At 39.5% G+C, this 121,896-nt stretch overlaps 4 protein-coding genes across 5 annotated transcripts; 2 read left to right on the plus strand and 2 right to left on the minus strand.

The window, feature by feature from the left end:
- Positions 1-1,096: 1,096 nt before the first annotated feature.
- Positions 1,097-84,034, plus strand: SNX25 (sorting nexin 25). Its single transcript, XM_054632769.2, has 19 exons — positions 1,097-1,853; positions 13,391-13,475; positions 21,440-21,656; positions 33,847-34,019; positions 34,868-35,054; positions 40,786-40,856; positions 51,091-51,281; positions 58,405-58,536; positions 60,378-60,653; positions 64,844-65,002; positions 68,215-68,346; positions 73,217-73,357; positions 73,919-74,032; positions 74,565-74,729; positions 77,838-77,955; positions 79,173-79,239; positions 80,394-80,575; positions 82,143-82,243; positions 83,021-84,034. The coding sequence occupies exons 1-19, from the start codon at positions 1,407-1,409 to the stop codon at positions 83,093-83,095; spliced, it is 3,033 nt and encodes a 1,010-aa protein (XP_054488744.2). The 5' UTR covers positions 1,097-1,406; the 3' UTR covers positions 83,096-84,034.
- Positions 84,035-85,120: 1,086 nt separating this feature from the next.
- On the minus strand, positions 85,121-95,482 carry LRP2BP (LRP2 binding protein). Its single transcript, XM_054633546.2, has 7 exons — positions 95,344-95,482; positions 93,322-93,435; positions 91,631-91,773; positions 91,448-91,553; positions 90,772-90,995; positions 87,000-87,165; positions 85,121-85,231 (listed from the first exon to the last, which is right to left on the minus strand). Exons 2-7 carry the CDS (start codon positions 93,373-93,375, stop codon positions 85,166-85,168), a joined length of 759 nt encoding a protein of 252 aa, XP_054489521.2. The 5' UTR covers positions 93,376-93,435; positions 95,344-95,482; the 3' UTR covers positions 85,121-85,165.
- A 3,233-nt stretch (positions 95,483-98,715) lies between these two features.
- ANKRD37 (ankyrin repeat domain 37) lies at positions 98,716-101,721 on the plus strand. Its single transcript, XM_054633625.2, has 5 exons — positions 98,716-98,867; positions 99,196-99,348; positions 100,057-100,148; positions 100,619-100,848; positions 101,131-101,721. Exons 1-5 carry the CDS (start codon positions 98,841-98,843, stop codon positions 101,142-101,144), a joined length of 516 nt encoding a protein of 171 aa, XP_054489600.1. The 5' UTR covers positions 98,716-98,840; the 3' UTR covers positions 101,145-101,721.
- On the minus strand, positions 100,847-116,537 carry UFSP2 (UFM1 specific peptidase 2). 2 transcript variants are annotated; one of them, XM_054633624.2, is made up of 12 exons: positions 116,386-116,537; positions 114,164-114,242; positions 112,211-112,391; positions 112,062-112,128; positions 111,596-111,750; positions 110,592-110,784; positions 108,991-109,137; positions 108,196-108,360; positions 106,788-106,912; positions 105,156-105,232; positions 103,340-103,464; positions 100,847-101,999 (listed from the first exon to the last, which is right to left on the minus strand). In XM_054633624.2, the coding sequence occupies exons 2-12, from the start codon at positions 114,225-114,227 to the stop codon at positions 101,913-101,915; spliced, it is 1,386 nt and encodes a 461-aa protein (XP_054489599.2). In that variant the 5' UTR covers positions 114,228-114,242; positions 116,386-116,537; the 3' UTR covers positions 100,847-101,912. The 2 variants fall into 2 exon arrangements, with proteins under 2 accessions (XP_054489599.2, XP_054489597.2); XM_054633622.2 differs by having other exon boundaries at positions 111,596-111,753.
- Between the last annotated feature and the right edge of the window lie 5,359 nt (positions 116,538-121,896).

A 121,896-nucleotide genomic window follows, 5' to 3' on the forward strand; every position in this document is an offset into this window, starting at 1 on the left:
TGATAAAAGGTAATTCCTGCAAAGGGAGAACACAACCACCAACTCAAGGACCACCGACCCAAGAAATCCACCAAATCAAAAGAAGGCTGAACATACAGACTGATTAGCATGGGAAACAAGAGAATCATTAGCCAATAGAGGATAAAATACTAATTAATGAGAGAACTATTGAACTTGTACACAATGGACACTAATTCCTTTCTTTGCTAAGATATATAAATACTAATAAGTTTTGATATTTGGTGTGCTTGATTTGTTGAATACCACTGAGCACCCAGACTTGCACAACTCTGAAATAAGTAGTCAGTGTCTCTCTTGAGTATGTAATTATTGCCTTGTTGCACACTGGGTAATGAAGCTGATTTTTGCAGACAACACTCTGAAGAGATCAAGGCCTCCCAATTCAGCTGTGCTCAGTAGCTGCTATGAGCTGACAAATTTGGTGGAGCTGTAGCTGTGCTGCACCTATAGCAAGATGAACATGTGTCCCAAGCACAGCTGAAATAGGGCAAGCCTTGTGCCCTTCCAGGAATTTGTTCTCAGATCTACCACAAACAGATATAAAATATACAACAGAGGGAGGGTACTGAATGGAGGGCTAGCATGCTTCTGTTGGGGTGGCGAGGCTGTGTTTCTTTAGCATCACTGTTCAATCAACTTTTTATTTCTCAAGTCCAGTTATTTGTGACTTCCTTTGGCTGATCAGAGGGGAGCAGGCAGAGGGGTGCATACCGCCCACACTCCGGATCTCCGAGATGCCGCTCGCCAAGGCTTTTGTCCCAAGCTCTGGTTAGGGCCTCGATGACCCGGTCTGATCACGCCGGGTCCCTCTGGTCCTAGCCCCCCTCGCGGGGAGGCGTTCCGTGGCTTTCGGCGGAGCCAAGCGCCGCACTGCAGCCCGCGAGGGATCCCCCTCGCTTCGTCCGAGCGTACCCGTTTCCTGGCCAGTGCCCGGGGACGCCTCCAACCCCGCCACGGCGGAGTTCCCTGACTCGCAACACAGTACTAGACAGTCCGGCCGGGCCCCACCGTGGGGCGGTGCGGCAGGCGCACATGTCCCGGGCCCGCCCGCTCGGCAGGCACCGCCCCCGCCTCCGCCCCCTGCCCGGCCGGACACCGAGCGGCGCGGCGGGGCCTCCCCGGCTGCTGCCACGGCGCTCGGCTCCCGCCGCCCAGCGCGGGGCAGCGCTGCCGCCAGAAAGCGGCCCGGCCGCCGCGCACCCTCCTGCCGCTGGGCATGAGCTCCGGCTCCCCCGGCGGCCGCAGCGGTGCCAGTGGCGGCGGCGGGCGGCGAAGGAGGCGGCGGCGGCGGCGGAGGAGGAGAGGGGGGGCCCTGGGAGCGGCGACCTTCGCAGGGGGCTGCCGCGGCGGGAGATGCGCTTGCTCCCAGCGGCGCCAGGAGCAGCATGTTCCCCGGTGCCGACAGCGCTAGCAGCACGGCCGGGCAGCCCGAGGCGGTGGGGGCCGCCGCCCCCGGCCCGCTGGGCTCGCACGGCCCCGGTGGCGAGGCGCGCCGCCGCAGCGCCCCGGCGGCCGCCGCTGTGGTCGGCGGCGGCGAGGAGGAGGCGGCGGAAGACGAGGAGGACGAGGATCCCGGATCATCCCGCTTCGTGCTGGCGGCGGGACTGGGGCTTCTGGCTGTGTCCGTCGTCCACCTGGGGCAGGAGCGGGCCGAGGCGGGGGGCGGCGGGCCGCCGTGCCTGGCGCTGCTGCTGCTCCGCCTCGCCCTCTACGTGGGCTGCGCCGCCGCTGCCGCCGCGCTGGGCACCCTGATCGTCCTGATGTGCCGCGGCCGCCGCCGCCTGCCGCCGCCGGACTTCGCCGCCGTGGCTCCGGTCCGGCCGGTCGCGGGGGTGAGTAGCGGGAGGGGAGCGGGCGGAGCGGGCGGTGGCCGCGGCTCGCCCTCCCTGCCCGGCGGCGGGCGGGGGTGGCGCGGCCCTCGCTCCGCCGTGGAACGGCGCGCCACCCGAACCCCGTGTCCTGCTGTCCTACCGCGGGCGCAGGAGCCTGCCCGCGCTCTGCCGCCCGACGGGGCTCTAAATGGCAAAAGTTGTGTTGGACGGTAGCAGGCGCACCGGAAAAATCAACACTTTGCTCCGGGAGAGAGCTCCGGATTGCGGGAATGCTCGCAAGGTGGTTCACTGTGTTCGCTCCACAGTGGCTGTGTCTCAAATCCTTTTCTGCTCCTCCCATTGAAATGTCACTGGTAAAAGAGAGACTTGGTCGAAGAGGCAGCTTAGTGTTCCTTTAATGCGTTCTCTGAAGTCGGACAGCTTCAGATAGTGTTATCATAGTGCTATTTTGTACTCAAGCCGTTGCAGAGCTCTATGCAAAAGGGAAACAATTTCATTTTCTGCACATATTCCAAAATGTACTAGTGCACAAGCTCTTTGTAGCTCACAGCTTAGTCTTTTTCGGGTTCTTCTGAATGGGACTGATAGCACGAGGTATTTGGAAACTTTCCTCCCATCCACAACCCTGTTCCCCATCATCCAGTGCTTGGGAGCTAATCCTAGATGAGCCTGCAAAAATACTGCTGAAAATTTAGAATCTGCCCACACTCCTGCTTTGCAGTGGGTCACAGGGATGTGGTGTTGAATGTTACAGCTGGCAGCTCCAGCCTGGAGCCCTTGGCCCCTCACGGTGTCTTGTAGGTGTGTTAGCACTTGAGCTGCCGCAGCAATAAATAGACTGTACTGTGTAAATGCTATTTCCCTTCAGTAATGTTAGGATACCTGAGAGCGCTCTGAAAAGGAAAAGGGAGGGAATTTGTGTCACCTGGGTGTGCATCCTGGCTGTTCTGGTAACCCAGTTTGTTACATTTGGTACGCGTACCCTTCTCGGCAGTAAGTAAGTAGCGCTGTCACGTGTGTCCGGGGCTGCAGCCCATGCAGCTGAGCTTGCAGAACACAGCGGGTGCTGGCAGGGCAAGAACCTGATACAAATCACTGGCTGAAACAGTTGTCTTTCTGTCTTTTCAGTCAAATTGCTAACAACCTGTAGTAGTGGTTTATTCCTTCATTCTTTGACCTAGGGAGAGAAGGAGCCTGTGTTTGGGAGCAATGTGCTTTTCCCGTCTGCATTTAATGGAAGCCGGCAGAGTATTGTTGCCCGTAGGGATCATTTGGCTGGGGGTTGTTGAATTCCGTGAATAGTACAACTTGCAAAGGTGCATTTAGGATATATGTGTGTCTCTGTCTGATAGTCATTTTGTCTTATTGGTAGATTTTTTTTAAACATCCTCTTTGCTTTGAACACCCAACATCATACTCCACTTTCTGAAGGAAGTGAAGAACAAATAATGCGTATGAGCGTTAAGTTGGGAAGTAAGAAGGTGTAACACACAAGTGGTAAGCAAAAGGTGGGTACAGCTAGGGATTGTTCAGCTGGATTTTGTCAGAGGAGTGCTAGGTAACAAATGTGTGTTAGGTGCATAAGCACCTTCGAGTAAAGGACTATATGCTTCTGTTTTTAGCCATATAGCTGTGTTACACCAAACAGAAAAAATATGTAAGTGGATCAATTGATTCTCAAAACAACAATTCCTGTTGCTTTGAGATTTACAAGAATTTTTCAGTTTCAGTGTCAATGCCATAGCTCCAGTGGCATTTATGTACTTCTATACTTATCTGAGCATCAGGTGAGTTAGCTTACTTTTACATAGTACCAAACATATCTATACATAAACTTAGCAATCGAAATCTCCCTGCTGACACAATGAGGAGCAACTTTCAGGTTTGTGAAACAGCCAATTTAATTTGGGAAGCCAACATTTGAAGAAAAAAAAAATTAATTTCTTTTCAAAGGTCTCCTCCTTTGTGAAAAATGTAAGCCTACTGAAAAACATAAGCCTACAGAACAGCAGTGAAAGTAGAACTGTCCAGAGACAAATAGCCACTTCTGCTACTGTACCATCTGCACTTTCTCTTTGTGATGTGTTACTGTGCATTTCTCTTGAAGATGTTTTGTTCATCTGTTGGATTTGTATATATAAATAGTGCACACCTGCTGTTGTGTTATCTAATTTATAGTGTTTGCATTTATTTTAGCTCTATGGGATGTGTTTGTTGTTTCAGAAGGGAATTGAAATTTGGTATTTAAAATTCACTGGTAAGGCAGCAGTACCTGCTAGAACCCTTTTCCCAGGATTGTTTTGTTACCCTCTCCCTGACTCCATTCAATTTTTTCTTTCCTCCCTCTTTGCACTGTTCCCAAAAGTTTACTTACATGAAAGGGATGTTGAAAAAAGGAGTGAGTCATTTTACCCTTTCTATTTAGAAGATGTAATGCCAGGCATCTTAATTGGGTTTCTCATACCTTCAATTTATAGTTTTATTGATTTCTTTCTGGTACCAAGTGGCTTCAGGACTGAAAAGCTACTTGAAGAGTTTTTCTGAACATGATTTTGTGTATGTGTAGCAGACTTTCTAATTGGAGCTTCAGCAAAATGTAGGTGAAGAAAATAAAATTGTCTGGATAGGCAGCCTATAGAAATGTAGGCCATTCACTAAAACTTCCTAATTTAGTTTGTCTTTTAATTTTACATCCTTTTGCATTTACACTGCTTTTTTGTCATTCAGTTGTTACTCTCATGCTTTTCATACAGCCTTATGATCCTTTTGTCTTTTCTGGGAGCCAGTAGTAGTATGACAGTAAAGCTGTAATTTTTTTCAGCCTTGTTTTTTTCTTTTCCTCAAGAAGAAAGAAGAACTACCTGTTGGCCTAATAATGGAAAAAATGTAAGGTAAAAACCTTATTATGACTGGCATCTCACTCTTCATGTGTTTTATGTACAAAATTTAGACAATTCACTTTTCATTCTTTGTGTGATTTTTCACATTGGGGTTAACAAATGAGGAAACAGTAAGTATTCAGGAATAAGTGTTTACTCTAGTTGTAGTCAGACTCAGCTCTTGGAAAGCTAGTGGGAGTACTCTTGACCAACTTCAAAGGGGAGTTCAATGGAGTCCCTCATGCTGAGCTGAATAAAGGGAGTTTTTTGTACATTCTCAATTCAGCAACCACTTAGCATGTGAGAGTTCAGTGCTGTTGATTTTCATGGACCTGTTCGTGCAAGTGAGGAATATGAGTGAGGAAGTGCAGTGTTGCAGGTTTGGATTTCAGAAGAGCAAGGTACATATATTTTTCTTTCCTTTTGCCTGAAGTTCCAACTAGAGAAGCAATCTTCTTGAACGTAAAGCTGTGCTTTGTCCATTTTTTGTGTAACTCCTTTGGGACTTGAAAGGTCAAGACTTCCTTCTGAAGTCAGGTATCTCAGAAAGAACACTTGAAATCTGCTGAGAATTGCAAAGCAAGCTGTGTGATTTATATCCCTATGATAAATTGTGCTTTCAATGTATTTTTTCTGTGGCTCTGTTCATAAAAACTATCTGGGCAGTTTCTTGGCTTCCACATAAAAATCTCTCTTTTGTTGGAAGAGAGGTGTACAGGCAACTCATAATAATGTCTTACTTAATACTTTTAAGTACTTGCAGGTACTGATAATATTGGTAAATAGTTTCTATTGATATTGAAATAATTGGAATTGAGTGAGTCCTTGAAATTGTACATTATATTATTGTCAGGTATTTTTCAGCACTTTGCAGGAGCTGTTTTAGGACAAGATGATTTGTGGTGGTGGAGAACAGCAAAATGCAAGACTGCAAAAAGACATGATGACTCAATTGTACTTTAGTGAGAGTGTCTGTTTTGTCTGTTTTAAAGGGGATTTTCACTTCTCAAGTACCAGTGGACTTGTTCATAGCAAAGATAGCCCTGGGTTAGAACATATGTAACCCTTTAAAATTGGAGTTTGCTTCCAAAACTCCTTTTACCTTGTGTGGTTGTAGAGGGAGATGGCTTTGACTCATGTGAAGAACCATGTTAACCAAGTTAGTGGGAAGGGGAAGGAAAACTTTTCCCACGTTCATGTGAGTTGTTTCTCTGCCAAAAAAACTGGCAGAGATGGGGTTTTCTTTTCAGCATAATGTTTTGACTCTGATTCAAAGCAAAAGCTCCAAGTAACAGAGAGCTTGGTTATCAACTTCTTTTAAATAATGCAAAAAACAATTATTAGTTTATTAGATTTAAGTACTGCATTTTAAATTCAGATTAAGTGAATGATACTCTGTATAAAAAAGGATCTACCTAGTCTTTCTGCAACACTAACAGAAGGATAGTGAATGTGCTTTTTTTCCCAGTGAAAAGGGTACATGGATTTTAATGTCCTGTCTTTAGTTTCCTACAATTAACAGTTGTCAATTACTTTAGTGTTTCTTTAAAACTCATCTCCTGACATATTTGGTCACTATTGTTTACTACAGTTTAATAGCTCTCAATTTTGAGTGAGTAAAGTAACACTCTCCCTTTCTGGCCCTAAAGCCAAATCACACTACATGTGATCATATTTTATGTTCCTAAAGCCTTGTTCCATCCTTGAACGTGTATTTTTGTGAATTTGCCATTAGTGCAGGGGGCATGGGTAAAGCTTTTTTTCATTGGATCAGGTTGTCTTTGAAGTATCTGGATCCTGGAACACAGCACTGCTTTTTATCCAAGCTGTAGGAGGATGTATAGTGAAATGGAAATGGTCCCAATCTTTCAAATGTGATGGCAGCTTAACTGAGGTTGAGTATTTGTCATAGTAGCCAAGCTGAGTGCTCTGCCCTTTGTGAAGAACATAAGGGAAGCAGAGAGAAAGGACACAGTTTTATTTTCCTTCTCTGTTGGACTTTTGCCATGAGATGAAGCATGTGAAGGTAAGCTTGGAGGAGCCCCAGCAGCTGTGGAAAGTGGAAGGGTTGCCATCTGTGGGCATAAATTTCAAGTGGGATGCAAAAGAATTCTTGAGGTAATAAATAGTTCGGAGGAACTGTGAGGGAGAGGAGAAGCTTCCTAACTCCTTCAAATTTTGATCTGTATGCCTTAGTAAGACTTTAAAAGCATTTATGGGTTTTTCTAAATCTAAAGGCAAGCATCTTCTATGGTCTGTCTCATTCTCTGACTGCATAGGGGATATTTAGAGCTCTGCTATTGCAGGATTTTTGTAAAAACAACAGCCTCTGGTTGTGGCACTTCTGTCACACTTTAGACTGTTTTGGGCTTGCAAGCAGATATTCTGATCTAGTGCCAGTCTTTTAATTGATGGGCTGTTTCTGGACTGAAAGGAGAAGATATGTTTAGTGCGTTTTTAACAGAACTCAGAGTCTCATGCATTTATTCTTAGTTCTGTCTCATTTATAGGCAGGTCAATAATGAGCCTTTGTTGATATGGTTGAGTTTACCACTAGGAAAGTAATGAAATCAAAATAATAAAAATATATTTTAGCAATTTCTACCAATTCCATGAATATTTTAAAATGTTAAGGGAACGTTGCATGAATTGCAAGTGTTCTGCTATAGTTCAGCAGGGGCCTGTGGTTTGGGCATTTCTGGTACAGTTTATTTTTAGGGATCTGTGGAACATCTGTTATAATTTGGGATTTATAAGCCTTTTCAGAATTGGAACTTTGTTAGGACTGCATATGTTGTTTACCTGCAGGTGTAACTTTGGAGTGATAACTTTATTACCGGAGACTGACCTCAGGAAATTAAATGTTTTTCAGACTCTGATACTCACTTCTTTGTCCCATAACTCCTTAGCAGTGAGCAGACTTAGTTTTCCACACATTTTTCATCATCATGTATGTTTAGAGATTTCTTTTATTCATCATGTATATTTAGAGATTTCTTGTCTTGTCATGCAAGAATTTTCTGATTCCTTTCATTGGATCTTTTTTGTCAGCTCTGCATTTTATTGTTCTTGACATTTAATTTTCTCAACTTTGAGTTGGATTGACATCTCATATTTTGCTGTGAATGGGCTGTTTTTACCTTTGTAGGGACTGCTTCTCACATGAACAGTGTTCTATGATTCAAAACATAACTAGGGAGCTAGCTCATTTCTCCTGATAACCAAGCTCTGCTGAGTCAATAAGGATGGATGGTGGGCTCCTAGAGATCTTACTGTCCAAGTCTCTTGCTGGGAGATCCTAAGGGTGGCTATAAAACCTGTGTAATAAGGTCAAGAGTGAAGACGTCCTGCATTCAAGGTATGCTTTGACATTGAAAATAGCGTAGGCATGTATCAGAAACATTCTGAAAATCACATAAAGTTCTCTTGTATTGCCAAGTCTTGGTTTCTTGCTCTCTGCAAAGCACAGCAGCAGAAGTTACCTAAGGAAAGAGCCAGTTACATAGAACACTGTGTCCTCTCCCAAGCTGTTACTTCAAGTGGCTAAAAAGATAAAGAAATCATGTAGTCATGAGGGGAACAGATTTGTGTTGTGTCTATGGGAGGTTTTTGTGATCAGTCATTCTATACCGTTTTCCCCTATTAAATATGCACAGTGAAACAGAACAAGTTAATGGTAATAAAATGAATGATGATGGTTCATGTGGCATGTTTTGTGGTGCTCTTGAAAACAGAACACCCTATAAAATGTGTGTATGGTAAAAAGTCATGTGCAGGGAGGGTATATCAATAGGCCTCTCAGGAGTTTCTCTCTGGTTGCTAAGCTGAGACTCTGCAACTCAAGCATGATTTTGTGCTGGCTTTTCTGGCTTGCCAGCAATTTAGTTTTCATACCATATGGCTCTTTTGGCCTTGAAGTATAGACCATAGGTTCTTGTCATTTCTTTTTACAGAGGAGGAGAGTGTGGAAATGTTCAGTAAATTGGGGCTATGCCTGTACCTTGAGAATTCATTTAAGGCTTTATTTTGACGGCAATATTAAAAATTCCAGCACAGGATAATGCTGTATTTCTTGCTGAGCAGTGATTTGAATGCTAGCTTACCTATTATTTCTTAGCTGTACTTATGGAATGAAAGTAGTACCCGAGAAATGTTTCATTTTCATATTCTTTTTCTTATCTGTCTGATATTCTATGAAATCTCAAGTGAAGAAAGTTCTATCCTGATTATAAAGTTTTTACACTGCTGCAGTTTTACCAGTTTTAAACAGCTAAGATTGAAGATCCCTATATGATAAACAGAGTTTACATATTCTAAGAGCTACTACATTAGTAGAAATAATGAGATGATATCATAAAATAATTACCAAGATAATGATGCTTAAGATAATAGGATTAACATGCTTTAAGTATGTTGACTTTTAAATTGGTAGTTATGGTATCTGTTAATGCTGACTGTGACACATATATATATGCCTTGTAATGTTAAATAGACCATAAGTAAAGATTAAAAAATATCAACTCTTGTGAACATAAATTTGTTTTTGCATCATTAGTTGAAATAATGTTGGGATAAGAACATCTATATGAAGTAACATATTACTTCATATAGATGTTCTTATCCCAACATTATAAGAACACATCTATCCATGTCTGTTAAATATGAATTTATGAAGAGTTCAGTGAAGTATTGTTTGGGCTGTGACTCTTTGTTATCAAGGTCCAGTCTGATGTTAATGTATGCTTTACAAAGATAAGAGGAAAGTTAATAGGGCAACAGTGGGAGGAAAAAGTAACTATGAGTAACTGGTTGGTTTCTGTATGCTGAATTAGATGCAGCCTTTCCCTTTTAGATCAGTGATTAAACTGTCTCATCCACAATGCCCATTTATATTGTGGCATCTGTTGTGATCTCTGCTCTAGTTTTGCTGCAATTGAGTTAATGTAATAGGAATAATTGTAAATTTTTCTCTGCTTCTGGCCTCAATTCCATGGCAGAGTAAGGCTGCATGTGGTGTGCCTATAGCAGGTGCCTGGCTTTCTGCTGCTGTGTTTTAAAAATTGCATTTGATACAAAGTGTTGCAAATGAATTTCTTGATAGTGGAAGGTACTCCTGTGTTCTCTGTGCTTTGCCATTTATTGAGTATTGTGCTGAAATAATTTCTTAATTCTTTTTCATTTAACATTTATTGTTGTCTTCAGAGCTAATTTAAAATTACTCATATAGTTTAAACCAATAACTGACATTTACTTAATTTTTGAATCTGTAGGAGACTGAACCTAGGACAGAATTTCAGGTTCAATGTCAGCCTTTTTGTTTCTTGACCGATTCAGACTGTTGTTTTCTTCATCATAAATAGTTTTCAAAAGTATCAAACAATGAGTGTTGTTCAGAAGTCTGCAGGAAATGCACACATCCTTTTTTTCAGCCTCTAAGCAAAGTCAAAACTGAAGAAAACTTGAAGAGTTCCAGGAAACAGGCCTCCCTGTTTGTTAGCAACTTCATTCTTAGTATGTACGTTCAAAATGTTCTCCACCCCTATCCCTTCAAGTCCTTTTGTTAAGTTTTATTTATGTTTTAGTCTGGTTTCTGTCATTACTTACCAATGAAATCTACAGACAGGAACCCAATTGTCTTGACACCAATTAAAAAAAGATAAATCATTGAGGGCTATGATAGCGCAAGTCAGGACTTAGAGGAACATGCCAGGTTTTAATCTGCATAAAAGAGCATCTAAACAAAAGCTTTGACTATGTTAAATCCACTTACAAATGTTTTTGGCTCAGTCAGGGTTATGCCAACTATTTCATGAAGCCTGGCACCATTTTTCTGTAGATGAATGACATGAAGAAAAATGTGAAAACATTCAAATCTAAGCTTTCTAGCTGAAACTGTTTTCTACATATGCCCTGCATCTGACTTGAGTCAGGGGTGGGAAGAAAGTCTTTCAGTGAAATATGTTGTATTTTTCATTCTCTCAGCTGTTAGAGCTGAGCTTGGACTGTGAATTTTCTGAAATCCTTCTGTTATCACAGATGTTGGTTATCAGCATTACCAGGTTGTTACGGTTGTTTTTAAGGTGTTTACTGCCATATGTCATCTAACTTGGGAGTGCCTGCTTATTTAATTAATTCATCACTTTTATTGTCACAGAAACAGTACTTTTTGAAAGCAAACCTAAACTAACAAGGCTTAAGTCTTGGTTCTGCTAAATGCAAGTTCATAAAATGGGAAGAAAAAATTAGTTCGATCACTTGTTTTAGACAAGGCACCTTTAGATCTGATATATTATTAATAATGAAATTAAACTAACAGCTCTCTGAAGGGTCATCAAGGATCATGAATAGTTCAGGTTGGAAGGAATATCTGGGGGACATCTAGTTCACTCTCTTGCTCAGAGTGAGGAAGATTGAGAGATGGAGACCCCACAGCCTGTCAGCACTCCTATTCTGATACTCGAGCAGCCTCGTGATTAAAATAGTTTTGTCTTGTGATGGAAATTTCCTGTGTTGCAATGTTTCCTAATGTCCCATGCATCTGCAAGAAGAGTCTGGCTCCCTTTACTCTGTATCCTGTCATTCAGTACTTGGAGACAGCAGTAAGGTCTCCCTGAAGTTGAGTTCTTAAACCTGAAGGAACCCAACTAGAATCATAAGTTAATAGTGGAACAAGCTACTTCTTGCAACTATAGATCCCCTGATCCCCTCTGAAGGTTGCTTTCCTTTTTTTTTTTTTTTTTAACTTGTGTTTAAACTAGTTTTGAAAGGAATAATTTGGTGAGCACTACATTTGAGCACTTACTGATGCTTTAGGCCATAAAAAATGCCTCCTGAAATGTATGTGATGCAACTGTTGATGCCTAAGTTAGCTTGAGGTCACTGATCTCCATGCAGGTAGGACTCAGTTCAGCAGAAGGATTGTAGGATACCTAAGCTGGCATGAGTGTTAAGGAAAATGGAGTGTGTTGAGCATGGATCTTGAGTCAGGATTGTTGGCTCGTGTTTAGGAGTTCCTTCTTCACAGAAAGACCTGAGTGAGTTTGTTTAATTGGGTTTTCCCTTCCCCTAAGGTACTTGGGGTATTTCACGTCTCTGTGAGTCTTCTCTTTTTAATTTTTTAAATAATGCAGCTTCCTGCTGCAGATAAAGCAGAAAAATCCTAAAATAATTGTGTGACTGGCATTAACACAGCTTTGAACAGTGTTGAGGAAGTGTGATTACATTAATAGCCAGAGATGATGTATTGGAGCCTTACAAATAGTGTTAGACCTTACAAAGAGAAAAAATACTTTTCCTTACTGTTTAGCTGGGTATGGCTGAAGCTTTTAGCAGTGGTCAGATCAAAAAGGGGCTTGGAAATCTATAGTGGTTCACTAAATACTCTGTTCTCACTCCTCATTTACTATAGTCTTAATAGTGAGGGGGGACTGCAGATGGAGGCAAATGTGCTGAAGTCTTGCTGCTCCTGCCATTGGTAGTGTTGTGGAGGAGGGAAGAAATCAGCACAAAGACCACAATCATGGTCTCAGAATTGTGACTGGAAGAACTCTAGGGAGTGTTGCTGCATTCATCCAAAAGGTGGAACAAATCAGCTGTGGGCAGGGGGGCACTCAAGGCATGGAAAGTACCTTTCCAAGTCACTTTGCTGTGTGATAGGTGTGAGTGAGCCTGAAAAGCTTCATTTTACTGTTAAAAGTAGTGCAGAGACTCCTTTATCTAGGTTCTATTAGATGAACTTTGTTAGACTCTCCATGCACGCATCTGAAGTAGACAAAAAACATTAAACCAAAATACAGATTATTAGCCTGCAAATTGGCTGAAATAACAGTATATTACCTTTAAGAACATTAAACTGTTTTTTCTTCACGTTTATGCTGCTTTCCTATTCTCTGTGTGGTGAATGTTGGAGGGATGGGGATGTTTCTGAAGTGCTTTCCCCTTAGGAAGTAGAGTGAGCTCCAAGCAAATTGACAGTGGGAACAGTTTCTATTTCTGTTTTGAATTATACTCCTTTCTATATAAATACATCATGAGTCACTGTTCTTTATCTATACCCTGAAAAATGTTTCTCCATCCGCCCACCTGTTTGGACACTGTGGGAGTGAATACTCCAATAAAGACAAATATTTGTGTAGGACAGCAGCTTAAAATGCAGAGGGCCAGAAGTATCTTTGAAGAAAGAAGCCCAAAAAAATGTGAACCAAATAGGAGATATAAAGGAGATATAAAGGTTTCTCTTTTGTTTTAAAAGTAGTTTACAAGGATAAATGAAGTCCATTGTCACAGCAGGCTATAAAAATGTTCTATTTGCTCTGAAAATACAGAATAAAAGAGTTCTAGTTGTTTTGTTACGTGCATGTCCTAGCCTCAGTGCACTGTCTTGCAAATGAATACAGCCCCTTTCGACCCAAAAAACTTCACTTAAGATAATTTTGCAAGTTGGACAATGTGTGATACACAAGTATTAATATGTGCTTAATAAACAATGTATAATAACCTCATAGACAATTGACACTCCTCTCTTTTACCATATGAGGTGACAATATTTGCATAAAGACCAAATGATACGTTACTATTGCCTAGAATTCCAGTTTTATTCCTTCTGTAACTTTTAGTTTATTTATTCCTCTTACAATGTATGTTCTATTTTAATTTCAGAGTAATTGGTCTGGAAGCTTTCATGATTCAATCCAATCAAGGAGAGTGGTTATTTCTCACAATATGGATAAAGCACTGAAAGAAGGTGAGTCTTAGGAGCATTAGAGTCTGAATGTCTCTTGTCCTTTTAGCAAACCATAACTGCGCAATATTCCAAGACTTTAGAATATGACCCTGGTTTCTTCCATGATATAGAATGTAATGGCAAGGTCTTAGTCTTCTGAAGAAATCCACTGTAGTAGGTAATGTGATGTTGTCATTGTAGTGGCTGGTTTTTACAGAAATACATTGAAATACAGTCCTTAATACTTATGCACAAAGCAAAGGGGTAACACTTAAAATATTCTTCACTGGGTTTTCCTGAACTGAGAAATCCTGTAGGTTCTTGCATACAGTCTTCCCATTTAGTGCAATTCTTGCCATTAAAACTGAATCTAAAATCAGTATTTGTATTTCTGACTGATAGAGTATATCAACCTTTTGTAAATATTTTATCTAATTTTGAAGACTTTTTCCTTTAGGATTTCTTTGCAGCACTTTTTCCTGTATTTTTCATAAATTAAGACTATCTTTGAAAATTATCATTGCTTTAAATGGGTTGGTTGTCTTATGACACCTTGTTATGTTTTTGAAGTTATTTTTGTGAATAGCTGTTAGCAGGGTATGTAGCAAAATTATAAAATTAGAGCACTACCTACCTATGTCATTGAGATGGATGCATGAGGCCATCCCTACTCAGTAAGGCTGAAAGCAAGTTACTAATACTTAAATGATTCATTTTTCAGAGTTAAGTACCTTATGCTGTGACAGCTCATGCCTTTCTGCTATTTTTTTTTTCAGAGTAGCTTTTACCCTCCATTCTCACTCTGAATTTTGGAAAGCAAACTTGTCAGATTTTGTTTTATTTCTTCCAGGCCTAAGTGATGAAGCCAACTTCTCTGTTTTGCAGTTTGACAAAGATGAGGCTGTACTTTTTGCTCTACCATACAAAGTGTTTTTGGTTTGAAAGGTGACTGAGTCATCTTCAGTTTAAGATACTGAATGCAATCATTTTGAAATACTGAATGCAATCCCAAAAGCAATAGTTTTTTATTAGCACAAAATGATCAGTCTCTATGAAAATAGACAGGACTTCTTGCCTGTGACAGTTCTGAAATTTGTAGTTGTCTTGATGTGAATGTTTTTTTTTCTTTTTTTGTTTTTTTTCCCCCACAAGTTTGTGGTTAAATAAAACTTTATTACTAGTAATATAAAAAATACCATCTGTATTTCTGTTTCCAATCTTGCAGTGATTAGGATTAAAGCATTTATAAATGTTGTCCCAGGAATTTTTGACAACTTTTTGCTGTCAAGGTGTAATGTGCTACTCAACAAAATGCTTTAGAAAGCCTTATTCATTTAGCTAGGAGACATTCAGTTGTAATGGTGTTTCAGTCTTGGGGACCAGTTTGGACTCTTAGTGCTTCTTGAGATTTTAGGATGTGGGGTTTTTTGTGTGGGCTTTTTCTTTTTCCCCTTAACAGATTTTACTTCTTTTTACATTACCTTTGAGACGCATGGATGATGTCATCTGATGTCAGAAATGCTGTTGCTGGATGTGAAGAGACAGCCCTTTGGTTAATTCTGATTTCTTCAGCTCTGTTTCATCATTGTGTAATTAAGTTGGCCTTGCCCCCCTCCAGAACTGCCTGTTGTCTGTTAGTCATGCCATGCTTTTGCTGGTGTTATAGCCAGGCTGTGTGGTCTTTTCTCTCTGAGTTTGGTGTGCTTCACCTGAGGGTCTGTGTCACTTCAAGCTGCCCCTTGCTTTACTGCGTTTTTCCTGATGTTCCCATCATAGTCTTAATGTAAAGATCTTTGGTTTAACTGAAGGAGTCATCCATGCTTCTGTTCCAACCATCAGTCTTATTTCAATAACTAGTAGATGTTTAGATAGTTTTCCTGTGATAGTCACTGGCTGATAATAGTTGTCTGTGTCTTATACAGCTTCTTGTCTTGCTGTACTAAAATTGTTGGGAATCATCCTTTTACAGTGTGCCTCACACTAAACACCACCAAGAAGGAGCTCTGTATATGTTGGTTCACAGCTCCGCCCTAAATGCCTTTGTTATTTTCCATTAAGAGCAGAGCAGTGTATTAGAGTGCTGCTTCATTATGAATAATAGGATACTTGCCTTAGCTGTAGATTCAAGGTGGGGGGGGGAAAGCTGTGAATTAGCCCTGCCACAGTGTGTTGTGGCTTATGAAATCTAAGAGTTCAAAATCAGAACAAGTGAAAGGTTACAAAGATTTTCCTTCTTGAGTATGGCAGAAAGAAAAGGCCTTTAGTTGTCAAGTCTCCTTTTTAGCTGGTAGTACTTGAATAGCTTACATAGAAATATGTTTTTTTCAGTACTTTTCATGCTTTCTGTTGAGAGATTGATTTGATTTTTGTTTGACCTTCGTTTACCTTACAAAAAGAGAAGATAAGCCGCTTCTACAAATACCCTTTGGTGCTACCTGCTGCTTGTCTGGATTCCATGCACGCAGTGGTGTGGTAAGAGGTCTCCTGAGAGAGGCTGTGCTCAGTCCCTCTGATGCTGCTGTGCACAGTGTGTACTGCTTGGGTTGAGGCTGCAGTTGCCAGGAGAATGATCTGCTGGGGGGTAGCTGGCCTCCCAGGAACTGAATTTCATTTTCTGCTTTTATTGCTCCAAGTCCTGCGGTCTTTTTGTTGTTTTTCACAGTCAGTCTTTGTCTCTGCAGTTTTAGCAGTGCCAAGAAGAATGGTCTTCATATCACTTAGCTGCTTCACTGGGTCATTTTTGAGTAAGTAGAAAAGTACAGGCCATAGCTCAAATCCTGGCAGAGCTCTACTGCTGAAATTGTTCTACTGTAAAAATTCACCTGCTTCTTAGATCTTAACATATTTCCTGCTGGAGAGCCATCTCTTCTTTTGGAGTGGGTTGTCTTCCTTCAACCCTGCCTTGAGGTGAACTTTTTGGAAATATTTTGGGTATTTAATTAGATTCTTTCTGTGGATTAGATCTTGCCTATCTGTGTTGATCCCTTAGGATCTGAATCTGTTGGGGATGTAAGGTTTTACTTCCCTTTATAGAAAGATTGGGAGAAACTATGTCTCATTTCCCAACTTAATATATGCATATTGACATTTAGAAAAAGAACTCCTGCTGCTCTCTATTTGAAAAGCTGGTAGGTTTTTAAAATTTATTTATTTTAATTTTTTCATTTTTTTTTTTCAATACAGCTTTCAAAACAATTTTTTTTTTGGTCCACAATATCAGCAAACCAACTTGAATTTATAGCAAACCAACTTGAATTTATGTTCTCTGTGCTATTGGGATTCAAACACTTGAAGCTAACGACTCTTGGCAAAGGGTGCGGAAATTATTTGGACATAAATTTGTCTCATTTTATTTTACTAAGTTTCTTAGATATTTTTAACACATTTTTTATCCATTGTTTATATATTTTCATAATTTTTTTCTGCAGATAAAACCAGTAAAGACACAAATGCCAGGAAAATTTTAATAAAAATGAACCAAAGATTGGGGTATTGGGACACCGTCAGGGATTCCTTTTGCACATGACCAATCCATCCATGCACAATGATAGCATCTAGCCTACTAAACCTGTCAGTTTCATAGAATTTGAGTATGGAAGTAAGCCAAGAAATGCTAGTGGTCTTCCAAACACAAACTTTAGAAGAGCATTGAAATCTTTAAACCACTATTACTAGTTCACAGTCACTGCAATGTTGGCATTTAACATCATTTTGTCAGCCTTTTACACCATGGTCTAAGTAAAGAATTAGCAGTTGTGAGAACCTTCAGTAAAGCTAATAAGTATAAAACCTCATCCTCTTGTATAGCTAAAACTTAATGAAATTTAAAATACGATAATTGAAAAATGGCTTTCATCTCTTTCAATTTTAATGCTTATGTCTTGGAAATTATAAAACTGAATATTCAGAGTATTTATTAGTAATTTTATTAGTAATTGTAAACCCACCTTTAATGTAGGGGTTTTAAATTTTCTTTCAGGTTTTTGTCATTGTTTTTTGTTGTTTGTTTTTGGTTTTATTTTTTTTTTTGTCTGAATTGGCTTTTGGCCAAAGGGGAAAAGGTAGTGGCGGTAAGAAGTAAATAAGCATTTAGCATTTACTTCTCTAGAACAGTACTTTGACAGGTTTGGCTGTGGTATAGTCTGTCATTTTTTCCTATTATTTTTTTATTGAAAGAATTTTTCTAAAAGTATAGCTTATTATAACCCCATCATGCATGTTAGATCTAGTGTTGTAGTAGCACAGAATTCTGGTAATGATTCTTGGCTTTTTGAAGGTGCTTTCTTCCTACAGGATCCTAGCACAATTCACTTTACCCTTGTATTTCTCTTTTATGGGTTGTAATACTTATTGCTCTAGAATAACTCAAGGCAGTGTTGTAGCTGTACCTTTGTTTCATTTGTTCATACAGTCACAGGAGAGTTTTGGATTTAACTATAAATTAATGTAGTGGTTGTGGCTTCTCCAGGGTTTTCAGGAAAGGACTATTACTTCTTGTTGAAACTTGGAAGTCTGTCTGCATTTGCATAGAATATTTATGCTCTGTTTTTTAATATTGCTTTGAGAAAAAAGAGTAGGCATTTAATCCTTGTTATTCAGATTTTTGTTATTTTTAATAAAGTTGTATAATGAATCTTAGCAATATAAAAACTGTCTAGTGTGAAGCTCTGCAAATTACAGATTTGAAACCAGTCTGACCTGCAGACCCTGGTGGTGCCACTGAACCTCTCAATGCATGAATGTGGAAAAAGGGATAGCAGTTACTGTAGAACATGTGGAGGAATGAGGGAAGGGTCTAGAGGGGTGTCCTCACTGAACCTCCACATAAGCTTCTGGCTCTCTGCTCCCAACACTGTTCCACTTTACAGTGTTTAAAAAGAGTAGTTGAGCAGACTTAACTTCAATTTCAATGGGAATGGCATTTAATCACATTGTAATAACTTGGGAATTGGCTCTTCTGAACTAATTTAGGAAACCCAGTAGAAATTTCTACAGTTTTGCACCAGACTCATTGTGGTCACTGCATTTGATTTGATCAGAAGAGATTTGTTTTATGATTGTAGTGGATGACTTAGCGGTAGCAAGGTTCTGTCCTGAATATGTTCTGCTTCTTTTTTTATTCCTTCCTTGTCTTCTGACTGTTGTTTTCAATGCTTTAGAGAACATCTAGTATAAAAATAATGAGAATAGATGCATGAGCAGATTTCTTCTCTGAAGGGAGCAAGCTGCTCTCTAAATTTGTTATACTTGTTTTCTGTATTTCCTTCTAGTGCTGAAAAGGCACCAGCTGCATCAATGGGCATGAAATGAAAGCAGCAGCTGCACCCCAAGGCCAGGATGACACAAGGCAGTGTCTTACCCAGTCTTAAACTGGCTGCTGTGTCTGTGGCTGGTGTCCTGTTAAAATTTTATTTGTTTAAAAGCTGTCTCACTGTTCACTTGGACATACATGCTGGGCTCTAAAGAACCCTGAATTTATAGAGAACAGCACTGTTGTGATGCAGGAAGGGTGACAAGGAAACTACAGAAGTCATGTAAAGCACGAGAGTTGTAAAGCACGGGTGCAGAAAAATAGGGTTTAAAGCAGTGTAATCCTTTTAAGGTATTGAAGGTATGTAACTGGCAGAGTTAAACACAAATGAAATATTTCATAGTTGCATGGTTGGTTTTTGATGATGATTCATGATCTTTTGTCTCTAGCTTGATATTGCCAATAGGTTTTGTGGCTCTTTTGTATTGAATATGACAGAATTCATGAGTGGATAAAAGGAACAAAAAGAATGTATTATGTAGTGTGCTGGAAACAGAGCTCATTTTGGAGTGGAGTTGCTTAAAAAGTAATAAATTATTTTATTAATTTTACTGAATTATAACAATTATATAATATAATATAAATTATATAATATAAATTATATGTTATAGCTTATTTAAAAATTAATAAATTAATGATCATTAGGAATAGATTTTCTCTGAAAGACAATATGTCTGTAAGGGATCAGGATGCACATTCTGCCCATGTGCTCTTGCTTTGTAGAGCTCTGTTGAATAGACTTCTGTAGGAGCCACCACTCCATACCATGGCTTGTCCTCTTGGGCAAAAGATGCTGAAGAAAGAGCTGCTTTGCACCCTTGCAAAGGATAGAGAGGGTGTCTGTAAGAAAATCTGGATAGTCACTACCTGCCAGTGATGCTGATGAAAAAATGCCACAGTGCAGTGTGCTGCAAGCATGCTTGAGAAATTATTGGTCTCTTATGGATTAAATGAAAAGGAAGAATCTGTGCTGTGGTCAGCTTTCCACAGCATTTCGGACCTTGCAATAGAAGAGGGTAACTAAGCTATAACAAAAAAGGTGGCTGCAGAAGGACATGGGGACAGCTGTGGAAAAATAGATTCTTAAAGTGTATGTTGTCAGAAGACTTGAGATAAGTAATAGAACTTCAGATTTTAAAATGCTATTTCCTCTGTTCTGTGATGTCTTAACAGATTATTCCTCCGCTTGCTTATCAGAAGACAACTATTTTTATAACTGTTTTTATCACTCTGAAGTATTTGAGGGTAAGAGTTTTCAGTGAAATATTTAATCTATTTTAGAAAGGGATTTTGGAAGTTCCTATCCTGCTATTTGGCTCTGCATACTTTTTTCTCTCCTGGATTAGGAAAAAAAATCATCAAACCTGTTATATATTTGTTTACAGAACTGTGGAATTTTTTCTGAATTATTAATTAAAAGGTCTTGAAGTGACTTAGCATAAAGCTTTTAATATTTCAGCATACTCATTGAAGTGATTCAGTTTCTTTATAAACTTGAAGAAGCTAGTTTGTGAAGCACTTGACTAGAAACCTTAATCAGTTTTAGCCATTTCTCTGGAAATGTTTTCATCAAGGTTATGTTAGTTGAGGTTTGCTAGTTTGGCCTGAAAAGGCAGGTGAAAATATTTAAGCTGTTGCCTATTATTATGCTATTAGTTCACTGTTGCCAGTTCCAGGGACATTTTCATAATTTATATAATTTACCAAACAAACAGCTTCTATCAAAGTGGAAGGTAAGAAATTATGGAGTCTTATGATTACTTTGCACTGTGGGTTTACACTGACAAAAGAGATGGGATTTTGATATGAAAGTTTGAATCCAGATTGTTTAGTGAATAAGTTGATCAAATTACCAGGCACATGACTTTATTCCCTCCTTTTTATTATCTGGTAGATGCAAATTGACTCTTACAACCCCAACTTTTCCCCCATCTTGTTGCAACTGCTAAATAGTTCATGTGTTCTCCCTGAACAGTTCCTGCTCTCTTAGACTTCTAGGGACATTTGCTGGAGTGAAACATCAGTAAAACTGGTGACACACAAATGCCAAAAAGCAAAGTCAGAATGGTAGAAGACAGTGTTGCCATGGGATTTGCAATTACAGTAATATTGTTATTGCCTGTCGGTATGGTTTGGAATGCTTCGTCATTTTTAAGTTCATGTGGTCTCACTAATCCACTTGTTCTCCCTTAGCTCTCTGATCCTATAATGTACTTTCTGTGGTGGTGTTCTGTGTTGTATATATCTTTGGAAATCCAAAAACATTACCATCTCCCCCTTCTAGCCATGACTTTGGAATGGAGACTATTCAGTTCCTATGTAAAGAAAGTTGGCTTCAGTCTGCACCATTTTAGACACAGCCAAATTATATGATAGTTCATCTAACCAAAGGCACTGCTGAGAGACAGGTATTAGTCTGAGGTTTGTGTGTAGCTGGTAACCTGATTGTCTGAGTAAATCCACTTTAAGGCTTTGCTTTGCAAAGTGACCTGCAGTAACCTGTTAGGTGCAGATTGCTGTAACCTTGCCAGCCTGACTTTCTGCAGTAAGAGGTAGATGTGAAGCCTATTGCCCATCCAGTGTTTGAGATGGGTCGAGGGTTACATTTTTCCTATCTTGGTGTGCTTTGTCCTTTTGCAGTTTTTCCAATTTATTGTTTTGTTTCTCTTTTCAGTGTTTGACTACAGCTATAGAGATTACATCCTGTCCTGGTATGGGCAACTGAGCAGAGATGAGGGGCAGCTGTACCAGCTGCTCTCTGAAGACTTTTGGGAGATTGCCAAGCAGCTGCGACAGAGGCTGAGTCACATTGATGTAGTTAAAGTTGTCTGCAACGATGTAGTGAAAGCTTTACTCTCACACTTCTGTGACCTTAAAGGAGCCAATGCCAGGTAAAAACAAAACTGCAGTTCTTTGGAATTTTCTGCTTCTCTCTTCACTTACAGATGTGCTAAATCAAAGTAATGAAGACTGTGTATAAAACTGATAAAATAGTTCAAGCTTATTACCAGTTTTAGAGATCAATCAGGCTTCAGGATGTCTGTAAGGAAACACTTGGACTCATTTTTCTAAGAGTTTGGATTCACTACCCTTTTCAGTTTAATTCATGAATCCTTTGTTCACAGTAGGAGGTGGGCTGTGTGAGCAGTTCCTGCAAAGTACTGTGAACATGCAGTGGGAAGAAGGGCCACTGTTAGTGCAGTCAACAGATGAGAAGATAGTTATTTGCACCTTTTCCCAGAATGGCACCAGGAATAATTCCATTCAGTTTTCCATTTCTTCTAGCCCTGGGAGCCAAAGCCTCATGATTTCTGTAGGTGGCCTGTCCTGCAGTAACAAGATTTTGCTAGTGGAAAAATTGTTGGCTGTATTTTCTTTCTCTGCTTAAGTAATCTTGCTAATTTCATAAATTTCCTCTTTGGCAAGGATCTCTTTGTCCACTTGAAAAAGCCCTGAACACTAGAGTTCCACCCAAATTGTAATTGCAAATAGGAAATCTTAGCCTATGCAGCTCCCACATCTGAATGCACAATTTGTCTAATTGTGCATGGAACCTGGTTTTGTATCTGCACTTACCTGCATTTTGGTTATCCTAACTGGAATATGCTTTGGCCATTCAGATTTAGACTGTACATTTTATTCTGTGAAGTTGTTTTACAGTTAGATCCATGTATTTTTGACACCCTCTCAGACAAAAAGAACAATTGTGTTCTGTCAGTGATCAATCTATTACCATTGGCACTTCTTTCTCTTCTGTATTAGAAGACAGTTAATGTATTTGTGGTAGATCCTAGCTAATTTTATGTAAGCTAATGCACAGAAAAAGAAAAGACACCAAAGGTTGGTTACATTCAAGAAAACAAGAAATCAAGGTGTATGTACATTGCAGTAGATCTTGTAGTGGCTTCTAGGTACTACTTTCTTTCAGCTCTGCAATGAGGTAGAAATCTCTTAGATAAAACTCCTAAGTGTGCTCCTTGATTTTTAAGTGTCATGCTTGCACTTGTCCTTGATCAGAATAAAGTGCTTGCTTTTGGGAAGAATTTGATTTGAACAGTTAAAGAATGAGGAAGTTGAATTTTTTTTGTTGTTTGCTTTTTGCTTTTTTAAAATCTAAATGTTTTTCTATTTGAAGCTGGGGATGTAGGACTTAGAATTGCAGAATTATTAAGTATTATTAATGCTGATTGTTGGTGAGGCTTCTTATCTGCTGAGAATTATGACCACTTCATCTGGTCTTTGTTGGATTGTTATTTCCACTATGTAGAACTAAAATTCTTTTGGTTATTTTCTGGTTAACTTTTCACTTGAAGTAGTAAATGCACTTTAACTCTGGATAAAACTGCATTAGTATGGGATTGAAAAAAAAGTCCTATCAAGATTTAATGTATTAGCGGGTTAGAAAAAAGCCAAACAAACCAACCCAACAGCTCTAACTGAACAATTTATAGAGGCTGGAACTGGGCTTAGTGACTGTTTTTTGTAGACTGCAAGGCTGTGAATTCACAAGGAGAAAGTCTGGTTTTAATGTGCTTGACAGATCAGCAACATGATGCTGCATGATGCCAGTTGTAAAGCACTAGAATTTCCTCATGCTCATCCAAACTTGTTCAGAAAGTCCAGGGAGCTGCATGGATATTGCACAGGGCTCACCATTTCTTAGCAGATGGAGAGACAGCTTAAACACTGTGTACAGGCCAAGTCAGCAGAAAGGTGACATTGTGCTCAAATGCTACAGGTGGAATTTGTGCTGCTGAGTGATGTGAGCATGCATATAATAAACCTGAAAGCACAGCAAATATTCGGATAGTGTTTTCTATTGGAGAATTTGTAGTTTTAACAAGAATTTGAGTTTTGTACAAATTGCCTACTGCTATGGAGTTTACTGTGCTAGAACCTGCTGACATTTTAAGCTATAGACTCAGAACTAAAAGGTATGCTACTTCAGGCTTGGAAGCCTTTAATTATTTTCTGTATTGTCCTGATTTTCAACTGGGATAGAGTAAATTTTTGTCCTAGTAGCTGATATGGTGCTGTATTATCGATTTAGGTTGAGAATAATGTTGATAACACTGGTATTCTAGTTGTTCCTAAGCAGTGTTGTGCTATGTCAAGGACTTTAGCTTCTCATACTGCCCTGCCAGTGAGGAAGCTGAGGGGGTGGGTAACAGAAGAAGCTGGGCAGTGACATAGTCAGGACAGCAGACCCCAGCTGGCAGAAGGGATGGATATTCCATACCATATAGTGTCATGTTGAGTATATAAATTAGGTGAAAAGCTGGCTGGGAGATACTGCTTAGGAACTGGCTGGGCATCAGCCAGCAGGTGTTGAGCATTTGCATTGTACATCACTTGGTTGATATATTCTAATTCTATTATTATCATCATCATCATCATTATTATTAATTTCCCTGCCTTTTCTGTTCTATTAAACTCTCTTAGTCTCAAGTCAGAGAATGGTTTGGATTGGAAGAGACCTTAAAGGTCATCTAGTTCCAAACCCCTGCTGTGGGAAGGGGCACCTTTCATTAGACCAGATTGCCCCATCCAACCTGGCCTTAAGCAGTTCCAGGGATGGGACATTGTCTCTGAAACCTGTTCCAGTGCCTCAGCACCCTCACTGGGAAGGATTTCTTCCTAATATCTAATCTAAGCCTCCTCTCAGTTTGGAGCCATTGCCCCTTGTCCTGTCACTACAGGCTCTTGTAAGAGATCTCTCTTCACCTTTCTTTTTGGCTACCTTCAGGGACCTGAAGGCTGCAATTAGGTCACCCCAAAGTCAGGAATTTTACCTTTTTTTCTTATTCTCTCCCTCATCTCACTGTGGGAGGGTGAGGGAGTGAGTGAAAATCTGTGTGGTGTTCAACTGTCTACTGGGTTGAATCACAGTTGAAGTGCCACAGTTCAAACACAAAAATTTGTCTTCCTAAGGGAGGGAACGCAGATCTTCTTGATCTGCTTTGCTTTCTGTTAATGTTTTGAAGACAGTAATAAATGTAAATTGGCATTCACATTTCCTTCTGTATCTCATAACAAATCCAGTTTTGGATGATAAATATAGTGGAACAGAGGCTGTAATTAGAGAGAGGTATCTTTCCTGTTGTGATACCTCTTGGAGTGCTCCATCATTTCTTGCCACTGAGTTTATACTGCAGCATGATGGCAAAATGCATTTTGTCCGTTGTGTGGCAGCTTATGAAGTTTTAAATACCTCTAATACTGTCTATGGAGGGGGTGCCAGCTGAGCCACTTTGTCTTGGTTTTCCTATATAAGAGATAATCCACTAGCACGGCAGAAAGGAGTCATCCATGCCCAGGAGGACAGATGTCTTGTTTTTTCAGAGTGAAGTTCATGTGTTTTGTGACTAGGTGCATGTTGGACACAAAAATTCTTTACTTTTCTTCTTTCACTGATGAACTTCAATCTGTGATTAATCAGGATGTCTGAGGGGATGAAAATAGGTTGAGGCCCTTCAGAATGATGAAGGGCGCTACAGTCTTTTTTTTTTTTTTGCTCCTGCTTTTCATCTGGCTTATCTTAACCATCTCAAAAATTCACTTAGTTATAAACAGCTCAAGGTAAATAGCCAGCAGAGGCCAGAAATGAAGAAAAGTGCTGGCAGACCTTGTCTCCCTTCAAAGCATGGGTCAAGGCCAGTTTGGATGGGACTTGGGAGCAACCTGGTCTTGTGGAAGGTGTCTCTGTCCATAGCATAGGGTTGGGACTAGATGAACTTTAAGCCTCTTCCAACCCAAACCATTTTATGACTCTTTGATAAGAGGAGAGGCCACTTCCATGGTGACTGGTTGGAGGCAGGGCACTGGGAGAAAGGAACCTTGTAGTGTTAGGTCTGTTTCCATTTCTTTATTCTATTCCCTGGCTTTCCATAACATCAGCTGTCTTTCCTGTGAATGCCACATGCATCTTCATAGTGAAATAAGGGCAGAGACACTTCTAGCCATGGGCAGAACTGTCTGGAGTGACACAGAGCAATGCAAGCTGTAGGCAAGACAGTTCCCAAATTTTTTATCCTGTATGTGTCACTGGGGTGTACTTTGAGGTTCAGTTGGGATTTCAAAGGAAACTGTCACTTTTCAGTGAGAAAATTTGTGGCATTTTGAATAATTTAGATAGGAAACCATTTAATTTCTAGTATTGGCTTGGTGTATAGAAATGGAATATGATAGTTTCCTGTGTCCAGCATCAGCTAGCTTATGAATTTGAGATATGGAGAAAAAGTCAGACCTGGATTTATTTTTAGAAGCCACTGCTCTTTTCCCATATGTGCAGGATCAGGAGTACATTTATAACAGGATTAGCCAAGTGCATCCTGCAAGGGTAAAGAGGTTAGTGTTCAGCCATTCATGTTTCATAGCACCTTTTATTCCTTCATTCCTTCATATCTTGTTAAGAAGTCTTTCTTGGTTACTTTAATTAGAATATAAGTAAGCTGAATACTGGCAATACCATTTTATGCAATCAAGGATGGACTGTGAGCTCAGTAAGGTGGTGGATAATGATGGAAATGGTCATGTTGGTATGTGGGTGCAGTGTTGTCTGTGGTGGCAGCGTGTTTTTCAGGGGCTGAAATTATCTGCCCCCAGGAATTTAGTCTCCCTCTGGTAGCATGATATAGTTGTTGAAAGCTAGAAGCAGCTATTCTTCTGGATGAAATGCTCAGTCAGTACCAGAAGGACTTAAGCAGGATGCAGAGAAGTAGTGTCTTTCTGTGAAGCTGTCCACATGAAAGGGAGTTCCCTTGTTCTTTCTTTGGGCTGAGAATAACTGCTCTAAATAGTTACAGAACTATTAACATTTGATAAGTAAACCCTTATTTTTTGCTGGGTGCACCATAGGTAAAATAAGATTTGCCTGCGTTATATAAGTAGGTATCCTGGTTTAACCTCAGCCAGCAATAGTCCCACACAAACCACTCACTCACTGCCTCACCAGCATGCTCAGAGAGATCTGGAAAAGTGCAGGAACTTATGGGTTAAAATTGAGAAAACTTGTTGGTTGAAATAAAGACAGTTTAATGGGTAAAGCAAAAGCTGCACACAGAGCCAAATAAGTAATTAATTCACCACTTTCCATGGGCAGGCAGGTGTTCAGCCATCTCCAGGAGAGTGGGGCCCCATCACATGTAATAGTGACTTGGGGAGGCCAACACCATCACTCCAAACATCCCCCCTTTCCTACTTCTTTCCCCAGCTTTACACACTGAGCATGATGCCACAGGGCCTGGAATATCCCTTTGGTCAGCTGGAGTCACCTGTCCTGGCTGTCTCTTTCCAACTCCTTGTGCACCCCCAGCAGTGGGGTGATTCAAGAAGCAGAAAAGGCCTTGATGCTGTCCAAGTGCTGCTCAGCAATATGCTCAGCAATAGCAAAGCCATCTTTGTATTATTAACCTATGTTCAGCACCAATCAAAAAATATTTGGTCCAATGGTCCAATACTATCCATTAGGAAGAAAATAACCTAAGAAAAAACAGCAGAGTAGGCAAGTGGGATTGGAAGGTAGTTAATTCTTGTGTCTTGCTTGAACCCCTGACAAGCAGTGATTTTTGAACAAACAACAGCAAGAAGAGGTCAGATGACGCTGGTTTTATTTTTATTATTTTTTTTCCCCCTGTATCTTTTGGTTTTGAGTGTTCTCTGTCTTTAACATACAGCTGGGGCACTTTTGACCCCAGAGATAGAGGAAAAATTGGTTTCTGCAAACATGAATATGGGGTATCACAGGCTGCTTCTGACCAGTTGTCTACTACACAGCATCTGTTGGTATATGCTGAAGTGGTTTTGTTTTTGTGCCCAGACTTGCAGCATAAGTTATGACTTAGCAAAATGAATGCTTGGGGTCTGCAGGCTGCTACCAGTGCTGATTCAGAACATATAGTTAAGAGCTCAGTGCTCTTGGAAAGTGTGGGGAAATCGCTGCTTAAGTGATCAGTATGGTAAGCTGTTTTGGGATTAAAGTTTGTATCATACACGTTTTGATAATATTCCTTTTGTTTTCTGTTATTACAGACAGGGTAAGGGGAGAAAATAACTCTTAATTTTCTGTGCCCAGGTGAATACCTTGGCATGTATAGGGTATATAACTTCAATTTTTTCGTGATTGCAATGTGTATTGTGATAAGATAGTGGAAAAAAAAAAGGCGATGTCACCACAAACTGATTAAGAGCAGACTGATACAAAGGGAGTTATAACACTTGAGATTTAACTTGGTTAATTCTATAGATCCAAGTTATCTGGCAACTAAATGCCTCCCACAAGTCTTGTTTTTCTTTTATAATTCCATTTGCCAGAAACTAGAAATGCTAGTTTGGAAAGGTGTATCAAGGGGATTAGTATGAAGCTGTAGAGATTTGTTGCAATGGGAACAGCTGTGTATGAAGGTGCTGAGAGCAAATTAGTCACGAAAAACCAAGGCCTGAACATGTTATTAAATTCAGCCCATAGCTAGCACCAGGTCTAAAGCTCACCATTTGTTTTCATGCTTCAGTGTGGGAAGTTAGGTTTCCTGTTAATGCTTGAGTATAACCTTGATACTGTAATAAGCATTAAGACATCCTAGTGCTGATGTGGTCATACCACAATTTGTAAGCCATTCATAAGTTCTTTGCCTCTGTTACTAATATGGCTTTTTCCTGAAAGAGGTAACTGTGGCATGTATAAATGAGAGGTTTTATGTGCCATGAACATTAGTTGAAATGATTTATAAGAATTGCTGATTTATCTTGATAAAATAGCAGCTGTGGAAATTTTGGGTTTGGTTTTGTCTGCTGTTTCTATTTTTTTGTGCTTTCTGAGGTTTATGTGATATTTTTTTCATTGCTTTTTTTTAAGTAGATACTTTTTTCTAGTATGTTTGTTGTACTGGCTTGTAAAGGTCTAAAGTTTTGTTTGTTTTATGTCTTAGAAAACTTGTATAGGTCAAGCAGTTTTTACTTTGCTGCATTGTCAAGAAGCTTACAGCTCTGAGGGTGATACAGGTGAAGAGATGCAGCCTGCTTGTGGGTCTGGTGGTTCTCAGAGTCTGTTTAATGAAAATGCATGGTGAATGTTGAAAATACTGATGACACTTATTTAGAGTTGCACATGCATTCTGCTCACAATTGTACTGATTGAGACTTAAATAGAGCTCTGCAAGGCTATCTCTTGAAAAACTAAATAAAGAAATATCAAGGCTGAAGGAAAGACTCTGTTATCCATCTATCCCTTAAGTAATTTCCTGTAGAAGAAATGTTAGTTTTTTACATGGTTTTGTTGTTTGAGGGTTATTTTTTTGTTTGGTGTTTTTCTTTGGGTTTTTTTTTGGGTTGGTTGGCTGTTTTTTTGGGTGCATGGGTTTTTTTTAGGGGGGAGGGTATGTGTGTGTGTAAATTTGCTTCCTGCCTTAATTTCAAAGCAAACTGACTTACATTTGTCAAAGATGCTTTGTGTCAGGTTCATGCATCCAACTACAAATACCAGGTTTTAATACTCCTGAGTCAGATGGTTACCAGATGGTCCTTGTCAAAAATATGGAGTAGATTCTTGGGGAAAAAAGATTTCCATGAGGTTGCTGTATTGGGAAACCTGGAATTCCAGCTGATAGTCTGGTTTTATGAAGTGGCCGTAGGTCCTGCATTCCTGAGAAATGAGGTATTGTTGTTAAAAAGGTGTTGATATTGGTCAGAGTTGCTTACTTATAGGATGGGCAGGAAATGATGATACTTCTATAACCCTGGTAATGTTTTAAGTGCTTCTCTTCAGGAATACTGCAGCAAATCTGGTCTTCTGCTTTCCTTTATAAAGTGCTGGATGAACTGTAGGCTCACAGCAGTAAGGGGCAAAGTCTTAACCCTGCTGACACTCAGTGGGATGCACAGGCAGTAAATGTACAAAGCCACCTCCCAGCAGAGGATGGTTACAGTAGGTGCCACTTTGTTCCCAAAGAAAAGTACAGCTTGGAACAGACCTGGTACAAAGGAACTCACTTTGGCAGGTCCTATCTATTCATCTGTATTTGTACTCTGCTGCTGATCTTCCAGTGCTTTGAGGTGCAACTGAAGGAAATCCCTTTGCTTTCTGGCACTATATAAAAGTATTGGATAGTGTTGAAAATTCAGGGAAGGCTTTTCATAAAATTATAGAAAAGGAATTTGGGCAAGGTTAAGGCTGGCTTTGTAGCTCATGGGGGAGAGAAGATGGGTATGATCTGTAAGAATGCTGTATAGAGCATATGTTCTGTCTACTGTTTTAAAAAAGTCACCTGCATCTTGACAGATGACTATTGTCACTATTGCTTCAGTCTTAATTGTTCAAGAAGACACAAATGAATTAAGTTGCCACTTGCCATTATTCGAATATTGTCTAAAGAAGATTAATGGAGCCTGGTTTACAGAGCTTGTATCATGCCTGTTTTGGAACTATTTTCTAGAGTGTCACATTTATATTAGTTCACTGCACACAGTTGTGCTCAGAATTTATGGCTAATTGACTGGGCTTTTAAAGCTCGGTCTAAAAATATCTGCACACAGTTTTTGTTCAGTTTTCTGTGATTACTAAGGGACTGTTTGTTTGGAAAATCCAACCACACAGTGCTAGTAATACATGTTCAGAATTAGGAAAAGAAATAATGTCTCTGTTACTATTTGGTTTATTTAATAGTGCTTAATAGCTTTATTGACACTGGAGAGATGTAGCAGCACTCTGCTTTGTGTACATGTATATGGATTGCACTTACATTTGTGCTTTTCCTTTTGGTCTCTGCAAAATGAACAGTGACACATTCTCACAGAATTGAAGATCTAGGTTTTATATCAAGCCTTAAGAATATGCCTGATCAGGATAGCTCTTGCTCCAAGGTAGTAAACAGACATGGTTTGGTAGCTGAGCAGTGGTGTGTTAACACTTCTCTGATTGCTCACTGCTCTCTTTTTAAATGTGTCTCAGTGACGGGGAAGCCTGGGTTAAGAGGGCAGCTGTTTACTGGCCAGACCTTTAGTTGACACACAGTATTTCCCTGAAGCTCATCAATGGTAATATTGAGACAAATAGAACTGTAATGCTTCCTGTATACATACAAAGGAGGATATAAACCAGTATGTTTTGTCTTGTCTGATTTATCACTGTCATATTGATTTATTCTGTAGCTGTTCAGCTTCCCCCCAAGCTTCCTCTCCTGCTTTCAGTCTTCCTTTTATTTCTCTTGCCCAACAGTGATGAATGCTGCAGGATTTGTTGACCGAACTGTTTGGCACTGACAGGCAAGGCTTGTTTAGAGTTGAATTTCCTGAAGACTTTGTTTCTCTATTTTCATAAATATCTTCCCTTTTGCTTTTTAGATCACATGTATGTACAGTTTGGCTAGGAAAACCTGTTCTAGAGAGTCATATCTTCTTAGGTAATGGAGACAATTCCAGGAAAAAATGAAGATACTCTTAAGCAGCCTGTAAACTGGAGAGTAGGCAACTCTACTCCCCCCTTGCATTCCTGTATGCAGGAACACATTAGACAAATTAGAAGGGTAAGAACCAAATATTTGCCTAAGCGCTTGTTTATTCTGTTCCATTTTCCATTTGTGTTCTCCTGACTGTGTGGCAGAAAAATCCTGGCATAGGTCCAGCTCACCAAAGCTGTATGTGTTGGCTCTTGACTGGGAATAAATTTTTGCAGTAGGGAGACAGTTCTCTTGCATGGGTGATACTACAGGTACAGTTAATGCTCCAGTGTGTTTGCAGTCCTAAACAGACTGGCATTCCTCAAGGGACTTGTAGATAGATATTGAAGACAAAGAAGACTAATCTCAGTTCAATGAAACTTTCTGTGCATTATGGCTCTGTTTTATGCTTTTCACGTGCTATGAAAGTATATCTTGATCTAATCACTATGCAAGATGTCTCAGAAATAAGGTGTCCAAAATAGATGGGGTTTGTTCACAGGCCAAAAAGCAGTCACCATTTGCATTTAATTCTACCTCTGTATTGTGGCTGTTAATACACAGGAATCATTTCCAGGGATAGCTCTTGTACTTGGCGCTGGTGAGGCTGTGTCTTGAATCCTGGGTTTAGTTTTGGGTCCTTCACTGCAAGAAAGGCATGGAAGCGCTGGAGCATGTCCAGAGGAGGGCAACAAGCTGGAGAAAGGGTCTAGAGGACCAGCCTTATGAGGAGTGGCCAAGGGAGCTGGGGGTGTTTAGTGAGAGTCCTCTGGAGAAGAGGAGGCTCTTAGTGCTCTCTATTGAGAGAACTGCCTTAAAGCAGGTTGTAGCCACGTGGGGGTCTGTGTCCTTTCCCAGGTAACAAGCAACAGGATAAGAGGTAATGGTCTCAAGCTGTGCCAGGGGAGGTTTACATTATTAGGAAAAATTTATTCACTGAAAAGATGGTCAAGCATTGAAACAGGCTGTCCAGGGAAGTGATAAAATTACTGTCCTGGGAAGTGTTAAAAATCTATGTAGGTGTTATACTTAAGGACGTGGTTTAATGGTGGACTTGATGATCTAGAAGGGCTTTTTTAACCTTAACTATTCTATGTTCCCTGTGAGTCACCTGTTTGCCAGCATTTTGCATATGCTCCTGGCTGTGTTTCTAAATGGCTGACTTTAGGTGCACTGGCCTGTCTGGAAGACTTTACTTCCACAGTAAGAGGTGGCTGTAGGTAAATGACCCAGACTTTCTGTCAGTAATCTGCCTGGGACTTGTCTGGGTTTAGATAAATAATGAGTGCCTTTAAGGGAGAACTTGACAGGGGATGTTTGATGTGGTGTAGAGGAGACTTCAGGATATGTCTGGAGTAGGAAAGAAAAGTAGAAATGCACTGAGGAAAATAGCTATGCATTCAGCTGCCACTGAGAAAAGATCCTACCAGAGCAAGATAAACAGCTTTGAGCTCAGTCAGCTGCACCACCTGGACTGGTTGATAATGAAGATTATACATCATCTTCATAAACCACTACTCCTCAGAAAAGAGTATTTATATCCAAGATGTTCCAAGGGACTTGTTTTGAAATTTGTCTTACCTATAACAATTGAAACACCTTTCATGATCCGTGTTTGCAAACAAAGCATTTGATTTGTGATTCAGTTAAAGGCATTAGTCAAATCAAACCCAAATGTCATCTTTACATTTGTTTTTCTGAAAATTATTTGTAAAACTATTTTTAGTCTCCTTAAGACAAATTATTGTATTACTAGAAGAAAATCAGAGTTATTGTTACTATTCCAACGTATTTTCATCCTCCTGAACTGACGAGCAAAAATTAGTTATTTTATAATCCTGCCTGTCACTATTGGCCTTATAGTGGTGTCTGACTGAAAACATTTGGTTTGACTGTATACAGTTCTTGTTCACTTTTTCCACAAACACTGGCAATAGAGTAGCTCTGTGATTAGCAGTCAGTTGACTAGGACAGCAACCTAACCTAGCCAGGTTGGCAGCCTCCAGCTCTGGGAAGAAAGCAGATGTTATGGAAAATAGGAGCAGGTACTGATATGAGACATGATAGATAGAAGCCTTTGTAGCACCTTAGAGCCTTCTACTGATAACCAGTCTAGGGTGCCTTTGTAGGTTACTGTGGTGCCTCTCCAGTGACACTGTGTCTGTCTGTCTGGAACCACTGGCTTGGTCACATTGTTGTTAAAATGGATTGGAGCACATGAGGCATGTGGCCATAAATAAACTGCTAGGATACCTTGTCTCTGCTTCTGCAGCTGTTTTTGTATAAAGAAAAGGTACAGCTGTGACCTGCACTAAGGAGTTCAGTCGAACGTATTCTGAAAAGTCCAGAAAACCATTGGTACCTGCAAGGAGATAAACTAGATAGTATTTGGGCAAAGAATCCAGGTGAGGGAGATTTGCTCCCTGTTTCTTTCAGAGCTGTCATCCAAAAACTTGTTTGTGAGAAGTCTGCAAACAGCACAGTGTGCATCATGGGCTTACTCACCCAGCAGCATGTTGCTGTGCATGTTCAGCACAGCTCCCACCTAGTGTTCATGCTGCAGCATTTTAACAATTAGCAACTGATGATCATAGGTGACTTCTGATCCAAGTGTATGTAAGCTCTCTCCTCTTTATTATTCTCTCTCTAGGCAGGAAGATCCACCAAGACCTTTTTTGCTGCACTCATGCTTGAGGAGCTCTGATGAAGAAGTAAGATATCTGCAAAAATGTTCTCAAGTTCTGGTGTATTGTCTCCTACCCTCAAAGGATGTCCAGTCTGTCAGCTTGCGCATTGTCCTTGCAGAAATACTTGCAACAAAAGGTAGATCAAAGATAAGAGATGATTAACCATTTGTACATGTACCATAGTAGCAATTACAAAGTTTATCATGTATAAGTATTGATGCTGTGCTTTTACATTCTGGAGTTTAATTTCTGTGATAGGCAGTAAGACACTATATTCACGAAATCAAGCATATACTTACTTAACTCTCATGATCTGATGCCAGGCTGTTTATCACATTTTGGGATGAAATGCAATTTGTCCTTTCTCATTTTGTTTTTTTCATAGAGGAATACCTTTGAAGCTTTTCTTGGCATTATTTATAGGGATTATATTAATATTTCTGACTTTTTATATTACATTCAGATGAATAAACACATCCTTAAATCTGTGGATCCTATAACTGAATCATTATATTATATTTATATACTTTGATTTATGCAGTGTGTTTTTTTAAATTGAGGGATTTCTACTTTGTTTTTATCAGCTACATTTTGCGAATACAGTTATGAATTTTTTATGTCACCGTCAAACTCAGAAATTATGAAGTCCCAAGTATTTTACACAATTCAGTTTACTTTCATTTATACTGGCTATAATGTCATAGCCTTCAGAACACACAGCATAAAGAATGAAAACACTTGGAATTTTCCAAATAGGGTTCAGCTTTGTCAACGAACATCAATTTCTCTAATAAAATAACCAGTTTTATCAAGAAAGTATATGCAATCTCAAATGTACTGTGTTGTCCAGAAGACTGTTTTTGGATTTTTTGATGTCTATAAACTTGGATATTTATTTCTGCCTTTTATCTGCAGTTTTCATTTGCAAGACAGCAGTTATTTTTCAACATAAGGATTTTGTTTTAAAATATTTTTTCTCTCCAGTACTGAAACCAGTGGTGGAACTGCTGAGTGATCCAGATTACATTAACCGGATGCTACTCAGCCAGCTGGAGTACAGAGAACAGATGAATGAGCATCAGAAGAAAGACTACACATATGCTCCTTCTTATGAGGAGTTCATCAAGCTCATTAACAGCAGCTCTGATGTTGAGTTCCTGAAACAACTGAGGTATTTAATGTTTCACTGTAGCTCATTCAAAACTAAACATGCTTCTTTTCCAGCCCATTACTAAGATTTGAATGAATTGTGATTTTTCTTTTTAAATTGAATTTTAGATTTCTTTTTGTTTGGTGAAGCAGAGATAGTAAGGATGATAAGCTACAACATTTGTTAGATCTCTAATGTAATCAGCATTTTAGCTCAGTGGCAGAAAATGCATAAAAATTCTGCTTAGTAGTATACTGGAGATGATTTTACTGTTGAAAGGGATAAATGCTTGAAATGTATGAAAGGCATACTAAACTCTTCTTTGCAACTTGCCTCTGTGGAGTTAGATGAAATATGTTGAATTTCCATTATGGTGTGTGGATGGTTTTCTCCTCATTATCTTAATTAATTATGATTGGCTGTGGTGGTCTGGTGACTGTGAACTATAGTGATCTTAGGGACACTGAGCATTCAGCTGGGGTGTGGAAAGAAGGGGTTTGAGTTCCAGTACATTGTACCACTGGATGAGAGGTTTTCCTGGACTATTGCAGAGAGATGTTCCCCAATTGCATTCTTCTTAACTGTGTTAATGAACTCTACAGAGTTCGTTAAAAACATCACTGAGCTCCTACATATCACGAGTTTGTTTGGTGTTTGTTTACCTGTTTTCTAATGCAAATGGCACCTGCTCACTTTCATACTAATTCCACTCCCTGTCTCATCTTTCTCCTTATATCTTTCCTCTTAGTATGAGATATTGCCTGTACCTCAAGCCTGCTTGCCCAAGAACTGGTTGTTTATGCTTGTCTTTTCTTTGCAGCTGTTTCTCCTCTGATTTCTGATTTATGTGAAAGGATAAGGAACAGCTGACTGGGAAGTGGGGAAGTGAGAAGGTTATGCTGTTATAAAACCTCCCTAGATGTGCTTGAGTTGGTTTTGTTGAGCAGAGCAAAGCTTTGGAGGACTCCTGAAACCATGTCTGGAGTGTTTGTCCTAAGCTCTCACCACCAGCCAGAACTGGCAGGTTTTCCTCTTCCCAGCTCCCCTCTGTTGCTGCTGCAGGCCAGCTTTTTCTCTTCTCAAATGGCTGCAGAAACATCTGAAATACAAAACATGCATATTGATTGCATTTGGTGCATTCTGTGCCATCTCTTGTGACCCTGAACTTCTGTTAGGCTTGGCCTGATCAGGCCAAGAGCTGGCTTATTGGGATGGAGTGTGCGGGCTGCACAAATAACGTCATCCTTTCTCTGTTCTTCTCTTTGATTCTGAAACCACTTGCATTTCTGGGATAGGAAAATACATTTAGGTGATGGTGAAATGATTCTGTTGCTTGGCTACTTATTGTTCATCTGCTGTAAAATTTGCTCTTTTCTCTAGGACAGCATGCCTTTCCTGAGAGCAGAAATTAGTCTATATTAGACTCTGCCTAAAACCTAATTGATGTATTTATTAGCATAATCACACTAATGGATCTGTTTGTTTCAAAAGCAGCCCAACTCTTATGTTGTTGTTGTTGTTCAAGCACATTAATGCTCAGTGTGTTCTCTTTTTAGCTGATAGGTCACTTTAAATTGCGTTCTCTAATACCAGAGAGCAGATCTGCTTTATGAAATAATGTGGTTTTGGCTGCACCTAGGTTTTTCCTTTCAAGTCCATGACTTCCAACTGCCATCATCTTGAAATGTGTTCCTCTACACCCTATGAAATGTTGGTCAGTCTAACCTGATCAGTATTTTAATAGAAAATGTCTGAGAAAATGGATCTTCTTTTTAAAGAGAAATAGTATTTGATTTTGGAGGCAGTGTTCTTCCTTCCTCTGGTATAGTGGTTAAAGAGCATTTCCTGTGAGAGGAGGCATTCCCATTCTCTTTGTCCTCCAGCACTTTGGGAGCACCCAGAGAGAGATGGGCCAACCTGCAGTCATCTCAAATTTGTGTGGTCTATTTGGCAAAGCTTTCATGATTAACCAGTGAAAGCTTGCAGATTTGGATTAACACACCAAACAGTGTCCCTATATGGATTGAAAAGCAAACAAAACCAGGTGGTACTTAGCTGTAATTCACAACAGTGAACCACAGGGCAAATCTACAGAGAAGGAGTTAAATGGGAAGAAACAAATAAGCTCTTGTGCACTTATCCCTGAGAAGCACAGTGAGCGTCTGCTGGAGTGAGGGAGTGGGGCAAATGCTTCCTGTTCTCTTACAACAAATAAATTACTGGCATGTTTTACTTAAACAGAGTTTTCCAGTTCGATGCTATTCTGGGAATTATGCTCATCAAGAATTCCTGCTCTTGGTTTTATTTGGAAATAATTTTTCAGTGTCTGTTCTAAGCCAGTGCATGGCATTCATGAAGTCTAAGCCCCCTCCTGTTACTTATAATGTTGCCGCATAACATCTTGGTAAAGAACATGTACAGGCAGTAGCAATTTTCATGGTAGGCTTAGCTTTGAGGGAAATTTATCTTAAGGTACTGCAGTTGCTGGGAGCTCATTATTTTGTATTAAACATTCCTGTCATGCTTATCTTTGCAGATTGATTATTATCTGTTTAATAAAATAAAGATAAAATACCTTGCCAAGTTCAAGAGGCTGTGGGACACTGATAAACATTTCCTCAGACTCCTGCCTGAGCACAGCCTAGCAGGCAGGGGCTCCTGGGTGCTCCTTGATGTGTGCACGTGACAGCACAGGAGGGAGGGCTGCTGAGGCATCCTTCCAGACTAGTTTCAATTACAGAGTTTTGCTGGGCTTCCTTGTGGCTATAGCCAGAGATTCATGGTGGGTATAGCCAGAGAAAACCCCTGGCTGGTTCAGTGGAAACCTGTGGGTGACAGGTGTGTGTTGCTCTCACCCAGGAAGTCAGAAAATAGAGGGGGAGGCTATGTGGGTCTCCTTGTAAGCAAGTGTAAAGCTCTCTGCTGTACAAATAGCTCTCCCTGAAAGGATAATAATGGTGTTAGGATTTTCTAAGTCTTGTTTCTCTCCTAGCTTAGAAGCACTACCTTAAGAAGAAATATTGTATTGATTTTCTGCATTGCTTTTATGGATTTTACTTTTTGAATGCCTTTGAATGGTGCAGTAACTACTTAATATTAATTTTGGAGAACTTTAGGATTCATAGTTTGTTTGTATCTATAGTGAATCTCTAACATTTAGTCACTTAATCTCTTGGGACATAACGATTGTTTTTGTGGAAATATTCCTTTAATTTTTGTAGGGAAATCAGGGGAGCTGATATTTTCATAAAAAGGAATTTGCTGATTTCTGGGGAGCTATTTTGGGTTTGTTTGTTTTCCTATCGTACCTTTACCATCTGAAACGTTGAATTTGCTGGGGGGAATGGGGTGAGAAAAACAAACCAGCAAAGCTTTCACAGAAGGGACCATTGTGTGGTTATACACTGATGTCCTTCAAACTCACTTTTCTAATGTTTCATTTCTTTGATGTTTGTCATGAAGGGAGCAGACTTTTATACCTGTATTACCAAGTTGTCACAAAGAGTGTTGTCCCTGCCTTTCAAAAAGAAATAGTGAAATTTTACCTTCATTTCCCCTCAAACTGAGGTTAACATGGATTAATTAGAATTCTGCTACAAATAAGGAAGAAAAGATGAGTTCTTACAGATCAGATGTGAAACATGTACCTTCTCTGTCAGGAGAAGACTAAAGATAAAAGACCTGCTGGGTTAAAAACATAGTTGAGAACAAATAGTAAGGAAATAAGCTGGTGGATAGGTTTAATTCTGCTCTCAGGTTCAGCATTGTATTTATTCTGATATTTATCGTTACAGCAGCAAAAAGTCACAACACAGTTCACTGTAAGAAAGACCATTACTACTGGCTCTGTATCATCTTTTACCTAAGAAATGAGAGAAGTGCATAAATAGGACAGAGAATAGGGAAGAAGGAAGTAAAAAAGATGTAAAGCCATGAAGGGTCCAGTTTATCAAGTACAGTCACTTCTTCAAAATTAAATTAATACATCACATTTAAAATGTCCTTAGATGTTTAATCACCAGCACCACAGAATATCTATTAGCTGGAATATTTGGAACAGGGAGAAAAGGGTCATGGCCTGGCAGTGTAGCAAGGGGGTGTGTCTGGTGCAGTGTTGTACAGCACTCCCTCTGAGTAGTTGCAGCAGGAGCCCAGTGCTTGGGAGGAACAGACTAAATAGCATCTTTGGGCATGTAACTCCAAGCATCTCCCATATTAAAGTAACACAAAGAACATGAAACAAGAGATGCCAAGTATTGGTAATAAAAACACATGAAACTGTGAAAGTGAACAAATGGGAGGGAATCTAGAAGGAAAAAAATGGCAAGATAAGTAGGAACTACCTTTCATGTGCAGTTGGTTGTCTGTACTTTGTTTGATAAATTCATTATTTCACAGTTAGCCTGCAACACCCGAGTGAGGTGAATGAGTGTCATTGCAGTGCATTTACAGATCACATAATCAATGCATCAAAAGTCTAACTTAGTTGCTCTGAATAATTTGGGAAGTCTTTGTCTGAGTGGGGAATTAACTGTGGGACTTCCTATGCCCCACAGCACCACCCTTACTATGGGGCTGTTCTTCCTCTGATGGACTGGGCAAGAACTCTGCTGGTGGGTGGAAACAATCAAAATACAGTAATGGCAGAAGGAAGTAGTGTTACAAAAATTACAGGTTTTCAAACAGATTTTCAGGTTTCAATTTGATAACTGAAGAATCTGCTGCAGAAAAAAATCTGGAAATGTAGTTGTGAGTGTATGCTGTGTGTATAAAACTGTGTATACAAAGAGCCAGAGACAAGCAAAATCCTAAAAGAATTTTAGGAGGCAAGAGAAATGGAAGGAATTGAGTGATGTAGGTGAAAAAAGTTGACATGAAGAAAGGGAAATAGGTTTTAAGGATCACATGTTCTTTCTTAAATGGAGAATAAGTCATCACAGAAATAGCAGCCTTTCCAGGAGGCTTCAGCTTTCATCTAAGAGATAACCTGATAGATAGCAAATTCACTGGAATACTTGCTTTCTTACCAGTATCAATTGCTACCAAAGTAAGTGCATTGAAAGGAATTGGAGTGTTATGACCTGGACTTTGACATTTATGAGACTTAAATGACAGTCATTTTCTTTGCTGAGTGCAGGGTATTTGTTAGTTGCAAAATCAGTTTCACTTAAAATTCAGTTTGCTAGCTGCATTAACTGTCTGCTATTGTTTAGTGTAGCTTTAGGTGATAAACATGTTTTAATTATTCCTGGAGTGTAATACTTTGAGGTTTTACATATTTTAGCGTAATTTGTTTCTTCTATAGATTTATATATGCTCCATTTTGAGTGGATTGGCTGGAAGAACCTTACAGATGGCTCTTTTCTTTTAAACTGAGCTACCATCCTGGTTTCCTATGAAAACTTATATTTAATGTTTAGAGTGTGACTTTATATTGTGACTTAATATAGTGTTGTGAATATTACCTGTCTGTGCAATGCCATCAGTTGAGAGAAGAGTGCAGTGTTATTGCTAGTTGAATGTCTCATTTTCAAGATAATGTGTTTTCCCTGCTCCATGTACACACTGCTCCTTAGGTTTCAGGTGTACTGTGAGATTATTCTGTTTCTATGTGAGGAGGAAGTAGAAGTATTTTGATTTTTATTAATTCTTAAGCGTGCTGTATGAAGAACACATTGTAAAAATTTAATACCGTGTTTTTTTTCTTCTCCTCCCTCTCTTCACCCCTACTCCCTACTGTTTTTAAAATTAGGTATCAAATTGTAGTGGAAATAGTTCAGGCAACCACAATCAGCAATATTCCCCAAGTGAAGAGACAGAAAGGTAAGATTCCAACATCTGTTGTTTTCATTTTGAAAAGCTGTTTGAACTCCTGCCATACATATGCAATCAGTGTGTGTGGGTTTTTTAGACAGATTTTAGGAATGCTATGCCTTTAGTATTTTGGTTCTGTTTCATTTGTCTGAATCTTCCAGAAGCTCACATGGTATGATTATCCCCCCTACCCTGTCTTCATCTAAGCTGATGGATCATGAGAAAGGTCATATTATGATACATTTATTTTCAGAACTTGCTGCAACTGGGAATTCTGACATTACAAATTCATATGCTGAGAATCATATTCCACGTTCTTGTTCATACAATCTGTTCCTCAAAATCTGTCTGTCTTCTTTTCAAAACACTGAAGAAGGAATGATACAGCATAATTTGTCAGTTATTTTGATTTTTTAATATATTATGTTTTTGAGTTGCAATAAAGAGTCCTCTTCATTTTCTGCAATGATTTGGCAATGGCTGCCTTTTTAAAAGCAGTGCATATTATAGTTGTACTTGTATTTATTACATATACTACTTTTTATGGCTCTCAAAATATGTAAAAACTGAGGTATATCATCAGGAGATGATCTTAATGGCAAAATTACTGACTAAATCTCATTGCTTAGGGAGGTATACTTGTATCAATGCATAATAAAAAGACAACACATAGTAAAATTAATTTCTTTGTAAATAAATACAAAAGATTTTAGGTTCTCATGTGATCTGAATCTCTCTCTAGGTTAAAAAAAATCCTTTTCTAGTTCCTTATATCAGAAAGGAAAACTTTAAAAAGTATATTCAAGTGTAGTGAAAAATGCAGAAACAGAAAATGAACATGCTGTGGGGTGGGGAAGTTTTTGGCAATCTGAAGAGTTTGAGGTCCATGCTCAAGTTTTGGAAAGTATAACGTTGTCAATACCAATTATACTTTTTGTTTACTCTCTAAAATAGAGCTAAATGTGCATTCCAGTAGGCTATCCTGCTTGTATTAAACCAAGATAAAAGGAAAAGTAGGCATTGGTTTTTATTCAAGTGTACATTATAGAAAGTTATTAATATTTTTCAGATAAAAGATAATTGAATGGAAAGTCTGTTTCATAAAGTAATAAAATGAGAATTGGGAATTTAACTTTGAGAGCATTATGAAAAATCAAATCTTGCTAAGCCTGTATTTCCATTTGTGCTACCATTGGTCTTTTTGAGACAATAATTGATTTGGGAAATATTTTGATACAGTTCATGTTCCTACAATGAATTATTTATTAATTAATTCTCCTCTATCTCACTTGACTTTATCTGTTTAAATATCTACTGTTCTAAATCATGAATAGAAGATTTTTTTTTTTGAAGCTACAATTGTCTGTTGCTGCAGAACAGATACAAAAATATAGAGTTGGTGGTATGTGGTAAAGTTGATTCTGCATTTTTATGGGCTCTTGATTTCTACCTGTACTAAAAAAAACCAACAACCTAACAAATTTCACTAGGTGATGCATTGACTTTTTTTATTATGATATGGACTTTTATTTTTGGTTTATTCCTATGGTAATGTTATACATAATTTAAGGGTTGATGACCACTGCTGGCTCTGTTAGCTATTGGGGCTAACCCTTTTGTTTATTAAATAGCCAATGGTCATGCACATTGTCTGGAAAAGGTTATTTTTTTTTTTTTCCTTTGCTTGACACATATGAAACAGTGTTCCCAACAAAGGCATGCCAATACAGTCTTTTTATAGTTCACACAAATTTAGGGTAGATTTTTAATTTCAGGTATTCTGCTCAGGTTTTCATCTACCAAAATTTTCCAGGCTCTGTGTATGCACAATAAATTCTTAAGAGGAATATCAAAATTGTAGAGGGGTAAAATCTAGTTCTGAAGACTGTTTTGTGCCATGTTTTTCCTAAAGGAGGTAGAGGCATTTTACCTCATGTGGTAATTAATATAATATGTTCCTGAATTTTAAAAACAAAAGGAAAAAATGTGATACCCTTCTTAAAATAAATGAAACCCAACAAGAAAACCCAGCACAGCTCACTGCTAACATAAAGATTGTTGAAATCTTGTACAACAGACTGCCATGTTACTTAGCATCACGTTTTGATGTTTCCTTTTCTGGATGCTACAGCGTAATGCTACCCCTGGATTTAATGGTGAATAACTAAATGTAAGCTTTATGCAAAATCAAAGTGTGTCTGCACAATCTCATTCTTTCTCTTTTTAACCTTCTCCCCCAGCATGTGGTGCACACCTGCAGTGATGTGTGAGCATGGCAGCTGGATGAATAAGACAGTTCCTTCTTTGCTGCTAAATGAGCTCTTGCCTTTTGTGTCAAGGGCATCTCTTAGCTTTGACCCCAACCTGGCAAGAGAGAGTCTTACTGACAGCCACTTCCTTTTTCCTGTGGCAAAGTTGGGTCCTGAAAATGTAACTGCTTCTTTCTGAGTGTTGAACTAGAGCAGCTGAGCTCTGGCTGGCCAGCATTCTGCTCTCAAAGTGTAAGAGTAGAGCAAGTGTAGATAGTACTTATGTGGATGTAGAATCATAGAGTGGTTTGGGTTGGAAAGGGCCTTTCAAAATCCTCTACTCCAGCCCCTGTGCAATGAGCAGGTTCATCTTCAACTGGACTGCTCAGAGTCCCATCCACCTCACCTTGAATGTTTCCAGGGATGGGACCACTTCTCTAGGGAGCCTGTTCCAGTGTTTTGACATCCTCATTGTAAAAGACACTCCTTTTATGTAATCCAAATTGTCCCACTTGTGGTGTAAAACCATTGCCCCTTTGTCCTGTTGCAACAGGCCCTGCTAAAAAGTCTGTCCCCATCTTTCTTACAGGCCTCTTTTAAGTACTGAAGGGCTGCAGTTGGGTGTCCCCAAAGCCTTCTCATCTCTGGGCTGAACAATCCCAGCTCTCTCAACCTTTCTTCTTGGGAGAGGTGTTCCATCCCTCTGATGGTCTTCATGGCCCTCCTCTGTCTTTCATGTGCTGAGGTCCCCAAAACTGGATGCAGTACTCAGCTGGGGTTCCACACAAGAGTGGTCTCAGCCTCCATCATTTGGAAATATGGGAGCTCCCTGAGGCAGTGTTTTCAATGGAAGAAGGAATAAGCAAAAACCTGAGGAGCAGTTAGTGTAGCAGAGTGTCCAAAACTCTGCAGTAGTGAGTGCTTAACCACAATTTATACTTTTAGCAAAAGAAGTGTTGTACAGCCACATGACTAGCAATCAGTATTCCTGAGCAGGACTGTGGGCTTTTTACTATTGGGTAAGGAGACATAATTAAGTCTCTAAAACTGACCAAAAATACTTATTTTTTTCCAAAAAGATTAGGTGTCTATTATTAAAGGATGAATAGCCTGAGGACCAGATTTCAGACTGACTTCTCATAGGGGCTACAGTTACCTGACCTTTTTACTGTTTTATTTGGTGATGCCAAAGTATGCATTTAATGTTGGTGCCCAGTAAGGTGGGAGAGGAAGGCTTGTTGCTCAGTAAGGACAGGGTTCTTTACACTTTTTAACTAGTGCTGGTGCCACCTATTGGCAAAATATTTAGCTGTTAGGACACTAATAAAATCAGAGAGTATTTTAAAGTACTTCTACACATGATTTTATTAAGCCCTCTGTAGTTAAACAATGGCGTGTTGTAGGATTTATTCCTTATCAGATTTCTATCACTTGAATCTGCTGGTATGTGAGCATAAGAGAGCAAACAAAAATGTACAGAAGCATCTGATTCATGTTAAGCAGTAAGTTTTGCATTTGGCTCCCTGAGAGAGTCAAAGGTCTAAAATGTTGGGACACAAAGTAATGTGAGAAGTTTGCAGTCTGATGCCAGCTGTAGTGGATGATAGAATTTCTGTGGCCAGGAGAATTGCTTTTGGCTGTTGCACAAGTTGAATAAGAAACATAACACAGCATTATCGTTTCTAGAGGGGTAGATAGTTTATTTTGGAGCAGTGCAGGCCACTGTAAATAGAAGCTGTTTCCATGCATTCTGACACTGCACTTCCCTCATTTACACTGGCACAAAAGGGCAGAATCTGGTGTGTACATCTTCACTTTTCCAACAGTGTCTTCCTGTGTATCTTCTTCCAAAATGGTCATCATCACTCAAGCAGTGACTGTAGGAGGCAGCTTGGTTTTGGGGCAGTTTTGTTGTTGTTTTTCTTTGTTTGTTTAATTTGTTTGGTTTTTCTTCCTGTTGGTATTTTCAGATGGTACCTCTCTCTACAGTCACATGTGCTATGGTTCAAAGAGTCACATGCTTCTACACCTTTAATTATAAACAGCTCTCCTCATCTTACCTTTTGATTCAGATTAATTCTAAATACTGAACTAATTAAAACTGAAACTAAATTTTAAGTATTTCAGTTGTTTGTTGGTTTGCTTTTATTTATTTTACAAAACCTATCTTATCTGCTGAAGATTTTGAAGGACTCTAAATGCTTATCTGAAAATGTTTACTGCATTTTGATCTATTAAAGCAGTTTGTAAGAGGACAAATGCCTGGATTAGGCATTATAGCATGAATGACAGATGATATGCAAGTTTCTAGAATAGCAAGAATCTTAAATTTTTGTAAAGAAAAGGTATCGAAAACACCAAATGGGAAATAGCGACAAAAGTAAATTGTTATAATAACTTGATATTTGCTGTAACATGAATAGGAAGCTGCTTAAATACACTGGTGCTAATTTTAACAGACACATTTTTGTTTCTTCTCATACTGATATTGTATTACAGGATCCTACCAGAATTTTAGCAAGGTTCTTTTACTAACTGCTTTTTAAAACAAACCCCCAAAATTCACGTACCTTGTCTTAGGGCAACACAGCCGGTCTCTCAACAGATTTCTTTGTAAAGGATTTTTTTGTAAAGGGATTTGTTTGATTTGCCTTTTAATTTTCTATGCCCTCCACCTTACACATGACTTTACAGTATGAATGGAAACCACCCTTGGATGTGACTGGATGGGGCTGTTTTTCAGACACTGCAGTGTAATCAACCCCAGGGCATCCCTGTTGAGAAAACTGCTCGTTTTCAAGGAGGGATTGTGAGACAGATCAAATAAGCAGCCATTTCTGTGTGGAGAAATCTGCTGCCTTGCAGCAGAAGATTTCTCCTGCTGAGCCTTCCCACTGTGTGTCTAGATATTTGCTTTTATAAGCAAAGCTGACAAGTGGCACAGGAACAGGCCTGGCTCTGGGCAGGCCTCTCAGGTGCTGTGGTTCTCAAAGAGGCTTGAATGTTCAGCTGTAAAAAGGGACTTAAAAAAAAAAAAAAGACTGTAGGCTAGCTTAGTTATGTGGGTTGTGGTGTGTGGGTTTTGTCAAGATGATAATATAAAGTGAAGTAAAATGGGTACTGGTTCCAGAAGATTACAGATGCCATGTAACTTAATTATGTCAAAACTCTATTATGATTCCTCCCCCTGACCTGCATCCTCCACACAGGAATAAACATTCACACACAATTATTTTTGTACAGTTTTCTGGCAAGGCTTAAAGAGCTGACATTGTGCCTGCACGTCATGCTCAAGCAGTAAGTGTGCAGGGAATCCATGTGCATGAGGGTAAAGGCTACAGAGTCTGTGGTACGTTTATTTGCTTTTATTTGTGATTTGCAAGTCAGCTTTGTAGGGGAAGTTTTTCTATCTGTTCCTGAGATCCTTTGTGTCTGCTAGTGATGGTAATGCATCTCTCAGTTGGGGATGCTGTGCAGTGGAAGAGGGAGGGAAGAGGCTGACTGGTCAGATAGATGTGACCAAAGGGGTTGCAAGGACCTGCAGACAGAGGCTCTCTGTGGTGGATTTTATTTTACTGTATGGTACATCCTGACTCCCAGGCTCAGCTTTGCCTTACTGCTGCTGGAGTTTGTATTTTTCTCAGCTGTGGCTGTGAGTGGGAGGCTGTGTTGTATGACACACTGCTAATGATCAGAGCCTGACTTGTCCATGGTCTCCTGTAAGCCCCTTTTCCCAGACCTGTCAGTGGAAGTGGTTGGGATTTAACACTTCTTTTTCTCAGTCTTTTGTCAGACCAGAGGAGAGCTGCCTAAGGTCCTTTCCTTGACCTTGGGCAGTAGAAGAACAGTGTCTGCTATTCTTAAAGGTCATCCTGCTCTCACAGAATTGAACAAATGCTTTTCCAGGCCTATGTAGGCTTTTAAACTTGTAATTCAAGGTTTCTAAGATTGGAGGAGGTCTATAAAGACTTGTAAGTTATATATAAGGTTCCAGTTACTGCTCACACAAAAATATTAAATTGATCTTCACAACTTAAATACTAAGCATGGCATTTAGGAGGCCCTGTATGTGCTTAACCTGGCTCTTGGAAAAAATCTTGCAAAAAACCTTGTGATGGGAAGTATGTGTGTTGCTCCTGCAGTGACAGGTAGGGCTGATCAGTGCTGTTGCATGTGCTGCCAGGTGTCATGGAGCTGTAGTTACTGAAACTATAAAGGAACAAGAACTTGTGTTTTCAGTTTTATTCATGCTTTTGCCATATATAACTTTGTAGGTAAAATGAGAAATCTCTGCCTTCTGCTGGTACTACTAAGAGGTCATGCATGTCTAACATACAGTTAAGTTTCTGCTTTAAGCAAATTTGCATTGTTTTTGTTTATCCTCCAGTGTGCTTAAGGATAATAAAGGTTGTGTGACATTCTGTGGCATGACAATTTGGAAGGCCCCATATTCTGACTTAAAAATAGATGATGTGAATATGTACTTCAGTTTGATCTATTTAATAGATATAAACCTCCTCAAGTAGCAAAGCCACCATAGGTGGAAAAAAAGAAGAGGAGAGAAAATTAGGTATGAGAAATCACTTTGCAGAAATTGTATTGGTGGATTAGGATATGCTTCTGGGGATATACTTCTAGCTTAGCTGAAGTCAAGATAGTTAGGAGTGATTTAGAAGACAGTGTGGAAGCTTTGTCAGAAATTACTGCAGATGTGCTAAAATGCATAGAATAAGACAATTTGCACAGGTAGCATAGCTTTGATTGCTTGGTAAGTTTGAGCTCATTTCAACTATTTATATTTTAATGTTGTTTGGTGCGAATTGAATTGTCTACAACGGTGGATTGATAAGCAGAGTTTGAAATTCAGCTTTTGGTACTAATTGCTTTGGGTTGCCTTTGGGAGAGGTGCACAGGACCCTTCTGGGATTTGAAATTCCTCCATGGCAGTGCATGTCCTGTCAAAATTTCCCCAGATAATGAGAATTATTTTGGAGGAAGTTAGTAAAAGACACTTTGCTCCTTTGAAGATGGAGGCTCTGCTCAGTTGCTGTTGGTAAAGTGTATGCAGCTTGTGGGCAGGAAATCCTAAAGTAGCATCTTTCTTGTCTTGCTGATAAGGAGTGATTTTTGTTTGTTTTTAATAATATTTTTTTAGAGAAATACCCAAAGTGCAAAGTTGTTACTCTTTAAAAAAATATTACTCAAAGGATGCTTTTTTCCTCCTTGCATTGTGGTGAAACAGTCTCTTAGTAGCAGAAATCTACTTCTTTTCTATTTATTGAAGCTTGCTGGAGGGTGTATGAATACATGCAAGCCTTTCCTTTTGTGCCTTTCTGGTTTTATTTGGTTTATGCAGTGATACCTGAATGTAAGGAACATCCTCCTTCCTGATGCTCAGAAATGGGGAAAATCACTCTTAATTCTGTCTCGGTATTTTGGTGATTATGGAATCAGACAAGAATATATTCAAAAGAGAAGTCTTTATAACTTAAAATATTGTTTTGGTAGTGCTTAATAGGACAAAAGCAGAGCAGTTTAGGTCTGAAAATCTCTAAAATCTCAAAACACTTTAAGGTTTGGAGAAAACCAGTGATCCAGCTGAGCTGAAAATGCTTCTCCTGATTTGCTAGCTTATCTTTCATCATTTGGAAGAGGGAAGTGTTATTCGCCAGTTCCATGCTGTCTTTCCTGCCCTGTAGCACATCAGCCCCATTGTGTGCTGCTCTGCTTTTCAGCAGCCTCTTGTTTATGTGTGAAGGATGTCACTGGCCCTTTCACAGTGCCTAGTCCTGTTTATCCATGGAGCAGAAACAGGCTGGCAGCGTCAGCTTTGGAACTGCCCTGAGTGATGCTTGCCTGGAGCGGCTCCTTTTGGATATGAAGAGCTGAGGTAAATGTTTTTGAAGGGTCTCTGTTAAGACAGGAAATAATCACTGGAAATGGTGGGCTCATTAATCTCTCCTGGGGGCCTGCTGCAGTCGCAGGATGATAAGATTTCAAGTGAAGTAGACATGCATACTTTGAAAACCCTTCAAGAATGCCTTGCTCCCATCAAGAAGGGTACTTTTGTTTTAAGAAGGCTGAATGATCATTGCATTGTACTGTTTGTGGATTTTCAAGTATGCATTATGAGCCCTAAGCATTTAAACTATTGAAAGAATTGATAACTTGTAAAAATCATCTTAGAGTCAACTGCAGCAAGGAGAAGGTTGGGGTTTAATCTTAAACTTTAAAGTTCTGTTCCTGTATTTGTAATAGCTGTAAATGTTTTGATTTGGGGGAGAGCATTGTTCTGTCCTTAAGGTCTTTTCCTTTCCTTTTCTCTCATTAATACTGGTACTTCTGTTTAGGGAACTGAAACACTAAATTAAATGCTCTGTTGACTTCCCTGTGGAGATAACATGCCAGGAAAACAGATGGCTTTTTTTTTTTGGTAATTTTATCATTTGCTTCAGTGAGTATCATCTCTTTAGTTTCTTGAGTTCACTATTATATGGCAGCTCAGATGCAAATGATACTCATCCATTAAAATACTAAGAGTATTTGTATCAGGTACCATCCCTACCAACATAAATACATAAAGGAAATCAAGTGAGATTAAAGATATGAGCAAAGATAATGGGAGAATATCTGGACTCAGTTATGTGTAGAACTTCAGGGAGCTCCATGTACCTTGAGTTGTCCTTCAGTATGCAAAAGACAACTTAGAGTTGCATCCAATACTTAGATGTGGCTTTAAGTTGGAAATATAAGGATAAAAACAGTTATAAAAGGAGAAGTTGCCATAATGTATTAGAAACTTGCTTAAAATAGGGATTTAAAATAATTTCTGAGAGACTTCCTTTTTGCTGTGTTTGCAGTCACAAACCTAACTATGTAGTTGTTTATTAACAGCAACTCATGTGAAAATCAAATGCTGTTTTTATCTACATGATTTTGCTAGCATTTAATGGTTTGAAAACATAGTAGAATAGATCCTTACTATTTATCCCTGAGCAGTCAGATAATCCAGAGCCAAGTAAAAGCCAAGTACTTTGCTACTGAATAATAGCCCCAGCCCAAAAAAGCATGAATGTTATCATTGAGCAAGAGGAAAAAAACCCCAGTGTATAAATGTAAATCAGTTGCATCCTGCAGATATTAAACATGATTTCTGCACAATAAGGTTCTATATCTGCTTTATCTGCTGCTCTTTTTTTTAAACCCTGGTAATTAGCTGAAGGGGATGGAATGTAGAATGCACAACCATTGCACTGGCTATAACTAAGTCTTATTCAGCTGACTGTCATCTTCACATTACTTTACTTTTTAACAGTACTGTGCAGTATTGATGTGGCATTATAAGATTTTTTTCTTAGTCATCTGACCATTTAGAGTGAACTTTGGTCAGTTGTCTGGAGGAGATATTGTATGATACGCTGTTCACATCAGGCACAAGAGGTTTGGGTTTGCAAATAAGATGTGTGGGAATAAGATGTGTGTCCTGCTGGGCTGGGGGGAAGAGAGCTCAGTCCCTCGTGACTCCAGGCAGTCAATGCTATGTTCAGTGAGGTATACTGGCCATCAGCTCCATGTGTTATCATTTGCCATGGCTGTAGGTAATTTCCTTAATGCCATCTGATAAATGTACATCCTGTATAGAGATCTTGGGCTGAGTCCTCCAACAAACTATAAAAAGAGCTGGGGGGGTTGGGTTTTGCTATGCATTTGAATAAGGATTTTTTTCCTCAACTTTTTTTGTGTAAACCCTTGAGTTATCATTGCAGAATGTTTCAAAATCATCATTCTGTTTCAAATGCAAACTTGCCAGTATCTGTACTGATGAGCGTAGCTGATTCATGGATGACAGATGCTTTGATCAGACAGGTCACAGAAGCAGTGCTACAATATTTTCATGTCGTAAAATACTGCCTCTGATTTGCTTTTCACAGAAGCAATGGTACAAGGATGTTTTCCTGTTGTAAAATACTCTCTCTGATTTGCTTTATTCTTAGATTCAAAAGGAAAAGAAACTGCAGCAATGAAAGCTGACCTCCTAAGGGCTCGCAATGTGAAGAGGTATATTAATCAGCTGACAGTGGCAAAGAAGCAATGTGAGAAGAGAATAAGGCTCCTGGGAGGCCCTGCTTATGATCAGCAGGAAGATGGCATTTCTGATGAAGGTGATGGCCCTCCAAGTCAGAAGGTATAAATGGCATTGTCTGAAGGTCCTTCTAAGTGTGTTACCACTGGATCATGTTGCCTCACTGTCGTTAATCCCTCCCTTCCCCCAGGAGTTCAAGTACAATTTAATTGCTGCGTGGTTTATTTACCTTGGGAAAAGGTTACTGAAGTACCTGAAAAGACACATTAGTTGCTCAGCTTGGAATAGTGTGCAATGTGAAACTTCACAGAGGGCTGAGTGGCTTGTAAGCATGTGTGATTTTTCAGACATACCACCTGTAGGGAGTTAATAAGGACATGCAGCTTTGCAGCTTTTGTGAAAGTAGCAACTTGCCTTCAAATAAAAGACTGCCAACATATGTGCAATATGTCTTTGGCCCTCGTTATACTTACTTTAGGAAATATGTGTGGGTTTTGAAGATACTGAATTATTCAAAAGTAAACACTTACGGAAGGCAATTGACAAAACTCTGAGCAGTTGTTGCAGAAAATCTTTGGCAAAGCTGCTGTGACTGAATGGTGGTTTTCAGTACCACTGTAGTCTGGAATTAGAAGTAACTATTGTGTTGGCCAGCATCTACAAAAATAAAATAACTACTTAGCCTTGCAAATCTTTAAAAATTTTAGTGACTTCTTTTGTAATCTGCTCTGTTCCCTTTGGGCAAAGCATAGTAGCTGTTGTATTCAAATGTGAAAAGATTTTATGTTTTTCATGTAGGTAGGAAATAGCTTTTCTTTTCCTGCAGGGATCTTTATTTTCATTATGGCCTTATAATAATTGTAACTTAGTAGCATATTAGAAGAAGTAGAATAATGGAGAAATAGTTCCTACTTTTTGTATTTTGTTTTTTCTTGAGTAAGGTCTGAAACACAATGATTCCTTACTCCCCACTTGTCCTTAAAGCATGATTTCAGGTGGCGTGTCATAGATTGTGCCAAGACAGTCCTGATCTCTTTCCTGAAGTTGAATGCAGCAAGTGGTGCCAAGAAGAAAAGAGAGCTGGGAGCATGTGGCAGCACTGCGTGAGCCAATGATGCCACTTTTGATGCCTGCTGAGATGTTATCAGCTTTTCTGGATAGATACATGGGACATAAGATTGTTCAATACTGCAGTCCAGCAGTGAAGATGCACTTGATAGGGGCAGGGATTGGTCAGGAATATAATAAAATATAATATTGTAATTAAAGGAATTCCTGAAGTTGATGTTGCATGTTTCATGAACCAATAGGGTTTTTTAGTGGGAGTTGCTGGCCTGGGGTTATATCCTGCAAATACACCAATGAGCAGCTCAATATTGAGTTAATGGTACTATTAATAGCAGTAATGACTTCTTGCAGAAGCATTTGTTGTGGTGATGGTGTAAACAGTGGGATCTGAGGCAGTTTTGCTTCTAAGCTGTTGGTGTTTCTGTGATGAAGCCCTAGAACTCCTCTAATGTCATGTCAGTAGAGAAAATAGGAAAAGTGCCTCTCCCTTCTCTTGTCCCTGATTCTCCATTGCCAGGAAAGAAGCTGTGGGAGGCTGTTTGAGAGGTGGAGGCCATGCTGTCCCCTTTTGAGCACAGAAAAATGCTTAGCTGAGGAATCAGTCTTTCTTCACTGCTGCTCCTTCATATCCTCCTCTAGCTCTGTTGTAGCTGCAGTCTGGGTACTTATTTCAGGGCAGCTGGTGTTGTTTTGGATGTTGGCCCCTCCTATTTGGACAGTATTGACTGAACACTCAGGCTCTTTTCTAAGCAAAAGAGAAAGGCATTGTTTGGGATTTAGTAGGTAAGATACATTAGCAGGTTGCAGCTTGTGGCCCTTAGAGTATGGTTGTGCTAACATTTCTATTAAGGTAGCATCTGAATTGCAGAACTAGCTTTTGCAGAAGAAACTGCATGTTTGCCTTCCTTTCTTCAACTTGCATGAAATAGGTCAGAAATGGATATTTACTGATGGTGTTTTGAATTAATATTTTAGATAAGTGTAGTGTAGAATCTTGAATACATTATTAACTTTGGGGGATTTTTGGTACTAGTTGAACAAAGAGTTGACTAGTGAATTAAACTTGTATTTTGATTTCACTTATGCATCCTATAGAAAGCTTTTTCTTGACTGCAGTAGTAGGGGAGTAATGGCATTGCTGGTAAAAAGTCTTTTATCCATGTTCTGATTATGGGCTTATATATGGAGATGGATTATTTGGAGCTGTCAGTGTTCTGTTTGATTATGTAGTCTTGTGATTTTTAGTCATTTGGTTTTGTATATGCTTCACTTACCTAATTTTCCTGAATCCAGGTTTTCTAGGGAAATCCTAAATATGTGAATTCTAATCAAATCCTTATAAGCAAACAAACAAACAGACAAACAAGCCACAGCTATTCTCTGAATCTGAGTTATGTCATTACCTCTGATCCTGATTTAAACTCTGCCCACAGTGTTAGATTTGTTTTTGGAGAAAATGCAGTTTGAGTAACTGTAATATATAAAGCATGTCTTTGTAGTCAGTGCTGTTTTAGTCCTTTTTCCTAGGAACTGTGCCTGCACAGCACACAAAAAATTAGTTGAATTTTTTGTCTGTGTTTATCCAGTGAATGGGTTTTTTTCCCCTCTGTTGTGCTGAGCACAACAGCCACCCCACCTTGTCTGTGAGATTTGACATATGGAGTCACAGCATCTTAGTGGAGCTGTTTTGTGGATCATGGGTTCTAGGAGGGGGTCTGGAGATCTGACCCTGAACTAGCTGTGAAATAGCAAGGAAAGCATCTGAGTGTATTTTGAGATGGAATGAGCTCATGTTCACAATCCAGCTGATGAAAACTAAGATGAAAGTGCTGCAGAACATCTTACTTCCATTGCAGAATATCTTACTTCCACTGCATCTCTGGATAGATGTTGATTTGACTGGTGACTTAGCAGATTTTCACAGTGATTTCTGAGCTTCAGATTGTAAGATCATATTATGTCAGGATACATCATGGTACAGAATTTGGGGAATGTTAAGCCAAGCTTCAATTGTTGTCGCCCGTTTGCCTGGTAATGGGTTTTCTTATGACAGAAGTATGTTTGTGAACATGTGAGTCTCAAGGCAGGGACTTTTACATTAGTGTATGTGCAGTAAAATAGTCAGGTACCTTATGTGGTTAGTATATACTTTCTGATACTTATATAATCATTGCATTTAGTTCACATTGCTGTGACAGAGAGACTTCTGATGACTTGTTTCTTTTCAAAGCATAACGAGATAAATATAGGCTTTAATTTTGGTCAGTATATGGAAAAAACATTAGTTAAGGGTTTTTTAAAATACAACTTGGAAAAAGATATTTATCAGTAATGGTTTTTACATTTCACTTATTCCTGGCTTCTACCAAAAAAAAAAAAAAAAAAGGAAAAAATCCAAAGCAGGAACCAGTTCTGCAGTCTGACTGTATGCTGTTATCCCAGCAGAAAATTAAATTTCCTTTAGTGACCCAAATGCTGTTCATCCCAACCATGTGCAGTGCTGTTACCAGCTTTATTTGGGCTATTCATTATAGGTCAGTGTGGTTGTAGTGAATGGGAATCTGGTGTGTTGCAAAGAAATACAATACTGTGCATCTAATCTGTGCCTAGTGCCTGTGCAGTCCTAAATTACCTAGTTGCTCTATGTTCCTGTCCAGAGAGAGGTTGTGACTGTCCTTAGGGATTTAACAAGACAAGTCTCTGCTCTGTAAGGCCAGGGACAAGTCTCCTCTGTGGGCACATGCTAGGGATACTGGTTAAAGCATCCCACTTAAGGAAAAAAATAGAAGAACCTAACCCTTTCCTAGTCTTAGGCACAGCCTGTGACCAGCTGTGATATATAAGTTAGATTCCTGTTAAAGCAGGGAATTGATGTGGCAACACTAAAGCTTCTGGTTTTTCCAAACCCAGAAGCTGCTCTTGAGTTAACAGGATTTGAAGGGTTGCTGTGGAGGCTGATAATTCTGAGATTATATCTGCTAACTGGATATTAGATTTGAGGGTGTGCAAATGCCCTAATGCCTGCCTATGTGCCAACATAGCTTAGAGTTTTGTGCTCTAATCCATGGTGATACTGAATCATAAAATGATCTTTTGCTGAGGATTACAAAATACTGCAGAACTTCTTTAAATCATGAAAGGAAGTAAGATCCACAGAACAGCTGGGTGCCAAAAAGGACTGTTGTGGTTTCTCCCCCAGGAGCAGCCAAGCCCCATGCAGCCCCTAGCTCACTCCCCCACCAGCAGGATTGGGGAGAGAATCAGAAGGGTAAAACCTAGAAAACTCATGGGCTGAGATAAAGACAGTTTAACAGGGAAAGCAAAAGCCACACACACAAAGCAATACAAGGAATGAATTCACAGCTTCCCATGGGCAGGCAGGTGTTCAGCCATCCCCAGGAGAGCAGGGCCCCATCACTTGTTACAGTGACTTGGGAGGACAAAGCCGTCACTCCAAACATCCCTCAAATGTCCCTCCCTTTACATACTGAGCATGCTGTCACATGGTCTGGCACATCCCTTTGGTCAGCTGGGGTCACCTGTCCTGGCTGTGTCTGCTCTCAGTCTCCTACACACCCCCAGTCTGCTCTGCAGTGTGGCAGTACCAAAAGCACAAAAGGCTTTGTGTAAGCTCTGCTTAGCATCAAAAAAGCATCTCTATGTTATCAGCCTTGTGTTTAGAACAAATCTAAAACATAGCCCCTGCCAGTCTCTTAAGAATGTTAACTTTACCCCAGCTAAAACCAACACACATGCATTTATGATTTTTCACCTCAAAACTGAAACCCTCTTGTGTCTATCAGTGTTGGTGTTGCAGCTGTAACATAACACTTATAGTACAGGACTGCTAACATTTAATGATTCCAGAATACTCCAGACTTAAAGAAAAATCAAGAAGACATTTGAGAGGTCTCATTTCTGCAAGGGAGTAAGCTTTTCTGCCATTAACTTATTTGTTTTAGCTTGCAAGTCTATCTATTAGGAGATTTGTGTAACCCTGTTGCTAGGCACCGCTGCTTTGGTTACCATGGGGCACTGGTGCAATGGGTCCTTTGTTAGGTGGGAGAGGTGTTTGCACTTGCCTTGCTCCCTGCAGCAGCACTTAGCCCCAGTTACTGCTGAGAGGGCTTTGTTTGTTTGTTGGTTACCCTCCTTGTGGCAGCCAGAGTGGGTCTAGCTTGGGTCATGGAAGCATAGAGACCAGGGTGACCTCTCACTCAAGAAGTGACAGCACATGCTCCTTGTTGTGATTTATTAACTGTGCTAGTCACAGAGCTGACAGTCCCTGAGATTGGGAAAACATCTGTTTGAGGGGCTGGAAGACCCTCTTACACTTGTATTTTAAATCATTGTCCCTGGTAGAATGATTGAATAGAAAATATGATGGTGCACAGTAATGAGGCTAAATCACAGACTGGCCTTTAAATTGCCGTGTCTGTGTTGTTCTTTTTGACAGCCTGATCACCATTTCTGTATTAATCTTAGCTTGAGCAAGGTACTCTCTGCTTTTCAGTGAGGTTTATAGAGTGAGCTTTTAAAGGCAGATATTCATATATCTGAATAGTTTTAAAGCTAAGAACAAAGTCATGTCCAGAAGATATTGGTATGGTAAAGGATAAAGGGAAGAATGGCAATGATTGTCACAGGGGAAATTTAAACATGTAAATGAGCATTTCATATAAGACAAATATAATTTACTTAAACACTGCCCAAAATTTGGGGGGGGTTGTTTCAGACAAAACATAAAGGACTGCAGTTGTTAAAGAACCACGTTTAGCTTGGCTTTTAAAGGCACTGATTTTATGCCAATAGTTGTGTATGTGCCCATGTAGGTGGTTTCCTCATGTGTAGCTTGAGACAATGAAACTGTTTTTCCTACATAATAACTTGGTTGCAGAGTTTCACAGGTGCTAGATTTAGGAAAATGAGCAATCATCCCAGAGAGGGAGGTATCCTGATGCTGACCAGAATTGTATTATTATTGTTAGGTATCAGAAAACCCATATTAGAGAAATTATTAATGCCTCAATCTCAGAGTTCACGTCTTGCTCCAAACCAAATAAACTTTGCTATAAAATGCAGAGTCATAGGAAGACTCATTAGCCCCAGTGCCTGAGGACCTTCTTTCTTTTCAAAGGAAAAAGTGTGAGTTGGTTGGTGCCTGTGAGAAACAAAGAAATTCAGACTACTTTAAGCAGTGTGTTTGGGTTCCTGGTGATAAAAGTAATGGCACTAAATAAGTGATATGAAAACTGGTTCAACTGCAAGACTGGAGGGTTGGAGGGAAAAGGTTGCTTGGTTTTGATGAGGAAACATCAAAAAATGGTCCTGTTTTTGGAAAATAGGAAAAACTTGGTCCTATTTTTCAAAGACAAGGTTATTAATTTTGTTCAGTATGGGAAGTTTTGATCATTTTGTCAGAGAAGCGTTTTGATTTCAGGTGTTTGTCTCAAAGAAAAGGCCTGGATTCACAAAAATAGTAGAGGATAAGGAAGTGATAATGGCTTTTTAATGCTACTTCTTAATGGCTGCAGCTTCTGCATGGGTACAGGAAGCCTGTGTTTCATTTCCTTTACTGCCTGATGTACACCCTCCTCACTCAGGAAAAGTCCTGAGCATTAGATCACAGAACATACTAGTTCCTGACTGTGTTTCTGATAGATGTTTTTCAATAACAGTGGGAACTGGGCACCAAATGCCCTGGCAGACAAGGTATTACATCTTTCTCTGTGTCTCTGGGAATAATTAAGATACATCTCAAAGCTCTGTGGGCTGTGGTATGGAAACTGTTGGTGTTTGAAACAAGAACAGATTATTTAGCTTTAGGGCTCCTCTGCTTTGCAGGAACATTGGAAGTTAAATTTTTGACAATAGCATTTCATGAGTGACTTGAAAGGCCATCTTAGTCCTTTGAAATGTATCCTGATTAGAAAGATGTGGAGGTATTTACTATCTGATAGAAGCATAGGTGAATTTATCTTCTGAGTACTTAAAACTCTTTTTTTTTTAAATGAAGCAAAACTATTACCGTAGGAGGTCTGTGTAGTTGAATCTAGGACACATTTGTGGGATGCATGGTGAAAAGATTTTCCCTATAAGGAAAGGAGCTAGAATTAGGCACTTTTCCAGTTTTTATTCTTAGTTTTCCCTTCTTCAGATTCTTCAGTTTGAAGAAATTTTGGCCAACCCTTCATACCGAGAGCACTTCCGGATCTACATGGAGAGGATGGACAAGATGGCTTTGATTGGCTTCTGGGAGTCTGTGGAAAATCTGAAGAATGCTAACAAGGTGGAAGAAGTTGCAAGCCTTTGTACATTGATGACACTGTTTGTTGTGGTATTGATGATAGGAAATGTCTTCATATTTCTGAAGTATCAATAGCATAGGATGGGTTCCAACCAATTTGGGGTATTTTTAGCTGCTTCATGTCAATATTTGAAGTTAATATTGCAATTAAAATTTGTGGGCTGTTGTGATGGTGATTTATTGTTGGTTGGTGTAACAACATCTGTTAAAAGGAATACTTGATATGCAAAAGGAGTAGCCCCCTCCACCAGAGAAAAAGCATGCAGTAAAGCATGCAGGCTTATTTGTATTAATTCACATGAAATCTAGAAGAACATTCCACTTGGATAGTCTGCACATAACTGTCTCATCTTGCCAATTACAAATAGCCCTTTCCATCCAAAATAATGAAATTGTGTGTATATACATTCTTAAAATCTTTTTGGAAGAGAGGTGTTGCTTTAAAAGACCTCCCCCTAATCTGTAGCAGCTAAGTTTTTCCAGGAATGCCACACTACTGATAGAGAGAAGAAACAATGCTATATCGTAATTTTGGCTAAAATAGAGTAGGAGTTAGAACCCTGAAACAAAGATAGGGAATATCACTTACAGTTGCAACAAGCAATGGTGCAGAGGAAGAATTTGTAGAATAAAAATTTGCTATTTGTGACCAGTGTGGTGGATTTCTGGGGGAAGCAATTAAACCTTCAGGATTCACTCTAGTATGAAATACAGATTTTATTATTGATTATCAGTTAACTTTTTGTTCACTGTAATTTTATTGCTCTTATTCCAATCAATTGGAAAACATAAAGCATCCTGTAAAGAGAGAGACAAATTGTAGAGTATGAGTAGTGAGCCATTAATACAGACTGAAAAAATGACTACCAACCAGCTCAAGCTAGAGAGTGTTGATAAAAATGGTTTGTCAGGCACTGTGAAGAGAGTTCTGTAAATCAGTGTTGACTTGCAAACTGCTCATGATTGGAAAAGGTACTATAAATCATTTTATGACTGCTCAGTTGTGATTTTTTGTCCTCCTGTTCAAAACAATATGCTTGTACATATGGACATGGATATATCTGCCACTACAGGGCAGCTTACACAAAGGCAGTGTCCTGCAGCCATGCATGTGGCTGTGGTATTGTCAGATGAGGCAGGTAAGGACATTGTGCCATTCTGAGGGAGTGGAGAAACCCTTTTTAATTCTCTCCAGTTTAGGGAGATGGTAATTCAGGGAACTGATAATGGGCTCTGCTGCATTACTTTCACTCTTTCCTGTTCATTAATGCAAAGTTCAATCCTGTGCACTTTACTGTGCTCAGTAAAAATACCCAGCCTCCTGTACTGGTAATTGTCTCTTCAATTGTGCTTTTTTTCCTCTTGCATTTTTTTCCCTTTTCCTCTGCAAATGAATTATAATGATGTGTAAAGTGAATTGATTCTATTCAGCAGAAGACAGGAGAGCTGATCCAGCTGAGCTTTCCCATCTGAATTTAAAATGGTGACCATACTGTTGCTCTAGCACTTTTCTTCCTTTTAATGCCAGCTTTTGGAACATGGATTTAAAAGAGTGGGTGTGGGAGCTCTGGCAATTGTAGGGCCCAGCTGTTCCTTCACTTACCAAATATCCATACTTAACTTGTAAAATGATTGCTTAGCAGAGGTGCACAGGCAGGCAGCATGCTTGGTCTCAGTAAGAGGTTTACAGATGTCTTCTCATACATTTGGATAGGAAATTAGCTTGATTATCCTTCAAATTGTGCACCTGGGTCCTGAGTCATCTTGATATATTCAGTATCTTTTCATTATTCTTTTCTCCCTCCCTCTCCCTTGCTTCCTAGGCTGAAATACCTCAACTGGTGAGTGAAATTTACCAGAATTTTTTTGTGGAAAGCAGAGAAATACCTGTGGAAAAATCCCTTTATAAGGAAATACAGCAAAGTCTTGTGGGAAATAAAGGCGTTGAAGTATTCTACAGAATTCAGGCAGATGTTTATGAAACTCTAAAGGACAGATACTACCCCTCATTCATTGTCAGTGATTTATATGAGAGATCAGTCAAGCAGGAGGAAGAAAGAAGTTCTGCTCAGCTAACTCCTGAGGACAAAGATGAAGTGGTGAGTCACACAGACAATTTCTTTCACTGTTATTTAAAGTGATCTGAGAGACTGTCCTGAGAAAAGAATGTAGTAGCATCTTCTGTCCTTCAGCTTTGGACTACCCTTCTTTATTTTACTCATTTATTTATAAATATCATCACTCGTATAGTTTCATCTGGTAGAACTTTTTGTTTACATGCTCTTTCAAATAAAATGGTACAAAATGACAGACTACTTAAATTTTAATTTAGTTGGAGTAGATAGTTCAGATTCCTAAGCCTTCTCTATTTCACATCTTTCATTATGCTCCTTAGAAACAGAGAATGCAAGACATACTTTGTATAGGCTCAGCTGCTCTGCTTTTGAGTGGAAAAATTCTCACTGAAACATCAGTTGGTTTCTGCCCAGACACTGTCCCTGTCTCCCATGCATTTCCTAGGTACTAAATAGGTATTAAAATTGCACAAAAGAGAAGAAAAAGTAATGTAAAATATAACCTTAGTGGTTTTTATTGATTAATTGAATAACTTATTAGACCATGTTGGAAGATAAATCTGGCACAAGAACTCGAAGTACTAAACCAGAGCATTCAAAATGTCATAAGCAATAAGCCAATGGCAACTCTTTTTGGGGCAGGTTTTTTCCTTGGGCTGTCTCAATCAGTCTTGTCAGGGCAACTTGTGTGTTGTGTTTATACAAGAACATTTTGACAAGAGCATGTCTCAGACTGTTGAGTGCCTCTTTCAGTCAGGCTGCTGCTTCAGATCAGCATGGGTGTCTTCAATTTACAGTGAACTTGCTCAGAACTCAATGAAATGTAACAGTTTGTCTAAAACCAGATCTAAATAAACAAATAAGCAGAATCTAGAAGTGCTGATGTACATTCTGCAATTTAGAAACAATTTTTCCAGAACCTAAGGCTTTTATATTTACTCCTTAAATGACTTTAATTTCTGTAGGTGAGGTGCTCTAGTCTTTGTGTATCCGCAAATCTGCAGAGATGAATAGTTGTAAGTGAATTACTTGCAATATGTGCTTTTATAGCTTGATGAATCTTTTCAATGCTTGTTTTCCCCTGTATTCTTTTCCTGGATAAAATATTCAAGATGTGTTTTCTAGTTTTCTCACTGCTAACTCAGCTCTGTGTTGAGAGTGATAGGGACTTCAAAGGCTTTGTGTTCTTGTGCTTGCAGTCACTGAGGCTTTGCACAATGGCTCTGAACAGTTTTGTCCAGAACTTCTTGAAGCATTAAATGCTGTGCTTTCTAATTTCTTCATATGGTTTATTCAAAGTCTAACACAGATAATGATTTCTCTAAGGAAACTGACACAATACTTTAGGGCTAGCTGTACTGATAACATCTACTTTAGCTGCCAAAAAGTCAGATTTTTCACATCAGCATCATCTGTCCTTCCTTTGAGTCCTTGGATATGTGTGGACCAGATATGAAGTCTATGTAAGCTGTGAAGCCTTAAAGACTAATATATTGCCAAGTCTGCCCATACCATTCAAAACAGTTAAAAAAAAAAATCCAACAACTAATTAAGTATGAAGTTGTATATACTGCTTGAGTATCCCTTGAATAGAGCAGTTCTTATGGTGCTGTGCCATGCTTCAGGGTTTTTGAGGTGAAAACAAATTATAAGAGTCTTTCTGAAACTTCCCATGTTCTTTCAAATTTTGGTGAAAATGCAGTACTGGCTAATAAGTTTGTGGGTTTTTTTCTCCCCATATATTGGAAATGACAGCTGAGAAATTGGATGTCTCTGAAGGGATACATATTGTTAGGAAGTACAGATTGTTTTTTGTTTAGTTTGGGTTTATGTCCTCACTTCCTGGGGCACTGTGAGCATCATCTGTGTTCATTTTCTATAAATTTCACTGCTATAGCTGAATAGATAAAAGCCATTTCATGCATCTCATGCACTGCTGTAGCTGAATAGATAAAAGCCATCTCATGCACTCAAGGAGATGAGGACAAAAGGATGAGCCCTGATTAAATGTGAGAACATCAAGTCACAAGATAGGAATCTGGGAAGGGCCAGAGTGCTGTTTCTGCTCCAGGTGGAACAACTCTTTCTTCTTCCCAGCCTGGTACCACTTTCTGGGACAAACCTCCAAGTATTTCTACTTGGACAAATATCACAGGTAGAAACATAGAAGCAGGCAGTGCTGGCATCCAGCAGTTTGAGAAGAGGATCTGGTGATGGCATTGGTGCTGCATGTGTCAGATCACTAAAATAAGGCTGACATCTGTGTTCTGCGTCACTCACAGAAATGGAAGCCATTGTCAGCTTACCAATGAAGGGAAGACAGTGCAATCCATTATGATCTCAGCTTTGAGTGAACTGGTTGGTTGTTAAATTTGATATTTTGAATATAAGCTATTTGATCTTTTGATCTTGTAATTCTGGCTTTTTTTTTTTGTTGTTTTTTGTTTTGTGATAAACCTAGTGATTCAGCACTGTTGTTTGCTTTAACTATCTGAAAAGTTAATGACAGAGAAATCATGCAGCCTGCTTCTGGGAGCACAGCCTCACTGATTTGTAATTAATTGCAATTCTTTGACTGCTAGCATTGGACTTCCTATGAAAAGTCATCTAATTGTTCTGTGTTGAAAATAGCATTTTTGATTCATTCTTTACCTCTGTGCTTCCCCACAAGTGTGGGGTTTTTAATGGTTCTTTACATTAGCATTTTAAATAACACCCAATATTGTTAATTATTATTATTTGTGTTATTGTAGTGCCAGAAGACAACATTGTGAGCTGAGGTCTATACTCATGCTTGGAGGCAAGTTTCTGACCCTAGGAGTTCATAGTCCATGCAAAATAGAGAGAAGAAAGGACAGGGCATGGAGCTCATGGGTTTTTACTCAGCCACAGAGCAGGCAAATGCAGAGCTAGAAAAGGGCATGGATTTCTCAACCTAGAACTCCTGACTTCTGCATTATGTTTGAGGATCATGCTAAGGAGATTAGTTATTGTTGCTACTGTTATCTCTTCTCAGACTTTCTTAAATAAGATATAAGATGGAATTTACAACAGGATTGTCTCCTCTAAAACTCACAGAATTTACAAGAGAATGAGAGTTCCTTCTGTTAACTTTTTCTTTATGATACAAGGATATAGTTTACTTAGTTAGAATATGATTAAATAACCTAGAACCCCTCTTCATGAGAATAGACTCAGCTTCCCACAGATAAATTTAGATATACTCAGTCACAAACAGACCTCAAAGATCTTTGAACATGGCAGCAGTAAAAGCTGAGTGCTGTTTGCTAGATCTCAAGGTCTTCATGTCTATTTAGGGAAGTACAGTAAGAAGGGGGATGTTGAGCTATATGTCAGAAGATATTAAGGAAAATGTCACTGAAAGGTGTGAAGTTTTCTATTTTTTTGCAGCCTGTAGTACACAAGATGGAAAAAGCTATTGGTTTGTCTGAATGAATATATGAAAATGATTTATGAATTTAGGGTAAGGCATATGTGCTTTTAACACATTTTTATTAACACTTCTAAAAACAGCAGTAAAATCTGTGTAGAAAGCTAAAGGACTTGGTTTAGATTGTTCTGCAGGATGACAAATCTGTTTTGTGAAGGTTTGTGGGAGGCAGGTCTGTTTGTTAGAAATATGGAATTTTTTTGGTTTTATTCCCTCCTGCCCCATCCTCATTATCTTTCAGCTCAGTGCTAAGTATTTACTTTTCTATCTGGCTCTGAATATTCATCATGACTACTAAGCTGTTTTTGCTTTTAAAACAAACTTTAACTCTACCTCTCATTAACACTAAAGCCTTAGCTGGAAGGTCATTTTTACCCTGTTGCTGTGAGTTGACAAGGAACCGTACTAGAAGTGGTAATGAGGCTTTGTCTGTTGGGGTTTTTGGTTTTGGTTTGGCTTTTTACAACAGACTGACATTTCATGTTGGATCTGAAGGCTGGAATATCTGTTATTACCTACATTTTCATCTATATCAAGAAGCAAACATAACTCACCTCCTGCCCCATCCCTGTCAGTGTTCAAGGCCAGGCTGGATGGGGCTCTGACCAGTCTGGTCTAGTGGGAAGTGTCTATGCCAATGGCAGTGAGATCAGAACTGTGTGATCTTTAAGGTCCTTTCCAGCTGAAACCATTCTGTCATTCTGTGAATAACTGTCTCTTTTCTCATATTAATGTAGCAATTACCCCCACCCTCTATTCCTAGAGCCAAGGCTGTTGTGAAGAAGCTACTGAAGAATGCAGCACAAGAATTAATGAACAGGCCAGTTATGCTGTAAATAAACTTCGCCAGCTAAATGACAAGCTTGAGTATAAGAAACAGGCTCTAAATTCCATTTGTAATTCACCAAAACCCGACAAAAAGGTACAAAACTTTAGTATCTTCAGTTCTTTCATTTGATTTTATTTTTTTATTTTTGGGTAAGTGTATGTTTGTGTCATATCCAGTTGTCACATTTTGGATGGGTCAGATGGTTATTTCACTCAATTTGTTAAACAGAAGGTGAAATCAGAACTTAGTTTAATTGTTTAGTTACAATAGCTTTTAAATATGGCGAATAAACTTGTGAATGTGATATATATTGCTCTGTTGGCCATGGAATAAGGATCACTCTCCTGTGCTGCCTTGTCGGTGGCAAGGGCTGTTTCTCCCTTGCCTCCCTTCCCTGCCCTGCTGTGCCTCGGGCATCCGGCACCGCCGCTGCTGCTGCCAGGGATGCACTGCTCAGCTCCTGTGCCCTCTGCTGCCAGGGATGCACTGATCAGCTCCTGTGCCCTCTGCTGCCAGGGATGCACTGATCAGCTCCTGTGCCCTCTGCTGCCAGGGATGCACTGCTCAGCTCCTGTGCTGCCAGGGATGCACTGCTCAGCTCCTGTGCTGCCAGGGATGCACTGCTCAGCTCCTGTGCTGCCAGGGATGCACTGCTCAGCTCCTGTGCTGCCAGGGATGCACTGCTCAGCTCCTGTGCCCTGTGCTGCCCAGGGATGCACTGCTCAGCTCCTGTGCCCTGTGCTGCCCAGGGATGCACTGCTCAGCTCCTATGCCCTGTGCTGCCCAGGTGCTGCGCTGCTCAGCTCCTGTGCCCTGTGCTGCCCAGGGATGCACTGCTCAGCTCCTGTGCCCTGTGCTGCCCAGGGATGCACTGCTCAGCTCCTGTGCTGCCAGGGATGCACTGCTCAGCTCCTGTGCCCTGTGCTGCCCAGGGATGCACTGCTCAGCTCCTGTGCTGCCAGGGATGCACTGCTCAGCTCCTGTGCCCTGTGCTGCCCAGGGATGCACTGCTCAGCTCCTGTGCCCTGTGCTGCCCAGGGATGCACTGCTCAGCTCCTGTGCCCTCTGCTGCCCAGGGATGCACTGCTCAGCTCCTGTGCCCTCTGCTGCCCAGGGATGCACTGCTCAGCTCCTGTGCCCTGTGCTGCCCGGGTGTTGCACTGCTCAGCTCCTGTGCCCTGTGCTGCCCAGGGATGCACTGCTTGGCTCCTATGCCCTGTGCTGCCCAGGGATGCACTGATCAGCTCCTATGCCCTGTGCTGCCCGGGTGTTGCACTGCTCAGCTCCTGTGCCCTGTGCTGCTGCTCCAGGGCACAGCACAGCGCCCTCGACTGCAGCACCAGCTCTTCATATCACTCCGAATTCTCCCTTTGAGGACAGCGTGCTTTCTCCTAGCTCCTAATAAAGGAATCAGTCACTCCTAAAGGTCTGGGCTTCCTCCAGCTAAGGGATAAAAAACCCCAGACCTTTAGGGGTGACTGATTCCTTTATTAGGAGCTAGGAGAAAGCATGCTGTCCTCAAAGGGAGAATTCGGAGTGACATGAAACTTTAACCTCTGGACTAGGGCAAACAAAAAACATCCTTTTGTCTTTGCAAAGTGAAACAGGTAACTAATCTGAGAATATACTCAGGAGAAGCAAGGGGCTTGCACATGGCTTGGGCCAACTTACTTGTGTTGATTTTACAACAGGCCTGTTGTTCAGATGCAGTTGGGCCTGTCTTGTCAGCTGTAATGGGATTTGGTTGCAGATGGTAGATGGTGGGTAAGATGAACAAGGAGCCAAGGTGTTTTCCTAAAATCCTGCTGCTAGCGATGACAAAAATGTACCTGGGTATTAGTCATTGCTCAGAACCTGGCTGGCTTCTTTATACATTTTTCCTTCACTCAGGGTGAGTGTAAGACGCTTGTCAGAATAGGAGTTGACACCCCAGCTCTGGGCATAGCCACCTCCAGGAGAAAGGTGTGGGCACTAGAGTTTGTGCCACCCTGGCTGGCTTCATTCCCTCTGTCCCTTCCACATCTTCCTTCTGCCAGAGGGTACTGCAGACAACTGAAAATGTTTGCAGCTGTTCTGGAGCGTCCCCCTTCCAACCCAAACCCTTCTATGATTCTCTATAACTAAACCTTTATATTTTGTTCCATTCACATGAATGTTCTATGTTCCTTTTGCTTTCTTGAAACCATAACAGCTATATTCTTTCTGTACTTAGGCTCTTGAGGAGCAGGGATTGTACCCCTACTGAAGATGTGGGTTTTTCCCTTTATGTTTTGTTTCTAAAATGGTCTTGGAAAATAGCTACATCTCTGAAACAGAATAAACAGAATAGTAAAATGGATCCAGTATTATTGTAAAGTCTCAGTATTCAGTTTGTAAATGTAACACCTGTTTACTTATGATAAAATCTTACCAGTTGTTCTGTATTTATTGAATGTTCTGGATGCTGCTGGAGTGAATGTAAGGTGATTGTAGAGAAGGCTCAGCATTGATAGCACATAAAATACAAAATTATTCTGAAGGCGAGGTATTTGCTAGAAAATTGTTATATAGCTGTCACATATATATTTTACATCTGACATGAGACAAAAATTCTGAACAAAATAGAATTCCTGTAGCTCTGTAGAATGCACCACTTGTGGTGTAAGTGATACAACTGATAAATTTGGCTAAATGGTATATCATGCTTAAAAATGGAAAAGTGTCATCTGCTTTTGCTGTGTTTCTAATGTCACATCTTATGTATATTTCCACCTTCTCTTGTCATACTGTCTCCTGGCAGGATGTTTGGCTACTTTTTGTGCTTTTCACAATAAGAAATCCTTGCCTTTCCAAAACTAGAATGAAATAAGTGATAACTTTGAGTGATTTCTAACATAGCTAAGTACCTAGAAATGAAATCTATTCCCAGGTTCTTCAGTCACATGATGTGTACCTGAAAATTATAGAGATGCCTTCAATAAGGTATATTTCATTAATTTCAAATTTTATAAAAAATACTGTGTGTAATATATAATCCTATCTCAAGTGTCTTATATGCTGGTAGTGTGATAGTAGTTGTACTTCTAAATTGTTTTGTTTTTTTTTTTTTAATGTAAGGGTTGACCTTTAAGATTGCTGTGTGCTCTACAAGTTTGAGACATCATTGATTTTCTCACTTGTAATTTATTTTTTTTAATCCACAGAAATTGTTCTCCCTCTGCTTTTGTACCTTTTCTTCTTTCAGAACAGTGTCCCTAAAGACATAAATCTTGTGTGCTGCACAAGCTTTTCCCCACCAATTGTAATGAATAAACTTTTCTCTGCAGATTGTTTCTAAGCTGAAGGATGAAATTACTCTGATGGAGAGAGAGCACAGTGACCTTCAGCTGCACATTGCAAGAACAGACTGGTGGTGTGAGAATCTTGGCATGTGGAAAGCCTTCATTGTCTCAGGAGAGGTAGGGGATTTTTTTCTGCCTTTTGACCTGCTGGGTCTATTCAAACTTGCATGAAAAGCAGAAGAAAAATATGTAGATACTTTCCTTATACCTGTTTATACTTAAAATTTACTTGTGGGGGAAAGAACCCTAACTTCCTCTGAGCTCCTCTTCTGTCTCTCCACTGGCTTCTATGATGCATACACAGAGTTTCTGTTCCTTAAACACTGATGTAATGGAGTTATAAAAATTACCTGCATGTACATAAACAAATTTTGGCAGTGGGTAAGGTAATTTGCTATCTTAGGGGCACTGTTTTTCATGAGAACTTTGTCTTCCTGTATTACCATGCTATTGCACTTGGGTGCAGTTGTGTCTCTGCTGTGTCTCATAGATGCAGTGCTTATACTTTTTGGGTTTTGTATTTAATGGCTGTACCCTTTCAAGGGGCTTGAATGCCTGGAAAGAAAGTGCTTTATATCTCTAAGTTGTAGAAGTTGTTACTTTTTTTTGGTCTTGTTTTGCTGTTCCATTTGAGCATAGGCAGAAGTTGTAGAATGCATGCAGAAAAATGTGATGAAAACAGAAAGTATTATCATCTTCTGGCTCTCTAGTAACACTAGAGAAACACTAGTAACACTACCATGAAAGGAACTCAGTGAATGCTTGCTATTTAGTAAGTGTAGGCTGACATACATAAGTAGTCTTCTTGACAGTATCACTGTGAAGATCTAAAGATTAATTGTGTCTCTACTGCCTTGCCTTTGTGTGCCACTAAGAAAATGTTCCTGAAAAGAATACAAATAGTTTTCTTGAGGTAACTCTTTGTTGAAGCAAAAAAGTATGTGCTGTGGAGTTTATTTGGTTGTGTCTTAAGCTCTTGCAAGCCAGGTCTTTCAACAGTTAAAGTCACTGTAAAAGAAAGAAATCCAACAGGTCAAAAAATGTAAGGTGCCAGTTTTAAAACCAAATTCTCCATGTGGAAACATCTGGATTTGTTTTTGTTTTAATGCTCTTTGCAGGTGGCACTTTTGAGAACTGAAAAGTTCTTAAGTTGTCTTCTTAAGAGTTATTTGTAGCTTTTGAAACCTGATCTTAAAATCTGGTAAACTCTGGGTGCAGAATGGCAGCTTTCTGCACAAACATACATATTTATATAACATCATATGCACATATTTATAGATCATATTTATATACATATTTTTATCACATATTTATATTTATGTAACCGTATCCACCTGTCCAGTGTCTCTCTACCAGAGGAGAAGGTGCTTTGGCTAAATTGGAGAGATATTGGAAGAGGCTTTTAATTGCTTGCTGCCTTAGCTATGACTTATAAGTAGTACTGGATTAGGAAATTAAATATAGGCTTGCACTATAAATTGTGCTGTTTGCAGCTCCATGCTTCATAGGGTAGGCTGGAGAAAACATGGGTGTTGTAGTTATCTATGGTAATTAATTGCTTGAGAATATTCTAGCTGCAGTTGATGATTTCAGGGGGCATGAGTAGATGACCTAGTCTTTCTATCTGCAAAATACATTGTTGCCAATCCCAGAATATAGCTCTGTGATTTTAGAGAGAGAAAATCTTGGCCCTGTTGTTTAGCAGAAAAGTTTAGTAAAAGTAATTTTTGCCATAGATCTTGAGCTGAAAGTGTAATAGCCAGTCATTGAGCTTTTAAACTGATCTGCTAAATCAGTAAACAGAGAATGCACAAAAGAAAAAAATTACTTAAGTCTTGGGGAAAAAACATGTCCAAACTCTTGTTCTCTTGTTTGTAATCTCTTATCTTGAATAGTTCAGTCTTTATGCTTTTGAGTAATTTAAATATAATAAGTCTATGTGTGTGAACTATATATATATATATATATATATATATATATATAAAATCAGTGTAAATCATATAATCTCTAGGTGTCCTTTGGTAGCTTGTATTTTTAATAAAACTTACTTTGGAGACTCAGTGTTTTGGCTGACTGATAGAAGTTGAAAACCACAGTAGGAACATGCAGAATGAGGGGGCCTATGATAACAACTTGTGTAATTCTGAGTGTCTCTTCCCCATAACAGGTATGTAATTTAGAGCTAAATAATCTAACTTGATGTACTTGCTTTAATTGTTTTGGCCTTTTATCATTTGATGTTTTAACAGACATTCTGTCTTCCTTGTACAAAGAATGACTGTTTCAGAGCATAACATCTTTTAAAAAGTCTATTGCTTTCAGAAGGAATTGAATTTGTAGATCTGAATAAGGTGAAAAAATTGCATGTTTCTTGTGGTTTCTTGTGGTTACACACCTGGACAAGAGGTGGCTGAAAAGCGGCTCAGTGGGCAGGAACTTGGGGCTGCTGGTTGACAGCTGTCTGAACATGAGCCAGGAGCGTGCCCAGGTGGTCAAGGAGACCAAATGCATCCTGGCCTGTATCAGAAATAGTGTGGCCAGCAGGAGCAGGGAAGTGATTTTCCCCCACTACTTGGCAGCACCTGAAAACAGGGCTAGAGAAGGGTTAGGAAGGTTGGGAAAAAGCTGGATGTTTTTTTGGGCAGGAGCATTAGAAGCTCAGTCTCACAATGTGGCATGTGAGGTTTCTGTTCAGCAGGATCTCTGGGCTTTAGCTCTGACCCCTGGAGCTAAAGCTTGGCTGGAAACAGTAGAAATGCTGGTGGCTTGGCAGATGTGCAGCTCATCTTGAGCAGGCTGCAGGTCTGCCAAGGGTAAATGCAACCCTTGAACACATTAGGAGGGAGTTTCCACTCAGGATGAGAAGTGTTACAGTCCATTGCAGGTGCTGGGCTGTGTCCCTTGAGAAGGGGGGATTTGAATGAGGTACTTCTCCCATGAGAAGTGGTTCTGAAAGCACTTTCAAATTTCATTTGCTTAACTTAGCAAAAGGGAGAACCAGAGGAATATGGCTCTATAGTTTGAACTAATGCATGATAGCAATTGTATGAGGTGGTGCCTGCTAACAGCAGAGGACTAGATCTCCTGGTTTAGAAGACCTCCTAACATTCAATTTTTCTCTTTTCGAGTTTATTCATTAATTTGGAAAAACAAATTCACAAGCACCTAAGTTGATAAAAAAATTTGCATTCCTAAGATACTGAAAGTTTTCAGTATTTATTTGAGGGTACTTGGGAAAAAAAAAAGCTGTAATGTGTCTACATCTGGTAATTGGAATTTAGAGGATTCTGCACACAGCTTGAAGCAGGAGTACTAAGTCCTCCCATTTTGAAAATGTGCTTTCAGAGGATCTGTGCTCTCTCCTGACAATTACAGTTCAGCTGACCTTACACATGCAAACCCCTGCCCTAGGAACAAATTTAGCATGGAAAATCATAGGCATGACTCAAATCAGCAATTTCAGCACTCATCTCCCAGTGTTGAAAAGTGACAGCCAGGAGGTGTTTGTGGGTCACCTACAAATACAGATCCAATGTAGCTCAGGGCAGACAGGGCAGGGACTGTCCCAGACAATCCCAGTTGTTCTGCACCATGTCTCTCTGACCTGCACCTTGGAGGCTGTTCAAGCATCTATTTCTGCAGTAGTCTGGCAGGAGATAGGCACTTCTCCAAATAGCTGCACTGAGAACCAGGCACATTTGCAGGCATTCAGGCTGGTGCTTTGTATTCTGTCTGAGTGCTGCTGCAGCTTTTTGACAGAGATTTGTGAAATCTGGGCCTCAGACTTGGCTTCCCAGTGGTCCTTGTGCAGCTTTATGAGGAATGCATCACAGGGAATATTATCCATGTACAGCTCTGAGTAGCTTAAAAATATGCAGGTACATTTCAGCCACATGGCTTTTACAAGGGTGATGTAGGTGCTTGTCAAATTATTCATCCACAGCATTGTGTTGTCTCTACAGGCTTCTCAGAAAAGGTGTGATAATTATATGAATTTTAACATTTATTGTTATCCTCATTAGATTCGTTAAATTTTTTTTTTTTAAAGCTTTAAGGTTATAACTTTGCTCAAAAAGACTGGGAGTGGTATTTTATAACTACCTTACCATTATTTGCATGCAAATAAAGACACAAGCATTGTAGAGTGAAATATTTTATGCATTTCCGTTATTTGTTTTTCATAATCAATCTGGGTGTCTCCTCAAAATAAGTAAAAAATTTGCTGCCAATAGGACATAAGGATGAAATTCTTATGCCAATTCTTATATCAATTAAGCAGTGGTCACACTGCTGCTGTCATCTCAAGAAAAATAGTTTAACTTTGCTGTAGTTTTCCCATTTGCACAGTGTGGTTAATTGCTTCTGTTTCCTCTGGCTGAGGATTGTAGTTGGATTTATCAATATTTTTGTAAAATTGTGAGTTCCTCAGAAATAGTGCATGGATACCACAAACTGTGCAAGGAGAACAGCTCAAGTGAGCAGAGAAATCACTCCATAACAGCAGCAGCTGTTGCTAGACCCAGCTGCAGAGCTGCTGTGAGCCTCAGCAGAAGCACTGGGAAGGGAGGGTGGAAATGAAGGAAGAACACTCAGGTAAATGCAGATAGGAGAGATGGAGCATTGATCAGCAATCACAAAGCTACATGGTAGGTACCTTAAAAACCAAAATAATACACTCAGCTGTTTGAAGAGGACATGTCAGGGAGATGTGGTTGCTGGTGGACAGCATTGCAAACTGTAGGTAAGGTGTAACAGTGGTTAGCTGTAGGACTGGTTCAGGACTGGTACAGCACTTTGGGTGATGGTTACTTCATTAAGGGAATTGCTCCATATGTAGCCTTCAAATCTTAAGAGAAGTGTGGGACTGATGACTGAGTTTGCTAGCCAGTCACTGTTCACTGTTCAGATGTTCCTGTGTTCACAGTTAAATGTTCCACTGTTTACTTTCAACAGATATTACCTTATCTGTTTTTATTTCCCCCACAAGGTTTTAGAAGAGAATGGAGAACAAGTGCCCTGTTACTCTGTCATGGTGAGTTTACAAGAAGTTGGTGGAGCTGAAACTAAGAACTGGACTGTTCCCAGGAAGCTCAATGAGTTTCAGAACCTACACCGCAAACTCAGCGAGGTACGAATCCTGGTTATGGGAGGGAAAAGATACAAACTGCCAAAATTTGCCAGAATAATAACAATTTAATGCTTCCAGTTTTAATGCCAGCCTTTTGGCTTTTAGTCCTTTAGAGCTGGATTGCCTTCTGCATATTTCTGGTCTCTGACAGATGATTATAAAACTTGTTTATAATTTTTTTCCCCTTAATAATGTTTTATTGGACTAACCCCATTTCAAAATGGTATATGCTCTGCACTGTCATACAAGAGCCTGCTATAAGAATGAGGTTTTATGTCTGGCTCCTAGGGAAGTATTAAAAATGACAGTTTTTGCAGAGAGAGAAGGTTGGGATTTTTCTTTCCCAGTGCTTTAACCTTTCTGTCTGATAAGGAATAGATAATGGTGCTGTAAAGGGCAAGAGTTTAGATGTGTCAGCCCATAATGGTAAGGGGAAGGTGTTTTCTTGAGAGGGGTGAGGTAGTGAGATGAGAGCAAAAAGGAGTCTCTTCATTTCCATCCTGAACCACCTGTCTTTTTCTCTGCATACATCTTAGCTGAGCTCTCCTTTCTCCTACACAGTGTTTTCCATCATTAAAGAAAGTTCAGTTGCCTTCTCTCAGCAAGCTGCCCTTCAAATCCATAGACCAGAAATTCATGGAGAAATCCAAGAACCAGCTTAATAACTTTCTGCAGGTAAGAAAATAAAGACAAAACCGACAGATATCTAAACAGGAGAATTGAGAGGCTGCTGCCTCTCTATTGCCTAAAGAAAGAGCCTAGAACAAATAGGTCAAATGTAAAATTTGACACTATAAATGTCAAAGTTGTCCAAAATGCCTGAAGTTGAGATGAGTTTGACTGATAGTAATCATTCCTCTAGTAGTAAGTTAATTTAAACGTCAATTAATTAAAGAATCATAAATAATGAATCCTTTAATTGCCACTTTCAGCTAAAACTCCTTCATTCACAACAAATTCCTTACTCATGAGAAATTGTTATAAAACAAGAAAACTGTAAGACTAAAAGCTTTATTCTTACTAGCTCCAGTACTTCAGAAACAGTTTCTTAAAGTATCTTTGTGAGATAGGGATTTTTTTCTCACACTACCTCTGAGCTGCAATTTAATCAGTTTTATTGGATGCATCAATACATCTTATTCCTTAACAAGAAATATTTAATTGATGTGTTGCTGTGTTGTGATGTGTCATTATTTTTGTTTCATAGAAATTACTCTCTGATGAAAGACTCTGCCAGAGTGAAGCACTTTATGCCTTCTTGAGCCCCTCCCCAGAGCACCTCAAAGTTATTGATGTGCAAGGCAAGAAGTCATCGTTTTCACTCTCCTCATTTCTAGAACGACTTCCTGGTGATTTGTTTTCTCATCAGGAGGTAAGTGGTAGAAAAGCAATTTTCCCAAATTTAATTACTTATCCTAAGTAAGCAGGGAGAGTCATTAGTATTTGACTGGCAGGCAATATTTCCAAAGGTCATTTGTAATTTACTGTAAGTGAACAAAGAAAACAAAGACCCACCTATGAATTTAAAAGATGTTTATTAATAAAACAGGTTTCCTGCCTTTTGGTACATGCCTATAGGCAAACGTGTAAGCTATCACAAGTAAACAAATTGCAGTTCATGTGGGATTGTTTATTTTTTTACAGCAGAGTTTTCCACTTTTTGAGTTCTGGACATGCATATTTCAGAGAGGTTTTGGCAGGTGAAAATACTCTCACTTGGGAATATTCTCTTGACAAGAAAGAACAGCTGTGTATCCCTAATTTCAGGACAACTTCATAAGCAGAGCTAGTTTTGACAAAAAACTGCTGCCAAATAGTACAGGCTTACTGAGGGCATTTGCAAGTGCAGGCAGGAGTCTATGTAGGCAAACCAGATGGAGAATTTGTTATTAAGCCATAAAACCCCATTGTTTATCAAAATGCAATGAATAATAGATTAGTGACCAAAATAGCTCATTGACTAAATTGACCATAATTCCATGGCACTCTGTTCTGTATTGTTCATATTCAGATAATGCAACATTCAAGGAGATGTTTCTATTCCCCCTTTTAGTTACATGTTATACAAAATTCATTTGAAACAGTTAATTTCTGACATGCTGTAGTTGTCTGGAGTGGATGGGTCTTATGCAGAATAATTTGAAATTGGGGAGCATGTATACTTCTAGGCTTTTATAGGGAGAAAGGTGGTCTTGCATCTCAGAAATAAGAAAATCCTATATATGTACCTTCCAAAAGAATGCTGTGTTTGCATCTAGATGCTGAATGCATGTGCCTCATTTCAGAGAAATAAATATAAAGGAAATTTGAGAAACTAGTTTTACTTTGATAGAAGTACTGGAGTTATAAAATCCCAAGTGCTTTCACTAAAATGACTAATGATAGGTAGAAGTAGCATAAAAGTATTGAAGTGTGAAGCTATTTATATTTTGCTATTTAATTGAAAAGCATCCTCAAGACATTGTATTATGGGAGATAGATATTGTATTATGGGAGTGTGTAGGAGGAAATAGTTGGGAAATACAGGAGAAGGAAAGAGAATTTTTGATACCAGTGTGTGAGAGGAGAAAGAACAAATAAACAAAGCAGAAATTATGCAACTGTTACTACTTCACATTTCTCTTCTCTCTCTTCTCCCTTCTTTCCTTAAGCTTACACATAACAGAATACAGATGGTGGGAACTCTTAGATCCTATGAATGAGTATGTCAAACAATTGCCCTAAAGTGAAAGTAATAAAATGAAATGGAGGAAGACAGATTGGGAGGCAGTCTGGGACTAGCTCTGCTGTTTCCTGGACTCCCATGTCTTTCAGAAAGAGCTTTGGATCAGCTAAGTCTTGCCCCACTGATAGCATCTTGGATACTTTCCTAAAGCAGTTAAACTGGGCTTAAATCATTTGGTACAAGGTCATAAATGAAGTTGGTTGTGTTTAAACCATGTAAAACTGGTATAATCGTGTTCTTTTTGTAACTGAGACTTCCTGGTTTAGTTTGTGTTTTGAACTTTGTAGTATAGAATGCTCTCATTCAGCTCTCTTTGCCCTTAATCTCATCTCACATTTTTCAAATATATGTCAGAGCAATAATATTACCTCTTGAGTGTTGTGTTCAGGATTAGATACTGCAGCAATTTCTTTATATATAAAGAACTCCTTGGACAGGGTTAGCTTAAGAATGTATTTTTTAGCTCTCTAGACCAAAACCATATCAGAGCAAAAATGCAGTTGATATCATCTGTAAAGAAGGGCTTTTAGATTTATAAATCTACTGAACAGAAAATGCACTGTAGTGTAAGAACTTACAGTTCTTGTTGCATTTTCTAAATGACAGGAGATTCACTGAATAGCAGAAAAATAAACCAATTTTAGATGATCGAATGATGAGGATGAAAGGAAGAGATGATTGATATCTTTGAAAACTGGGCTGGAGAAGAAAATTTGCACATCATTGTGACCATTCCTGATCCAGAGACTGGGACATTGCACCAGACTCAGTGGAGGTCAGGTCTGCCTGTCTTTAGCTCTGCTAGAAGCAAAGGCAGGCAGGGCAAGATCCAGGAAAGCAAAGGGATGTGTTGGCTGCCATGAGTAGTGACAGGAGTTGTAGTCCTGATCCTGAAACAATCTTCATGATAGTGAGAAACAACCTGCTGTCTGCTCTTCACTCTGAAATAGATGGTACTGCCAGAATGGAGGTGGTTCAGCCCAGTTATCTTCTGGGAGTCTATCTGAATAGCTCTTCTCCCTTTGGTGCCCTGAGCTGGGGTATCCTCAGGCTCAGGTCACTTAGGAAAACAATTTGTGTTTCTGGCTAGTTCCCTTTCCACTGCTGGGTTTGGCTCCCAGCTTACTTCAAGGACAACTGGTTAGGGCCTAACCAGGTTAGGGCCTTCAGCTGTGAAGGCATTGTCTGTTCTCCTGGGGAACAAGCTACCTGCTTTTCCTGGTGCAATAAACCAGATTTTCCCCCTTTCTTCCCAGCTGTTTGTGTGGCAAAGAGCTCCAGCTGTCTAGCTCCCCATCCTGAATGTTTTTTATGGGTGCTGTGTCAGAGGGAGCTTTGCAATCACAAACACTGCTGAGTGCCATCTCCTGCTTACAGGTGTCACCTGTTTCCTAGCAGTACACAACTCCCACATCTTTCTTTCATCCAGCTGGTGTTGATGGGGCAATAGAGGCAGTTGATTCTGAAAATCTGGGCAGCATTGAGGTGCTTACTGGGGCAAGGCTGCAAGCAGAAGATAGAGCAGTGATGATAATCCCAGCAGTGCAGTGTCCTCATCACTTTAGTCCAATGGGAAGTTTTCAAGATCCCTAGTGAGATTTCTGTTTGCCAGATCCTGCCAGCAGCAGTTTTTGCCTCTGTTTTTTGAGAGGACTGGCTGTGCTCCTTCTGCAGAGCATGGCAGTAACTAAATCCATTCTGGAAGAAGGCTGGAGAGAACTGCAGCACACACCCATGTTGTCCCTCTCTTCCTAGGAAGAAACAGAAGAGGACAGTGACCTGTCAGACTACGGAGAGGAGGTGGATGGGAAGAAGGACTCTCTTGCTGAGCCGTGTTTCATGCTGATTGGAGAGATTTTTGAACTGCGAGGAAGTAAGATGTAAACCTGCTCAGTTGCTAATGGAATCTCTTGGCTCTGTAGGACACTTCAGAATTCAATTTTTTTGCTGTTTCAATAAGTGCACTCTATATTGCACCTAATCTTTATTCTTCAATCTATACAGCCAGTTTGGGACCAAGCTATTCTTCAGTAGGTTCATAACTTTGGAGCTTTCAAGCTTTCATTCAAAAGTGAAATTACAATATAAAATGGCAATAAAAATGTAACTGGTAGGGGAGAGCATTTACACTTAATAATATTTAAATTTTTCATGAAAAGATTAGAAAAAAGGGACAGTAGTATTCTTTTTGTAAATAGGCTCTTCATTAGATTGTAGGAATTCTTGAGTAAAGAAAGATGGCTTTATTATAGAACATGTCTCTGACAAAGAAATATAATTTTAATATCAATTCAAAGTAAATTATAGATGCATTTTAGTTCTGCAACTTCTATGATGAAAATTATACTAGAATTGTGCTATATTTAAATACTGGATTCCCCTCCCCTTATGTAACTGAATGATGATAATAAAGTTATTTTTGTTTCTGTTTCAATGTGCAGCCACACATGATGCTCTATAAAATTATTTACGGGGTAACTATTGCAAAATGTGTCACCTTCCAAAAATGGTAGATGTATCTCCCAAATATAGACTTTATTGTGATGTTGAACAGTAGGAAAGGAAGGTTTGCCAGTAATTACTAGGAAGCACTCACTTTTGTTTCATTTATTTGTAATGGAAAGCTGACTGCTTGGTTTGAGTGAAAATATTTTCAGAATTTTAATTGTGTTGCTGCGTGTACTTTATACTAATAGTTACGAAAAAGGTGGGAAGTTTGAAAATATTTGTTTTGTTTTTTTTTTGTAGTAGAAAAAGGGTTTTAAGTAGTTGTATTGCTCAATAAGCTTGAAATATTCTTGAAACATATAAAAATTTACGGTATAACCTAGAATGCATTTTATATGCATGTTATATATAATCTGCAGGACTTAAAAACCATACAGCAAACAGTACAAGGAATGTGATCAAGAAAGATGAAACCGCTGTACAATTAATGGGATCTTAGAAAGGGTTATAAGAATGTGTTTACTGTGGGGGTGGATTGTTTGGTTTGGTGGGAGGTAGGGAGAAGTTTTTGCACATGGTCATGGGTTCTGTAATGTTATTAACTTCTTGGTCATTATTTTTTATAATATTTTGTTGTTCTAGTGTTCAAGTGGGTCAGAAAAACATTAATTGCACTAGTACAAGTCACTTTTGGAAGAACCATCAACAAGTAAGTAGCTGTTGCTTTAACTGAACTTTCTTCATCATTCTGTTAAAAAAAGGCTGTCAGAAGAACTGTTAAAAATAATCTGGACATCCTGTTGGATATGGTAATCTGCATTTGTTTTCCACAGCTCAATTTACAGCTATGTTATATTTATTAGAGAAAACACAGATATGTGAATTATCTTTATGCTGCCAGGTGAGGCCTGCCTGAGGCTATGAGCATACCTGTCTGTAAACACCTTCATATGGAAAGCTGTATCCCTGGTCAGAAACAAATTTTAGAGGTATTCTATCAGCACAGCAGGCTGTTCTTTGTCCAATCAGTGACTAAATTTTGCACTTGCCAGCATGGCTTTTAAAGCCTCTGATATATATTATGTAGCAGTAAATTGGATTGGTCTCAGACAGTATCCACTCACTGAGTTTTAAATTGATTGGTTCATTTGTTCATACCCTGCTGATAACTGGAAAATGCCTGAAGGAGGACAGAGGGGCAGAGAATTTCTGAGCATAGCTTGCATGCAAAGTTCCTGTGTAGCTTTTACATGTAGGTTGACTTTATTGATTTTAAGGGATTTGGCTTTATGGCAGCAGCACTGACTGGAGCCTGCTCTACTTTAGACTCCTGGTGCTGAAGGCTACAGTGAGTGGTGCAGCCACAGGAAGAGGCTGCTATCTCTGTCTGTAATCTCTTCAGTAATGTGCTTTGCTATCTGTGAAGGAACTTACTGTGCTTCTATCAAAACTGTCTATTTTTATCCTAGCAGGCACATCTCCACAGGCAACTAGTTTGGAGTTTGCCACTATTAGTGACCTGATTTTCCTGACTTTTCCTGGTGGAGCATTTGTAGCGCCTGTTCTTGAAATATAGCTTTGATGTATATTTCAATGTAGTACTTGTAATTTGAAATGGATGTTTGTGGATTACCTTGAAAAACAGCCTTCTCCAGATCTAAGTGATGTATCAGGAGTGACCTAGATTCTAGAGCACCCAGACCTGAATATGACCTGCTGTTATGCCAATGAAATCAACTCAGGCATACTGGCAAAATTACATAAGAAAGAACATCTGTTCCACTACTTTGAGGAGTAAAAAGAGTAAATATGAATAAAACATGAGACTAGCTCTGATGGGCTCCCTTCTCCACTTCTTTGCAGGCAAATCCGTGACACTGTACACTGGATGTTCAGTGAGCCAATGCTTGTTTACTACATTGGGGTGTTTCGAGATGCTTTCTGGCCAAATGGAAAGTTAGCTCCAGCACCAAGAGCCAAGAGCGATGAACAAAAGCAGGAGACAAAACAGAGAGCACAGCAAAAACTACTTGAAAACATTCCAGGTGAGTTCACTTTGATTCTGCTTAATCACAGATCTAATAACTAATAAGGAAACTGGTTAATCAAATTATTTTCATGTAGACTTTTAAGTTATGATTATTTGCATAAACAAGGATTATTTGGTCTTAGTCTTTGCCTCTCCTGCCTGTCTGGTAAAAGGCATAGATTCAGATATTACTGGTGGATGCAAAATCAGAATTGCTGTAATTTTGTGCATAATGTTTGTCAAGGAATCTCAGTCAATTCTCTCTCTGCTGGTTCTCTGTGAGCAATTATGTGGCTCTGCTATTTGGAATCACTTGCCAAATAGGGACAGTGGCACCACCCCAATTGCTCTTATATTTTGAAGTTGGAGAGCAAGGGATCTATGCATGCCATCACTGTTCTGTGTTGTCTGTTTCTGATAAGAGGTCTCAGGGCACTGAACATTAGAGTGACCTGCAGCCTGGGCAGAAGAAGCTCCTAGATGGAGTGGTTTTATCAGTACTTTCTTTCACCTGCCCTTATCTCCCAAGCCTGGGCAACTGCTTTTTCAGCCAGAATGTTTTTGGGGCACTATTCTGAGATGCTGTCCCACTCACAGGACAGGAAATGCAGTTACATATTTCTGACTCCTCAGAGATCATGTAAACCCAAAGGCACCTAACTGAAAAGAATCAAAATCATTACCGTTAGCACTTGGAAATGCACTTCAGCATAGCTTGAATGCTTTTTCTCTGCTCTGTGTGAAGAGAATGAACTATTTTATGGCTTCACTTAGATATCTCGTATACCCCCATGCATTAGGGAGTTTAATCAACTTTTGCAGCACAAAAGGAGTAAGTATGCATGGATAATATTTGTCTTTTGATGTGTAAACTACCCTTCCATTTACTGCCTGTGTTATATACTCATCTACTTACCTAAATAGCCTTCCATAGTTGGTTTATGGTATTGTTTGATTTCCTGTTTGTTTCTGAGCTTGGAGCCATATGTCAAGACATAGCTGAATGCACCTTAGATTAATGATGGAACACTGAATCACTATTTATTCTCTAATTTAATCCAAAGTGTAAATAATTGACTTAGAATTCTCTTAACTGCCTTCTTGTGGGAAGTATTCTCTGTGACAATTGAGTAGCAATTAAAGTGCTAAATTTATTTTAAATGCTGTAGAAGTTGTGCCTTTGGCTTAAGGTGTATTTAAGTGAGAGGTTTAATGATGTGTGAGATGAGACTTGACTCAGTGAGGTGAACTACTGAAAAGGCATGTGATGCATCATGTTAGAACCCTTAAAATGTTCTGAGATGCACACACTATTATCTTTTGGGTAACTGGAGAATAAGGGTATCTTTGCAAGCTGTGTTTTTAAAAGGTTGGTGAGTAGGGACTCTGTGTATCTTGTAGTCAAGTGCCAATTAAGTGGCTTTTTTTCCTCTCCTTTCTGGGTCTTTATGGTTGAACTAGATGATCTTGAAGGTCTCTTCCAACCTTTATGATTGTGATTATGGTAGTAGAATGATGATTCTGGCTGGAGGTTTTGCCTAGCATGAGTGAAACAACATAAACTGAAGTAATGTTTGTTGCAGATACTCTGCAGAATCTCGTTGGACAACAAAATGCCCGTCATGGTGTAGTGAAGGTGTTCAATGCATTGCAAGAGAGAAAGGCTAATAAGCATCTACTTTATGTGAGTAACCAGAAAAGTACCTTTTTAACTTCATAATCCTGTAAGTTACTGAGCTCCACTCACTCAGTATTGAAGCCTAGGGGGTGTGGTTTTGCAGAGATTTATTTATTATTAAAATAAGTCAGTTGTTCTATGTTTGATCACTTGACTAAGTTTGAATAACAAAAGACTGTTTAACAGCAGCGTTGTTTTTGTCTAAAAGAGATCTTCCACCACATACAATGTGCCTGACTTCCTAAGGTACAAACTAATTTCCTCATACAGCTTAGAAAAATAAACATTCCTTGGAGAATCCTTGAGAAGAACTCCAGAACTGGTTCATAGTTAGGACATGACAGCCTTCCAGAAGTTCCACTCCTCAACTGTTGGGAATAGTTGGAACATGCAGCTGGATCTAAGTATGACACCAACAGTCAGTCAGTCTCTTCTGGCACATTCCACACTGCAGCCTGTCACTCAATGCTGCCCCAGTACCAGAGAGAAGGTGCATGCCCTGCTGCTTGCCTAGGGTGCTGTGGAGTCTTTGACACAACAGCACCAGTTTATACTGGGTGGGAAATCCCCATCTGAATGGAGCTGCCCTCAACACTTGCCTCCCTTCAGCCTTAAGACATTTCCCATGTTATCTGTAGGGCATGTGCTAACTTCTGGATGAAAGAAAAGTATGAATGTAATCAAACCTATGTGCTTCTGTTATTTATGGTTACCTAAAAATGACAGAAAGGAAGAGAAATTTTGTTGACACCTGCATCATTTAAACACATTTCTGTTTTTCAGGTTTTGCTGGAACTGCTGCTAACTGAACTGTGTCCTGAGCTGAGAGCTCATTTAGAGCAGCTTAATGCCACTTAGGTTTGAATCTGCACAATTGGACCACTAGAGAAATGTCTATGTTCAAGAATAGACATGAAACTTATTTTCCTCTTTTCCATAGAGGGCTGAGGACTATGATGATTTTTAGCATTTTTCTTTCCTCTAGAGTTTTTTGTGAAGTACAGACTTGAAAAGATCTGATGCTGTTGTAGGGTAGACAAAAAAATGCTGTATAGCTGCCAATTTTTATTTAAATTGTTCTATTTGACTACTCCTCTGTTTCAAATATAGATTGAAAAATAAATGTTCATATATGCTGAAAGAAACCAGAAGATATTTTAAACATTTATGGAAAGAAATTTTGCTTATAGTGGTAAACTAATGAATGTTGTACAGTTCTAATCTCCTCACTGAGGATCTGAGCATTCCTTTTTTTTTCTTGTGTATTGAAAAAGCCTTGTCGTGCAATACTACATGTAAAGCTATTGTGAAAATTTTATCAATTTTGGTTTTACCAAAGATTTCCTGTAGTTTGAAGCATTTGTAAGCAATAAATATCACAACTGGATTGCAGCACTTGATATGAGGCTGTACTGACAACGGATCAATGGGTTTGACAGCACTAGTTTCATAAGAAGTATCTACATTGCTTTGAAGTCTGTGTCAAAATTATGTATTGTAAACTGGTATGTCCTAACAGAATGCCTGTGTTTAATGTTAGTTCAAAGATTAGTGCTTATGAATTGCTTCTATGAATGATCAAGTAGACATTTAATTAAACCATTCTGATAACTTCCCTGATATTACTCAGGGCTGTTTTATTCAAATGCCCCAATTTCAAATAACCTTCAAATCTTTCTCTTATTTTATACAAGGAAAGAAAACTGTCTTCAGTGGTTGGGTTTTTTTTAAATTTATGTAAAAATATGTAAATATGATGTTAATGCACATCTAAATAATTAAACATCATCAAAAATCCCTAGCTGACACTCATTACTGTCTTCTCAATTCAGTACAGTTGTGCTCTTAGAAAAACTACTTGCAGTTATGACTGGCTGTATTGTAAGGTACATAAAATCTGCATGATCTATATAAATCAACATTTTCTCTTCTAACAGTTTCAGAAGAGCTTGCAAGTCGTGGCACAGTACTAAGAAGCAAGGCAAATTCTACACTTACAAAGCTTCATAAGTAAACAGGCATTTAGAAATGTGCAAGCTGACCACAGCAATCAGTAAGTTTTCCTAGTGGCTAATCAAAGTGTCTTTTAATAAAAGATCCAGCTTGACATTGCTCAGACATAAATACTCCTAGCCAAAAGATTTCCAACTATTTCTAATACAGAGGCAGTGTGAATGCAATATGGAGAATTGAGAAAAACAGGTCTTGTCTTGGGGATGTATATTCAATATTTCCATACTAATGTTTGGGGCTTTTTTCCTACAGTTCTCTAAGTAGTATTTATTAGTTTTAGAAGCTGGTATGGTTTGAATTGTAAAGCTTAGGGTTCTACTGGACAGTTTCCAACTTTGAGTCTCTGCAATCCTAAAGAAATATGTATAAAGACTTTTAAGTAAATCTAGATGCTTTAGAAAGTATGTGGAAGAAAGTATAAGCACCACTACATTAAAAGCATAAGTATAAGCACCAATAACATTAAAAATTGCCATGGCCTGTAAGTGGCCTGTGTGTGAAAATAAGACAAGTTTGGTTTCAAACTTTTCAGAATATTAAAATTTAAATACTATATATGCAGAAAGGAAACAAGCATCTTTCTTTTGCTTTGTTTTGATTCACATGCTATGTAGCAATATGACATGAAGAAAATACATCTGTCTCAATGAAATGTCCTAAATAAACCTTAAAGTCTTCAATATTATTTTTTAAAAATCTGTCTCGGCTTATCTGAGTTAGAGAGCATGAGCTTTTTACTTTCTCTTCTAGATAAAATGAATCAGTGAATTGCTTTAAATAATAATTTGAATGAAAAGCAAGATGAAAAAAATGAAAAAGCAAGCAGTAAGTGATGAACAGTCTGTAATTGCTGGAGATTAATGATGGTTTATTGTAGGAAATATATTTATATACCAGTCACAGTTAAAAGAAACACTAAATTCTCCCAAGATTAGCTGCCAATTCAAGGTGAGAAGCAACAACAGGATCCAGATGGCATGCCTTTAAAAACAAAGAATATCAGAGTTCTAGTTTATAGCTACAATAAAATAAAATTGTATGTTATCAATATGACAAAGTCTGTATGTAAGTATCAAAAAAAGGGAGACAGTCAACTTGCTAAAGTATTGAAGAGTTAACATATTTGGATTTGAATCCTTTTTCTGATGCCACAATAAAAAAATTAGTATTTAAAATTAGCATACAGGACTATAGTGTTAGTCTTGGCTTTATTTTTTAAAAATTCTGTATGTTGGCATGGCAGATGCAGCACCACAGTCAGAAAAATAAATCTGCTTACAGACTGGATGAGTTTCACTCACATCCATCATCTATTGCAGGACCCTTAGGGATGCCCATATTCTCTTTCTCATCTCTTAAAAAACTGACTTGGTCTAAGAATGGTAGGCCAAAACAGAGCTGAGCAGTCAATTAAAACAAATATGACTTCAGGTAAGTGTAATTGTACAGTTAACATGAGAATTTTGCAGGTACAAAAAAAACTGGACACCCCCATAACTTTCGAAGTTACTGTTTCAGGGAGTTTTCTTTTTTATTTTATGTTGCTTCTCTTGTGCTATTGATTTAGAGACACATGACACCAGTCACAGGAACCACCTCTTTATACTGAGACATCAGTGACATTCCTAGACCAGTCTCAGGTGTACAGCAGGTGAATAATGAGTGAAAGCCATGGTCTTCTTTCAGCTGTGGCAGTTTTACTACACTTTAGAAGACCGTGGGAAGGGCTACACTCCTGCAATGCCATGCAGCAATTTAATCCTGATGGACCTCTTCAATGCCTTAACTAGGAATGGTCATAATACCTCAGCTTATGTTCCTTTCCTGATTGCCTACTCATCCTATCCTCTATTACATTTTTACAGTGAGAGAACAAAATAGTTAATGTCTGCTCTGCTAAGCCTTCTCTATCAGTGACTTCCCTGAGTAAAGAGCTACGAAATTTGCTTGCTAATTTATCATTTCCATAACTCTCAATTCATTTAGATTGCACCAAGATGGACACCACAGTATTCTACCTGCAGAAACAAATGGCCACTACATGCTCAGAAACCAGAGTCTCTGAAGCACAGATGCCAACTTGCTACATTCTCTTCAGTTGGTAAAGCTACCTTGCCTTGATGCCTTTAGGCATCACTGATATTACTCAACAGATTAATCTTCCAGAGGCCATTATTAGTATTTTTCCTCAAGCTTATTTTTCATTAGTCTTACTCCAAATTTAGAACTTTGGAAAAAATGTAACTGATTTTTTCCCCCCTGTATATATTGAACAGAAAAAGCAGTAGATCCTCAGCTATCATGGAAAATGTAAATATAAAAATAAGCATGAGAACCCGTTATGGCCAATTTAATAAAGGTTGTAATTGTTACAGCCTCTAAAGTATAAGGAAAACAATTTTTCAGTTGTGAGAGAATGACAGAAAGCAAATTAATTTGGGGTAAAATTATTCAAATTGTTTAGCTAATTTGTCTTGGAAGTTACCAAGCTCTTTGCTGTGTTGACTGCATAGATTTTTTGTTGTTGCTGTTGGTTATATTGCTTGCTTAAGCAAGTGGGCAGATAGCATCCTTTCAAGGCTATTTTCAGAAGTTTTCAGTACATTTCTATCAGTCTACATGTTCCTGCAAATATTTTTTTAACACAGTGTTGGAGTCCTTAATGAAATAACAAGTTGAGACTAGACTCAATCCAAGGTATCACTCTATTTCACAAGATAAAAACCAGTCTAAGACTTTCCCCACTTACTTTAGAATAGTACTTCTCAGCAGCCTTCTTGTTTTTCTCGGTGCCTCGGCCAAGCTGGAGGCATCTAGCCAAGTAGAAAGCAGCCATAGCAGCCCCCTTGGCTAAATATGTTGGATGACAATCAGTTATCTTGGCTAGCATGTTGAGGTCATCATTTGCTGTAGCCCTGTCGTGGAATTTAGAGCATTATGTAAGATAATGATAGTTCAAGGAATAATTAAAGTTGACCATATATGACTTCGACAATGCCTCCTTTCTGTTCACATTATTATCCAAAATAAGCTGAAATTTACATGTATTCGGCATCTTATGAGGATTCTTCTATTTTATATTTGATTTTAAGTTAGTCTTATTTGAACATTGTGGTATTGAACAGCAAACAAGTATACAACTTTTGAAGTCACTTTTACTATAGTTATATTAGTTATAAAAGGCAACATATTTTATGCTAATTGTTCCCTTTAAATTATTTTATGCAAATTGGATGTGGAAGAAAGGCAAAGCTCTTATTTCCTCTTATTTCACTACATGAGCAACCTCATGTACTGGAAAATGTCCCTGCCCACAGCACAGGGGCTGGAACTAGAAGCTCTTTAAAGAGCCAACCCAAACCATTCAGTGATTCTATGATTCTAAAATTTCCAGTTCTTACTAGGATGTTGGCAAATCATAGTAATCTGAAAATCTTGGACATATTGAGAGCCTCTGGTTATAAAACTCTGTTAGGAAAACCACTTATCACTATCTCAGCTCAATTATTTCCTTTCTTCTGCAGGCTTGCTGTCATCTCAGTTTCAACATGTTTTTACTAAAAACCATTTTAAGAATCAGAGGGCAAAGTGAATGTTGTTTTAACTATCAAGCTATAATTATCTAGTATAATCACTGTAATATTAGAAAATGCTATACCTAAGTGGGATTTTTTTTTCTGTTGTCTTAAAACAGATACCCCCAAGCCCCATACCCTTTCCAGGTACCAAACAGTAATAATATGCTTCTTTACACATCATTTTAGCTATGTCACAGTCACAGACTTGACAGAAGAAGGAAAAGTGCAAGTAATTTCAGTTTATAGGTACTTCCTATAAATCAGTGTTTATGAAAGATTGTTCTCAAATAATCTTCTGCATGTCAGTGCCTGCTAGATCACCTGGAAGTGTTGGGAATGATGTTCTTCCACCTAATTTGGTCCCATTAACAAATACAGTAACACAAGTGTTCTTATTTAGCAAGAACATTAAAATAAAACAACAGTAACATATTACCTCTAGTTATTCCTGATACGTAACATTTTTCCCTTCCTTTCTGAAAGATAATCTACAGAATGCTGATGCAAATAATGATATCCAGTCAATTCAGGCAAAAATTCTATTTCAGCACAGCTGACTTCAAGAATATACCACAGCAATTGGTAAGTACAACTGTGTGGGATAACTGAATATGAAGTGAAGTATCAGTAGGTAATGTAGACTCAAAATATTAAGCAAGGTTATACCGTACGTAGTCACATAATGTTTTATGCTTGTATCTAATGTAACAAATGTAGTTTCTATGAACACAGAAGGACAAATTTTAGCATAAAAGGTATCAGTGCTTGATATTACTGGCTGAACTGATAATATTTTTGCCTCAAGGCTATCTTCAATTCTAATTAAGTGTAACTGTTTCAAGTATAGTTTCAGTGTTTTATTTCAGAAATGGTCACCTCTGACAGTACTGTGGGATTTCATTGCTATTTTCTGCAATTGCAATTGCAGCTGATGAGGTGCACTGTATTTGTCTGGATAATCTACCATGCAGCATTGACTGGAGGGGATTCATTCCCAGTGAGACAGGCTAGACCAGACTGAACAGTCAGCGCTCCAGTTTGACAGTGCAAAAGAAAGAAAAGCAGCAATTCAGAGAGAAACAGTCCTTCTCAGTATGGAGTAGAACAAACAGCATCCATAGCTGAACTACTGAAGTAACCAAGCTCCTGCTACTCAGTGGCATACAGTGCAGCTTCTGTAAGATGGTAAGGTGTGACATGTTTGCTGCTGTGCAGCAGCAGCTATGTAGACATACCCCAAACAGCACACACGTGATCATGTGCCACTTGTGCAAGTAGTCAATCTATCTGCATCTTATTTCCAGCAAGTCAATAATCTGATTGACAGATTGAACTTTTATCAATACACTGGTAAATGGAGGTTTGTCACAGAAATGTGCTGTTTATCAGCCATAGAACATTGTGCCAACACTGCTCTTGAACCTGAAGTGGTTGCACTTGTGCCATGTTCCAACCAACTGGGGGATAAGCCAGGCCAACCAGAGCAGCAACAAATGTTCCTTAGCTGCTTCCCAGGTGAGGACCAGAAAACAACCACCCCAAGTGTTGGTGTACAGTGCACACAGCCTGGGGACCAAACAGGAGGAACTGGAGCTCTGCACCCACTCAAAGTCACACAACCATAGGAATAACTGAAGCAAGGTGGAACAACTCACATGACAGGAGGATTGTGAGGGATGGCTATAGGCTGTTTTGTCAAGACAGAAAAAGAGGAGGAGTCATGCACTAATTAAGGAGAACCTTGAATGTGGAGAAACAAACTATGGCAGCCTTACTGAATGCCTCTAGGTCAGCAACAGAGGGATCATCTCAAGAGGGATCTTACACTAAGCATCTGTTATTGACCTCTGAATCAAGATAGTAAGACAATGAGATAATACTTGGGTCACTTAAGTAAGCTTTGGGTAACAAAATCTGAATCTTATGGGTGACTTGAACTACCCAGGCATTAGATGCAATAAGAATACAGCAACTCCCAGGACATTCATGAAGATCCTGGAATGGAGCAGTGGAGTACTGCTGCCTCAACCAAATGTCAGATGTGCCAATCAGGAATGAGGCACTGCTTGACTTGCTACTCCCAAATCAAGAAAATCTACTTTGTAGGACCTCAGTGATAGCCTTGGGTGCAGTGATCACAGTATTGAGGATCTGGGATCCTGTTGGGCACTCTGAGGGTTAGTACTAACACAAAGGTTTCAGATTTCAGAATAGTAAACTTCAGCTCACAGCACAGTTGGGAGGGTCTCCATAGGAAGCTTCCATGGAGAATAAAGGAGCTAGAGTGCTGGGAATTTTTCAAGAATGCTCTTCTGGAAGCACAAAGAACTGTTTGTTCATTCCCTTTGAAGGTCATGAAAGTAGGTAGCAAGAGACCCCCTTGACTTAATTCCAAGTCAATTTCTGAGCCTGCTCAAAACCAAAGGAGATGCACACCAAAGATGGAAAAGCAGGTTAAAGGAAGTGGTGGATTCACTGACCTTGTACACTTTTAAGATTCAGCAGGACAGGGTGCTGGGCCATTGTGTCTAGACTGTGCTTTTGCCAAGAAAGGTTGGACCAGATGATCACTGAGATGCCTTCCAACCTGGGGGGTCTTTGGCACTATGACTGTAGGGGTTAAAGGGAATGCTGAAGGCAGGAACCTAGAGGAGATAGTGCACAAGGAAGGCAGGATTGCCTCTGGGCATCTGCTTTGGTTTCTCGTTCAAGGCTGTTTTGCTTCATTGGATCACAAGGAAAAGTTCAATCATACTGAGGAATTGAGAACCTTATAGTATTAATTTTTTCATTGGCTATTCTGTTGTTAAAGATGTTTTGCAATTCATTATCTCTAACATTTCTTGAGTTTGAAAGACACAGGACCATAATCTAATAATAATTTAAATCTGTTTTATGTGGTCTTGCATGAAGAACCTTAATGAAACATAGAACAAAAATTACCTTTTGGCTAGTGCAGCAGCTTTTGAGTAAAATTTTCCAGTGTAGTAATATTCCACAAGATGGCCTTGAGCATAGATATTTCCAAGTTCTGTTGCTTTCCTCAACCACTCCAAAGCAGCTTGGCTGTCTTGACATGTACCTTGTCCATAGAGATACATAATGCCAAGGGCTCCCTTTGATTCCAGATTTCCATTGTGACATGCTTTTGAATGCCAGAAAAAGGCCTGAACAAGAGGCACAAAGTTAGGGTATGTATTTACTTAGCTGATTTTCTTGTATACTGTTTCCATAAAAGCTTTTACACCAACCATCCTATAAGAAGTGCTTATACATAAAAGAAAGAAGAATCCTTGTAAGGCTTTTAAACCTGCTTCATTTACAGTCAGAGCTGTCAATCAGTGTTACCTGCTTGAATTATGAAGGTTACTAAAGCTGACAAAATTTTAATCCATTCTATCATTCTTTCTGATACTCTCACCAAAAAAAAAAAAAAAAAGCTAGCAGTGTCAACTGAGTCAAAATGAGGAATTCTGACTATCTGTTCACATTGGTTTAAATGGATGATAATGTCTAACTACTCGAAATACAACTTTCAGAGTCAAATATACCACTGTATTATTTACCTGAAATTAAAAATTAGTCATGACTATTTTTATTTCAAAAGGTAGGGCTTTACCTTCTTCATATCTTTTAGAATTGGCATAGAATAAAGCATTCCTAAAGTACTCTGGGCCTTTACACTTGCTTTTGGATTTCCATTGTCTGCAGCAGTAAGCCACAACCTAAAAAAATGGGGACAACAAAGTTTAAGAAACACACAATCTTATAATTTTTCAGGAAAATCACAGACTGCCCTTACCTTTCAGCCTCTTCAACTGAATGTTTAACACCACATCCTTCATAATATGCCCTGCCAAGATTGTATGCAGCTGCAAACTTCAAGTGACTCGCTTCTGGGGAATCAGAGTTGAGTATTTTATTCATGTATTCCACTCCCCTTTCCTAAAATTGTAGGAAATATAAGTTATATAAGTTCTGTATAAGTTATTATGTTCAGACTGTGAAGAGGATGAAATATATAACCTGAGAATGCACTAACTTCTGCCAGACAGGTAATTTTTTCCCCTTTGAAGAAAGGCTGAGGCATACTGGGAGGACAGCTTGGAGAACAGTGTCATACCAAAGCAGAACTGACCTTTGGTTACTAGACAGCCCCTAAATTTTTGACCCCAGCATATTTTTAGTGTGAAACATTTCCTCATAAATGTTCATTTGATAATATATTACTCTTCTTCACTGAGAAAATTTTTCCCAAAAATATTATTGTGCTTACGTAAATAAATGTCACATCCTATACTTGTAACATTTTCAATTTCAGAATTCTGAGAACTTTTTAATATTGCATATTGTATTTGAAATCATAAAACAATCTTAACAAGAAGGCAAAGTGATACATAGTACATTTTGAAGTCCCTGCAATTAAAATACTTTAGATTCATAGAGGACAAAATCTGATCATGTTAAATAAGCAGATGGGTAACATTGCATATGAGCAACTGGGCCTCAGAATTACTTTAGAAATAAGATTTACACTGTTAGGATTTAGCATGGACACCCTGTATAAATACACTAGAAGCAGTCCTTTATAAAAGGTTTTGCTTTTATTTAGCTTCATATTGTGATACACAAGAAAGAAAGAAACTTTGTTAAAATGTTTATTTGCAAGTAAACAAATGCGGTAATTATGCAGACCTACAGAAAAAATAAACCACCTCCAAACCCCAATCAGAATGTTTCCAGTTCTGCTGACAGTGCTGTAAGCACCAGACAGAAGTCCCAGTTGTTAATATACTCTGGTTCATTTTTTTTGGCCTTCTGTCTTATAATCGACCCTTTTATTCCTAATGCTTGTGTTCTTTCCTTATGCCACTTTTTAAGATCATCTTCACCAACAAATTAACTCTCCTTATTGTAGCAAAGCATTCCTTTGTCTTCCTTTTTTGCAATAGAATTCTTCAGTTTGAATTCTTCAAATGCTTGCAAATGTAATTTTTCATGTGTCTAACTTAAGAATAATACTGTCAACCATTGGCAGAAGCACAATCATCTCTGGCATCTGTGCTAAAAGAATAAAAAATACCTTAAAAAATCTTTGTGCCAGAGATCTTATACTTTGAAATATAATTGTTTGATTTCCATTTTGACTCACTTTATTTTCATATACATAATATGCTTATTAAAAAGTAAAAAAATTAAAGCAATTTTAAATGTAGCTTCCGCATGAAGTCCAACCAAGCCCTTGAAAGTTAATTTTAAAATAGAAATTACTGTATTCTTTTATTCCTATTTTATTATAACCATTTTTGAGAATCTCCTCAACCCAGAGGCTTCATTCTTTAATGATGCTCTGTAAACATCTGCACTTTATGAAACTAACTAAATGAAAAGGCTGTTAATTTTAAACTAAGTAATCATGCTTACAAAGAAGCTCCTAGTAATTAGCAGCTGATATTAGAGGAAAAATAAAAAGTGTGCAGCTAAATAACTCACAGGGTCTTTTTTAGTGCCAAGTCCATCATAATACATTACACCAAGCTGATACATTGCTTGAAAATCTGTATCCTTGATTTTTTCAAATCGCTTTAATGCTTCTTTGTACAACCCCTGGGAAAGAGAAAACAAACAATAACTCTCTGATATATACACCCTTACTATTTTTCAACCTGGTGTATTTCTCTCATGAACGAAGAACAAGAAATTGCAACCACAGAACTGGCAGAAAACAGAGTAAATTAAGAACCAAGAAAGTTGGGTAACCAAAAGCCATTCTGACAAACTTTCTCCCCTCCCACAAACTGCCACAAATCTTTTTAATTTGAGCAGATAAAGTCTAGTTCAGAGTCCCTGCACCCTCGATCTGACATCCTTTAACTTAGATCAGCTGTTCTTACACCTCGAGGGTTTAACAGTCTGCTTTTACATCTCTGCTAAGGGCTGGTTTCACAAAGGCTAATCAACCAGATGTCTGAAGACTTTCATGGACCCAGATGTCTGCCACACATTCCTTATGGAGGTATCACCTGCAACAACAGAGGTACTTTCATTCCTAAGAATGAATCTCCGAGAGTATTTGCTTCTGCATTAAGTCTGAGAAGAAACCACACTTATAAATACACTTAAACAACTGTAATACAACAGTTAACTGAGCCTGGTGTCCTCAGTTAACTGAAATACTTTACACATAAACACTAAGTAAAAACAATAGAGAAATTAAAATATTCTTATCTATATTTTTACTTCAAATTTTCTGTGTGTTTTGATAAAAAAAAAAGAAGACTGCAAAAGCTTAGAACTGAGCAACAGTTCATCAGTCAGTCAAATGTCCTCACAATGACCAATCAACCCCTATTAATACTGACCAAGCTATTATCTTAATTGTCTTGGGAACTTATCCATTTTGATTGTGGGGCTTTGTATTTTCTAAGAACTCTGGGAAAAAAAAAGCCAGTTTCTTTTTGCAACTAGCTGTCATGAATATGACAGAAAAAGAAGTACAGGAGGCACATTTAATCTCACCTTTCCTGAGAATTTTGTGCTATGTGAAGGAGACAAAGGGCTGTGATTAGGAAGTAGTTTTTTTTCCCAGTATCTAAAAGTACAGTGCTAAGAGCATGTGCATTTTTAGGCACTACAGACATACATTAAAAAATCTGAAAAGTAAAACCTGCTCAAAGAATAAATTTAGGGATGTACAGCAATATCTATCATGGACATCCAAGCCAGCGTGTGAAGAAACTGAGAGGAGTCTGTTCATTCAGCTCCATGGAATTGTCTCAGGTAATTCATTAATGAAAACATTCATTCATTAACGAAATCATTAAGGACAGGCCCCAGATGCAGAAAGCCTGAGTGAGTTAATTCTGTTCCTGCTGCAAACTGTGAGACTGATTTACACTGTGCCACTGCTGCACTGTAAACAGTACTGAATCTGTGCATGTCACATCAGAAAATATCTGACTCATCATTTGTACTACATTCTTTTCTGTCTTCTTGAACTAAGTTCTAATCTTCACAGGAAGCTGAGGTTTACATTCACCTGCCAGCCAGTCTTACCCTGTTCCCTGAGGATTTACTTTCCAAGACTTGGATGACCAATTTTAGCCAAACTGGGCAGGGACAGAGATCTTGAAGATAATACATTTCAACAAGTTCTAGTTCCCAGGTGGGGAACAAAGATTGAAAGCTGTGTCTCAGTCAGGGCTCACTCTCACTGTAAGTGAAAACAAAGTGCGTTGTATTTGGGCAGTCAGCTGCCCAAAAACCCAACCTGGCTTGGAAGTTAGCTATAAGGATAGGCTGCTACTTACTTATCTGGTTCTTAGGAGACCTCTGAGGGAACTGGAAGATCTCACTAGATGTCTGGGCAAAGTGTAGCTTATTTAGGGGGGATTTTAATAGGAAGAAAACAGGCATAGGGGACCTCTTTTAGGTTTTTTAAGGTGTCTCTTTTTTCACCGAAAAGGTGTTGAAAACTGTCTGCTTTATAGTATTTATTTAAAAGAGGGAAAGCACCTGTTGATAGTATTGTTGTCCATTCAGAAAAGGTGATGGAGGATCTCCACGTGCCTCACTCCTCACTGGCGACTCCTTCGATTTTGCCAAGAGTGCATCCCGGGAGTGGTTCTCTGATTAAAAACAGACACACGTTTGGGTTTGTCCTCTAAGAAGTGAAACCTGCCTTAATACAGTAGAAGTCTGAAGCTGGCCGGGTCCCCTTTCTAACATGGTCTTCAAGAGACTAAGATGAAAGAGAAGCCTCTGTTATAAAACCAGAAAGCTGAGCGAAGACAGCCCGAGGGAAACGTTCAGTGAATGCAGCCTGACCCTCCTGTATGTGAATTCCGCCGTGAAGAGCTCAAACCCGCGCCTGCCCCCAGCCGCCGGCCGGGCCGGGCGGTACCTGACGGGCCGGGCCGGGCGGTACCGGGCGGGCGGGGCTCCTGCGGCAGCCGCTCGCAGCGCAGCGCCAGCCAGCACCGCCGGCCCAGGTCCCCCGGCAGCCCCGCGCCCGACGGCGGCTCGGGCTGGGCCTGCCCGGATGGGCAGTCCCGGGACCGGCCCGAGCGGGGACGGCCAGAAGGGAGCGCGGCCGCGGCCCTCGCTGGTGCCGAGCTCCTGGCGCTGCCGGCCGTGGATCGGCCCTTGGTGCTGTGCCGGGCCCGTGCCGGCTCCCGGCGCCGCTCCATAGCCGGGCCTGGGGCGGCACGGCCTCCGGCAGGGCAGGAGATGGATGGATGGTGGATGGGGATGTAACGATGGCGTTTCCGTTCGGGCTCGGCCCCGCCGACGGCCGTTGTCCGGAGCGAGCTGTCAACAAGCGACAGGGCGGGCGGCGGTATGGGCACACGCCGGATGTTCCCTGCTGCCGCCCGTTCTGTCGGAAATTAAGAGCAGAAGCCCAAAATGCTCTGCACAACACTACAGGCAAAAGGAGCAGAAACTCTGAATGCAATTCAGAGAAAAAGGCACCAGGCCATAACACTTCAGTCCAGCAGGCGGGACTTCACGCTGCTTCCAGTGATCAGAAACTGTTTGTTGTAATGTAGTTTGTTTTGCCCGTATAAATATTAAAAAACTTAAAAAGGATAATTGAGGGAAGATGCTGTTCGAGGTTTCTCCTGAAATGTAAAGCATTGCTTCCACTTCTGTTGATTGCTTCTGGCTGTCTCTCTTACAAAAAGGGACTAATATCAAAATGCATGAGAGTGCTTTCAAAATAATCTTTAGCTGTGCTCCCAGCTTTTTCTTTTTTCCCAGATGATTATCATCCTTCCATTTTTGGCAGTGTGATCTGTTTCTATAGCGACAGGGACAGAGGCAACAATCAAAACGGGAGAGTGATGCCTGCAGATTTGTGTGGTTAAAACCATGGGCTCAATGTAATGTTTTCCAGCAGTCCCAAGTGACTTTAAGTACCAAAAAACTGCTAAAATTAATCCTGATTCATTTTGTGTAGATTATATAACCAAAGAAATCTACAGGAAAGGAAACTTTTTTTTTAAAGCATCAATTAATTACTTGATTGAACAGGCAGAGTGAAGAACAGTCTGTGAAAGCAGCACTACCTTTCAGCAAAGACAACTAATAATGGGTTGCATGGCTGCTTTTGATGCAGAAGTGTGTGAGATTCACCAGCACACCTTGGTTTATCTGACTGCTTACACATTTATTAGAACCATTATTCCAATTTAATTTTGTTGATACATATGCAAGATGTGTGATCTGAGTTACAAAGCACAGAAGAATTTTTGCTAAGTTATTTTCCAGAACAGCTGTAGCCAGGAAGCCTTGTCCTTACCTGGCACTTGGGGCTGCCCCATACAAAAAAGATGAGAATTGTTGCTCCTGTGTTTATACAAGTACCAAAAATTCAAAAGCAGAAGAGTTTTGCAGGCACTAATGAGGTGTGAAAAATGTGACCTGAAGCTCAAGAACTAATTAATAGCAGGAATTTGAAGAGAGTTTGCCTGGCCGGATGCAGATGCGTGTGTAGGTGGCTAGGCTGGAAAGATGAGATTCCTCAGGTGCAGCTTGAAACCTCTGAATTGCTGAGGTAATGTGGGGAGGAAAGATCTTTAAAAGAAAAATAAAACCAAAAGCACCAAAACACAACCTCTTGGGCAATGCAAAACTATTTAGCTTTAGCTAATTCTGGATATGTGTGTTTTCAAAAAATCTTTAAAATTGCACAAAGGTATCCCTAACAAAGCATAGTTAGAAGTGTAGGAATTTTGTTTGTTAACTAATTAGCTTGGCTAGCTGTTCAGGGACAAACCCAATACAACATTTTGTAATTACACAAGTGTACTTCTTTCCATATAAAAGAGAAGTGAAAACTGTCACTTACTGAAACAATTCTGCTAAAGTGATCACAGCCTATCTACCTGGATTTCTGCACCTTTAAAAATTGTACTGCATATGCTCATATTATACTAAAATAATTTATATTAGCTGTCCCAGAGAAGAAGCAGAAGGTAATTTCATCATGTTTGTGAACTAATTTCAGAACTATGTATGCCCTAAAGGAATACTGTTAGACTTCTTATCTCTGTTTATTAAAACCGTGCCATTATTATTTATTTTTTAAATATGTGACTTTCAATTATTTTTTTAAAATGATGGTAGTAATTATGAGGAACTTCCATAACAAACATGGAGGTATTTGAGACAGAAGGAAAAACCATAATGCTAGGGGAACAGAATTGTGCACTTTGGACACTCACCCTCTCTAGGATGCCTCAAGCTCATGTAAGTGACAATCAAGGTTCTGTTTTTGCAAGTATGTTTTGAGCAGAGATGTTTTGAGCAGGTGGCTGTGCCCAGATCCACCACTGCCGATTCTAGTCCCGCTCCCACTGGTGATGATGAACTTGCTGCAATGTCTGTGCTGAAGGGCAGAGCTGGGTCTCACAGCGTGACACGTCTGCCCAGTCTCCCTGGCCGAGTGGCAGAGCTTGGGCACGACCATGGTACACATTTCTTTTCACTGATTTAAGCTTTTTTTTGGGGGGGGAAAATCGAAATTAATTCTCTATTGTTGTTTTCCTAGATGCAAGTCTGCCTTGGTCTAGCCTTCCCAAACCAGCGTTAATGTCCGCTGGCAGAAGCGCTGTGGCGGCAGCGCACACCAGGCCGCGCTCAGGGCTCCGTGGCTCCCGGGGCAGCAGCGCTTCCAGCGGGCCCGCTCCCGGCCGGTACAGCAGCGGGTGCCGGGCTGCCCGGGGCTCCGGAGGGCGCTGCCGCGGCTGGCGAGTGTGTGCGGGACGTGCCGGCCGGCCCCGCGCTACATGGCCGCCCCCGCCGCCAGCCCCGGCCCGGCCGCGGCCCCGCGGAGCCTCGGGGCGGCCATTGGGCGGCGGCTGCCGCTGCCTACGTGCGGCCGGCGGGGCGGGCGGGGCCGCGGGCCCGGCGCTCGCAGCCCGCCCGGGAGGCGGGCACGGACCCGCGCCGCGCTCCCCGGCCCCGACAGACCCGAGCCCTGACAGCCCCGAGCCCAGCAAGGGGAAGCGATGCTGATGCTGGACTGCAGTTCCGAGGTGAGCTTTGGGACGCTCTGTCTGTGGTTCTGTCTTGCCGGGAGCCCGGCTGCGGAAGTGAATGAGGGGTTGTTTGCCTGGAGCTGCTGCTATTAATGCTGGGGCACTAACGCTGTCGATCGGTATTTGTGGTTAAGAGATTAAAAGCCAAAACCTCTTTCTTGCACTGCTCTTTAAAAAAGTAAATATTTAAATTGCACTTGCAAGGAACATGAAGCTCCAATGATTTGCAAGGGGAATGGTTTTTGCTGTGATGCAGTATTCTGAGACCTACCGTGGCTTACACGGGCAGTAACATTTCCTTTTTTCTTTTGCTATCCTGTTTCAGTCTGGTAGTTTCAGCAACCTATTTGAGACAGGAACTGGTGTGAATGCACCTGCAGATGCCTCTGGTCAGTCTCCAGCTCACTTGGCTGCTTGCGGTGGTGAAGCTTTTTTCCTACTTTGGCAACTGCAGACAGGAGCAAATTTGAACCAACAGGTAAAAACCACATACGTTTTATTCCTTCTATTTCTAATCTGGCATGTCAGTAAATCCACTTAATATTATTGACATGCTTTTTATCTAAGAGAGGGTTTTTTTATACTCAGTTGTATTGCATGAGATATCTAGGGTTGCTTATTCTAGAGTAACTTCTAGCATGAACCAGAAATCCTTTCCATATTGCATTAGCAACTTCGCTTGCAATGTATAATTTAATTTTTATACTTAGAGTGCTGTATGCAGATGTCCAAATAACTTAATTCTTTTACACAACTTGAGTATTTATTTTTCTTCCAAAAGTAAGAATCCCTTCATTTACTCCAAAAGAGTAAATGAAAGGATTCTTACTCGAGTTGCTGAGTTGAATCTCTTATACCTCTGAGCTGGTACCAAGCTGTTGGTCACAGCAATCCCTGAATGGTGCCAAGAGATGCTGTTAATCTGTGCAGAGAGGATTCTGTGTAAGTTATCTTTTAGAAGGCAAAGGTTAAACAATGAGTACTGCAAGAGACAGCACTTCTGCTTTGTGATGATGAATACATTAGACATTTAATGGTAGTTACCATTACTATCCTAGCTATATTCCTTTAATCTCTCTCAGCTCACAACAGACTGGTGTACATAAACAGTCATTTTAGAGAACAAGACAGCTTTATCCTATTCCTCTTCTTGCAAATGACTGTTATATATAAATTGTGTTTTTAGGATTGCCTTGGAGAAGCCCCGATACATAAAGCAGCAAAAGCTGGGAGTTTGGAATGTCTTGCTCTCCTTGTTGCTGGTGATGCTAAAATTGAGTAAGTTGAATGACATTTAGTAACTTCAGTAAGAGCATCAAAGGATGTGCATTTTACAGAGTACATTTAACTTGCTCAGAACACATGCTGAGGCTGCAAATATAGCATGACTACAGCCACAGGAGTATGAAAAACTGACATAAACATCAAAGGAGCACCGACCACATGCTGTTGTTTAGCTATATGCCTCTGTGATAACTGAGGAGAGAAAAATCCTGATCATAATCTCACCCTCTCCTTGCCTTTCTGATAGGCTAAAGCCCGTAACTGTCTGATTACAAATTTATTTAAAATAATTATTCCTATTTGTAATTAATACCAACCCCCTGTGTGAGCCATATGCTATCCTTGACAAACCTTCTTGCTATTGATTCTCAGTACTTATTTTTATACACCTGCCTAAATCACCACTTAATCAGCACTTGCTCATTATTCCAGTTTAATTGGTTATTGTTAATTCTGTATTTCAGCTTGTGCAACAACAGAGGACAGACAGCAGCAGACCTTGCACTGGATTATGGCTTTCTGGAATGTGCCAAGTTCCTCAGGACAATTCAGCACACTCAGACAATGAAACTGAGAGGACAGTCTGGATACTCGCTAAGTGACAGACATGGCTTGCAGAGAGAGGATCCAACTGCACAGAAACAAGAAAGTGAAACCAGCAGATCCATAAACAGGAAGAGGAGAAGATCAGATGGTGTGTAACAGTGTTGGTTTAATACAATTCAGAATATTTTTTAAAATGTTTTTAGCATCTAAGTAAAACAAATATGTGTTAGACACAGAGCAGTTAGATTTAGGAGCCTCCTAGTAAGGATGAACTTGCATAGGTACTTAAGGTTAGGGTCTTCTTGGAAATGGATGGTATATGTGGAATGCCACTTAAGAGGCTACTTCAACACAGAAAAAATAAAAATCATGGGTAGTCTTACTGATGTACTGATGAAGTAGCTACAGACTTATTTTGTCTCTATGACAGATCTTGTCTCCTAGCTGCCAGAAGACACAGCTTGTAATCCCAACATGAAATAAGGGGAATCTGAAGTCTGAAGATCCATGACTGGATGATACACCAAGCAGTCAGATGTGTGTGCTGGGACATTGTCTCCTTCTGAGAAGGAGGAAAGCTTGTTTATTGTTACTTCTTACAGAAGAATCTTGTGAGGTTTGTTTTTTTTTCCCCTGGAATACTTGTATTCATTCAGTTATAAATAAATGAGCATAGAAAATGATTTCTCTTGCTTTTTCTGTGTAAGTATGACAGCAATATTAATAAATTTCAGTAAATATGGCCATTTTTTTCCCACTCCTAAAATGCATCATCAGGAATCCCAGCAACAAACAAGGCCTTTGAACAGATTCATAATGGACAAGACAGCTGGCTAAGTGGAACTTGAAAGACAGAGGACACTTTATGTTTTTGTCATGAAAGAATTCCCTAAAACAATCGGATTTGGCATTTAATCTACAAAGATTCTAGCAGAAGAGGAAATACTATATAAACCTAAAGTTGTGCTATGGAAAAGTACAGAGTATTTGTTGCCTAATAAATGCATTTGTAAGGAATACAGTTCAAAGCAGGTAACTCTTATTTCTAGAGGTTTCATTAAAAAAAATAGTTTCTTAATTTAAGTCATTCAACCAACATTTCTATTTCAACTGGGTTTTGATTGACTTAAAGCATTATTTTGATAAATAACAGGAGAGTTTTATCTAGATCAGCTACTGTTCTGTCTCAGCACATTCAGCATGAGAGTGAATTTAAATAGCCTTTGGTCGTTGAGGTAGGCACAGGTTATAATAGGCGTCCTTGTTCCAAAACTCCGGGCCCTTCCAGCCACACCAGCCCTGTCCAAGGAAAAGCAAGAGAGCTTTTAAATCTACTTCAAATTCTGGTTTTCCTGACAGAAATGCAAATTCTGTTTTTCCTGCTTTTTACTATTGAGTCTATTCTTATTTTACTAATTATACTAATCTAAGCTGTATGAATTATTTTCAAATGTCTATAGAATGCAATGACAATTTTCAGAAAGTTCTCTACGTGCCTGGAAACACATTAAAGGAAAACACATTACAGAAAGACTCTCTCCCCCTTCCTCCCTCCCCAGCTTAATTCTTAGAAAGTATCATCTCCTCCCCATCCCCACCTCCCCACTACCTTCTGCTGCTCCTGAGAGGCTAATGTTATTCTGAAACATCATCATTCTCACAGTTTCCCTTAGTTCCTCCCTAGACACTTTTGATAAGGAAAGTGTGTTCTGCATTTATTTTATCCTCCTGGACCACTGAAACCATTCTAATAGCTAGTAGCTCTAACAGCCTTTGGTCCTACACATCCTTTGGAAATTGTTTCTTCCTGTGTTCACTTCAAGCTTTGATCATTATAGGCCAGTAAAATGTTTCCTAAAGAGCTCCTTTTTATTTGTTTGTTGGGGTTTTTTGTGGGCTTTTGTTTGGCTTTATTTGTTAGTTTTTTTGTTTGTTTGGGTTTTTTTGTTGGGCCTACACAAGGGTATCAAATATTAGAAATAAAAGTTACTATTTCGAACTTAATATGAAAAACAGAAAAGACATTGATTACCTAGGACTTACAGGATGATTCAGCTACTTTAAGAGTTTACTGGTTTGTAATGCACTGCGTCATCTCTTTTAGTGGCTTTAAATGTGGAAATGACATTACATGCCCCTGAGCACTTTGTAGTTTTTCCACATTTTCAAAACAATTCAGTACCTACCCTCTGATCATTGCTAAAGGCCTAATCTGAGAATGGTTATTGCTGGATTTTCAAAATAACTTTTAAAATTTAAAAGAAATTATCTTCTCTTTCATTTAGAGCATCTTACAGCCTGAATGGAATTTTCTGTTTTATTCAAAATATAAAACACATTTATGGTATATACTCCTGGGTAAAAGGGAAGATGGGTGAATTCATATAAAATAAAGAACATTTCTTTATAGTATAAGTTGCTGTAGTTTCTGATCTGATATATCTCCAAAGACACTAAGTTTCAGAAACTGACAATACTTAGCATATTGTAGTATGCAGGTTAAGTGGGGTCAGTGCTTTTTCCATAAGGAATGGAGAAGCCATAGAATGGCCACGTTGTATTTGTCTGGACATTATATGTTTAATGCCAAATACATGTATATACATAATGTGTGAGTGTATATGTGCATTAAGCCTCACCTTTTCCAATATAACATGCAGATCTTCTCCTCCAGTATAATGTGGGTCTAGAATCAAGTATTTAATGTGCCCTGTAGTCTCATTCCAAGCCACTCCTAATATCGTGTGAGCCAAAACACCTCCACCTAAAATAAGAGAAACAGAGAATGCTGATTTTTTTTTTTTTCATTGGGATTGATTTAATCTGCAAGGTCTAAATAAAAGTACATCAACACCTTCCATTAACAGATTAGCTTGTATCAAGATGATCCTGAAAGTGTTTCTTTCATAAGATTCTTGACATTATTAAACAATGTATCTTTACTACATCTAAGAAAGGTTAGTTGTAGTAACTAAAATAAGCAGAGAATGTATTTTCCAAATTTCTTCCAAGTCAGCAAGGCAGGTTAAATCCTCAGCACTTCCACCAGATGAAGTCAAGAATATTTCAAACGTTTCTTTTGCACTTTTTTTAAAGAAACCTAACTGTAGGAAAGAATTCTGCAAAATTTCATGGTTGTAAAAGGACTAAAATTAGAAGAGAAATCAGAATTCCTGGATGAGGTTTATCTGTCATTTTCTACTATATTACATCAATGAATATTAGGGGCAGAATAGTAAATTCTGATTTCCCTTTCCTCAGCCTGCAAACAGGAAAAGGGGATATTTTGATGAGATGGGCACAGGTCAACTCTTGCATGTTTCTTTCAGATAACATGCAATATTTTACTTCCCCACAATATTGTACTAATAATTCCACACAGCACATAGGGATTGCAAAATCCCTGGAAGAATACAAGCAAAACCAATCTCCAAACCTTACCCTCAAAAAGCCCAACTCCAGCCCTCCAATGACAACAAAAATTAAACCAACCTACATGAGCGCAGTACAAAGGGTACTAAAAGATTTTTCAATACAGGATTCTACATCCTTGAAATTCAGACAAAAAGGCTGCCAAAAGGCCAAGAACATTTAATAGAATCATAGCATGGTTTGGGTTGTAAAGGACTCTTAAGTATCACCTGGTTCCAACCCCCCTGCCATGGGGAGGTCACCTCTCACTAGAGCAGGTGCTTAAAGCTCCATTGATCCTGGCCTTGAGCCTTGGGCTCTCCCCCTGGTCTTGGGGCATCCACAAAGAACTCTGGGCAGCTGTTCTGGTGTCTAACAGGGAAACATTTCTTCCTAATCTCTAATCTAAACCACCACCCTACCAAAGTCTGGACTTCTGGCACCTCTGTTTTGAGAAAGTTACAATGTATTATGGAATGACAAATACAGACTGAAAAAATTGCTTACATAATGCTATTAAAGTTGAAAATAATAACATCAATATTGCTAATTTCCTAAAACACAACATGGAAAAAACAGGTCAATTAATGTTGCAGTATTTTTACAAATGACACTTATCATATCAATACTTCAGATTATTAAAACTGGTCTTAAAACAAATTTGGATAATACCCTTCTCTTCCAAGCCAGATGAACAGTACTCTTCTCTGAGGGGAAGTTTTGGGGACTCTATGAACTTCTCCTCCTGTAGAGAATGGAAGTCAGCTCAAGTTTTGACTTAATAGAAATTTATAAAAACACCATTTAGACTGACTTTTTTTTCCATGTTTAAAACTGAGCTTGAAAGAAATACCAAATAAAAATATACCAACCAGACTAAACTCTATCATTTTCGAGGCTACCTTGGGAAAACCGTAATTTTTAATTAATCTACAGTTTTGATTAACTTTTGTACAGTAAATTAAATGGGTTCTAATTGAAATGAAATTCAGCAGAGGGAGGCCATGCACTTTCATTAGCATTCTTCAATACTCAGGTACTTACCAATCATAATTGGAGTTCCCTCAGTCTTGAAATGATTAGCAAGCTCTCTTCCCTGCAATGCTAGTTCAGAACCCTGGCTAGGTAAGAGAAACAGTAAGAGACTTGTCATTCTCACTAGACTTACTTCACTAATTGTCCATTATACTCGTTCACTGCATAGACAACTGATTAGAAAGTCACTTGGATTATTCCTTTGTAAACTTCCTGAGAGAATCTGAAAAATATTTTCTAACAAAAGATCTATTTGCTAGGCATGGATATTAATACAGACATTTTTAATATCTTGTCTTTTTATTTCTTCATATAGTGGCCAATCTTTTTAAAACCCAGTGAAAATCTGTGTGCCTACTCCCCAACTAGGAATGGGTTAAATGCAGACAGAATACAAAACTGGGAAATGATGCATTTATTGTAATGGATCCAGTAGCAGTGTTGCTGGTGCAGCTGTGAAGTCTTATTTCCATAAAGAATTAGAGATGCTTGCTGAAAATAAGCCCAAGACAAAAATGCTATCCACTGCCAGTGACCAGCTGAAAAAGCTGCATGATTGTTTCTTCTTCCCGGCATGGTATTGATGTTGGTTTTTTGTAACACTGAGAAAAACTGGTGCTCCCTTGTAGCAGCACTATGAGCAATTCCACCCAGTTCAGAAAGGAGTGTATTCTATATTCTCATATGCAGAAATAAAAATCTTCACAGCTGCTACAAATAATAGGTGAATCCTCTGCAAGTACAAGCTCTGGAGCAAAAAAAAGATTAAAATATTGAAGACCTGAACTATTTTCCTACCATTAAGCATCCCCATCACTATGGTCTTTTAGAATACCTACAATGTGAATTTACTCTAAATAAACACAACATATGAAAAGCATTTTTGTTTGTATTTTCATACATACTGTTAGTGTATGTTCCTAATTTCATGATGGTATTTATTAAATGTTCAGGGTTTTATTAGTCAGCTTAGTGCTTCCTAAATTATAAAAAGTATGACAGCTTTTCTTCTGATAAATGCTAAAGACTATTCTTTTTGTTCCAAATATCTTTGTAGGGTCCTTCATTATGTATGAGAGCATCAGATTGTCAGAATGGAAACGAATTCCTTGCTTTATTTGTCACACAAATGCAAAAAGGGGAACATTATTTTCCAGACTTCTCAACAATTTGCCTCAATCCTAAACTCACAAGTTAGGTCTGTGGCTGCAGTAATAATCTATTTGTTAGTGTACATTCAGTTCTCTCTGGACATCAGACTGTGTGCCTGCATCAAAAATTGTGGTGCAAAGGCTGAATTCCATATCAGTTTGCATATCATGAAGCAATTTATAGATTAAGCAAAACCAATGGGAGCCACATTTCTTGTAGAAGCATTTGACCATAGCTTTATAAAACCGGGCTATTTGCTTATTATTAAGCAATTTATAGAAAATGGAAAGTGGAACCCAAAGCTCTCAAGAAATTTAACTCTACTGTCATCTATAAGCACTTAGTACAACTAAAGGTAGGAATGGAGGGTTAATTATACCTTTTCTTTAATTATACCTCTTCTCCCACGTACTGTGATCATGATTTGCATTTTAAGGCATTCAGTCTTTCTAGCAATTACCAAGCTACTAAACAGGCAGTGATTCTTACCTGACAAATAGTATTTTGGATGTTATTCCAAAAAGCTGATTCAAAACAAGCTGTACCTCAATTGAACCAATCCATTGCCGTGAGCCAACAAACGCTGCAGGCTTGTCTCCAGCATCAACCAGGGCCTTTGCAACATTATAATGAGGAAGAAACCCAAATATCAACAACATATAGTAGGGAATTCCAGCACTTTGTGTGAACAAAGTTGCTTTATATATATGGGCATGTGTTTTGAACCTAGCTGTTTAAAAGCAGACCAATGGATGTTGAAATCATCCACTGTGGTTCTGTTTTGGAAATGTGCCTTTGAGCAGTAATGCAGAACTGTGTCCATGAGCAGAGACTACAATCCCAGGTCCACAGGCAGACTTCAGGCTGGGAGGGGGGCCACTGAGCTCTTTAATAATGGAGTGCATCATTTGCACACTGCAGAAGCCACTTCACAGACTGAAAGGCTTGGATTTCTATTCAAAGCACTCAGGAAAGCATCCATAAAATAGTGCTCTGAGGAAGAGGCTACTGATCCATGTCAAAGGTTATGGTTTATTTTAACCTCTTCTTCATTCTGAGCCTTTTATGTTACATTCAGCACTTGAGAGGGACCTTTTCTGCTCAGGACACAAAGCCCAAAGGTCTTCTGAGGGCTACTGCCCTCTTTTAGATGCCTAAATATGCTACAGGAGTGCAGAGATTTCAATAGCATTCAGGTGTGGATTGAGAAATGTTCAGGAAATGTGGTTTTACCTTTAGTGTTCACATCCCTGCTACACATAATGAATGTATTTTCATGGAATGAATTAAACTTTACTAAAAATGTTCAGTAAATAACTGTAACATGAAGAATTATATTTAGAAGACAGAAGGTAATTGCAGTATTCCTTGACAGGCATACCCAAGTATGGGTATTAGCTACAAGCCTACAGTTTTAATTCAGTGCTGTTAACAAAAACGAACAATTCAGGTATGCATTTAAATTCAAAACAGAAAAAGAAGTGAAGGAGAGTTCAAAAATCAGGAAAAGTGCACTACTGTCAAAGGCAAAGTTGCAAAAATTGTCAGTAAATTCCTGTGTAGCATCTGGGAACTAATCCAGCTGTCACTGAATATGACAGCCAGTTTTAAAACTGATTTTAGCATGACACATTGGGTTCTTTGTTCTTTTCATTTGACAAAAACACTGAAAATGTCATATCACAGCTTCTAATATAACATTATTCCAAGGAAACATTTATTTAATGTATCTTATTGTACAGATAATGTCACCCAAAACAAACAATTCAGAACTACCAGTCCAATTTAAGGGACAAAATATATCTTCTAAAATGTACGAATTTGATATTTAAAACATAATCTACACAAACCTTTATAGACAAATAAGCATAAAATAATCTCCTTAACTGTTCTGTACCTGTTGAATTTCCTTGTGTGTTGGTATAGGTCTGTCCATGTAGCCTTGGTGCTTGAACCAAGAGCAGATTGTCTGCAGAGAGCGATAGGCACAGCCCCAGCCACTGTCATCAATGCGGTCCTGCATGTAGTGGTGGTAACTGTACACACCTTGCACTAAATGAACCTGCACAGGAGGGAGAACACACAGGCATCTCAACACACCTTGCACTAAAGAAACCTGCACAGGAGGGAGAACACACAGGCATCTCAGCACACCTTGCACTAAAGAAACCTGCACAGGAGGGAGAACACACAGGCATCTCAGCACACCTTGCACTAAATAAGCCTGCACAGGAGGGACACAGGCTTCCCATCACACTTGCACCAGTTTGCAGAGAAGTCATATTGCCTGGCAATTGCCCTGTAAAGCTTGCAGTCGGGGGCTGCAATTATTTGGGAGATTCAAAGGGTCATTAATTCACGCATGATTACTCCACCTGTTTTTGTCTCTTAAACTTCTTTGTTCATAGTTTTAGTTTCTTGTCCTCGTTCTGAGAAACTTTTTAGAATACATGCTAAAATCATGGACAGACATTATTTTCCCAGGAAAATCCAATTTATTATTATTTCTCAGGAAAATCCAAATTAAAGCAATGCCATTTTGTGCAGAGGAGCCCTTTGCTTAAAACGTCAAGCCAATTATTTCACTTTCTCATCTGCACATCATTTACTATCTAAATTACTTCTTTCAAGAAAATAAAACTCAATTAAAATAAAAAGGTACTTTCTGCAAAATGTTTCAATTTAAACTTACCATACCAGATTCCATGCCAGGTGAACTAAGATGTAAATGTGGATTTCTGAGATATCCATCTTTATATGGTTCATCTGGAAAATGATAAGCATTTGCTCTCTTGAAATATGGTCTGTCACAAGGCAGATTGTATAACCCATGCAATTCCTACATGCAAGTTCAAATAAAAATAAGAAACACAATTCAAGTTTTGGATTAAAAGAAAAGCAATAAAGACATAATTTTAATAACATAGTTTAGCAAATTATTAAAATAGGCTTCATTAAACACTCAGCAGGTATATTTACTACTAGACCTCCTCTGCAGGGAAGCTCATGCAGGCTTATCTCCCTTCTAAAGGACCCACTACTTTCTGCAGTCCTGTTACATAACACCTGCTGCTGGGGCCCCACTGAAAATACCACGAGTAACAGGTTTGTTATGAAAGCCTGATAAAATACACCATCATAGAAAAGGATTACAGTTTTATCTACACAGTAATGTAGATACACACACCCAATTATAATCTTAACTGATATTGGAGCACACAAATAACACGTACTGACACAAAGTAAAGATATTGGGCTTATGGTTCAAGCAGATTCAGTCTATTTTAAAATCTCTTAAGCTCTGTTTGCCACACAGCAGCCACATTTAAAGAGATATATTGTCTTATTTCACAGAGCTTAAGAGTGAAAGGCATGATGAGATCATCTAGGATAATGTGTGTAACCCAGGTAATACATTTTAGGCAGATGACACAGCTCTGAACCCAGCTAGAGGAGCTGCAGTAACACTTTCCATCAGTGGGTTAGCGTGAACAGCAGACAGAGAGAGCAGGAAACACAGGCAGTGCCACCAGTGCCTGAGGCCTCTACAAACACAAGGCTAGATTGGGTTTTATATACCCAGTAATGCTTCATGCAGAAATAGTCCCCAGTTTCTACACCTCTAAAGCTGTATAATATTCTTTCCCTGCTCTCAGTACATGCAATTGTGTGGACATAGACTGGTATCAGTCTCAATCTGAAACGACTGACACATCTCAACATTCTTCCACCTCATCCATATTCTTTTTTCTAGGTGCCAACCCAAAGGCAAAAACAACCCAAAAACGAGCTAAGTCTGGTCAACTGTGAGCTACAAAAAGCAGCCCCTCCAAACAGACAAATACCCCCCAACACCACAAAACCCCAAGAAAGAAACCAAAACAAACAAAACCCCCAATAAGCCTTTCAGGACATATGTAAAAAGCTGAATGTAGTAACACACCAAAAGTAAAATAATGTTCTACCATAGAAGAACAAAAAAAAAAAGGGAGAAATTCAAATAATACTTTACTGGAAGTATAATTTAGAGAAAATATTTATCAACCAAATTTTACGTACTTTTGAAGTTTCTATTGTTCCCTCACAAAAATGAGATCTGGCACATTCTATAAAATAACTTCTAATGAATCAAGTTTCCACATTCAGTATACTGCTTTGGTTATAATAAAAATGAATCTAAAATACAGCACTATCTGCTGGTATTTATTCTACATTGACTAAATGGAAAGCCCTACCACTGCTTTGATAACAGTAATTAAAAGATCCACTTCTGTTACTATTTGTTGGCTTTACCTTTCTGTAACTTTCCAGCTGATCATCTGAAATACCCGTAGGATATGAAACTGTTACGAGGTGATTTTTTCCTGGTAACATGAAATGAAATTGTTCTGGTACCACAATTGATGTTCCTTTCACATATTTCATGATACATCTTTCCATGTCATTTAATTGCCCATGAATTGCTTTCACTAGGAGATTTTGTACCCTGCAAAGTACAAGGGAGAATATTTCAAAAGTAGAGCAGTGATTGTGAATGATTTTTTCTCACAGCTGTGAGTTATACAATACCTAAATGCATGTCTGACCTGGTCAGATGACTGCACTACTTCAGTGCTTCTGCTCCCACAGGAAAAGGCAGAGCCCAACTGTGCCTTAGTCAAAGCTTGTCTGCACACAGAAATGAGTCCCTAGTGATTCAGTCCTCCCAAATGCAGCTACCCTGCTCTCACAGCAGAAACACAATCAGTATGAGCATTTGCCAAAATAAAAATTAAATATATGACTAAATGTTTTCTTGTTTTGCATTTTATCCACTCCGTTTAGTGTCGATCAGAGTCAAATCCTATGGAAAAAATGCAAGGAAAAAATACATAGGCAGACTCAAATGTTTTCCATCTGAACCTACCCAGCTGCACAGCTGCACCCCCAAATGTAGGGCTGAGATTACAAAGACTCATCAAATACACCCCAACTCTCACTTTTATACACCTCACATACAAAAATTTCTAGAATATTTTCCTGACTTTCTCAATTCTTTGCTAAGCAATGCTTATGAGTTATCAAATCTGTCAGACATTGATAAATTGAATTTTTTATAGACAGCAAAAGGATCATGTCTCAAGATTACAGAAGTTAACAGCTGTCAACATAAGCTTTTATTATTTACACAGTTAAAATTACATCACAAAAATACTATATACTTTTCATTAAACTAATGAATGATATAGTTTTACTTCATTATTTCAAGAAAAAGCAGAAATAAAGCTGAAAAATTGCAAGTTCAGGATAACACTTACTTTCCCCATGGCTCTTCTGGAGAAACAGATACAACAACATCAACTGGTAATGTCATATTTATGTAGTGGTGTTCCTTCTTTTCCCTTTCAACAACTGGAGCCAAAGCAGCTAATGAAGATGTCATTTCCAGCATGAGATCTACATTGATTATCTGCTGCTGCAGAGAATAAAGACACCAATATTACATCTCCAACTACACATGAAACAATACGGTAAAAGTAAGACTGCAGGTATTTGGTATCAAACTCAGTAGTGAAATACTTGGGTTAGGAAAAAGCTGGTAATGTTGAAGACAAACTTGATGTGCTGATCTACCTTAGGTGGATTTCCGCATTCATGTTGAATCTCAATGATTTTAAAAGCATTCTTTAAAGTCATGTCAATGCCTATTTGTGTACAGAAAAGCCTAGGGAGGGCAAGTCTAAAAATGTTTAAATGGTTATTTTTTATTTGTTAGAAACATACCGTATCCTGTAACTTTTTATCCTTTTTTTTGCCAAGCTTTCGTTTGGTCTCATCATCTTGATCAAGTCTGAATTATCAACAGAAAGAGAAATTTCTGTAAGATGAAATGAATCTGTTAACCTTCCCCCCCAGTTTTTAAATATACTTACTGTATAAATCTTCTTATCTCCTTACATGCAGACTCATCAGTCAGCTCTGGAACTGTGGTCATACCATTGTTAGGCCACACATAGACTGAACTGTGGCAAATTCTGAATACAAGAACCTCGGAGGACAGTTTGTTTTCAAGATCGCTGAAAACATATCCTAATGCCTTTTTTGTTGATGCCTCTGAAACACAGTAAGGATATAATTAGCCTGGAAAATTCCTTCAGTTTTTTAATAGCTGCTGGACACACATTTAATAAATTTTTTTTGACTTGGAATAAAAATGCAAGTGCTGTTATGATCAGAAAATTGACTGGGTAAACAAAACTGAGGTAAGATTTCACTTAGCAGGTCTGTCTCAAACATTCACAGTCACCTCCCTGAATAAAAGTGTACTGTTTCTCTCAGATACTGTCAAACTTACAGAAGAGTAATCTACTCTGCTGTCACTTACCACATCTAGTAAGTCTTAACCAAGCCTATGGCTGCAAACAAACTTCCATGTACATACTTCTGTGTATATTTAGGGTTTTGAAAAAAATCCTGAAAATATTCAATCTGAGTCACTCCCATGTTTCTGACCTCATATCATTGCTCAGAAATACTATCCAAACCCAGACTAATCTTTGGAAAAGCAGAGCCTCCATCCCAGCTGAGGACCAAATTTCGGCCAACATAAACCTGTACGCCACAGTCTGGTTTGCTTGAAACTTTATTACTGGTATGTACAGTTGTCTTTCAGAGCTTGTAGGGTGTTCTACTCACACCTTACAGCCTGAACCTACAATGGATATGACACTGTTGGATGTGATAAAGTAACTTTGGCACATTAGCCACAATTTTTCCTTACTGTGAGGGTTAAAAAACATTACTTTGAATACAGTACTAACAAGCCATCAAAGACTGCTGTATCTCTCTGATGAATTAACTTTGGTAACAATTAGATAACTTTTGTACTAGAAATCCGTAAAAACTACATTATTAGAAAAGTCAAAGAAAAATTGCTCCAAAAGAAAAAGCTCAGTGCCCTTCAAAAGGAACAAGGTACCATATTTACCCACTAACAGGTGTGAATACCATGCACTTGGACCATTCAACCACCACTCTGCTTCACTGTAGTTACAATTCACTACACCATAGACAACGTCAAATAAATAACTCTTCTCTGAGGATGCGACTCACAAAATGCTGTTTTGGATTAGGTCAATCTATTCAACACTTCTGCTCCACATCACAAACTCAAATAAGCCCAAGTTCCTTAACAAGGTTCACTAGATGGAATTCAGTGTCTTTGCTAGAGACACGTCCTTTTAAAAAGCAGAATGACTGAGAGCTGAGCTAAGAACAGCCTCCTTCCCCATCCTGCCTTGTGACAGACAGTTCAATGTCCCCTGAGAGCCCTGAGCAGGCCTCCTGAGGAGAATGGCACTCGACTGTAACAATGGGGGACTACAGGAGCCCCTTCACGCTTTATGGACCAGTCCCTTGCTATCAGATGGAACTGCAGTAGCCAATCCTGCCTAAATTCACTAGAGTGACTCGTTAGCTTGCTCCCCTTCTCTATTTCTCTGGAAAGATTAGACCACAGTCTCAAAATTGTATTACTAATACAGTCCAATTATAACAAAATTCATTGCCTTAAAGTTATTCTGTTTGCTTAGAATTTCAGAGTCAACTTCAGCTTCAAGCTGAAAAGTGATCCTAATAACATATGCACAAGTAAAAAGTATATGCAAATGAAATTATGAAAAACGTCAATGTAAAATTTATTTCAAATTAAAACAAAAAACATAGGATGGAAAATGAGTGTCAGAAAATTTATAGAGATAAAGAATAATATTTACAGGTTTGTGAAGAAGCACTTAACACCTGGTAAAATGCCAAAAAAAAATATAATAGTTTCTTAAAAAAGGTTAATATAAGTATTAAGAAATCTATTAGTCTTATAGACACACCATCAGTTGTTGCAAGCTGAAATGCAAGATCCAAGCCTCCTCTGATTCTGAAGAGTATATCCATAGCTTCTAGAATTACCTAAGGAGAAAAAAAGAAGCAACAAAAATGAACAGCCATTTCAACATGCCTCCTCTCAAGCCACAGCTGACTGCTGTTATACCAGAGTGTGCAAGCACAGCAGCAATTACTGCAGCTGCTCAGGTTACACAAGGCCAGTGAATAAACAGGCCAGTGAGTGGTGCAGCAGGGCACAGTTGCTGCAACCAGCACCTCGATTACACCTTGGAACACACTTCCTGTCTCAACAAAAAAAGCCATAATTCTACACTTCTACTGTATAGAAATACTTTAGGTAAAATGTCATTGTTTCTCATTGTTTCAATCCAAATGTCATGTTTCCCATAATATACATACACACACATATATATTCTTCCAGCTCAAGTAAAGCAAGGACAGAACTGAGCAGAAAGGTAATTAGCCACATCTGCAAGTATTCATTCCTTAGTTAGGAAATCAGTTTCAGGGAAATGAGAAAAAACAAGGGGGGGGGGGGGGTGTATGTGTGTGTCATACACAACCTCTAGAACTAAGGCTGAGTTTCACATTTGACAGGAGAGTAGCTTATGCCACCACAAGAGACCAGCCAGCTGTTTCTTCTCCCTTCCAAAGTTCCTGCTCTGTCCCCTCCTAACTGCTTACTGCAGATATTTTAACATGAACTTCACCAGACAGCTCATGCAGATGGAAAGACACCCTTCTGTTTAGAGAGGACTTTTTCAGACAGATCAATCCCCTATCAAGTTCAGTGTACCAGACAAAAACAGCTGTGGCAGTATGGAGAGGAACAAAAGGTGACAGATGAGTGTGGGTACTGCTCACTGCAACAGTCCACAGAAAGAATGCTTAAAGTTTAAGCTTAAACTGCTCAAAAAACCCCTACCAAGCACCTGTAAAAACAATTATACTAGGACCCTTTGGATAGACTTACAGCACAACTGTTTGCTTACAAAGTATGAGACACTCTCATGTGCAATGCCATTGCTACTCATGAAATAAAAACCCCACAACATAGGACTAATTGTCTTTCCATTAAAAGCATTCTAAAGAGAAATATGCAAGATATGCATGACTGTTAAAATATAATAATCTACTACAATTTATCTGCTAGTGAAGGATTTTCATGTTTCAGAGATTCTGTAGTGCCAGAAACAGTTTGGCTCCTGAAGCATAATCCTGAATTATTTTAGACAACACAGTTATCTGCATTAACAGGGTCTTGGAGTGTGGGACCCACAAAAGTTCCAGCCAGAATGTGAAAAAATGTTTTCCCGGGTTGATGGAAATGTTTTTTATTTGAATTATTACTATGCAATAATAACATTCATGAATAAAAAGAGCTGTGCAAAACAGCCACTTTTGATAGTGGCTCATAATGGACACCACAGAATCACAGCATGGGTGAAGTTGGAAAGAACCACAGTGGGTCACAGAATCACAGAATCTTCTGAGTTGGAAGGGAACCACAAGGACAATAAGTGCAACACTTAAGTGAATGGCCCATAATGGGGATCAAACCCACAACCTTATTGTTAGGGTGATGTGGTCCAATGTCCTTGCTCAAGCAGGGTCATCCTAGAACACATTGCACAGGATTGTGTCCAGGCAGTTCCTGAGTATCTCCACTGAGGGAGACTCCACAGTCTCCCCGGACAATCTGTTCCAGTGCTGTCACTGCACAGTAAAGAAGCTCTTTCTCTGTTCAGGTGAAACTTCCAAGGCATCATGTTCTGCCCGAGGCCTCTTGTCCTATTGCTTGGCACAACCGAGAAGAGCCTCGCATCATTCTGACGACCTCTTCCAAAAAATGCGTGCCTAAAGCCAGGCAAGCCGAATCTCCCAAGGGCGATGGAGAATGACAGGGGCTATAGCAAGGCGTCAATGCGGGAGGCGCCACTGCCCCCCGTGTGACACAGCCTGGGTCCTGCAGAACGGGGACCGAGGGGGCTCCGCGCCTCCCCCCGAGGTACCCCTGGGGCTGGAGGCCCAAAAGCGACGGCCGAGCAGCCAGCGGGGTGCGTGCAGCGGGGACACCAGCCCGTCCCGTCCCGTCCCGCCCGGCCCGGCCCGGCCCGCCGCCAGCACGGCCCCGCCGCCAGCTCGGCCCGGGCGGGGGCGCTCCCCTCCCCGCTGAAGCAGGACACCCACCGACCCACCCACCTACCTAATCTCGCACCCATCCGTCCATTCCCCGGGGATGGCGGGAGGGGGCCGGGCCGGGGAGGGGCGGGCTCACCACGTCCGTCAGCGCCGCCGCGGGCCCGGCCCGCCCGCAGCCTGGCGGCGCACGCGCGCTGCCGCCGCCCGGCCCGCGGTGCCGGCGGGCCCCGCCTGCCCCGGGCCCGAGCGCTCCCCGTTCGGCCGGGCAGGAGGGGCCGCGCTGCCGCGGGGTTTCCCCGGAGGCACCCTTCCCTTCCCTGTGGTGCTGCTGTGCCTGCTGGTGGCCGGCGCGCTGCGGGGAGTGCTTGGGGTGAGCGTTCTCTCCTTGGGCAGCCATGGCTGCGCTCAGCGCAGTGTGTCTGGGATGAGCGGCCTGCTGTCAAACGGCGCTGTTATTTCCTCGTCATTTCGTAAATCCAGCGGGAGACGCTCCGCAATCCCGCTGGCCCGGCTGCTGCCGCGCGTTACTGCTTCTTCCAGGCCAGGCTTCCACATCCGCCATCGCACTTCTCAGGCACATCGGCATGCCGAGGTCCAAAAGTCGTCCCCATTAATCCCTTGATAAATGCTCTGTGCGTTGAGATGTAGAATTTAATTCCAGGTCTTTTTATTTATGATAAATAATTTCTGTCCTCCTCGCAAATAATGCTAACTAGCTTCAAACAGTGAACCCTTAAACCGGTTTCCAAGGGTCAGCTTTTGGTCATCTCAGGTCGTTTTTTTCTTGTCACCTGCGCTTACCCGATGTCAAGATCTCCCAACAGTCGAAGAACAGCACTGAGGTTGCCTGATGAAGTGATGATGTATTTTACACAGTGTGAACCAACGCATGTTGCAAAAACCCTCCCCCAAAATAACTAAAAAACTGTGAGCTTTTTAAAACTTAGTCATGCTGTCTGTTCCACATGCTAAGCACAAGTAAAAGATGGCTCACCCTTCCATTGTACAGTGTTCCAGCATGTTGCTTTTCACAATAAAATATATAAAATCTATTTATTGGTGCTATGCTACTGCACTGCTGTGCTGCCACAGCTTTTCTATTCTGCATCCACATGCCAGACAGGTCTAATGTGTGATATCCATCTCTTAGAGCTTTCTGTTGGAAATTGTGGTGGTTTCACCCCAGGCAGCAGCCAAGCCCCATGCAGCCACTCGCTCAGTCCTCCACCAGCAGGACTGGGGAGAGAATCTGTGTATATACAGATATACAGGGGGTAAAAACCAGAAAATCCATGGGGTTGAGATAAAGACAGTTTAACAGGGAAAGCAAAAGCCACACAAACAAAGCAAAACAAGGAATGAATTCACTGCTTCCCATGGGTAGGCAGGTGTTCAGCCATCTCCAGGAGAGCAGGGCCCCATTACACCTAGCAGTGACTTGGAAGGACACAGCCATCACTCCAAACATCCTCCCTTTACATACTGAGCATGCTGTCACATGGTCTGTGTGAAATACAAAGCTGTGTTTCATGTCAGGTGCAAACAGGCAACCTGTGTATTTGTGAATGCGAAATGTGTGGACCCCAACAATGGGAGAGCTGTAAATTCTAATAATAACTGAGGAAAATAAAGCATGGAAAAAGGTCTTTGAACCTATCTTTTGTTTGCAATTAGCCCTGGTTGATTTAGGAGCATTGGAATTAAAGCGTTAAGGATGTTGCTTTTTGCTTGCAGTTAATCCATAAAGAGCTCTGCAATAATAACCTTTTGAAGTATAATTTTAGAATATTACTTGTATCCTTGAAACTATAGCTTTGGAATATATATAAAGGAAATATGCTTACCTCACACCTTATTGAAGCAAACAGCTTGAGAAAGGAAGATGAACATCACCTCAAGGATTTATGGTTTTGACCAAAGGGAAGCTGGACATCACTGTTGTTAGATTTATAGTCTCTGCAATTAAAAGGTGGACCCACATCTGGGGAGCTGGACTCCACCAGATGGGATTTGTCTTTCTTCTTTCGGAAACTGGACCGCCACCATCTGGGATACTCCTTTTGAGATACATCCTGAGAAACTAAGATCACAATAGTGTATAGAATTGTGATGTAATAATTTGGAATAAAAATTGCTGATGAGTAAAAATTGGAAATAGAAACTGCTGAAAAAGCTGATGAGTACCCCTATAAATACCTGTAACCCTCAACTATCGGTGTGCAGTTGGAGGGAAAACTTCCCCCACTGTACCCAGCGCTTATTGCTCATACTTTACCATATTAAACAATAAATTGATTGCTGCTTGAATATTGGCCTAGTCAAGCTTCTTATTCATAACATCTGGAACATCCCTTTGGTCAGCTGGGGTCACCTGTCCTGACTGTGTCTGCTCCCAGTCTCCTACGCCCCCAGTCTGCTCTGCAGTGTGGCAGTACCAAAAGCAGAAAAGGCCTTGGCTCTGTAGATATTGTTCATCTATTAGTTTTGGGTGCTTTTTTGAGACATCTGGCAGTATCCCACACAAGTTCTAACACTCAGGATTTGACCTTCATTTTTTATTTGGAGGTTTAAGCAAGAACACAATTGTGACCAAACAGTCACAGTGGAAAGCACAGTCATACTTTTATGTTGTCAGAAGAATGGGACATTATCCTAGGTGCTATATAAAATCCCCATTGTTCCTTTTCTTGTGTAAGTTCATAAATCTAAGAAAACTTGTAAATTTGCTTGCACTGGTTTTATTTATCCTGTATATTTTCACCACATATAGTGAAAAATGGCAGCCAGGGGACATTTTTGGTCTAGGGTAAGAAAAAGATTTGAAGAAATAATTAAGCTCCCTGCAGCTGAGACAAATTCAGAGTCAAAGCTAAGCATTCAGGGCAGAAAATGAAAACAGAGAAAAGGTGGTATGATTTCCACTGGGAATAAAAAAATGGAAAAAAAAAAGAGGAAAAGGATGAAACAGATGGGAATAAATATCTGTGAAAGCATAAGAAATAAAGCCTGGAGCTTGCATAAGGAATATATAAGACTTCATTAGTTGTTTCTTAAAATCTAAATGGATAATATTCCATTCCACAGAGCATTTCATCTTGATACAGTTTTTTTAAAGATGCTAAATTTATGTAATTCCCTTTAGACTAAACTTTAATTTCACTTTCAAATGGGTTTATGATGCATAAATATCAATTCAGTGACTCCAGATAACTAATACAGTAACACCCCTTAATCTGTCACTTTCCAGCTCTTCAGTTTGGAGCTCTGTCATCAGTCATTTAGTACTGTGCTCTGCTAACCACTGTTTTCCTTTTGTTATGTTCTTTATCCTTGACTTAATTGACTAACATTGATTCATCTGAGGAAGATGATGAGAGCAAGGAAAATGTAACTATTTCAAAAAATGCTTACAACTTATTACCGTGCTGGGTGGTTGGCCACAGAGATGAAGCACCTGAGATCTTTCAGAAGGGAAATCTATTCAGAAAAGTTAGCTTCTAGAAGGTCAGGCTTGTCAGGCTGACAGTACTGGTGATCCCATGGCACCCATGGGGAGCTCCAGGCTCCCTATCCTTCCCACTATGAATGCTTTTCCTTTTTGTAACATATAGGTTACATGTACTTCCTAAGCTACTGCACATTTTTCCTCTCTGCTATATAAATTATTAAGTGGCAAATTGCTTTATTATTGATTAAACTGCTTAGAGCTGCACTTCTTTGGAACACAGCCTCAGCAGATTGGAGTTTAGTTGTACTTGGAGATTACAAAGAACTAATCAGATCCCTTAATGTGTTTTAAACTAAAATTTGCCACTCTTGCAGTAGTGGTGGACATAATGTTTGAGGAAAAGCCAATGTTGTATTCAATCCTATGTGTTAGAAAGCTTATTGTCAATAATGCCCAAGCTCTGCTGTCTGTAACAATCCCTACACCACTACTGGGATGTGGTGGTGTTTACAACTATAAACTGCAAGTGACATAGGAATTTCCTTATTTTTTGCCACAATGCAGATCATTTTAGAGTTATGTTTTTACTTTTTCTGCCATATTTTTAAGATCCTTTCCTCAAAATCCAGACTAATGAAAGAACATTTAAAACTAAGAATTCCTCAAAATAATGACTGAAATTTTCCTTAACATTTCCTTTGGAAATTTAAGGAATATTTGGGGTTTTTATATGTATGTGCATATATATATGTATATACACAGATGCATATGTAGATATATATATATACATAAAAAGGTGATGCAGTCTGCTATTCAATATTATTACTTGCTTCTGCATGAAAACTATTTTCATTAACTCAGTTATATTGTAAATTGGCACTTGGAGAAGGTCTTTTTTTAGTTAGGTGGCATGAAAGGAGGCACATTTGATTCTTACTTAAGGCATTCTGACCCGTGTGTAATTAAAATATGATTTAAAAATCGAAGGATGTCATAAATAATAAAGAATGACTGATTTTCCATCATTGTCCTGGACCAAAGAGCAGACCTGCTACAAGCATAATGACAACTTTAAATGTGATAAAATAAGCTGCTCTGAGTTCTTGTTTTGTATATGCTGTCTATCAAAAGTGATTAGCACAGTTCTTCACTACTGTCTAAAATAATTGAATAAATGAAGAAATTAGTTATTTTTAAAAGGGAAAGAAATGTATGTGATGCCACAAGACTTGGCTTTCAAAATTTATTCCTACTGTCATCTGAAATTCAAATGATAAGGCTATATGGGTCACAGAGATCTTCAAGATCATGCTATACAGATGGCACGGAAAATTTATTATATTTTATTCTTTTCTGACTTGATAAATGTAAAAAGACCAGGAATGTTCCTGTTCAAAAATGCTTTCCCCCTATGTTTATGGAATAAAACTGGCTCCCTCTGCTGGCAGACACAACATTCGTTAATTTTAACCTCTGAAGCTTTTGGACAAGGGCACTCAAAATGAACTCCGAACTACAAACAGTGCAATGCTGGAAGACATGTGTTGTACACAGTGAATACATATAGGTAGATATGCACATACTTTTTTTTTTTTTTCTTTTTTATCCTTCTAAGCTTTTCAGCCTTGCTGTTCAGCCTGAGGAATGACATGACTGCTCCTTTCTCCTGCTCAGGATTGTCTGAGCCTGCTGCCGCTCCTGGCACGGGACAGAATCATCAGCAGGAGCATTAGCGCTGGGAAGGGTCCCTGCGGGAGCAGCCGGGGAAGAGGCGAAGCAAACCTGGCAAAACACCAACCTCGGGGGACTTGGGCACCCCCGCGCCGCCAGGGGCAGGCGGGACAGCCTTTATTCCAGCACCGGCTCCCCTCCGCTCCCTTTTCCTCCCCTCCGGGGGCTGCCGTGGCTCGCCAGCCCCGGCGCCGTCCGCAGGGTGGCGGGGGAAGGCCGCAAGGGAGGGCCGGGAAGGGAGGGCCGGGAGGCCCGGCCGCCCTCAGGGGTGGCGGCGGCCTCTTCGTGCGGCCCTCAGAGCTATTGCATAAAAGCTACAGATCTGGCAGGATCAGAGCTCTTGCATAAAAGCTACAGATCTGGCAGGATTTGTTGGTGAAAGAACAAGTTCAAGCT

Source organism: Agelaius phoeniceus, chromosome 4 (assembly GCF_051311805.1).
Source record: "Agelaius phoeniceus isolate bAgePho1 chromosome 4, bAgePho1.hap1, whole genome shotgun sequence".
NCBI lineage: Eukaryota > Metazoa > Chordata > Aves > Passeriformes > Icteridae > Agelaius > Agelaius phoeniceus.

Bases quoted from the DNA above. Each gene is read 5' to 3' on its own strand.
- SNX25 (XM_054632769.2), top strand. From the start codon at position 1,407: ATGTTCCCCGGTGCCGACAGCGCTAGCAGCACGGCCGGGCAGCCCGAG. The intron at 68,347-73,216 runs GTAGGGGATTTT...TTCCCCCACAAG, and splicing joins CCTTCATTGTCTCAGGAGAG to GTTTTAGAAGAGAATGGAGA. The intron at 77,956-79,172 runs GTAAGATGTAAA...TTGTTGTTCTAG, and splicing joins GATTTTTGAACTGCGAGGAA to TGTTCAAGTGGGTCAGAAAA.
- LRP2BP (XM_054633546.2), bottom strand. From the start codon at position 93,375: ATGTATCAGCTTGGTGTAATGTATTATGATGGACTTGGCACTAAAAAA. The intron at 91,774-93,321 runs GTGAGTTATTTA...CTACAATTTTAG, and splicing joins TTGGCACTAAAAAAGACCCT to GAAAGGGGAGTGGAATACAT. The intron at 90,996-91,447 runs GTAAAGCCCTAC...CCTCTTGTTCAG, and splicing joins TTCTAAAAGATATGAAGAAG to GCCTTTTTCTGGCATTCAAA.
- ANKRD37 (XM_054633625.2), top strand. From the start codon at position 98,841: ATGCTGATGCTGGACTGCAGTTCCGAG. The intron at 98,868-99,195 runs GTGAGCTTTGGG...ATCCTGTTTCAG, and splicing joins TGCTGGACTGCAGTTCCGAG to TCTGGTAGTTTCAGCAACCT. The intron at 100,149-100,618 runs GTAAGTTGAATG...TCTGTATTTCAG, and splicing joins GCTGGTGATGCTAAAATTGA to CTTGTGCAACAACAGAGGAC.
- UFSP2 (XM_054633622.2), bottom strand. From the start codon at position 114,227: ATGGATATACTCTTCAGAATCAGAGGAGGCTTGGATCTTGCATTTCAG. The intron at 110,785-111,595 runs GTAAGTGTTATC...TGTACTTTGCAG, and splicing joins CCAGAAGAGCCATGGGGAAA to GGTACAAAATCTCCTAGTGA. The intron at 102,000-103,339 runs GTGAGGCTTAAT...TTCCTTGGACAG, and splicing joins TGCATGTTATATTGGAAAAG to GGCTGGTGTGGCTGGAAGGG.